This window comes from Chiloscyllium plagiosum, unplaced genomic scaffold (genome assembly GCF_037043375.1).
Source record: "Chiloscyllium plagiosum isolate Xiang-an unplaced genomic scaffold, Cpla_swu_hap1 HiC_scaffold_1, whole genome shotgun sequence".
In the NCBI taxonomy this organism is placed as follows: Eukaryota; Metazoa; Chordata; class Chondrichthyes; order Orectolobiformes; family Hemiscylliidae; genus Chiloscyllium; species Chiloscyllium plagiosum.
In genome coordinates, this window is record NW_028270139.1 from 103,811,495 (window position 1) to 103,955,673 (window position 144,179).

Below are 144,179 nucleotides of genomic sequence, written 5' to 3' on the forward strand. Positions count from 1 at the left end.
ACAATCCCTGGCAGGTAGGCTGTCCTTCACGAAGCTGGACATGAGCCGTGTGTATTTGCAATTGCGTTTAGATGAAAGTTCCCAGAAGTATGCTACAATTAATACCCATAAGGGTTTGTACCAATATGCGAGACTGCCATTTGGAGTATCATCAGCCAGTGCAATTTTCCAGTGGAGAATGGAGACCATTTTACAATGTCTACCCCAGACTGCCATTTATCTAGATGATGTGCTAATAATTGGAAAGACTAATACTTTTCACTGTACCCAGGGAAGTGACAATAATAAATCAAACCAATAAGGAGCAATTAGAGAATTTGGACATTACCCTTAGATGTTTCCCCCAGGCGGACGTATGCCTTTGAAGGGAAAAATGTGTGTTCCAGGCACCTCAGGTGAACTACTTGTGCTACAGAGCTGACAAGACTGGGTTACATCAATTTGCAGATAAAGTGAGGGTGATCAAAGATGCCCCAGCTCCCACGTCTTTCCTGGGGCTGTGAATTATTATAGAAAGTGCATTTATAATCTGGCACTTTTGCATCAACTCTTAAAAAAATGGTCAGCCTTGGAAAAGGTCGTGTACAAAGTTGGGTAGTGAGGGGAGAGGGGGCACGGTGGATCAATGGTTAGCACTGCTGCCTTACAGTGCCAGGGACCTCGGTTCGATTCCAGCCTTGGCCAACTGTCTGTGAGGAGTTTGCACATTCTCCCAGTGTCTGTGTGAGTTTCCTCTGGGTGCTCCAGTTTCCTCCCACAATCCAAAGATGTGCAGGTTAGATGAATTGGCCATGCTAAATTACCCATAGTATTCAGGGACGTGTAGGTTAAGTGCATTGGTCAGGGGGAGGGATATAGTGATTGTAATAGTTGAGCCAGGTTGACCTCATAGAATATCAGTTCCCTGACTGGGGCTGTTAATCTGGTCAAATTTGAGAGCCCTGGCTGACAGATATAAACAGGATTGTCAGACATCTTGTTCACTCTGAGAGCCGGCTCTGAGAGAGATGGGTCAGTGTTAAGGACTCTCCACATGTAAATAAAGGGTGACTTAGCGATGAGATACTGGCCTCTGTGTAGTTATTCAGAGTGACTTCAAATTTAATCCTTTCTGGATATTTTATGAATTCTGTAACTGATCTAAACTAAATGTACAACACATTCAGCACTGGATTCATTTCTGCCTCAAGTGAAGATATTCCTGAAGGTTGTTCATTCTTTCAAACAGTGAAAGCAGCTCTGAACATTTGACAGAAAAACTGTTAATCAATTTAAAACTTTTACTCTTCCCGATGTTTGTTGTAAACTAGACTTTCATATACAGGGCACAATTTCAAAATTTGCAGATGACATTAAACTTGGGAAGTATTGCGAATAAAGAGGAAGATAGTGTAGAACAACATCTGAGCCTGTAAAATGGGAGACAGGTCGAATGTGGGTGAGAATGCTACGAACTGCATTTTACAAACCAACAGTGGGTGACCCTAACATTCTGTCCAATGTGTGTAAAAGTACTTTAAGTTCTGCTGGCACGAACAACAAAAACCAAGAAAGTTTATCCAAGACGGTGAGTAAAAATTAACACAAAGGGATCATTTTACAGGTACTTGACTTTAGTGGCATTTATTTTTGCAGGGCTATTGATTCTTCCCATGCTGTTTTGAAATTCAACCATAAAGCAGGCCTATCTATACTCAATAGTGCTATTACTGGGTCTGACAACTGCTGATGATTGAAGTATCAGTTTCTGTTGAGAAATGACCCTGTGCCAAGGGGAAAGCTGCCAGATGTTCTTTTTTTGGACATAGCAAGCTTTGTAACCTAATACTTATTTGAGCTCATGGATTTTAGTTACATATTGTAAGATTGTGAGATAATCCAGGCCAGGTGAGAAAGGCCAATTCTTTTCCCTGAAGGAGATTGGTGCATCAGTTGGAATGTTCACTGCAATTCTCTGTTGTTAGTCAGATTTAATGAGTGCAGTTTCACAATTTATCATATCTTGGAGCCTGAACTCAACAGAGTGGCAGTGGAAATGGCATTGGTGTAGTGGTAATGGTGGTTTTGCTTACTTAGTAATCCAGATGCCCAGGCTAATGCTCTCACGGTCCGGTTTAAAGTCCTATCACAGTGTTTGCTGTAATTTAAAACGTAATTCATAAATCTGGAATTTAAATGTTAGACCCAATATTGGTGACCAGATTTAATGAAAACAAATTCAAAATTGATCATACCTTGAAGGCTGAACTCACATCATTTAGGATTTTTACTGTATCCGAAATACGAGGCCTTTCCAACTATCAGCTAAAAGAGTATCAGAAGACCATAAGATACAGGTGCAGAAGTAGATCATTCAGCCCATTGAGTCTGTTCCTCCACTCAATGAGATTACATTTGATCTGATAATCCTCAACTCACTCTCCTCCCCATAACTCTTGATTCAATTACTGGTTAAAAATCTGTCTATTTTAGTCTTGCATACACCTCACATAATCTCAAAGGCCCTCTGTCATAAAGAATTCCATAGTTTCATTACACTCCGAGAGAAGGAATTCCTTGTCTTCATCTTAAATGTGTGACACCTAATTCTGAGATTATGACCTCTGGTCCTTGACTCTCCCATGAGGAGAAATGATCTATCAACTCTATCAGGTCCTCTAAGAATCTTGTATATCTCAATAAGGACTCCTCTCATTTTTCCCAATTTCAATGAGTATAGATCCAATCTACTCAACGTCACCTCACGTACATGCTTAGTTAATGGATGGAATACATCGATGTATTGGAAATTGGCAACAATTGAAGTGAAAAAAAAATTACACCATCCATTGATTGCATTGGTATATTTTTAATGCACTGTGGATCCATAGCAGCCTTGCATTGATCAGAGTCACATAAAGGTTAAAAAAACCTCTTTCCTTCTCCAGTTTTCTCACCTGTTTTGGAGACACTGTCTCAAGTTACAATTTGGTTTGGCAATAGCAGCAATCTGACAGTTTGCCCAAATGCTTGATAAGTCATAATGCAAGAACACTCAAAGGAGTTCAGAACAAACAGAGTTATGCAATCTATAAAATTATCAATTTTTCTTTACAGCAACAACATTAGGCTTACGTTTTTTGACAAGTGGAGGCAGTGGCAGTGGTGTGCTGGTAATGGTGGTTTTATTTATTTAGTATTCCAGGTGCCCAGGCGAATGCTCTGGGGGTATGGTTTCAAGCCTATCACAGCATCTGGTGCAATTTAAAATTGAATTCATAAATCTGGAATTTAAATGTTAGCCCAGTATTGGTGACCATAAAGCTACTGTTGATTTTTTATAAACCCACCTACTTCATGAAGGTCTCTTTGGAAGAAAACCTGTCATCATTAACTGGGCTAGCTTATATGTGAGTGTGGTACTGGAAAAGCACAGCAGGTCAGGCAGCATCCAAGGATCCAAGAGTCGATGCTTCGTGCATAAGCCCTTCATCAGGAACGTGCCAGACATTTCGGGCATAAGTACTTCATCAAGAATGCTCCTTGGATGCTGCCTGACCTGCTGTGCTTTTCCAGTGCCACACTTTTTGATTCTGATCTCTAGCATCTGCAGTCCTCACTTTCTACAAGCCTTTATGTGACCCCAGACCCATAGAAACATGATTAACTCTGAAATGGCCGAGCAAGTCATTTAGTTTAAAGTTATTTAGACATGGGCAACAAATACTGAGTTGGCAGCAAAATCTACATCCCATGCAAGTCTCAAAAATAATCACTGGTTCCTTATCTTGTCTTAATATTTTGCTCACTTCCAACCTCAATTAGTTTTCAATTGTGTATCCTTCAGTTTCATCCTTCTGTCCATTTTGGGACAAGATTCGGTCTGCATCTCCATCTCCTGTCCTTGCTTGAAGGTACTTCTTAAAACTCACCGTCTCAGCCAAACCTTTCTGATAACTCCTCTTTTTCAAACCCATCTTTGTTTGCTTCTACCTCTGTCAAGTACCTTGGGACACCATGTACATTTATTTGTGTTTTTTTTGGAAGTCCAATTTCTTTCAATATACTAACTCATTAAGGAGCAGTCAAACTGAATTCTGGAAATACATGGATGGATTTTACTCAAATGTCGGGCATCTAATTTACCTTCCAACATCAGTAGTTAGAATTGGAGCAATTCAATGATATGGGCAATGATAAATGCATCAAGAATATGAATATATTCTTTTATATGGCACAGATTACATCTGTGGAAAATATCAGGGTATTTGAGGCATTTATACAATATGCAGGTTATATAATAGGCAATGTGTAATTAAAAGGGAAGCATTGCATATATATTTCTCTTGTACTCAGTAGTTCTTCTCATTAACACTGTTTGAATTATACTCTTTTCATTTATTTTGTTCATTTTTTTTCATTTCTTGGTAAATTCTGATGTTCTTCTCGGGGTAGGTCACTTCAGATAGACTGACTTTACAGATGGCTTTATTATCGGTTGTCATCAGCAGAAATGTAACTGTGGAGAGGCAGAAAGGCAGAGTGCATGCAGGCAATCCAACCTAAAAAATAACACATGATAAAAAAGTTGATAATTCTTTTCTACCATTGAGGTTGAATTTATATTGAATAGCTTTGTGGAAGACATCTGCGTTATTGTGTGGTTGGTTGTAGTAGTTGCAATAACTCGAAGACTGCGAGCTAGAAGAGGCTATAACTTTGTTCCACAGTATGTACAATAATGGAAACATTCCATTTTCAAGCTACTTTCTTTTTGTTTGTCCAATGATGTCACTTCCTTCTATGATATCATATATGACTACAGTTACCCCTTTATGGGACTTAATCTTATATATTTCATTGTATTATTGAATCCACCTGAGAGGCCTTAAAATTTAACAGTTTATAGTGTTTTATAGTATTCAACTGAAAGTGTACATGCAACTTCACATTGTGAAAAAAAAACTTCATTCCACTCAGGGCTACAGGGAATGTATGCATTCTTGTCAGTTTATGCTCTTATTTTGTATTATGCACATACGACAATTCTAGTAAGAATGACTTAGCCATGTTTTTGTTTTCTTTCCATTCATAATATTCAAGAACATTCTTTTCATGCCAATGTAAATAATTTGCTATATGGATAGAGTTAGTGAGTTTTTCTTAATTGTGGGACGGGAGATTTGCAGCTTGTCGCTGTGATGATGTAATTACAAGCATTAACTGGCATTACTGTAGTAAAATTGAAAACATTAACATCAATGTAATTTGAGACTGCCATTACATTGCTATTTTTACATTCATCTGAACTGATCAGCAATCTCAGTAACACAATGATTATGGTGAAGTCAGCTTGCCCATGAGAATGTACTTCAGTTTTATTTTATTCATTATGGAGTTTTTCTATCAAATCTCTAGAACCTTATTATTGTGAGAAATCCCATGTTATGGCCTGTTTCCTTTGAACATCAAATACTACTCCATTAGAACAAAATGTTGTAGATGTATCCAAGGTGCAGTGAGCTATAATGAGAAATAGAAATTGGGTTTGTTTGTTAGCTTTTGCACAAAACTACAAAGAAAGTTGTGGTCAGTGCAAAGATGGCCATTTATTATTGTTGCTAAAAGACAACATTTTCACCATTAGCTAAACTTGTAAAATTGTAAACTTATGTCCAAAATATCTATTGTTTAACAGATTCTATGTTGTCAATAGCATTTTTTTCTTCTTGCTTTACTTTGCTTTATTACATGCTGATACATTTTCAAAACCGTTGTATAAATTCTAGTTTGAATTCCATCCCTCCAATAATGTGAACTGCACACAATCTAGCTGTGGTTTAATTAACCTTTTATATAGCTCCAGGATAACTTCCCTGCTCTTAAACTCTCTGCCTTAACTAATAAAAGCAACTATCCAATATGCCTCTTAACCACTTTATCTACCTGCCCAGTTACCTTAAGGGACTGGTAGACATGTTCACCTCTGTTCCTGGTGTTTTCCAATGTTCTCCCATCGTCATATATTCTCTTGCCTGGTTTGTTCTGCACAAGTGCATCACTCACATTTATTTTAATTGAGTTCCATTTGCCACTGATCAGCCCACCTGACTAGACTGTCTATACCCTCCAATTATCTAAGGCTATTCACCTATTTACCACGCTACCAATTTTCGAAACATCTGTGAACCTACTGACCAATCTTCCTACATCAAGTCTAAATCATTTTTATATATACCACTAACAGTAAAGGCCTCCATACAGACCCCTGTGGAACTCCACCAGCCAAAGACTTCCAGACACAAAAACACCCCTCAACAATCGTTCGCTGTTTCTCGCCACTCAATTAATTCTGGACCCAATTAGCCAAACATTCTCAGATTCCAGTATTTCTTTCCTTAAGTAAGGGGACGAAAACTGTTCACAGTATTCCAGCATGGTCTGAGTACTGTGCAAAGCCTCCCATCGTTTAATCTTCATTCCCTTCGATAAAATGGCCAGTACTCCAATTGCCTTCCCCATTAGAATTGAACTAAGATGCTTGGTTTTTGAGCTCTCCCAAATCTGTAGACTTTCTTAGGGCATTACTAAATACCTCTCAATTAAAGTATATTCCTGAAAAAGATGAAAAATCATCGATGGCTAAACAAGAAAAGCAAGGATAACATAAAGACAAATGTGAGGGGTATATCATACTGTAAAAGTTAATGGCAGTCTGAAAGATTGGGAGAACTTTAAATGTCAGCAAAGAATTACTAAAAACAAAATCAGAAGAATTGTGATGAACTATGAAAAGAAACTAACAGAAAACATAAGCAATGATACCAAAAGCTTCTTTAATGATAATTAAGAAGAGAACAATGAAAGTCAATGTTGACCCTTTTGAGGATGAGAATAATGAGTTAACAGTGGAAACCTAGAAATGGCAGAGGCACTGAACCAGTATTTTGTCTCTGTTTTCACTGGGGAAAATAATAATTTCTTCCCACAAACTGTAGGTACTACAGAGGAACCTGCTGAAATTACTATAACTAGGGAGAAGGTATTAAGTAAACTAATAGGATTAAGGACACATTCGTCTCCAGGACCTGATGGCCTGGTTATTAAAGGAGGTAGCAGCAAAGATAGTGGATACATTGCATATGATTTTCCAAAATTTCCTGGATTCTGGAAAGATACAAGCATTTTGGAAACATGCTACTGTGAAATGCTTATTCCAAAAAGGAGAATGGCAAAAAATGAGAAACTCTCGACCAGTTGTACTCTGTATTGGGGCGGTTGCTGAAGTCAGTCATAAAGTAGGAGATAGCCAAACACTTGGAAAAACAAAACTCAATTCATCACTGTTGGCATGCTTTCATGACAGGCAAATCGTGCTTGACAAATTTGCTGGAGTTCTTGGAGCATGCAACTAGCAAGATGGGTAACAGGATCCTGGTAGATGTGGTATATGTAGACTTCCAGAAGCCTTTGACAAGGGTGCCACGTAAATGAATGATCCAGAAGGTTAGATTCCATGGGGTAAGGGTAGAGGATTGGTTGACTGACAGAAAGCAGAGGGCCAGGATAAATGGGTCCTTCTCCGGATGGCAACTGTAGCTAGTGGGGTGCCGCAACAATTTAGTCTGTATACATGATCTGTGAGCAGGGGCAGTGTGTAGCATAGCAGAATTCATGGATGACACGAAAATAGATGGGTAAGTAGACTGTGATGAGAAGAGTTTACAGATGGATATTATAGGCTAGGAGAATGGGCTAGCATCTGGCAGATGGAATTTCATGCAGATAAGTGCAAAGTTTTCCTTTTTGGCCAGATAAGCAAAAGGGCAAATTATTATTTAAATGGGAAGCAGACTCATAGTATGGCAGTGAGGGATCTGGATGTCTTGTGCTTGAATTGCAGAAAGTGGGTATGCAGGTACAGCATATAATAAGAAAGGCAAATGGAATCTTTGGAATGTATTGGAAAAGGAATGGACTATAAAGGTAAAGAAGTGTTGTTACAACTGTATAAGGTGTTGGTAAGACCACATCTGGAATATTGTGTCCAGTTCTGGTCTTCTTACTTGAGGAAGGATGTGGTGACACTGGAGGCAGTTCAGAGGGAATTCACAAGGTTGATTTCAGGGATGAAGAGCTATCGTACCAGGAGCGATTGAATAGTTTGAGCTTGTACTCATTGCTGTTCAGCAGAATGAGGGGGAATCTGATTGAGGTATATAAAATGCTCAAGGGGATTGATGAGGTTGATGTGCAACAGATGTTCCCCCTTGTGGGACAGTCTTGAACAAGAGGTCATAGATATAGATGAAATGAGGAGGAACTATTTCTCTCATAGGATTTTAAATCTGTGGGACACTCTGCTCCAGAGTGCAGTGGAGGCAGAATCAATCAACAGATTCAAGAAAGAAATTCATAGGTTTCTAATGAAAAGCAGGATAATGGGCGATAGAGAGCAGGCAGGAAAGTAGAGTTGAGACCTCCAGGATAAGATCAACCATGATCATGTTAAATGGCGGAGTGACTCGAATTGCCTACTCTTGTTCCTAATTCCTATGTTCTACATTTAAATAATACTCAAGTTCTCGATTCTTCATTCAAAACCTCACAGTTCCCGCATTTTATTCCATCCGTTAGGCATTTGCCTATTCACTTTACCTGTCTACCATCCCTCTGCAGACTTGTTCTGACATTTTCACCACTTGCCTTCTCACCTATATTTCTATTATTTGCAAACTTGACATGGGGCACTCACTTTTCTCATTCACGTCATTAAAATAAATTGTGAATAATTGTGGCCCCAGCCCACATCCTGTGGCACTCCACTTGCTAACTTCATTCTGAAAATGTACCCATCATTCCTGATTCTGTCTTCAACAGTTTGCCAATCCTCGATGCAGGTTTACACACTACCTCCGCTTGGAGCGCTATTTCTATTCCATCTGATCCTCCAACACCATGGACTCTTATCTTGTTTCATAGCCTAATGTGGAATCTTATCAAACACCCTCTGAAGATCCCAAATATAGTTAGCTCACTGATTCACCGTTATTCATCCTGCTTATTCTTCCTCAAAAAATACCAGTAATTTTGTCAGGCCTGATTTCCCCGTTTTGAAACCATGCTGACTCTGCTTGACCATATTATGTATTCCTATATGCTCTGCTATTTACTATATTCTTTATAATCAACTCTAACATTTTACCAAATGACAGTTGTTAAGCTACTTGGCATATTGTTACTTTTTTTTGTCTCTTTCCATTAGTAAGAAAAGTGTTACGTTAATATTTTTTACACAGAGAGTGGTTTGTGTGTAGAATGAACTTCCAGAGAAAGTGATGGATGTGGTTACAGTTACAGCATTTAAAAGGCATTTAGATAAATACACAAGTAAGAAAGGTTTGGAGGGATATGGGGCAGGTGGCAGGCAAGTGGGACTAGTTTAGATTGGGATTATTGTCGGCCTGAACTGGTTGGACCAATGGGTCTGTTTCCATGCTGCATGATTCTATGACTCTATGACAGACTTCCAATCCACAAGGACTTATCCAGAATCTGACGATTTCTGGAAGCTTACTATCATTGCATCCATTATCTCTGTAGTTACTTCTTCTGCTATCCCAGGATGTATCCTGTTAGGTCCAAGAGATTTTTGATCTTTGGCTCCTTTAGTTTCCTTCAAACTTTGGCTCCAAACTTTTGACAGTTATTAGATTTCCAAACCTCTCTTCACTTTCTTAAAATAAACTCATGGAAATTAGGTGTCATTTGTTAGGCCACCATTTATTGGTAAGTTGCTTTTAAGAAGGTGGTCGTGAGCTGCCTTCTTGAACTGCTGCCGTCCATGTGCCAAAGGTAGACTCCCAATGCCTTTAGGGAGGGAATTCTAGGATTTTGACCCAGCGACAGTGAAAGAAAGGTGATATATTTCCAAGTCAGGATGGTAAGTGGCTTTGAGGGGAACTTTCAGGTGGTGGTATTCCCATGTACCTGCTGCCCTTGTCCTTAGAAATGGAAGTGATCATATGTTTGGAAGGTGCTGTCTAAGGAGCCTTGGTGAATTTCTGTAGTGCATCATTTGTATGGTGCAATTTACTGCTACCGAGCATCGGTGGTGGAACGAATGAATGTTTGTGGGTGTAGTACCAATCAAGTGGGCTGCTTTGTGGATTGTGTCAAGTTTCTTGAGTTGAATCTCAAGTTTGTTATTGGAGCTGCACCCATCCAGGCAAGTAGGAAGTATTCTACTACACTCCTGACATGTGCCTGATGAATAGAGGGGAGTCCAGAGGTAAATTACTCACCACAGTATTCTGAGCCTCTGACCTGCTTTTGTAGTTACTATATTTTATGATGAGTCCAGTTGAGTTTCTGGTCAATGGTAACCCCCAAAATGTTGATAGTGAGGGATTCAGTGATGCCAATACCATTGAATGTCAAAGGGCAGTGATTAGATTGTTTCTTATTAGTGATGGTCATAGCCTGGCATTTGTGCAGCACAAATATTACTTGCCACTTGTCAGCCCAAGCCTGGATAGGACTTATTGTATTTGAACATGGACTGCTTCAGTATCTGAGAAGTAACGAATGGACAGCTGAAACTGACAACCGGAAGCGGCAGGGACAGGCCACTATAAATGCCGGAGGAAACACCACATAAGCGCTTCACAGGAGGCTCCTAAGGACTGAGGATGTCACCTAGACAGGGGACGAAACGTTTGCAACAAAAACTTCCAGCTCGGCAAACAGAACTACAGCAACAAGCACCCGAGCTACAAATCTTCTCACAAATGGTGCTGAATGTTGTGCAATCATCGTGAATATCCACACTTCTGACCTTAGATGAAGGAAAGGTCATTGATGAAGCAGCTGAAGATGGTTGGGCTTCAGACAGCATCCTGAGGAACTCCTGCAGAGATGTTCTGGAGCTGAGATGACTGACCTCCAACAACCACAACAATCTTCCAGAGATGACTCCAACCAGCAAAGTGTTTGCCACCTAAGACCCATTGCATCTAGTTTTCCTATGGGTCCTTGATGCCATACTCAGTTGATATCAAGGGCTTTCACTCTCACCTCACCTCTGGAATTCAGCTCTTTTGTCTACGTTTGAATCAAGGCTGTAATGTGGTCAGGAGCTAAGTGGTTTCGGCAGAACCTTTAGTTGGTGTAGTGAGAAAGATGTTGCGAAGCAGGTGCTGCTTGACAGCACTGTTGATAATATTTTCTGTCACTTTATTAATAATTGAAAGTTAACGGATATGGCAGTAATTGACCAGGTTGGATTTGCTCTCCTTTTTGCATACAGCACATACCTGGCAATTCTCCACTTCATTGAGTAGATACCAATGTTTTAACTGCACTGGAAGAACTTGGCGAGGGGTGCAGAAAGCTCTGGAACACAATACCTTAGTACTATTGCCGGAATGTTGTCAGGGCCAAAGGGAACAGGGATTATAATTGGGAAAATTTAGCATTCTGTTTGAGAGGGAGAATCTTGAGTCAGAAACAACTGTGCTAAATTTAAAGGACTATAATTACTTGGAAATTAGGATAGAGTTGGCAGGACTGAATTGGGAAAGATGTATAGCAGAAAAGAAACGTGATAAACAGTGGCAGATATTTAAGAAAATAGTTCCTCACTCATTGAAAAAGATATATCCCACTAAGGAAAAAAGATTCTAGGAAGGAATTAAACTGACCTTGGTTAACTGGGGAAGTTAAAAATAGTATCAAATTGAATCCAATCAATCATGCTACCTTCATGAACAAACTTCCTTGTTTAATGATGTCTGTCAGACATGGTTTAAAGATAATGAATTCAGTGGGTTGTTATTTATTACCTCAACTGTCAATGATTCTTTTTTTCCCCTGAATTTTGTTGAAATCTTATCAGCATTGATGTCAGGCTGACTTGTCCATTGTTTCCTAGTTTATCCTTCTGACCTTTTTTTAAGATTGGTGTAACACTTGTATTGCTTAAGATCTCTTTGGCCCTGCTCCCATTTCTAGGGAGGATTGAAATAGTGTAGTCAAAGCCTTCATTATTGTCATAATTGCATAGTCAGTCATCTTGGATAGGTCCCAATGGGAATAGAGATAGTCTCTATTCCATCTGATCCTTTTAACCCCATCCTACTTTGCATTAGCAACATCTCATTAATTTAATTGTTTAATTAAATGTTGTTTTAATTAATAAATGACTTGTTTAATAAAGGCAAATATGGGGATTTTATGGCGTATTATTAGTGTCTCTACTGTGGGGCAGAAGGCCTAGATTCAAGTTCCTCCTGTTCCAGATGTGTCATAACATACTTGAACAGTTTGATTAGAAATAGACAAAAAAGACAGATGTAAAGGATTCATTCAGCACCTTCGATAAAGCTACTTAAAGCATAGAAGGCAGCCATTCAAACCATCGAGAATATGGCAGCTCCCTTTGGAGCAATGCAGTGAATCTCACTCATCCCCTTGGTCCCATTTTCCTGCAAATTTATTTCCTTCAAATGCCCATCCAATTTCTTTTGAAATCTTGAATTATTTCTGCATTCACTATTCTCACAGGCAATGACTTTCATGTAAGTATTGACTCACTGCTTAAAAAAGTTCTCCCTCGCACTCTTCCTACATTTCTTGCCCAATATCCTAAATCTGCATTCCCTTCTCCTTGCACAATAAGAGGATGGGAAGTATTCTTCATTGTTTACCTTATCTAAACTTGTAAACCTCATTATCTTATATACCTTTATCAAATCTCCCCTCACTCTCCTTTACTTCAAAGAGGCAATCCCAGCCTTTCCTAACTAATCTTGTAATTAAAAACCTCCACCCTTCAAATCACTTCGGCACATCTCCTCTGTACCTTCTTCACATTGATCTGAAAATGTGGTGACTGAACTGGACACAATATTCTAGTTTGGGTCTAACTAAAACTTTAGGTAGATTGAGCATAAAAACTCTGCATTTCTGAAGAAGTTCATACTGGACTTGAAATGCTACTTTGATTTTTCTCTCCATAGATACTGCCAGACCTGCTGCATTTCTGTGGGTTCCCCATTATTTTGTATTTATAGAACTTCCCTGCATCTGTATTCATAACATCCTTGCGTCTGTGTTCTCTGTCAAATTATAATTTCATTCTCGGTTGAGAGCCCAGACTTCTATTAGACTGCTGAAACAACTGAGTTCCACTGCTTGATTGACAATCCTGGCTCTCTAATCTCTTCTGTCAATTTCACAACATTTGCTGATATAAAATGTGGAGGCTTAAAGGCTTACATGGATAGATTGGTTCTGGTTAACAGCAGAAGTTAAAGACACTGTCAAGTTGAAAGAAGTGAACATATAATGTGGGAGAGAGTAATGGTAATCTAGAGATTTGGGAAAGGTTTAAAAGCCAAAATAAAATAATAAATAGGAGAAAATAAGCATTGAGGGCAATCTAGGAATACAAAGAAAAAGAGTAACAGCTTCTTTAAATAAATACAAAGAGAGACACTAAAGTGAACAAAAGCTCCTTAGAGCACATGACTCAGGAAGTAATACTGGTGAAGTGGGAGAGAAATTGAATAAATAGTTTGCATCAGTCTTCACAATAGAAAACATAATTTAGTATCTATGGAATGCTATTAATCAAGGGTCTAAAATGGGAAGGAGAAATGAAATCAAAACAATAACTACCAACAGAGAATAAGTACAAGAGAAACTATCGGGGCTGAAGGCTGAAATGTTCTCCAGACCTGATAAGTTGCATCCCAGGATTATAAAAGAATTAGCTACACAGTTAGTGGATGCACCGGTGATAACTAAATTAGATTCCCTACAGTGTGGAAACAGGCCATTTGGCCCAACAAGTCCACACTAACCCTCCGAAGAGTAACCCACCCAGATCCATTTCCTTCTGAATAATGCACCTAACACAGTATGGGCAATTTAGCATGGTCAATTCACCTGACATGCACATCTTTAGACTGTGGGAGGAAACCAGAGCACCTGGAGGAAATCTACACAGTTGCAGGGCGAATGTGCAAGCTCCACACAGACAGTAGCCTGAGGTTGGAATCGAATCTGGGTCGCTGGCGCTGTGAGGCAGTAGTGCTAACCACTGAGCCGCTGTATTGCCCTAAATCAACAATTTTTCAAGAATCCTGGAAAACTCCGAGATGATTGAAAAACTGCTAATGTAACACCCTCATTCAAAAACCAATCAAGACAAAAAAAAGGTAATTATAAGCCAGTTAGCTTAATATCTGTCAGAGGGAATACAGGGCAGAAGCCGTTCTGAGTGCGCGCAGTATGAGAAATAAGGTAAATGAGATGGTAAGCAGATCAAAAATCGGCTAGTATGATCTGGTGGGCATCACAGAGATGTAGCTGCAAGGGGATCAGGACTGGGAGCTAAATATTCAAGGATATATGTCCTATTGAAAAGACAGCAGGTGGGCAGAGGGGATGAGGTCGCCTTGTTAGTAAGAAATGAAATTAAATCAGTAGCAATAAACACAGTATGGTCAGATGATATAGAATCTGTGTGGTAGAGGTGAGGAACCGCAGAGGTTAAAAAAACCATAATGGGAGTTATCTACAGTCCTCCAAACAGTAGTCCAGATTTGGGGCATAAGATACACCAAGAGATAGAAAAGGCTTGTAAGAAAGGCAAGGTTACAGTGATCACGGGGAATTTCAATATGCAGGTGGACTGGGAAAATCAGGTTGGTAGTGGATCACAAGAAAAGAAATTTGTGGAATGTCTATGAGATGTTTTTTTTTGGAGCAGCTTGTGGTGGAGCCCACTAGGAAACCAGGCAATTCTACATTTAGTGTTGTGCAATGAGGCAGAATTGATAAGGGAGCTTAAGGTGAAGGAACCCTTAGGAGGTAGTGAACATATTATGATAGAATTTACTCTGCAATTTGAGAGGGAGAGGATGGAATCAGATGTAACTGTATTACAGTTGAATAAAGGCATCTACAGAAGCATGAATGAGAAGCTGACCAAAATTGACTGGGAGAGGAGCCTAGCAGGAAAGACAGTGGAATAGCAATAGCAGGAATTTCTGGGAGTAATTTGGAACACACAAAAAAAGCGAAAAAGAAGCATACCAAAGGGAGGATGAGGCAACCATGTCTGACAAACAAAGTCAGGGACAGCAGAAAAGCAAAGGAGAAGGCACATAATGTGATGAAGGGCAGTGGGAAGCCAGAGGATTGGGAAGCCGACCACGACCAACAGAGGACAACGAAGAAAGAAATAAGATGGGAGAAATTAAATATGAGGGTAAGCTAGCCAGTAATATTAGGAAAGATTGCAAGATTTTCCTTAGATATATAAAGGGCAAAAGAGAGGCAAAAGTGGCCATTGGGCCATTGGAAAATGTTGCTGGAGAACTGGTAATAGAGAACAAAGAAATGGCTGAGGAACTGAATGAATACTTTACGTCAATCTTCATGGTGGAAGATATGAGTACTATCTGAAAATTTCAAGAGAGTTTGGGGTAGAGATTAGTATGATGGGCATCACCAATGAGAAGGTGCTAGAAAAACTGTAAGGGCTAAAAGTGGATAGATCACTTGGACCAGATGGACTATTCTCTAGAGTTCTGAAGGCGATAGCTGAAGAGAGAGTGGAGCCTTTGGAAGTGATCTTTCAGGTATCATTGGAGTCAGGGAGGGTCCCAGAGGATTGGAAAATTGCTAATGTAACCCCCATGTTTAAGAAGGGTACAAGGCAAAAGATGAGCGATTAGAAGCCGATTAGCTTGGCCTCAGGCTTTGGTAAGGTTTTGGAGTCCATTGTGAAGGACGAGATTTCTGGGAGTGAATGGTAAACATGGTTTCATCAAGGGGAAGTCATGCCTGACAGATCTGTTAGAATTCTTTGAGGAGGTAACAAGCAGGTTAGACCAAGGAGAGCCAATGGATGTTATCTATCTGGACTTCTAGAAGGTCTTTGATAAGGTGCCGCACAGGAAGCTGCTGAGTAAGATAAGGCGAAAGTGAGGACTGCAGTTGCTGGAGATTAGAGTTGTGAGTGTAGTGCTGGAAAAGCACAGCAGGTCAAGCAGCATCCGAATGAGCCCTCATTCCTGATGAAGGGCTTTTACCAGAAATGTCGACTTTCCTGTTCCTCGGATGCTGCCTGACCTGCTGTGCTTTTCCAACACCACACTCTCAACTGAGTAAGATAAGGGCCAATGGTGTCAGAAACAAGGTGCTAGCATGGATAGAAGCTTGTCTGTCTGGCAGAAAGCAGAGAGTGGGGATAAAAGGATCCTTCACAGGATGGAAGCCAGTGACTAGTGGTGTTCCACAGGAGGCAGTGCATGGGACCACAACATTTCACTTTATACATTCATGATTTGGATGAAGGAACTGAGGGTATTCTGGCTAGGTTTGCAAATGATACAAAGATAGGTGGAGGGGGAGTTAGTATTGAGGAGACAGGGAGACTGTAGAAAGAGTTAGGAGAGTGGGCAAAAAAGTGGCAGATGAAATACAACGTGAGGAAGTGTGAGGTCATCCTCTTTGGTAGAAAGAGTAGAGGCATAGACTGTTTCCTAAATGGGGAAAAAAATTCAAAAATCTGAAGTACAAAGGGACTTGGGAATTCTAGTCCAGGATTCTCTTAAGGTAAACTTGCAGGTTGAGTTGGTAGTTAGGCAGGCGAATACAATGTTGTCATTCATCTCAAGAGGATTAGAATATAAAAGCAGGCTTTATAAGGCTCAGGAGTACATTTAGAGTATTGTGAGCAATTTTGGGCCCCATACTTCAGGAAGGATATATTGACCCTGGAATGGGTCCAGAGGACGTTCACAAGAATGTCCCAGGAATGAAAGACTTAACAAATGTGGAATATTTGAGGACTATGGGACTACACTTGATGGAGTTTAGAAGGATGAGGAGGGATCTGATTGAAACTTACAGAATACTAAATGGTCTGGACAAAGTGGATGTTGGGAAGATATTTCCAATGGCAGGAGAGACTAGGACCTGATAGCACACTCTTAGAGTAAAGGGAAGACCCTTTGGAATGGAGATAAGGAGAACGTTCTTAGCCAGAGAGTGGTGAATCTGTGGGCCTACCCTGTGAAAGGTAGGTCATTGAGTATTTTTAAGACAGAGATAGATATGTTCTTGATTGCCAAGGGGATCAATGGTTATGGGGAGAAAGCAGGAAAATGGGTTTGAATGATGGAGCAGACTCAATGGGCTGGTTGGCCTAACATCTGCTCCTATGTCTTCTTGTCTTATAGTCTTATGATCTAAAATGTTATTATAAATGATGCAATAGCTGAATATTGAGAATATATAATACAATCCAGCAAAGTCTGCATGGCTTCATGAATGAGAAGTCCTGCAAGAGAAATTTATATAACTATATTTCTTTGAGGAGGTAACAGCTATGATAGAGAAAGGTGAACCAGTAGCTATAATGTATTTTGATTTCTAAAAGACATTTAATAAAGTAGCACACAAAAGGCTATTTAATAAGTGTCTATTGTCTCAGGGTAGTATTATTAGTATGGATAGATGATTTGCTAAGATATACAATTGGAATAATGGGGCCATTTTTAAGATGACAGTGCAGAACTACTGGTGTGCCACAGAGTTCCTTGCTGAGTGCCATAATTATTTACAAAATAATGACATTTGTATGACAGAAATGAATGTAGTATAAAGTTTTAGATAACATAAAAAATAGGTGGAAATGCAAGTATGATATAGGTAGGGAGGCAGTGAGGTCTGCAGATGCTGGAGATCAGAGTTGAGAGTGTGTTGCTGGAAAAGCACAGCCGGTCAGGCAGCATCCAAGGAGCAGGAGAATTGACGTTGTGAGCTGGAGCCCTTCATCAGGAATGAGGCTGGGAGCTTCGGGAGAGATAAAATTATGATATAGGCAGGTTAAGTGAGTGTTTAAAAACTAATGTATGATAATGTGAGGACATGTACTTTAGCAGGAAGAATAGAAGACTGGAAAATACCGCAAAACAGAGGAATTTGGAAATCCTCGTGTATGAATCACAAAAAAGCTAGCATCCGAGTTGAGCAGAAGATAATAGGATAATAGGGAGGGCAAATGATATGTTGGCCTTTATAACAAAGAGAATGGAGTATTAAAAAAAGGATATATTTCTAAATCTATACAAGTGCTAGTCAGAACACGGCTGGAATACTGTTAATGGTTTTAATCTCTTTATCTAGGTAAACATGATGTGGAGGTGCCGATGTTGGATTGGCATGGACAAAGTTAAAAATCACAGAACACCAGGTTGTAGTCCAACAGGTTTATTCGAAAGTACTAGCTTTCAGAGTGCTGCTCCTTCATCAGGTAACCTGATGCTTCCAAATACATCTGTTGGACTATAACCTGGTGTTGTGTGATTTTTAACTTTATCTAGGTAAAGGTATGCTGGTATTGGAGCAAGTCCAGAGAAGATTCACCAGGTTGATCCCAAGATTTTCTTGAGGAGAGGTTGTGTAGGTTGGGCATGTATTCACTGGAGATTAGAAGAATGAGGTCCTTGTTGAAACATGTTAAACTCTTAGTGAACTTGATAGGATAGAGGTAGAGAGATTGTTCCTTTTATAGGAGAGTCTAATCCCAAAGAGCATAATGTCAGAGTGAGGGGACAACCATTTAAGGCAGAGAAGAGGAGAAATTCTTTCTCTCAGATGGTGTTGAATCTGTGGAATTTTTTACTCCAGAAGGCTGATGAGGCTGGGCTATTGATAGTATTCACAGCTGAGACAGTCAGATTTTTAGTCAATAAAGGAATCATGAGTTATGGAGATAAGGTAGGAAAATTGAATTGAGGATTATCAGATTAGCTGCAATGTCATTGAATGGCAGACCAAACTCGATGAGCCGAATAGCCTGTTTGTGATCCTTTGTCTTATGGACACGTGTCTTATGGATAAACTGGCTCATCACCATGAAAATTGCATATTTCAATGACACGGCTGTTCCAATGTGGAACTGGCCAGGTTGGGAGTGCAGAGTGCAAGCTTGTGACCCAACCTAACCCACACCTAAAACTGCTGAAATTAGGCATGCTGGAAATGGGGGTTGAAAAGTGTGGTGCTGGAAAATCACAACAGGTCAGGCAGCATCTGAGGAACAGAAGAATTGACGTTTTGGGCATAAGCCCTTCATCAGGAATAGGGCCTGGCTGCCATTTTCATTCCCGCTAATTCCATAAACTTCCAGGACTGCATGTTTCTGAAAGAATTTGACATCAGTTGTGACTCTATTTGTCTTACTCTGGCTTTTGATTCAGAATATTGTGGGTTAGAGTCCCATTCCAGAAGCTTGGAATGCATAGCTCAGTTTGGTACTTCAGTACAGTGCTGATGGTATCATGCTTTGTCAGAGGTGCTAGCTTTCAAAGAAAAGCCAACACCAACGAACTCTGCCCTATTTGATGAAATGAAAGATCCTATGGTGCTCTTCAAAAACAGGAAAATTTCCTAATGTCCTCATCAACATTTACTGCGTGGGCTCCATCGCAAAAATCAGGTGCATTTCATAAAATTGTGCTCAATTCCAGACTGTGCCTCATTCTCTCTCATTTAACTGTAGATTTATCTAAGTTTTGATAAGTAATGGAAGAGACTTACCACAGACATTATGTTCATGAGGGCTTCTCCTAAGTAGGCGCAGAAGAGTGCTATTAGGGCAGCATAAAAAAACATTGTGCTTAATAAACTTGAGAAACATTCACATTTTCGATAACTTAATCACAATAAAGTTTGCAGTTGGTGTTTTTCTTTAATTTACTGCCTTTAAATTGTTAGTTTCTTCCAAGCTTAGATATATTTAATCAAGAATTCTGCTGGAGAGAAGGTGAAATTCAACTAATTAAGTAACTTGCCAGACTGGTTTTCTAACTGCCAGACAGTAGACTGAATCCCAGTGCATAAATAAGAGAGGTAATGTGCTGGACACAGAATGCAGTGAGATAGAATGGAATTGCTGAGAGTTTGGTGAGTAAGGGAGTTCAGGGAGGAAAGGAAGAAATTGCTCTTGTTCTTTCTTTCTCTTTTCCTTTTTCTCTTTCTGTCTTCATCAGCCACCACAGGATTAGGAGTCGAAAAGCTTCAAGAAAGAGTTGAGTTTCAAAAACTAATCTTAAGTGTTTGTAAGTTCATGGATCTCTGATCTTCAATTTTGAGTAAATAGTACAAAAGTTTGCTTAGGTTATGGCAGGACAACTCAGCCATGTGGAATATTCTTCCTCTGGTCTGTAGGAATCGTGGATACTTCACATGACCTAGATGGCTGGCATGCACAGGAAGTATCACTGGCTGCAGAAACTTGATCTCCAAGTTTCAAAACTTGAGTGGTGGCTGAAGTTACTATGTTATATCCATTAGGCTGAGATTTACATGCATGTTCAGAAAAATGGTCAAATCATAAGTTGGGTGCATGCAGAGAGCTAGGTATTGGGTGACTTCTAGAATGTTAAAAAAAAAATCAGCCTTATAGTGCCCATGGTAGAGAATTCCAGAGGTTCACTCCCTACAGGCAAAGAAATTTCTCCTAATCTTAGTCCTAAATAAGTAACCTCATGTCCTTAGGCTGTGACCCCGGGTCTGAACCCTCATTGGGAACATCCTTCCTGTATTTACCTTGTTAGAATTTTATAGGGTTCAATAAAATTTCCCCCTCATTCTTCTGAACTCCAGTGAATTTAGTTCTAACTGATCTAGTCTCCACACGTCAGAGCTGCCATCCCAGTAATCATAGCCAAAACATCCTTTCTCAGATAAGGAGACTAAAAACTGCACACAATACTCCAAGTATAGTGTCACTAATGCCATCAACAATTGCATCCCTGCTCCTGTGCTCAAATTCTCTCACTATGAAGGTCAACATAATATTTGCCTTCTTCACCACCTGCTGCAACTGCATACTTTCAGCAACTGGTATAGGTGAACATCCAGGTCTCTTTGCACTTTCCCAAGCGATCACCATCTGCCTTCATGTTTTTAATACCAATGTGGATAATCTCACATTTATCCACTTTATATTTCATCTGCCATACATTTGTCCATTCGCTCAAATTGTTGAAATCATACTGAAGCATCTCTCCATTCTCCTCACAGCGCTCTCTCTCTCTCACCCAGTCTTGTGTCATCTGTAGACTTGGTGATGTTGACAACATTAGCAAATATAGGATCCAAGAAGGAAAGTTAAGTGGTCAGTCCTTGAGTGAAACATGTGAAGAGATTAAGAAGTGTGCCTCACAGACAAGCTGAGCTTAATGAGGGAAAGTGGAGAACAATGAGAGAAAGATAGAAGTTCAGGGGTAGGGTAAGGGGTAGTCTTACAGAATGTTGAACCTGGTGGACCAGGGTAAGTAGAGAGAAGTGGCTGAGACATATGATCACATAATATCAATCTTGGTGACAAAGGAAGATTTGAGCTCGTTGTACTTACCGTTGAAGATGGTGGAGACTTATGGTAAGAGTTTAAGATGACTGCAGTGGAGAAAAGAAACTTGGGGCTACCTATTTATTCCAGGATGATCCTAAAATAGTGAGCAGTTTCTGCAGATAGGATCAGGACAAAATAGTGCATCATGTGGTCCAGTCAGACCTGTTCAACAAATCCCTAACTGTCATAATTATGTGCTTTCCCTCAACGGCAGCATTGACAAGTAGAAGCTCAGTTTCAACATGGATATTGATGGCCCTGAAATTATAATTCAAATATGGATAAGGTGTGACAGGCAAGGGACATTCAATAAAAGTGAAGTAGAGTACCGGTAGATACACTGATGGAGAAATTTCTACTAGAATGGAAATCTATGAGTTTTGAAGAATTGGTTGCAGGGCAGAAAGGTGACAGCAAAGGTGGACCATAAGTCATCAGAGCAGCAGTCTACTCCATGGCTGATAGGCTCTTCAACCCCATTTCCCTGCTTTTTCTCTGTAACATTTAATCCCCTTGACAATCAAGAACTTATCCATCTCTGTTTTAAATATACTCAATGACCTGGCCTCTACAACCTTCTGTGGCAATGAATTCCACAGATTCACCATGTTCTGGTTATAGAAGTTTCTCCTTATCTCCGTTCTAAAGGATCTTCCCTTCACTCTTAGGCTGTGCCATCAGGTCCCCGTCTCTCCTGCAAATGGAAACATCTTCCCAACATCTACTTTGTCCAGGCTGTTCAGTATTCTGTAAGTTTTGATCAGATCCCCCCCTTATCCTTTTAATCTCCATCAGGTATGGACCCTGAGTCCTCAAACATTCTTCAAATGGTAAGCCTTTCATTCCTGGGATCATTCTCATGAAACTCCTCTAGATCCGCTCCAGGGTCAATGCATCCTTCCTGAGTTATTGCTCATAATACTCTAAATGTGGCCTGACCAGAGCATTATAAAGCTTCAGGAGTACATCCCTGCTTTTATGTTATAGTCCTCTTGAGATGAATGACAACATTGTATTTGCCTTCCTGGCTATCAACTCAACCTGCAACTTTACCTTAAGAGAATCCTGGTCTAGTATTCCCTTTGCACTTTAGATTTCTGAATTTTCTCCCCATTTATAAAATAGTCCATGCCTCTATTCTTCCTACCAAAGAGCATGACCTCACACCTTTCCATATTGTCCACTCTCCTAACCTGTCCAAGTCTTTCTGCAGCCTCACTGTCTCCTCAATACTATCTGCTCCTCCATTTGTCTTTGTATCATCTGCAAACTTAGCCATAATGCCCTCAGTTCCTTTCTCTAGATCATTAGTGTATGAAGTGAAAAGTTGTGGTCCCAACACTGACCCCTGTGGAACAACAGTAGTCACTGGCTGCCATCCTGAGAAGGACACTTTTATCCCTCATCTCTGCCTTCTTTCAGACAGCCAAGTTTCTATCCATGCTAGCACCTTGCCCCTGACACCATGGGCCCTTACCTTACTCAGCAGCCTCCTATGCGGCACCTAATCAAAGGCCTTTTGGAAGTCCAGATAGACATCATTCACCAGCTCTCCTTGGTCTAACATGTTCATTACCACCTCAAAGAATTGTAACAGATTTGTCAGAGATGACCTCCCCCTGATGAAACCACACTGACTTTACCCTGTTTTCCATGTACTTCCAAGTAGTCAGAAATCTCATTCTTCACAATGGACTTGAAAACCTTATCAATGACTGAGGTCAGGCTGATTGGCTTATAATTTCCCGTCTTTTGCCTTGCTCCCTTCTTAAACATTAGGGTTACATTAGCAATTTTCCAGTCCTCTGGGACCCTCCCTGACTCCAGTGATACCTGAAAGATACTAAAGGCTCCTGTCTCTTCAGCTATCGCCTTCAGAACTTAAGAGTATAGCCAATCTGGTCCAGATGATCTATCCACTTTCAGCCCTTACAGTTTTTCTAGCACCTTCTCCTTGGTGACGGCCACCATACTCATCTCTGCCCCCAACCCTCTTGAAGTTTTGAGATAATACTTGTGTTTTCCATCTTGAAGACTAACGCAAAGTACTTATTCAATTCCTCAGCCATTTCTTTGTTCTCCAGCAATATTTTCCTGTAGCCCAATGTCTACTCTTGCCTCTCTTTGCCCTTTATATAACTAAAGAAACTCTTGCAATCTTTCCTAATATTACTGGTTAGCTTATCCTCATGTTTAATCTTCTCCTATCTTATTTCTTTCTTCGTTGTCCTCTGTTGGTCTTGGTCGACTTCTCAATTCTCTAGCTTCCCACTGCCCTTCGCCACGTTATATGCTTTCTTTTTTGCTTTTATGCTGTCCCTGATTTCCTCATCCTCCCGTTGGTATGCTTATTTCTCCTCAGGATGAAGTTTTGCAGTTCCACTCAAATTATTCCCAGAAACTCCTGCCATTGCTGTTCCACTGTCTTTCCTGCTAGGCTCCTCTCCCAGTCAATTCTCATCAGCTCCTCCCTCATATCTCTGTAGTTGCCTTTATTCAATTGTAATACCATTACATCTGATTCCAACTTCTCCCTCTCAAATTGCAGACTAAATTTTATGATTTTGTGGTCATTGCCTCCTAAGGGTTCCTAAGGAATGACCATATGATTCAGAAGCAGTAGAGAGATGTAATTCCATCCAGGACAGAATCAATGGGAATTTACACACTGATAGTTTAGTGCACAGTGAGTGAACACTCAGTGAGGGAAATTATGTTAGTGATAGAAGCACAATTACATTAATTGGAATTGAACAGGATAGCCTTAGATTTACTGAATTGAGCTATGGGTGTTGTAACTATCCAGCAGTTTATTTTAGTCAGTGAAAGGGAAAAAAAACAGTTTTGATTAAAGTTTAATAAAAGTTAGGCAGGATAATATTTGGGGCAAGGAAAGTAGGAAAAACTGTTGAATTAATCCAGCATATTAAGGTTGCATCAGGTCAGACATGTTAGCAGAATAAACATAACACAAACAGAAAAGAAAGAGTTAAACAAATGGTCTTGTTGTAATTTGGAGGTGCTGGTGTTGGACTGGGGTGTACAAAGTTAAAAATCACGCAACACCTGGTTATCGTCCACCAGGTTTATTTGGAAGCACTAGCTTTCGGAGCACTGCTCCTTCATCAGGTGGTTCTGCAATGTGGAGGTGGGTGTCCAAAACTAGATGGCATAGTTTTAAGGTAAGAGGGGAAAGATTTAAATAAGACCTGATGGATAACTTTTTCATGCAGAGGGTGGTGCGTGTATGGAAAGAACTGCCAGAGGAAGTGGTGGAGGCTGGTACAATTACAACATTTAAAAGGCATCTGGATGGGTGTATGAATAGGTAGCATTTAAGGCATATGGGTAAAGTGCTGGCAAATGGAACTAGATTAATTCAGGATAGCTGGTTGGCATGGACAAGTTGGAGCGAAGGGTCTGATTCTGTGCTGTGTGACTGTATGAGTCTGTAAATTGCACAGGACAGTGAAACAATAACACACCTGTGTGAACAATGCTAGACTCAGAGAAAATGTTTCCTTTCCCATGGGAAAATGTATCACCCTTAGACATTAAGACATTCTACTGGGCAATAAACAGATAGGATGTTGTTGCAGTAAGTAAAGATTTGGCATCTGAACAAAAATAAAGTTGAAGACATAGCAGTTGGCTATCTGTTTAGTGCCCTCACAACCACATGCCTGGATATATGCCCTAGTGTTAATTTACTATTCAAACATCATAGGTGCAATGATTGGATGAATGAAATCACATGTATTATAGCTGAGTAGTACACTCAAATAATGGAGCATCCATTTAAAAAGTGTACCAAATCAGTTTTGTTACAGCCTGGAGTCAAAAAGATCCATTTTCCCCATGAGATGAGTGGATCTTCTTTCGTTATCAGGTATTGTGGGTCGAGGTGGGCACAGTTCTGGAGTCAAAGGTGTTGATATGACAGGTGGAAAATGAGTGAGTACTATCAATGAACATTTTGAAATTTAGCCCATGCTTATCAACAATGCTGCGGGAGGAAAACATTTAGGTGATGAATACAAGAGCAACAGTAAAATTAATTGTACAAGCAAGGGAGAAATAGTTTGAGGATATGCCATGTGTAGGTTTGTCTTCAGGTGTGAGTGGGACCATAATAGCCTTTTACCACTGATGTGGCTGGGAGAAAGAAAGGATGGGAAATTACGATCAAAAGTGTTATTGTGATATTGGCTTGAAGGATGATCCAGTTTTCTTCAAGAATTATTTCTCACTTTATTAATAGTTAACTTTTATTTTGCAATGAAACAATTATGACTGCATTTACATGATGCCAACATAGATTTGTTTCTACTTACAGCATATTATTGCCAAAAGGTGTGTTTGCCATGTAAGGGCATAGAACATTCCTCCCACTGCAATACAGGCCAGAACACAATTATAGCTCCATAATCCATCATAGATTTTCTGGAATGGTGAAGCAAGTGTTAATCCTATAAAGCAAATTGATAAAAAGAATAAAATATGTAACTGTTCAGCCCTTTACAGATTGTGAGCTGCTTTGATCCTGTTTTGTTGAAAAAGGACGTCAAGAATATTGCAAATATACAATACAAATAAAAGTTTTGATAGAAGTATCTCAAATGTATAATTATTAGATCATATAACCAGAAGTAATTGATTTTAAACATTCATTTTTACTCAATGAACAAGTGAAACCAACAAGTTAAATGCAATTTCGTGTCAGAAAGTTGGCCAGAAATCTCCTAGACTCTAATCAACAGTCTAAAAGGAGAATTCTTTGTGAATATGTCCTTTAAATAGCCCAGGTCCTTCCTGCCTTTTAGTACTATGAGGTGCTCAGTGAGTTTATCACAGGGTGAGTCAAACACTGAGGCAGATTAATATCTCAAACGGAAGTGAAAAGTGGTTATTTAAACAGTTCATTCATTGTTTTATGTACTTTTGATGGGCATTCTGAGAAGCAGCCTGATCCAATATTGTATTGCATATTGGCAGGAAATGAGCACACGCGTGTTACTTTTCTCGTTGAATGCTGAGGTGCTGGTTTGGTTTCTGAAAATGGGCTTCCAACTCCCTCTGGATAGTTTTTAACCCACAATGGTTAGGAATAGGCAATAAATATTATTCCTGCCCAAGAAAAAAACAAAAAGAACATGTAACCTAGATTTTTTGTGTGCTTATATCTCAGGAGCAGTGATAAAATCATACCTGCCAGTATACCCACAGTAGATCCAATTGTAGCATGGAGACATATGATTGGAGATGAGATAATTAATGCAACAAGGAAAATACCACCAGTCCACGGATTGTCGCAGCCGTACACCTGTCCAACACCAACAGGGATAGCTCTCACAAGCTAAATAGGTTGAAAAAAAGAGATGTTAAGTAATTTTTAAGGACTACAAATATTGTTTTTAAGAAGTTCTTGTTGAAATAAACAATTTACTCAAACCTGAAGGCAAACATTGGAAATGCTGGATATGTTTGTATCAATTCAACTATTTAAAGCTGTGATGGACCAGACCCAACGCCTCTCAAAATATTCTGAAGATAGTCTAGACCCTAAATGTTTTTTATTTTAAAGGTAAATGTAAGGTGTTGTGTTCCAGGTGCAATTTGATTGCTCAAACTACTGGACTTAAAGCAAAATACACATTATTCATCTATTATAGTTAAAATAACACACAGAGAAAGAGGTAATTGGAATAACAACTCAACTGGGAAACCTAACAGAATAATAGATAAGGTAACAATTACTAATTAACTGTTCCAATATAGTTACATCCCATAAACACACCCTTGGAAAAAGGCGAATTCAGAAAAACAGATTGTCTCACATGCAACTCTTGAAAGCAAGCAAAAAACTCAAAGCTATTGGCTGTAACCAAGAGAGGAGAAAAAATAGCTACCACCTCTTCAAATCCCCAACAGCAATTGCTGAAGGCTAAACTCAACATCCTGATTTTGTGAGAGTTTGACTACTCTCATTCAGGCTGCTTCTATTGTTCTAGCTTTAAAAGAAAACCGAGGCCTCAGAAGCTGTTTACTTTCTTAGAGTGCTTGGCACCTCTTGTTAAATCTCTTAAACAAAAGGACAAAATTCTGTTCTAAAGTCACAGCATCGTCACAAATTTATCATATTAGAGTGATCAGCCAAAGTCAGGTCTTCCTCTCCATGCATTGCGTCTTGGCATTCCTCTTCAGTTGATTGTCCGAGTTTCATTTTCAATTTTAAACTGTCTAACATCATCATTCTCTTTCTCATTTATTACCGTCTTGACAATTCTTTTCTTAAGATCTTTATTCATTCAAAAGGTATGTAATTTTTTACATTTGGAGAAGCATTCTTTACCATTTCCATTTCAAATCTGATTTCTTTACACCATATGAAAATTTAGTTGATTTTACTTTGTTATGGAAACTATCACATACCTGTGTACTTTTCAGAAGATAAAGCTGATTTTTTTACAATCAGGACCAGATTGTAGAATTTAGAAACTAGTCCACATTGTAAAATAAGCTGTCCTTTGTTTTACAACAGCATGTTTGAACACTGCTGACATATGGTTAATCAATTGTAATCACGATGCAATTCTAAGGCAATAGGTGTTACTTGTATATTAATGGATGAAGTGTATGTCCTTCAATAAACTATGTAATTGTACACATAAAGAAATAAAATAATAATTATAACTTAATAGGTATTATGATAAGGATATAAACTTCTTTAAAATTAATTAGATTTGAAAAAGATATTTTGCTATGTATGTTCACCGTGACCTCTTTCTGTTTAATGTACTTGCTACCTTAACAATGCTCAAAGATTATAAAATGACATACATATTTCTTACCATTGAAACACTGAGATCAGACCATGTAATGTTTTGTGACGAAGTCACAGGTCCAATAAAAATTTGAGGAAAATGCTGGTTGTAATGTCCTGTTGCAGCCATGAACAAGCCGACAGCTATATTAAAAGGCAGAGTGAATACAGGTAGATCCCATTTACCCATCACAGCAGCCAAGGCACTTGAAATAATAGGACTGCAAAAAGGAAATTGCTTTCAGCGCAAATATAAAATGAAGGAGTTACAATCATATATTAAATGACTTTATTCTTTCAATCACTTTTTGCTTTTCACTACCAAACTTCCAAACAAAAGGTTTCAATACCCACCCATTCAAAACAGTGTTTTGGATCTGGAAATGTTACACCATTCCAGTATGGATGAAGTAATCGAGATTCTGTCTACCAATTGTTTATAGACACATGATGGATTATTTTGTGAAGCTTTAGTGGATAGATCATAATGACTCATTTACTGTCTTCACCGAGAATCGGTCGTTGTTCTTCCACTGCTGGATCAGAAAATTGTAGGTCAAAACCTACTGCAGAGGCTACAGCACACAGGTTTGGCTTCACTTTTACACAGACCAGGGCGAGAGGGGTGTATGCATCTTTAATGATGAGATATTAAATAGAGATGCAGTGTGCCCTTTCAAGTAGATATATAATATCATTTTATACTATTCAGAAAACAACAGGGAAGTCCTTTGGCATTGACCAACACTTAACACTCAAGCAGCTCCATGGAAACAGATAATGTTTATCTCATTGATGTTTGGAGCACTCTGCAATTTGGTTGCTATGTTTGTTAAAATTATAACATCAACCACTGTTCGATCAGTGGATTATAGAGCCCAAAGAGAGAGATTGGATGAGTCCTAAAATTTCCTGTGTTATTGCTTTGAACAATTTGTGGTATAAGTGTCGAGGGCGTTATTGGTTTTCATTATCACTAATGGGTTAGTACAGGTGGTAAAACTATTCCTGCAGGACATCTGTGATCTCATGACATTCCCCAAACACAGTCTCCTGCTGGACCTGAAACTAGGCATCTACTGCAACTCTGTCATGCCGCAGTAGAAAGGTTCAGAGGAGCATGGTATTTTACTAAACATTGCTTAGATGATTGGGAAAATAATTGAATAAAACCAATCTATACTGACGTAGGGTAAAATTTGAAGGTGTAATAGAGAACTGTGGAATGCATGAAGCCTGTAACAATAATAGGGTCTCATCTTCATATTAACTGACTGCTGTGAATTGTGAAGTATAAATGCAACCTGCTCAACCTACTGCACTCACTTTTAAATCAAGTAATTGTTTAAGTTGGTCCAAAAACCTAACCTTAGCTTCCATTAGATTCAGTTCCAATGTTGGCAGTTCCAGTGATGTATTTTACTTAGTACTTTGGATATAAACAATTGTACACACCTTGTACACTCCATCACCACAAGCTAGCATTTGCATTTACAAACATAATAACATAAGAAATAGGAGCAAAATAAATAAATGCCCCTGGCCAAGTTGTTCCAGAACTGCCACAACATCGGCGTGTATCCAGCAATATGGATAATTACCAGGTATGTCCTGTACACAAAAATTAGGACATATCTTACCGAGGAGAAAGTGAGGATTGCAGATGCTGGAGGTCAGAACTGAAAATGTGTTGCTGGAAAAGCGCAGTGGGTCAGGCAGCATCCAAGGAGCAGGAGAATCGACGTTTTGGGCATAAGCCCTTCTTCAGGATTCCTGAAATGCTAGCTTGTGGTGATGGAGTGTACAAGGTGTGTACAATTGTTTATATCCAAAGTACAAAGTCAAATACATCACTGGAACTGCCAACATTGGAACTGAATCTAATGGAAGCTAAGGTTAGGTTTTTGGACCAACTTAAACAATTACTTGATTTAACATCAATTCTCCTGCTCCTTGGATGCTGCCTGACCTGCTGCACTTTTCCAGCAACACATTTTTCAGCTCATATCTTACTGAGCCAATTACCAACACACATGCTAACTTTTGATCATCAGTAAATCAATGGAATGGGTCATCACAGTATTATTAAGGAGCAATTGCTTAGCAACTTCCATTTTGGGTTCTTCCAACATCTCTCAGCTCCTGATGTCAATATGAGGAAAAAAAGAGTTAAATTCCAAAGGGGATGTGAGAGTGATGACCCTTGATATCAAGTCCACATTTGATCGAGTGAAACTCGAGTCAATAGGAATGAGGGAGGAAACCCTCTGCTATTTGAGTCATATCTGGGATATAGGAAGATAATTGTAGTTGTTGGAGGTCAGTCATTTCAATTACAGGAGTTCTCTGCAGGAGTTCCTCAGGGAAGTGTCCTAGATCCAGCCATCTTTAGCTGCTTCATCAATGACCTTTCCACATCATATGGTCAGAAGTGGGGGTTTTCGCTGATGATTGCACAATGTTTAGCACTGTTTATGACTCCTCAGATACTGAAACAGTCCATGTCCAAATGTAGCAAGATCTGGTTAATATCCAGGCTTTGGCTGACAAGTGGCACATAACATTTATGATAGATAAGTGCCAGGTAATAACCACCAAAAACCAGAGAACATCTTATCATCACCCCTTTGACATTCAATGACATTACCTTTGCTAAATTTCCATTATCAAATCCTGGGGATTATTATTGACTGGACACTGAACTGGATTCGCCATATCAATATAGTGGCTACAAGAGCAGGTCAGGGGCTAGGAATTTTGCAACAAATAACTCACCTCCTGACTCCTCATTAACAGCATTGTGGGTATAGTATTGTCAAATGGATTGCTGTGGTTCAAAAAGCAGCTGACCATCACCTTCTCAAAGGCAACAGCAGTGACATAACATGAATATTTATAGGATTGTGATGATCTGCTAATTTGACTTCACTTCTATGCCTTTTTGATTCTTTGACTGATCAAAAGAAAATCCTTCTCAACTTGAATATTCTTAATGACTGAGCATCTATGTTGGCTTTATTCCTGTAAAATAGCTCCTATCTCTGTAAATGTTCTCATATTCCCCTGTTAATCTCCTCTAAAGATGAGAAATTACTTTAAGTATTGCTATCAACAATCTCCCTCTGGTTGTTAAAACTGTGGTAAATTTTTTGTGGTTAAGCCATTTTCAGGTTGAATGATTATGTTATTTCTCTTTATTTGCTGTTTGATTGTATCTCAATTGTGTGTGTATTTTACTGCTTGTAATCAGCAGGCATTCTCCAGTTCTAGTTATCCAGACTGTCAATGAAAACTCAAGCTCTCTCCAAGGCACCACCAATGATGCTTGAATTCATATTAATGCATTATTATTTTCCTAAAATTATTACAAACTGTTATAACCTTTATGGAATAGATCACAAATTTAACAAATATATTTCTGAAAGGAGTTATTTTTGCATGTAATTTTAATTCATCTGAAGGCAAATAAAATTTAAATGTCCTGTACTCCTGGCAGGGAATGTCTTCATTGTGAGTGCATATTGGACACCTGAATAAGCCACCTGTCATTCCATTTTCAGTTTTGTCAAGAAAGTTATGCTTAGTAATTTATGGCATTTGCTTCAGGTCTCTACAAAATGAGAAAATAATTATTGTAGAACTCACAAACATATTTGACCATATTAAGTCAATTACTATAAAACATTTCAAATGATGGCATAGATATGAATCCATACTTCACTTTTAGTCTCAGTCTCAGCATTGCGTATGCAGCTCATGCCCATCTAGAATAGCTTGAGCTGTTCTTACACCTGGGCCTCAGACTTCATACACATTTTAGGAACAAACTGTTGACTCCTATCATACCTCCATAGGCATCTCAACCTGTGAAAGAATGAATTTTGCACTGGCCCTCAGGTTATGTCTGGGAGTTGCCGGTTTGATTGGCTAACAAGTAGATTGGTGACTAGGTCTGCATGGTCATGGAGAGCTGTCCTGTTCCTTCTGGTTTCATGGAAATCCTCTAAAAATGTCACATGTAGCTGGTAGTCACAAATCCCACTTAAGATATGGTCTTCCGAAGAAACATATCCATGATTGAATGGCAGGGCCAACCCGATGAACCAAATGGCCTAGTTCAGCTCCTATATATTATGGTCTATGGTCTTGAAGTGAGATGGATGCAGAGTCTGCTCCTAGATATCACATATGATCAAATCCTAATTTGATATCATGAGTTCTTTCACACCTTCACCCCACCTCTGGAATTATAGAACATAGAATATAGAACAATACAGCACAGAACAGGCCCTTCGGCCCACGATGTTGTGCCGAACATTTGTCCTAGCTTAAGCACCCATCCATGTACCTATCCAATTGCCACTTAAAGGTCACCAAAGATTCTGACTCTACCACTCCCACAGGCAGCGCATTCCATGCCCCCACCACTCTCTGGGTAAAGAACCCACCCCTGACATCTCCCCTATACCTTCCATCCTTTACCTTAAATTTATGTCTGAAAATGTGTTGCTGGTAAAGCGCAGCAGGTCAGGCAGCATCCAGGGAACAGGAGAATCGACGTTTCGGGCATAAGCCCTTCTTCAGGAATGAGGAAAGTTTGTCCAGCAGGCTAAGATAAAAGGTAGGGAGGAGGGACTTGGGGGACGGGCGTCGGAAATGTGATAGGTGGAAAGAGGTCAAGGTGAGGGTGATAGGTCAGACTGGGGTGGGGGCGGAGAGGTCAGGAAGAAGATTGCAGGTTAGGAAGGCGGTGCTGAATTCGATGGATTTGACTGAGACAAGGTGGGGGGAGGGGAAATGAGGAAACTGGTGAAATCCGAGTTCATCCCTTGTGGTTGGAGGGTTCCTAGGCGGAAGATGAGGCGCTCTTCCTCCAACCGTCGTGTTGTTGTGGTCTGGCGATGGAGGAGTCCAAAGACCTGCATATCCTTGGTGGAGTGGGAGGGGGAGTTGAAGTGTTGAGCCACAGGGTGGTTGGGTTAGTTGGTCCGGGTGTCCCAGAGGTGTTCTCTGAAACGCTCCGCAAGTAGCCGGCCTGTCTCCACAATATAGAGGAGGCCACATCGGATGCAGAGGATGCAATAGATGATGTCTGTGGAGGTGCAGGTGAATCTGTGGCGGATATGGAAGTTTCCTTTGGGGCCTTGGAGGGAGGTGAGGGGGGAGGTGTGGGCGCAAGTCTTTCACCTCCTGCGGTTGCAGGGGAAGGTGCCGGGAGTGGAGGTTGGGTTGGTGGGGGGTGTGGATCTGATGAGGGAGTCACGGAGGGAGTGGTCTTTACGGAATGCTGATAGGGGAGGGGAGGGGAGGGAAATATATCCTTGGTGGTGGGGTCCGTTTGGAGGTGGCGGAAATGACGGCGGATGATGCGCTGTACAAGGAGATTGGTGGGGTGGTAGGTAAGGACCAGTGGGGTTCTGTCCTGGTGGCGGTTGGAGGGGCGGGGCTCAAGGCCGGAGAAGCGGGAAGTGGAAGAGATGCGGTGGAGGGCATCGTCGACCACGTCGGGGGGGAAATTGCGGTCCTTGAAGAAGGAGGCCATCTGGGTTATACGTTTTTGGAACTGGTCCTCCTGGGAGCAGATGCGGCGGAGTCAAAGGAATTGGGAGAATGGGATGGCGTTTTTACAGGGGGGCAGGGTGGGAGGAGGTGTAGTCCAGGTAGCTGTGGGAGTCGGTCGGTTTGTAGTAGATGTCCGTGTTGATTCGGTCGTCTGAGATAGAAATAGAAAGTTCGAGGAAGGGGAGGGAGGAATCTGAGACTGTCCAGGTGAATTTGAGGTCGGGGTGGAAGGTGTTGGTGAAGTGGATGAACTGTTCAACCTCCTCGTGGGAGCACGAGGCGGCGCCGATACAGTCATCGATGTAGCGGAGGAAAAGGTGGAGGGTGGGGCCACTGTACTTGCGGAAGATGGACTGTTCCACATATCCTATGAAGAGGCAGGCATAGCTGGGGCCCGTGCGGGTGCCCATGGCTACTCCTTTCGTTTGGAGGAAGTGGGAGGATTGGAAAGAGAAGTTGTTCAGGGTGAGGACCAGTTCAGTCAGTCGAAGGGGGGTGTCAGTGGAAGGGTACTGGTCGGTACGGCGGGAAAGGAAGAAGCGGAGGGCTTTGAGTCCTTCGTGATGGGGGATGGAGGTGTACAGGGACTGGATGTCCATGGTGAAAATAAGGCGTTGGGGACCGGGGAAGCGAAAATCCTGGAGCAGGTGGAGGGCATGGGTGGTGTCCCGAACGTAGGTGGGGAGTTCTTGGACTAAGGGGGACAGGACGGTGTCAAGGTATGTGGAGATGAGTTCGGTGGGGCAGGAGCAGGCGGAGACAATGGGTCGGCCGGGGCAGTCAGGTTTGTGGATTTTGGGCAGGAGGTAGAAGCGGGCGGTGCGGGGTTGTGGGACTATGAGGTTGGAGGCGGTGGGTGGGAGATCCCCTGAGGTGATGAGGTTATGGATGGTCTGGGAGATGATGGTTTGGTGGTGGGGGGTGGGGTCATGGTCAAGGGGGCAGTAGGAGGAGGTATCTGCGAGCTGGCGTTTGTCTGCTGGTTTGATAGTGAGGTTGGGGTTGCAACGGAGGGAGTGGAGGGCTGCGCGTTCCGAAGGTGAGAGGTTGGAGTGGGTGAGAGGGGTGGGGGAATTCAGGTGGCGGTTAATATCGCGGCGGCAGTTGGCTATGAAGAGGTCGAGGGCAGGTAGGAGGCCAGCACGGGGTGTCCAGGTGGATGGGGTGTGTTGGAGGCGGGAGAAGGGGTCGTCAGAGGGTGGGCGGGAGTCCTGATTGAAGAAGTAGGCGCGGAGGCGAAGGCGGCGGAAGAATTGTTCGATGTCACGCCGTGTGTTGAACTCATTAATCTGAGAGCGTAGGGGAATGAAGGTGAGGCCTCTGCTGAGGACTGATCTTTCATCCTCAGAGAGGGGTAGGTCTGGAGGGATGGTGAAAACACGGCAGGGCTGGGAGCTAGGACCTGGTGTGGGGCTGGAGCTGGGTGTGGGGGCGGGGTTAGGCGTGGGGGCGGGGACGGAGATCGGCGTGGGGGCGGGGTTGGGCGTGGTGATGGCGATAGGCGAGGGGGCGGGGTTAGACGTGTGACGGATATAGGCGTGGGGGCGGGGTTAGGCATGCAGTCGGAGATCGGCGAAGGGGCGGTCTGATCTCCAGCATCTGCAGTCCTCACTTTCTCCTTAAATTTATGTCCCCTTGTAACACTCTGTTGTACCCGGGGAAAAAGTTTCTGACTGTCTACTCTATCTATTCCTCTGATCACCTTATAAACCTCTTTCAAGTCACCCCTCATCCTTCGCCGTTCCAATGAGAAAAGGCCTAGCACTCTCAACCTATCTTCGTACGACCTATTCTCTATTCCAGGCAACATCCTGGTAAATCTTCTCTGCATCCTCTCCAAAGCTTCCACATCTTTCCGAAAGTGAGGCGACCAGAACTGCACACAGTACTCCAAATGTGGCCTAACCAAAGTCCTGTACAGTTGCAACATCACTTCACAACTCTTGAATTCAATCCCTCTGCTAATGAACGCTAATACACCATAGGCCTTCTTACAAGCTCTATCCACCTGAGTGGCAACTTTCAAAGACCTATGAACATAGACCCCAAGATCCCTCTGTTCCTCCACATCACTAAGAACCCTACCGTTAACCCTGTATTCCGCATTCTTATTTGTCTTTCCAAAATGGACAACCTCACACTTGGCAGGGTTGAACTCCATTTGCCACTCCTCAGCCCAGCTCTGCATCATATCCAAGTCCCTTTGCAGCCGACAAGAGCCCTCCTCACTATCCACAACTCCACCAATCTTCGTATCATCTGCAAATTTACTGACCCACCCTTCGACTCCCTCATCCAAGTCATTAATAAAAATTACGAACAGCAGAGGACCCAGAACTGATCCCTGCGGAACTCCACTTGTAACTGGGCTCCAGGTTGAATATTTACCATCTGCCATGGACAAAATTCTGCGATTTTGTCCATATTTGAGCCAAGGCTGTAATGAGGACTAACCCAAGTGGTCCTGATGAAACTCAATCTGAACATTGGTGAGCAGGTCATTGTTGTGTAAGTTTCTTTTACCCACTATCAATGACATCTTCCATCACTATGATAATGCTTGCGAGTTCACTGATGGAGTGAAAACTAGCTGAATTGGATTTGTCCTGCTTTTGATTGTCAGGGCACACCTGGGCAATTTACATAGAAACATAGAATACAGGAGGAGGTCATTCAGCCCTTCAAGCCAGCTCCACCATTCATCACGATCATGGCTAATCATCTAATTCAATAGCCTAATCCTGCTTCCCCCAAGACCTTTGAACCCATTTGCCTCAAGTGCTAACGCTAGCCACCTTTTAATACATTCAATGTTTTGGCATCAGCTACTTCCTGTGGTAATGAATTCCACAGGCTCACCAGTCTTTGGGTAAAAAAATGTCTCCTCATTTTCGTCCTAAATTGTCTACTCCAAATCCTCAGAACGTGACCCGTGGTTCCGGACACACCCACCATCAGGAACATCCTCCCTACATCTACCCTATCTAGTCCTGTTAGAATTTTATAAGTCTCTATGAGAACCTCCTCATTCATCTGAACTTCAGTGAAAACAATCCTAACCTAGTCAATCTCTCCCCATACGTCAGTCCCACCATCCTGGGAATCAGCCGGGTAAACCTTCGCTGCACGCCCTTGAGAGCAAGAGCATCCTTCCTCAGAAAAGGAGACCAAAACTGCACACAATATTTCATATGTGGCCTCACCAAATGCCCTATATAACTGCAACAACACATCTCTGCTTCTGTATGTGAAACCTCTTGCAATGAAGGCCAACATACCATTTGCCTTCTTTACCACCTTCTGCACCTGCATATTTACCTTCAGTGACTGGTGCACAAGGTGATCCAGGTCTCGCTGCACCCTCCCTCTCCCAATTTACAGCCAATCAGATAGTAATCTGCCTTCTTGTTTTTGCTTCCAAAGTGAATAACTTCACATTTTTCCAAATTATACTGCATCTGCCATTGATTTGCTCAATCAGATATCCTGTCCAGATCATGCTGAACAACCACTACACCCTTGTCACTGTTCACCCTCTCACCCAACTTGGTATCATCTGCTAACTTTGAAATGTTACATTTTAAAGACTCATAGGGCCATAGTCATAGGGGATTCTATTGTGAGGGGAGTAGGTAGGCAGTTGTGTGGCCGAAAACGGAACTCCCGGATGGTATGTTGTCTCCTAGGTGCTCGGGTCAGAGATGTTACCGCTCGGCTGCAGAGCATTCTAAAAGGGGAGGGTGAACAGCCTCTTGGTGCGTATAGGCACCAACGATATAAGTAGAAAACGAGATGAGGTCCTGAAAGCAGAATTCAGGAGCTAGGAGAGAAGTTAAAAAAGGAGGACCTTGAAGATAGTGATCTCAGGATTACTACCAGTGCCATGTGCTAGCCAGCATAGAAATGAAAAAAATAGGATGGCTTGAGGGATGGTGTAAGAGGGAGGAGTTCAGATTTGTTGGACATTGGGTCCGGTTCTGGGAAAGGTGGGACTATTACAAAATGGACAGTCTATATCTGAACCATACTGGAACCAATATCCTTGGGGAGTTTTTGCTACTGCTGTTGTGGAGGTTTTAAACTAATGTGGCAGGGGGGTTGGAACCAGAAGAGAAGACAAGTAGACAGCGAGGTGGAGACTGAGTAAGCAGAGAGCAGATGAACGCGAAAGAACTGGTAGCCTGAAGTGCATCTGCTTTAATGCAAGGAGTATAGTGGGTAAGGCAGATGAACTTAGGGCTTGGATTAGTGCCTGGGAGTATGATGTCATTGCAATCACAGAGACTTGGTTGAAGGAAGGGCAAAGCTAGCAACTAAATGTTCCAGGATATAGACGGTTCATACAGGACAGGGAGGGAAGTAAAAGGGGGTGGGGGTGGGGGGGGGGGGGGGGGATGGTGGAGTTGTACTGCTGGTCAGGGATAATATCACGGCTGTGCTAAAGGAGGACACTATGGAGGTCTTGGGTAGTGAGTTATTATGGGTGGAGCTCAGAAATAAGAAGGGTGCAGTTACATTGTTGGGGCCGTATTAGAGGCCTCCCAACAGTGAGCGTGAGGTAGAAAAACAAATAGGTAAACAGATTATGGAAAGATGTAGAAGCAATAGGGTGGTGGTGATGGGAGATTTTAATTTTCCCAACATTGACTGGGATACACTTAGCGTCAGAGGTCTGGATGGAGTAGAATTTGTAAGAAGCGTCCAGGAGAGTTTTCCAGAGCAGTATGTCAATAGTCCGATGAGGGAAGGGGCCATATTGGACTGGTGTTGGGGAATGAGCCAGGCCAGGTGGTAGAAGTTGTGGTGGGGGATTTCTTTGGGAACAGTGACCCAAGATTCTTTAAGTTTTAGACTGCTCGTAAACAAAGATGAGAGTGGTCCAAAGGGAAGAGTACTAAACTGGGCCAAGGCCAATTATATCAAAATTAGGCAGGAGATGGGGAAATGTGGATTGGACACAGCTATTTGAAGGGAAGTCCACATTTGATATGTGGGTGGCTTTCAAAGATAGGTTAAAGATAGTGCAGGATAGGAATGTCCCGTTGAAGGCAAAGGATAGGAAGGGCAAGATTCGTGAACCGTGGATGACAGGAGAAATTGTACAACTAGCCAAGAGGACAAGGGAAGTGTACATAATGTCCAGGCAACTAAGAACAGAACGGGCCCTGGAGGAATACCGGAAGGGTAGGACCAGTCTTAAACGAGGAATCAAGCAGGCTAAAAGAGATCATGAAATAGTTTTAGCGAGCAGAATTAAGGAGAAACCCAAAACCTTTTATTCTTATATAAGAAGCAAGCGGGTAATTAGAGAAAGGATTGGTCCACTAAAGGATACTGAAGGAAGGCTGTGTGTCAAACCTGAGAGAATGAGTGAGATTCTGAATGATTACTTTGCATTTGTGTACACTGAGGAGAGGGACATGATGAATGTTGAGATTAGAGATAGACGCTTGATTAGTCTGGATCACGTTGACATAAGTAGGGAAAGTGTGTTGGATAGGCTAGAAGTTATTAAGGTGGACAAATCCATAGGACTGGATGGGATCTATCCCAGGTTGTTGAGCGAGGCGAGAGAGAAAATAGCTGAGACCCTGAAAGATATCTTTGTGTCATCCTTAAACACAGGTGAGGTGCCGGAGGACTGGAGGGTTGCTCATGTTGTCCCTCTGTACAAGAAGGGTAGTAGGGATTTTCCAGGTAACTACAGACCAGTGAGCCTGATGTCAGTGGTGGGAAAGTTGCTGGAGAAGGTACTGAGGGATAGGATCTATTTATGTTTGGAAAAGAATGGGCTTATCATGATAGGCAACATGGTTTTGTGCGGGGGAGATCGTGCCTTACCAACTCAATAGAGTTCTTCGAGGAAGTGACCAAGTTGGTAGATGAAGGAAGGGTTGTAGATGTCATACACATGGACTTTAGTAAGGCGTTTGATAAGGTTCCCCATGGTAGACTAATGGACAAAGTGAAGTCACATGGTGTGCAGGGTGTTGTAGCTAGGTGGATAAAGAACTGGTTGAGCAACAGGAGACAGAGAGTAGAAGTTGAAGGGAGTTTCTCGAAATGGAGAAACGTGACCAGTGGTGTTCCATAGGGATCAGTGCTGGGGCCACTGTTGTTTGGGATATACATAAATGATCTGGAAGACAGCACTGTTGGTATGATCAGCAAGTTTGCAGATGACATGAAGATTGGTGGAGTAGCAGAAAGCATAGGGGACTGTCAAAGAATACAGTAAGAATATAGATAGACTTGAGAGTTGGGTGGAGAAGTGGCAGATGGAGTTTAATCCAGGCAAATGTGAGGTGATGCATTTAGGCAAGTCTAATTCTAGAGTAAATTATACAGTGAACGGAAGAACCATGGGAAAAGCTGATGAGTAGAGAGATCTCGGAGTGCAGGTCCATTGTACCCTGAAGGTTGCTGCACAGAGTGGTCAAGAAGGTATATAGTATGCTTGCTTTCATCAGATGGGGTATTGAGTATAACAGTTTGCAGGTCATGTTAAAATTGTACACGACGTTGATTCGGCTGCATTTAGAATACTGTGTAGGGTTCTGGTCGCCACATTACCAAGAGGATGTGGATGCTTTGGAGAGGGTGCAGAGAAGGTTTACGAGGATGTTGCCTGTTATGAAGGTGCTAGCTATGAAGAGAGGTTGAGTAGGTTAGGATTGTTTTCATTAGAAAAAAGGAGATTGAGAGGCGACCTGATTGAGGTCTACAAAATCATGAAGGGTATAGACAGGGTAGATAGATATAAGCTTTTTCCCAGGTTGAAGGATTCAGTAATGAGAGATTACGCTTTCAAGGTGAGAGGTGAAAAGTTTGAGGGGGATACATGTGGCAAATACTTTACACAGAGGATGCTGGGAGTCTGGAATGTGTTGCCAGCAGAGGTAGTAGAGGCAGGCATAGTATATTCTTTAAGATGCGTCTGGACAGATGCATGAGTAGGTGGGGAGCAGAGGGATATAGATGCTTAAGAATTGGACAACAGGTTTAGACAGTAGATTTGGATTGGCTCAGGCTTGGAAGGCCGAAGTGCCTGTTTCTGGGCTGTGAATTTTCTTTGTTCTTTGTTTTTTAAAAATTTCCGATATGGTTGGATGGATTCCAATGTTATGGTTATCGTGGAGCAGTTGGCTCGGGAAATAGCTGGCTCTAAAGCACAAGGCTTCAGCTCCACAGGTGGTAACACCATAAAACATAGGAACAGAAATTAGGCCATTCAGCCCATTGAATCTGCTCTGCCATTCAATCATGGATGATACGTTTCATCCCTATTCTCCCACCTTCTCCCCGTATCCCTTGATTCCCTTGACAATCAAGAACCTATCTATCTCAGTCTTAAAGACACTCAATGACCTGGCCTTCATAGCCTTCTGTGGCAATGAATTCCACAGATTCGCCTTTCTCTGGCTGAAGAAGTTTCTTCTTATCTCCACTCTAAGAAATCTTCCCTTTAATCTAAGGCAGTGCCCTTGGGTCCTTGTCCCTCCTACCAAGCTGTCAGTGCCCACAGCTTGTGCTGTATCCAGTGCCATAACCTGCTTCTTAATCTCCATTGGAGTGAGTCAACTTGACTGAAGACTGATATTTATGGTTCAGGAAATTGTAAAAGGAGGCTGAGATAGATAATCCACTCAAAACTGCAGGTTTTTTGGAAATTGAAACTTGCCTTCTGACTGGTTTCTTGATGACACACATGCCTCTCAACTGAATGTTTGTCAAAAAGTAAATTAGCATTTTACAAAAAAACACTTTTGAGATGTAGGTGTCGCTAGCAGGGTCAGCATTTATTGCCTGTCCCTAATTGCCCTTCGAGAAGATGGTGGTGAGCTGCCTTCTTAAACTGCTGCAGTTTATTTGTGTAGGGAAGGAATTCCAGGATTTTGACAGTGAAGGAATGGCAATATATTTCCAAGTTAGGATGGTGAGAGGCTTGGAGGAGAACTTGAAGTGGTGGTTTTCCCGATTTTCTGTTGCCCTTGTCCTTTAGGTGAAAGTGATCAGGGTTTGGAAGGATCTTTGCTGAATTTCTGCAGTGCATCTTGTAGATTATACACAGGGGAGTGGATGTTTGTGGATATGGTTCCAATCAAGTGGGCTGCTTTGTCTTAGATTATGTCAAGCTTCTTGAGTGTTGTGGGAGCTGCACTCATCCAAGCAAATGGGGAGTATTCCATCACACTCCTGACTTGTGCCTTATAGATGCTTTTGGAAGTCAGGAGGTGAGTTCTCACTGCAGTATTCCTAGCCTCTGACCTGCTCTTATAGCCTCTGTGTTTATGCGGAGAGTGCAGTTGAGTTTCTAGTCAATGGTAACACCCAGGATATTGATTTTAGGGATTCAGTGGTAATACCATCGAATGTCAAGGGGTAGTGGTTAAATTGTCTCTTTCCTTAGGTAGTCATTGCCTGGAATGTTATTTATCACTTGTTAGCCCAAGCCTGGATATTGTCTTGTTCCATTTGAACATGGACTGCTTCAGTGGCTGAGAAGTCCTGAATGGTGCTGAACATTGTATAATCATCAGTGAATATCCCCACTTCTGACCTTATGATGGAGGGAAAGTCATTGATGAAGCAGTTGAAGATAGTTGGGCCTAGGACACTACCTTGAGAACCTCCTGCAGAGACGTCCTGGAGCTGAAATGACTGACCTTCAATAACCACAACTTTCTTCTTATGTGCTAGGTATGACTCCAACCACTGGAGGATTTGGTACCTGAAAACCATTGATTCCAATTTTGCTAGGGCTCTTTGAAAACACATTGGGCTGAATGTGGACTTGATGTCAAGGTAAGTCACTCTCAATCACTTCATAATAAAGCTGTGAGATTCTCTTATTACTTCACTATATAGTGAGGCATTTGTGCACTACAATATGAAATCTTATTCTCAGAATATGTTCCTGCAGTTAAATAATTCAACCTCAGTATGTACATGTTAGAATAAATGAATTAGAGGCTTCCTATTGCTAGTTAGTTAGCTCAGTTGGCTGGTTTACAATGCAGTGTGATCCCAACAGTGTGGATTCAATCCCTACACAGTTAAGATTGCCACAAAGGACTCTCCTTCTCAACCTCTCCCCTTGCCTGAGATGTAGTGACCCTGAGGTTCAACCACCACCAACTGTCTGTCTCTCTCTCTCTCTTCTCTTCTCTAATGAGAGAACAGTTCTATAGTCTGGTAAGACCATGGTGACTTTATCTTTACCTTTATATTCATGTACCGTCCTGTAACCATACTTTCTTTTAAAATTCTTATGATACAGACATTTATTTAGTTGAAAAACACACTTAGAAGATTTCTACATTTGAATGTAGAATATAGTTACTGTAGTGTAGCTTAAATAAGAATACAAATAGACTTTTAACGTACCATATCATTGACATGAAGATTACAGCCACGATTAACCACCAATACCAATCTCCTTTATCACAAAACACAGCCATCAAAAGACCAACCAGAGTGCCATTGTATCCATAAAGCCCTGCTGCAATTGCGGATCTATAATGTTGCAAGTGAAAAAGTAGCATGTTGGAGCTAAACACTTTTCCAAACATTTATTAAATATACAAAAAAGATTTTGCCTGCCTTGATCTTGGGAAATGTCATGGAAAACAAATACACTTAGAAAATAAAAAGGTAAATATCTGAACACAGAATTGTTCTGAATCATTAACAGCACCATATTAAGTATTGACTTCAAATTAGAAAATGATTCATTATAAGGAAAATGATCATACTTTAGCAGGTATTATTCAAGATGAAGATTAGTTGCTTACAAACAAATCATATCAAAGAGATTTTTAAAAATAACATTTATCATGAGCGTTGAGAAGGCTAACTTTGAGTTGGTGCACATGAACACTTTGGCAGAGCAAAAACTCTAGTTCTGGGGGAATATGACCCAAACCATGTGACCTAGTACATATCATATCAGTTAGTTATTAACAAGTAGGGTGTAATATATTTTTATGATCTCAGTTGGGAACTGAAACTATTTCAAGCTTCACCGGGAATTCAATGTAGTGCTCCTTTTCATTTGGTTTCATTAAAATTATCTAATCATAGAATTTTACATGAGGAGACCATTTATCCATCAGAAACAGAATATCTTCCTTTGTCCTGTCAAAATTGTTCACAATTTTGAGCACCTTAATAAAGCCATCTCTTAATTCTCTGCTCTAAGGAGAATTAGGCCAATTTCTCTAATCCTTTCTTGTACCAACAATCCCTTATTCCTCGTAGCATTCTAGTGAATCTCCTTTACATTCTTTCCAGGGCTTTAACATTCTTCCTTAAATAAAGTGTCTAAAACTGAACTTAATACTCTAAATGTCTTCTGACCAATAATTTGTAGAGATATAGCATCACTTCTTTGCTTTTATACTCTATTCCTGTATTTATAAACTTGATGATCCTATAAATCTTCTTAACAACTATTTCAACTTGCCTGACCACCTTCAGACAATTATGCACTTGAATCCCAAGCTCCATCTGCTCCTGTACTTCTTTCACAGTTGTACTGTTAAGCCTGTATTGTCTCTCCAAGTTTCTTCTAACAAAATGCATTAACTCAAGTTTCTCTGCACTGAAATTCATCTGCCAGGTGTCTGCCCATTTGGCCAATTTGTCAGTGTGTCTCTGAAATCATTCACAATTTGCTATTCTTTCTAGCTTAGTTTCATCTGCAAATTTTGCCCTCAATACACATCTTCAAACTGTTTCAAGAAATCACAAAATCAAGAGGCCCAACAGCAATCCCTGGGGAGCATCACTTCCAACTCGCCTCCAGTCTGAGAAATGCCCATTTATACCTAACCTCTGTTTCCTTATCTTACAGCCAAATTCTAATTCATGCTGCCAAGGACAAATCAAATGTTTTTAATTGTATAATCAGCCTGTCATGTGGCACTGTATTGGATGCTTGCTGTAAGACCAAATACATAACATCCACAGCACTACCCTCATCCATTGCCTGAGTCATTTTGTGAAGGAACTGAATTAAATTAATCAGACTAGAGCTGCCCTTGACAAAGCCATGATGACTGCTTAGTATGAACTTAGAAAAAAAAGTGTATAATTATCTTATCCCTTATTATGGCCTCCATCAGATTTCCCACTATTGATGTTAAGCTGGCAGGTTTGTAGTTTCCTGGGTTATCCTTTGTCTCTTTCCTAAACAACGGCATCACATTTGCAATCCTCCAGCCCCCATGGACTGATCCTATGTTCAAAGAGATCAGGAAGATTTCTGATAATGGTCTTGCAATTTGCTTCCTTACCTCACTCAGCAATTTTGGATGCACCCCAGCTGGCGACTGCCCTACATGGAGTACTGACAGCCTTTTCAGCACATCTTCTTTATTAAAAACTATACTGTTCAGTTGCTCAACACTCACATTTCCTAATTTGATAAAGACAGAAGCAAAGCACTCATTTAATACCTCTGCCATACCTTTTGCTTCAGTAGGCAGCGTACTCTTCTTGTTCCTTATGGGCCCCATTTTATCCTTCAATATTGAAAGGATTAGGGCAACATAATTTTTGACAACATGCCAAATCAAGAATTTTGAAATTAACTGCTCAATTGTTCAATGTGAATGCTATTGGTGGCTTCCAATAACAGCTGCAACATTGTTTATATGGTCTTCGTAAACAATTCAGAGACTTATCTTTTTCTTAACTTTGATCCCTTTACGTTCACTTCTTATTTCTACACTGTGTTTGCGTGTTGACTTACCATTTCTACTTATGTTTAGTCTTTAATTAACTCATGCATATTGTTAATTCAAGATTAAATCATAAGGTCATTTGAGTTTGTGAGAGGTTATCCACAAAGGAAGTGATACTTTTCAAATGATCCTTGTTGCCACCAACTGAGTGGGTGGGTGAATAACAAGTGGGAGCCAGTTCAACCTTCCTCACCCAGGAACTTTATGATTTGGCGTATCCTGTCTGGATCCAAAGTCAACTGCGAAATTTCACCCAGAGCTTGTTCATAACATTGACCATCTCCAGACTGTGTCCAGTAGTTACCGAATTTTTATAAATAATAGCTAATTGCTCAGTTTAAGTTATTTTGATCAATTTTTAAAAGAAACCTTTTTAAATGAAGACATGTGTACCTGTTCTGACTGAGCAAAATTGCTGCCACAGTTGAGAACACTGTTCCAATGAAGCCATTTAGTGCCCACCATCGATTTTGTACAATCAGTCCCGCCAAAATAATAATCCCACTGAGTGGGTTGTTGACAAACATCACCTGAGCAATTCCACGGAGGTTCCAGTCAATAAGTTGAAAAATGATGTTTTTTTCTGCAATGTTGTCAGAATGAAATTATACAACTGTTAAAGAATATGACTTTTATCTGCTTCCCAAACAAATAATGGAACAATAGGTTCATAGATTTTTGCAGATTTTAGAAAGTGCCACACAATTTACAGATAAAATCTTACCCCTGAAGTTAGATGATACAGTAACTTTATTAGTCAGAGACAAACACTTAGCACGTAAAACACTTCATCTAATTTCTGTAAAGTGGATCACCAATGGCATTGCTTTTTGTAAATTTACATTGTGTTATGTACAGTGTATTAATCTGTTGTTGAATTGGTTCTGTGCATTTTCAATTAAGTGCAGAAAAAAGTCTAAATGTTATAGTAAATGCTAAATGAAATTATTCCGAATTTCAATGATGCATGTTATTGGGGTTTGCACATTGCCATGTTCTTACAGCTGGCCTTAATAACAATATCCAATCTATCCAAATTCAGGTCCTGCTCCACATACTTGCTTTTGTGATTGCCCAGAAAACCTCCTTGCAATAGCATCTGGAACTGTTCTTCTGAGAACAAAGAGGATTGTGGGAAAATTCAATAATGATGTTTAAAATTATGATAGAATATATGGAGCCTGTTGATCAGAGGAAAAGATTTTAGATAGAGCAAAAAAGCCGGTGGGAGAATGGCTGACCCAAGCCCACCCTCCCCTAATACAATTTTATTAACACTCCAGGAGGAATTGATCAATCCAATTGCCCACATGCCAATTTTGTCCATTTGAGGATTTTGACTTGCCCCTGCAGGGATTTTACCCACAGTGCTCACTAAACCACCAGATAAAACCTGGTCAGCCTTGATGCTGAGCTGAAGGATGGCTTTACTACTTGCTGGGCAACTCTGCTCTCTAACCAGAGATCCCCACAAAATGAAACTCTGCCCCAGTGTTGTCCACTGTTCTTTCCAATCATTCCATACAAGTCCTTCTCCCCTCCCGAGGGTCTGCCAACCTAGCTCTACTAAGATGCAAATCTCACCTTATATCCCAACACCAAGGCTAAATGCTTATGTCTCAGCCTTGCTTCAGTTCTAGCAGTGACCACTATTTTTGGTGGTGCTGTTGGGTCGGTGAGTGCTCCTGGCCCTCTGATTGGCTGACAGCATTCTGCTGGAGGTACCAATGTACTGTCTCATGGTAATGAAAGGCCTGTTGGCAGTTTGATAGCTGCAGAGTGAGCCAGACTAGCGGAGGCAGGCTTGCTCCTGTGTTTTATGCCAGGGGGCAGAACCAGCATTAAATTCAGCTTCTGGTGTGTGGAGCTTTACTTGTTGCATGGCAACTGGCCTTGTAGGAATGATAAAATAGAAGCAAGGAATCCTGATCTCTTCCTGCCATTACTGACCATGGCAAATATTCCAGAGATGTGGGTGTTGAGCAATAGGTTTGTGCTTACACATAAAGCAGTGGTCAAGCATTTGGGGCTGTTTAGCAGTGAAATGTGTTCAGCTATGAAGTGCATTTTATCATTTACTGAGTCTCAGGTTCTATGGAACATCAATGTTTCCCAGCCACAAGGAGGCAAGAGCTCAGTGGCATGACTGGTTTCTGGAAAGCATGATACTAATTTGTTAACTGTAATTGAATAAAACTATTGTCTTCTAAACTGCACTGGAAGTAAACTCAGCTTACTTAGACAATTAATTTATTTCAATATCAATCCAGAAAACCATCTCTTAATTGCCTGCAACACATTTACTTCTTCCTTGAAATAAGGAGATCAAATCTGCACACAGTATTCAGGATGTGGTCTTACCCAAGGCCTATATAACTGAAGAATAACCCCTTATGGTTATGTTCAGTTTCTCTCATAATAAAGGTTGGCAACCCATTTGCCTTTTTGATTACACATTTTATCTGCATAAAAAACTTTTTTTGTGATTTGTGCACTGAAATAATTAAATATCTCTGCATTTTTGGATTTCTGCACTTGTTCTTTGTTGTTTTCTCATTCTTCCTGCCAAAATGAACATCTTCACATTCTCTCACATTATACTCCTTGTGTCACATGTTCGCCCACTGACTCAACTGATCGATATCTTCCTGAAAACACTTTGTGTCTTCTTCACAACAAACTTTCCTATTTATCTTAATACAGTCTCCAGGTTCAGCTATCACGCTTTCACTCCTCTCTTCTAAGTCATTGATGCAAGTTGTAAAAGTTGAGGCTCCAGCACACACCAATGGAGGACTCCAATTTCACATCTTGCAAATCAAAGAGCCATTTATGCATAGCCTTTATTTTCTACTAGCCAACCATTCTTTTATACCTGTTAATATGTTATCCCCATACCACATGAAAGGGTGCATTTCAAAAAGCTATTTCATTCATCAAGTGCCTTCTTTCCACACACCATATGCAATCTGCTTATTCTTGATTCTAACCAAATCATTTCCACTTTGGAAGAAAATAATTGACATGTGTTCCTGTTCTTAAGCAAAGCAGTAGACTTATCAAACTTTCATCCTTTGTAGTTTATTTGTCACTTTATCCTTGGCCACACATTTACAATTCTCAATAGATCAGGAAATGAGTTCATGTTACATAACGTTCAAAAGCATGTAATGTATTCATCACGATCACTCTTATACCTGTTCTAACTAAACAGCCTTGGAGCAAATCTCTATATTCCTTCATCCACTGGCTATTGAAAACTATTTTCCGACAACACTGATAACCTTCAATGAAAACATCTTTCCAAATGTTAACTTACCTTTCATCCAGTAACCAAATTCTCTCATATCACCAGACAAGTAGCTAATTCTTTGCAAAAAGATTTCTCTGCGTTTATCTGATACATCTTCGATCATTGCTGTTTGCTTCTTCTCCATGGATGGATCCTGTTCCTCACAGAATTAAAACAAAATCAAGCTACATGTTTAACATGAAGATACAAACAAAAGCATGATACTAATTTGTTAACTGTACAAGTATTTTCCACATAACAAAAATAAATCTGATTCAAATCACGCTAGGTTAGTGGCCTTTAAATACAACCTCAGATGCTAAGCTCCACAAACCTGTGCAGCTTCAGATTCACAAATTCAAAACATTCCTTTTTTCACTGGTTAAAGTAATCCTCAAGGAAAGGGCTAATGCTTTTATGTAGCAGAAGTCACGTATGCAAAATTTGACAGCAGATTATAATCAAAACTGTATTACTGGTTTGAACTATTTTGTTTAATGAGTTCATAATTGCACTGCCTAGGGTATTCTGTGCATGTGATGAAATATTTAACTTTGTTATCGATCAATAAATTACTTATGAAAAATTACTGTAATTGGTAATTTGGGTCAATGGAAAGTTACTGTGGCCTTGGAACCAAGGAAATGTTGGCTTTAACTCCAAGTGTCTGATAGCTCAGCAGAAATCTTCACCTGTTGGTTAAGATAAAGTACTCAGCAGATTCAAGCCATCACCTCAGTAATCGATTTTTCCTGAGAAACAAAGAAGAACTGTCCTCAAAACATTCTAAAGTGCTTTTAAAGTACAGTTGCCATGATAATGTGTGCAAACAATCAATTTGATCACAAAAGGAGAAAAGCACTCTTCAGCAGAGGAAAATGGACAATTTTTCACTTCACCTGATTGTATTTTTAATACAGAGCAATTTAGCTTGAAAATAGGTTCTACAAATATCAATGAGACTAATGGCCAGATAGATTACTTTGGTGACACTGGCTAAGTTGTTGGCCTAAATTATGACATACTCATAACGTTCTTACATAGAATATAGAACATAGGGGCAGGCATAGGCCATTCAGCTCTTTGAGCCTGCTCTACCATTCAATATGATCAAAGCTGATCATCTAATTCAATAGCCTGTTCTTGCTTTCTCCCCATACCTTTTGATCCCTTTATGGTATAATTTATATAGCTAGGGAAAGGAGAGGGCCACTCAAGAATAAAGGAGATAATTTATGCATTGGAGGATGTAGGTGAGATCCTTATCAAATACTTTGCATTAGTATTCACAAAGCTGAAGGACATGGTGGATGGTGATTTTAAACAGGGGTTTGTTGATATTCTAGGACATGGCAATAAAGAAAATAGGTGTTGGGTGTTTTGAAAAGATAGACGAGTTCCCAGAACCTGATGGAATCTACCCCAGAACACTGAGGGAGGCAGGTGAGGAAATAGCTGGGGCCTTGCACGAAATCTTTGTATCCTCTTTAGTCCCAGGAGATGTCCCAGAGGACTCCACATTTGGAGTATTGTGTGTAGTTTTGGGACCCATATCTCAGGAAGGATGTACTGGCCCTGGAGTGTGTTCAGAGGACGTTCACAAGAACAGTCCCAGCAACGGAAATCTTTATACATGAGGAACGTTTGAGGTCTCTGTGTTTATACTTGATGGAGTTGAGAAGGATGAGGAGGGGTCTAATTGAAACATATAGAATACTAAAGAGCCTGGACAGAGTAGATGTTGGGAAGATATTTCCATTGGTCAGAGAGACTAGGAGGGAATATCCACTCGACACCTCCTTCAAACAACTGGCAAAGTTAGGGTCCAGGCTAATTTCTTGATTTTTTTTGTGGGAGGTCTGGCCTGGTCCATAACAGGTCTTTATCAATCTTTTTCTCTAATCATACCCATAGAAATTTTTAGTCACTTTTTATGTTCCCTGCAAGCTTACTCTATCACTTTATTTTCCTTTCTTAATCAATCCCTTTGTCCTCCTCTACAAAATTCTAAACTGCTCCCATTCTCAGGTCTGTTGTTTTTTCTCAGCTAATTTGTGTCCCACTTCCTTGGATCTAATACTACTGCTAATTTCCCTCATAAGTCCTGGTTTGGCCAACTTTCTTGTTTTATTTTGCACCAGATAGGAATGAACAATGTTCCAGTTCATCCATATACTCTCTGAATGTTTACTGTTGCCACTCCACTGTCACATCTTTAAGTAACAATACTAATCTACGATGGCCCTGTTTGATCCTGGCCTTTGATTTCCTTGCCTATCATTTTAAAAAATTCCTATTTCTGTTTTTTGTTCTTGTCCTTAACTCGCCTTCCTCCAACTCTTTGTATTAGTTCCCATTTCACTCCCATTTTAGGTTAAAGCCTCCCCAAACAATCTTGCAAATACTCCACCCTAGACATCAGTCCCAGAATGAGATAAGAGAGTTGCGCCTGAGAAATGTCCAACAACAATCCTGAGCTATCTTTGAATTCCTATCACAGGAATAACACAACATCACTGGAAATTTGGCAGTAATATCTTTTACACACATAACAAATTTATCACAGTATAAAGTCTCACGAACGTCAGATCTGACAATTTCCTGACTAAAGTGAAAAATCACTTGGCAGATGCATATTTTAGAGTTTAGATCAGAGTGGTGCTGCAAAAGCACAGCAGGTCAGGCAGCATCCGAGGAGCAGGAAAATTGATGTTTCGGGCAAAAGCCCTTCATCAGGAATCCGAAACAGGATGCTGCCTGACCTGCTATGCTTTTCCAGCACCACTCTGATCTAAACTCTGGTTTCCAGCACCTCCAGTCCTCACTTTTGCCTAGATGCATATTCCAGCCAATTTGATGACAATCACTTGTTTAGGTTCCCAGAATCTGACGTCAGAAAAGACAATGGGAGAAACAGCCCTGTCAATCTTGCAAAATCCTTCTTACTAACCTCTGGAAGAGCTGTCTCTCATAGTCATACTCACGGAATTATATCTTATAGAAGTGGACCAGTTACCACCATTGCCATCTCTGTCTCACTGGAGGACAAACCAAGCTGAGATGGCAATGCAGTCAGGAGGGAGTTGACCTGGGAGTATTCAGTATTGATTCTGGACCTCATGAAGTCTCATGGCTTCAGATTAAACATGGATAAGGAAGAATCCTGCTAACTTCGAAGGAACCATCTACCGACCTCCTCCTGCTGATGAATCAGTACTCCTCCACGTTGAACAACACTTGGAAGAAACACTGAGGGTGGCAAGGGTACAAAATGTACTCTGTGTGGGCAATTTCAGTGTCCACCAACAAGGGTGGTTTGGTAGCAACACTACTATTGAAGTAGTCGGATTCTAAAGGACTGCTGGACTTGGTCTGTGGCAAGTGATGAGGAAGCAATATACTTGGTCTCATCCTTACTAATCTGCCAGCTGCAGATGCATCTGTCCATGACAGTATTGGAAAGGGTGTCCACCGCACAGTCCTTGTGGAGCTGAAATCTTGCCTAAGATCGTGGGCGGCACAGTGGCACAGTGGTTAGCACTGCTACCTCACAGCGCCAGAGACCCGGGTTCAGTTCCCGCCTCAGGCGACTGACTGTGTGGAGTTTGCACGTTCTCCCCGTGTCTGCGTGGGTTTCCTCCGGGTGCTCCGGTTTCCTCCCACAGTCCAAAGATGTGCGGGTTAGGTGAATTGGCCATGCTAAATTGCCCGTAGTGTTAGGTAAGGGGTAAATGTAGGGATATGGGTGGGTTACGCTTCGGCTGGTCGGTGTGGACTTGTTGGGCCGAAGAGTCTGTTTCCACACTGTAATGTAATGTAATCTAATCTAAATAACCTCCATTGTGTTGTGTGACACTATCACCGTGCTAAATGGGACAAACTATGAACAGATCCAGTAGCTCAGGACAGTATGCCCATGAGGAGCAGTGGGCCATCAACAGCAGCAGAATTGTACTCTGGCACAATCTGTAACCTCGTGGCCTGACATATCCCCCACTCAATCATTACCATCAACCATGGTTCAATGAAGAGTGCAGGAGGGTGTGCCAGAAGGAGCACCAAGCACACCTAAAAATTGGGTGTTGATCTGGTGAAGCTAACAGACAGAACAACTTGTACATTAAACAGCATAAGCAGCAACATATAGAAGTTATGGGAAACTCGGAAAAAGTGGCTCTATTATTTCATCAAGTTATTGGGACAATAGAAAGGAATGACCTAAATTCAAAAACCAGATGTTTGGGCACAGATGAGAAAGGATAAAAACGGGAAGTCATTGTGGAAGTGGGGCACAGGGACCCAACAGTAACCACAAGATAGGATAGAGCACAAAGGAAGTAATAATGGGACCTTGTCAGAAAAGCTCAGAGATAATGATGGAAGATTTTAAGTTACATAAAGACTGGAAAATCAGGTAGTTCCAGGTAGCCTTGATGATAAACTCATCGAATGTTTCTTTGTCAATTTGTGACAACAACATATTTGGAGCCAAATAGAGAGCAGTCTTTTCTAGATCAGCGCTTTAAACCTAGATGAATGATCTTATAGTGAAGACTCCATTGGGTAGCAGTGACCATTGTAAGTATTCAATTTTGAATTCTGTTTGAGGGATAGGGAATTCGGTCTGAGAATAAGAACATTTTAAAATTTAAGTAAGGGCTACTTATGTGAGTAAGAAAGCAGAGTATGAAAGTGAGCTGGCAAATTAAGTTGAAAACTGGGTCAATCAAGATGAAATGGCTGACATTTAAGGTATGCCGAAAACACAGAATAGATAGTTTAAAATCACACAACACCAGGTTATAGTCCAACAGGTTTATTTGGAAACATTAGCTTTCAGAGCACTACTCCTTCATCAGGGGGTTGTGGAGTATAAGATCATAAGGCACAGAATTTATAGCAAAAGTTTACAGTGTGATATAACTGAAATTATATATTGAAAAGACCTGGATTGTTTGTTAAGTCTCTCATTTTTTTAGAATGAACATGTTGGTTTCAGTTCTTTCATATGTAAATCACAGAACATTTAAAAATTAAATTCTCAAGTGAACTTTAACAATTGGTGTCATGTCAGCCCAGATAATGTATGTAAGGTGGGAGCTGCCCATGTGTGAGACTGTCTGTGCCACAATGGTCAGACTGATTGTAATCCAAAAAATGGAGTTACAGAATCTTGCATGGATTCATGCAGTTTTAGAGCAACGTAAAATGTAATTCTGCAAATACAAATTCACCCCACAAACTTATATGCATATGTGTGCATGTGGGTGTGTGTGTGTGTGGGGGGTGGGAGGTGTTATGAGTGTATGGGTCTGTAGGAATTGAATTGAATTTACTGTCACATATACCGAGGCACAGTGAAAAGCTTTGTCTTGCGAGCAATACAGGCAGATCACAGGGTTAAGTAGCATAGATGGTAAATAATAGGTAAACAGCGGCAAAAACAAAAACATAGGTACAGGCGAATGTTAAGAGTTTGTGAGTCTATTCACTATTCGAACAACAGTAAGGTAGAAACTGTTATGAAACCAGCTGCTGTGTGTGTACAGGCTTCTGTACTTTCTCCCCGATGGTAGAAGTTGTAGAAAACATTGCCAGGTTGGGATGGATCTTTGAGAATGCTGGCAGCCTTTCCTTGACAGTGGACTTGGTAGATGGATTCTGTAGATGGGAGGTTGTCTGGGCCGAGTTCACCACTCTCTTAACCATCTCCGATCTTGAATGGTACAGTTGCCATACATCCAGACAGAATACTCTCGACACTCTGACATGTCTTGTAGAAGATTGTATGGTGTTGTTCTGAAAGCCGGGCAGTTTGCTACGAGCAATGATCTATTTGAGGTTTGATGGTTGTTTAAAGGCAAGAACTGGAGGTGTGGGGAATCACAGACCCATACACTCATGCAGACCCTCTCTCATACGCTCACACATACACTCCCACACTCTCACATGCACCCTATCACAGACTTATATCCCTTTATGCTCACACTCACACACATATACACACTCTCTCACAGACACTCATAACCGTCCCCCCACCACACACACAGACACACACACACACACATTCACGCATAAACATATAAGTCTGTGGGGTGAATTTGTACTTGCAGAATTACATTTTACTTTGCTCAAAAACTGCATGAATCCATGTAAGATTTTGTAATCCATTCTGTAAAAGATGAGAGACATAACAAACAATCCAGGTCTTTTTCAATATATAATTTCAGTTATATCACACTGTAGACCTTTGCAATAAATTCTGTGTCTTACGATCTTATACTCCACAATCATCTGATGAAGGAGCAGTGCTACGAAAGCTAGTGCTTCCAAATAAACCTGTTGGACTATACCTGGTGTTGTGTGATTTTAAACTTTGTACACCTCAATCCAATACCGGCATCTCCAAATCATGACAGAATGGATACATGGCATCAAATAACAAAAATTCCAAGGGACAGGCCCATCATCTCTGATTAGCCAGAAAAGTTAAAAATAGCATCAAATACAAAGAAAAAGCCTATAATTGAATAAAGACAGGAGTTAAGTCAGAAGATTGAGCAGATGTTTTTTGTCAAAAAAAGCAAGGATTGACCATAAAAGTAAGCAAGGAGGGAAACATTTGTCTGAGAGAAAGTTAACCAGAAATATGAAAACAGATAGTAAGAGTCTGTATAAATGTTTTAAAAAGAAAAGAATTAACAAAGTGAGCACTGTTCCTTCAGAAAGTGAATCTAGAGAATTCGTAATGGAAAATAAGAAGGCATACGAATCCAATGAACATTTTGCTTTAGTCTTCAGTTCAGAGGATGCAAGGAAAAACACAATCACCAGAGAAGCAGATATGGATTGACAAGTGCCAAGGTCCTGAGGAAGCTCATCATTGGCTCTTAAAGAAGTGGCTAGTGAGATAGTGGAGTTCAATGTAGCTAAGTGTGAGGCGATTCACTTTGGTAAGAGTAACAAAAAGATGGGGTACTGGGCTAATGGTCGGATACTTGGTAGTGTGGATGAGCAGAGGGATCTTGGTGTCCATGTACACAGATCTTTGAAAGTTGCCACCCAGGTAAATAGTGTGGTGAAGAAGGCATATGGCGTACTGGCTTTTATTGGTAGAGGAATTGAGTTCCGGAGTCCTGAGGTCATGTTGCAGTTGTATAAGACTCTGGTGCGGCCACATCTGGAGTATTGTGTGCAGTTTTGGTTGCCATACTATAGGAAGGATGTGGAGGCACTGGAATGGGTGCAGAGGAGGTTTACCAGGATGTTGCCTGGTATGGTAGGAAGATCGTATGAGGAAAGGCTGAGGCACTTGGGGTTGTTTTCATTGGAGAAAAGAAGGTTTAGGGGTGACTTGATAGAGGTGTACAAGATGATTAGGGGTTTAGATAGGGTTGACAGTGAGAATCTTTTTCCACGTATGGAGTCAGCTATTACAAGGGGGCATAGCTTTAAATTAAGGGGGGGGTAAGTATAGGACAGATGTTAGGGGTAGGTTCTTTGCTCAGCGAGTCGTGAGTTCATGGAATGCCCTGCCAGTAGCAGTGGTGGACTCTCCCTCATTATGGGCATTTAAGCGGGCATTGGATAGGCATATGGAGGATCGTGGGCTAGTGTAGGTTAGGTAGGCTTGAATCGGCGCAACATCGAGGGCCGAAGGGCCTGTACTGCGCTGTATTCTTCTATGTTCTATGTTCTATAGTTGAATCATTGGCATCAATGTTCCCAAGTTTGCTAGATTCAGGAAAGATCCTATTAGATTGAAATATTCCACATGTGGCTTCTTTATTCAAAAAGTGAAGGGGATAGAAAGTAGGAAACTACAGGATAGTTAGCTTAACATCTATCATAGGTAAAATATTAGATGATATTATTAAAGAAGCGGTAGTAAGGCACTTAGCTTGTTTTCAGCTACTTGGATAGAGTCAACAGGATTTTGTGACTAATCTGTTGGAGTTCTTTGAGGAGATAACATGTACTGTAGATAAAGGGGAACCAGTAGATGTATTGTACTTAAATTTCTAGTGTTTATTTAATAAGGTGCCACATGAAAGGTTGTTGGAGAAAATTAAAGCTCATGATTTAGGGATAGTATTTTGGCAAGGATGGAAGATTGACTAACAGTGTAGCAGAGTGTAGACACAATTGGTTCTTCTTCAGGTTGGTAAGATGTAACAAGTTATGTGCCACAGTGATCAGTGTTTGAACCTGAATTGTTTACCATTTATATAAATGACTTGGACAAAGGGCGGAGAGAGTGCTAGGTAGCTAAGTGGATGGGAAAGATGTGACTAATTGAGTATGATATAGGAAAATGCAAAATTATCCATTTTGTTAGGCAGAATAATAAAGAAGCATCTTATCTAAATGGTGAGTGCTCTGAGATGTAGAAGAATGTTGAGGATTTTGTGCATGAATTGAAAAAGGTTAGTATGCAGAGCACAGCAAGTAGCTAGAAAAGCTTAAATAATGTTATTATTCGTTGTGAGGAGAATCAAATACGAACATAGCAAAGTTGTGCTTCAGTTATCTAGAGCATTGGTGAGGTCATATTTGGAGTATTGCACACAGTATTGGTCACTGAATTTAAATGGAAATATAAATATATTGAAGGACGTTCCGAGAAGATTAACTGCACTAACATCTGAAAAGGTTGTATAGAATAAGTTTGTATCCATAGGAGTTTTGAAGAGTAAGAGGTGACCTCACTGAAACATCCTGAGGGACTTTGTCAGGGTAAATGTGAAGAGGATCTTCCTTTTGTAGAAAATCCAGAACTAGTAGTCACTGCTTAAAAATAAGGGTCAAGAGTCTTTTGGAGCTTTCTTTATGAAAGATGGTGAAAGCAGGATCCTTTAAATATTTTTAAGGCAGCAGTAAGACAGATTTTTGTTAAGCAAGGGAATAAAAGGGTGCTGGGAAAAGGCAGGAATGTGCATGTTATAATCAGCTCCGCCACAATCCTATTCAATGGTGGAGCAGCTTGAGGAGTGGAATGGCCCATCCTGCTCCTTGTTCATAAATCTGTATGTTTGACGAAAGGCTGAAGTTTTATGGAATATCCTGAATGAATGCAGCTGTAAGAATACTTGGCATGGTTGCTCAGTGGTTAGTGTTGCTGCCTCACAGTGCCAGGGACCTCGGTTCGATTCCACCTTTGGGCGACTGTGTGGAGTTAGCACGTTCTCCAAGTGTCTGTGTGGGTTTCCTACCAATGCTCCAGTTTCCCCTCACAGTCCAGAGAAGTACAGTTTAGGTGGATTGGCCATGCTAAGTTGCCGATAATGTCCAGGGATGTGTAGATTAGGGTGGGTTAGCCATGGGAAATGCAGGGTGATAGTCAGGGGGGTGGGATGCTCTTCAGAGGGTTGGTGAGGACCAGATGGGCTGAATGGTTTGCTTGCACACTACCAGAATTCCATGAATACTCATGGAATTCAGTGCCATGTACTAGATCAGAACCCCTGCTACTGAATTTAATGTGCGCCTACTTTATCACCAGTGTCCTGAAGCCTCAATATTTAATGTCTCGAGAATACATTGTCAGAAAATGTTAAACTTATATCAATAGCACTATCAAGTCACACAACTACTGATAACAATAAGGTTAAGAAAAGCAACATTTTGGGAATATTCTAACTTACAAGATACTCTTCAAGTTGCACATAATCCTAACTTGGAAAAATAAGATTTTAGTATTACTGGACTGAAGTCATGGAATTCCTAACATTATTGTGGGTTTGTTATCACTGGCATCATTATAAGGATTACTTGGTTCTGAAAGAAATTTTACTGAGGAAGGAAGAGAAATGTCTGGCATAAACAAAAAAGAAGCTTTTGTAGGATTTAGTTTTAGCAATACAAAACCTGTGGGAACTCTATCTGAAGCCGCAGAACAAAATAAGACCAATAATGTTTATTAATACTGAAGGATTGAGTTTTATACCAGGTCTACAGGAAACAGGGACTTCAACTTTTATAACAGTCTAAGAACTCTGTGACCATAGGAAACTGCATTATATCAAATATTCAATTTTTTTTTCAAAATGATGAGAAATGCTATGAGTGCACAATGTTATGGATTGTAGTGAAGATGTCCATGAATTATTTATAACTGTTGCTAACATTCTCAAGCATCACTTGTGTTTGTCATGTCCTGTTGCTAGCCATAATATTACCTGTATTCAAGCCATCTGGAACTTAACTGGTGAACATTACTAAGGTACAGGAAGAACTTGTTCAATACGATAAGAGCATGCATAAATCATTAATAGTATCTTGCTAGTCTCTTATACGTGAATCTGTGACCTTCCTCACGTCCACAATCATTCGCAAAATTTTTGACCTGACCTGCATTGAAAATAAATGGTTAATATATTTTCATACCTTTGAGCCAATTCCTTCACAGATATCTGTTCTGATATCACTCTGTTTAATTATTATTTCCTCCTGTATGATTTCTGTTCTCTGATGATCCATGAATGGAAATGTTTCCTGAACAAAAACATTTACTGAAATATGTTAGTTTGTTCAAATGTTTTTGAAGTTTTTTTATAATCAAACAACCCAATATTCATAGCAAACATACACAAAAATAGCTTATCTTGGATATTTACAGCATAATTTTAATATGTAGCTCAATAGAAAACTGCATGTAGCTAGGCAAAATGTGTCAATGTCTTAATTTGGTTGCTTATTCAAAGAATATCAATCAGTACAAATTTATTATTTTGCTATACCTTCACTTTTCCAAAAATAAAATCATAATTTTTAAATAAAACCATTACCAACATCAACGATTTACTCTAACTGCAGTTAGGACAACCAGTATGCTGAATTGATATAATTTATGTGACATATTAAATATGATTACTTCGTCAATCTAGAAACAAAGCCATTCAGAGAATGTGGGTAGAGGGGATAATGCTGTGTGGGTGGGAAGAGGACAAGGTGTCTTAATTTGTCATTGTGAGAAAAATCTTTCTTTCAATATGCACAAAGGAATTCAAACAAATTCCAATCAAGGCAACAGCTTTGGTTTAACAATTTTGTTAATGAATTTGTTATCGCGTCTGACATAATATTTTAAGCATGTGAGCAAATATTTCACTTCTTTATTAATCAATAGATTACATATAAAAGTTACTGAAAGAAATGATTTACTACAGTGTTAGGTTTGCACAGCTCAGTTCCAGAAGTATAATAGTTAACTGAATTGATGCCATGTATGTAGCAAATCAGATATCACTTTGTCAATCTAAAAACAGAGCCATGTAGAGATGATGATGGTGGTGGTGGTGGGTAGGGGATGCAGGGGTGGGATTTGGGGGGGAGGTGAGGAGGGATCATGCATGGGGAAATGGCCTCAACTTATCATTATGATACAAATCATTCTTTCTAGACAAGAAACAGCAAAATTATAACTGATAGGAGAAGAGTTTCAGATCCACCAACGAAGGAAGAACTATTGGGTTTGATTATTAGGAATGAGTTGGGTGAAGTGGACCAAGAATCAATAGGGCACCATTTAGGGAATTATGTTATATGTTAGCTATAGAAATTGGAAGACAGTCAATTTCAACTGGTTAAGAACATATCAGACCCTGATCATCAAAAGTTAGCAGGCAAAACCACAACAGAATAATGGTATGCTTTTAAAGAGCAAATAATTCGCTAATGACAAAAGATATAGACAGCAAAATAAAATAGATTAAGTGTGTAATAAACAGATGTCAGTATGATAATGAAGTGAGATTTAAAGCTAGCTTTAGAGGGATTATCTAAAAGGAAATAAATGAGATAAAGAGAAAGTCAAGGAAGACACTGGCAGTTAACATAAAAGGGAATCCAGAAATCTTTTCTTGGCATTTAAATAGTAAAAAAGTAGTACAGGCACGGTGGAGCCAGTCAAGAATCCAAAAGTTGATTATATGTAGAGGCAGGAGACATAGATGAATTGTAACAGTAGCAACGGTTTAGACACGTGATGGACTAAAAGTTGATAGATATGAGGTATCAGAAAGCCTGGTCACACCTAAATTTGGTAAGTTACCCTAACTACGTAGAATATTTTATGAGAGGATGTTTCTCCTCATGGGAGAGTTTCAGAGAAGACAGAATTGTCTCAGAATAATGGGTGCTAATTTAAGTCTGAGATGAGGAGGATTTTCTTCTCTTAGAGTTGAGAGTATTTGGAACCCTTTGCTACAGAGAGCTGCTGGGTCAGAGTTCTTGTGTATATTAAAACTGAGATAGATAAAGTCTTGATCAGTAGGGGAATCAAGAATTGTGGGGAAAATGCACAATAGTGGATATGAGGAATTTCAGATCAGCCATGATCCTATTGAATGATAGAATAGGCTCAAGGGGCTATTCAGACGACTTCTGTTCCTATTTCTTTTGGTCTTATGGTTAAATCCAAGGCAGGACAGAAATTATGGAGCACAGAGTTTGCAATTTTGACCATAATGAGGCTAACTATTGTTCTCTGAGGGAGGGAATATCTTCATAGAGAAAATGACTTCCATTTAGAAAGCAATCTTCCAGTCTTTGATGTGGTTGTAGAGGTCTGGAAAATCGCAGATATTAAATTTTCATTCCAAAAGGGTATAATAATTAGGCCAGCAACTACAGACCAATTTATTCTTAGTCAGACGAAAGCTTTTTCAGACAATAATCCACAGTTACTCTGAGAATTACTGATTGAATAACTAAACCTAACACACAATTCAGCACCTGGAAAAAGTGTTCAAAGATAATATGCTTAACCAATCTTACAAAGCTTTTAACAGAAAGCTGATAAGGGTAATGTGAAGATTTGTGTACATGATTTTTCGAAAGGTTTTGATGTAATGCCACTGTGACAGATAACAAAATGTACCAGGAAATTTAAAGACCGTGTAATAAAAGGGGCAGTGACAATTTGTAAAGTTTGCTGAATGACAGAGGACAGTTGCTTTTTTGGACTTTAGAAAGGTAAACTGTGGTCTTATTAGATTTTTTAGATTTTATTTTTATTGTGAGGTTTTCTAAGGGATGATAATAGGGTTACTGTTCTTCTTTGTGTACATTGATGTCATAGACCTGGATGTATAGGACACAATACCAAAATTCTGGATGTTATGAAACCCAGACGGATTGTTAGGAGGACAGAGCTAAACATTCTAAGAATGGACAGGTAAGTGGCAGATGAAATTTAAACCAGAGAAGTAAGAAATGTGATGTAGAATGAAGCGAAACATTATAAAGTAAAGGTCACAACTTTAAAGGAAATGAGGTTACAAGGAGATGGGGGATGAAAACTTGCACAAATCATTGAAGGTAGCAGAGGAGGTTGCAAAGATGATTAAAAAGACCCAGACTGACAGTTAACATAATGGTGAATCCCAAGGTCTTCCATGCACATTTAAACAGTACCTGGAGGTGCAGGGCTGATTAGGAACTGAAAAGGGGATTTACACATGGAGACAGGGAAGCATGGCTAAGATGTTAAATTAATATTTTTCATCTGCCTCTATTAAGGAAGCAGATGTTACCCAGGTCATGGTTACAGAGGAGGAATCTCAGTCACTAGGAGAGTTCAGAACTGATGAGGAAGAGGTTTTGAACTAGCTGTTGATACTCCAAATGCACTAGGACCAAGTAAAATACATCCAAAGATATTTAAAGAGGTGAGAGTGGAAACTGCAGAGAAATGGTCATAATCTTTCAGTCCTTCTAGAGACCTAAAGAATTGAAAATATATTCCTTTGTTCAAAAAAAGATTGTAAGGAAAAGGTCAACAGCTACAGATAACTGTGGCGATGTAGAAAGTTCTTGAAACAATGTTTAATAGTCTCACGGAGAAATATGGTTTATGTAGGGGTAGCCAGGATGTATATCCTAAGGGAAAATCACATCTAGCTAACTTGCTGAAGTTCTGTGAGGAGTTAACAGGGATGATTGATAAAGGTAATGCTGTTTGTTGCTACACATGGACTTCCAAAAGGCATTCAATGCTGTGTTGCTTCTGTGAAAAACTATAGTTCATGGATATGTGGAACAGTAGTAACTAGGGCACAAAATTGTTGCGGAGACAGGAAGCAGAGAATAATGTTAATTGGCATTGACAAATTGGTGGAAGGGGTAGAAAGGTGGCAGATGAGGTGCGATGTGGAGAAACATGAGGTTATATATTTTGATGGAAAGAACATAGAGAGACTGTATAATATAAACTCTAAGGGATGCATTGGAGCTGAGTGACCTGAATGAGTATGTACGTTAGTTATTAGGCAGGACAGGTGGAAAGAGTACTTAAAGCTACAATGTTCTAGCATTTGTTAATAGTGGCCTGGAGTATAAGAACAAGGGGGTTATGCTGAACCTGTGTAAGATACTAGTTATGTCCCAATTGGAGTATTATGTCCAGTTCTGAGCATTACACATCAGGAAACCTTTTTGGACACCTTGCAGGGTGTGTGACAATATTATGCCTTGAAAAGGGATTTGTTCCGTGTTGTTTCTTTTGCAGAGGGTTTTAATACTCTGGAAATAGAATGCCTGCTTCCGAAGCAGTGAGTAAACAGTTTGGAGCGCCATGAGTGTTCTTTTAAAAATTAGACAAAAGAAGTATGAGTGGGTGGAGTTAGACTCACGTAGCCCCAGGTTTTAGTTCTGCTTTCTGTTGAAGTTGAAGTGGGGTGTTTGCAACTAATAGATACAGCTCTCTCTGCTGTAGCTAAAAATTTGAGGGCTTTTTTTGCTAACTTGTTTATTTTGGTGTTTCTTTCTCCTGGACAGGAGGTACCACTTGAGACATCTGTTTTGGTAAATTTGCCTTTTCCAAGCATGTGTTCTTGCAATGCTGCTATATTTAAACAGTTATTGATTATTAATTTAATAATATATTCTTTTATTAAGTATTTCAGTAGAGTTAAAGTTATGCCAGTTCTTTTTTTCTGTTTATATTTTAACTGTGGTGTATGAATAAAATGTGTTTTGCTTAAAGCCCAGTAGTGGACCAATCCAACCACATCTGGAACACAGCAGAGTGACTATAATGGTTTGGCTGAAATGTTTTCCACTGTTAATATAGTTGAAAAATTGTTCAGAATCCAAGTTGCAGCACAGTTCAAAATAAAAATAATCGAACAAAGAGGCAACAATTGCACTATCTACATCATTCAAGAGGATAGTGTTGTGGTAGCCAAAGAATGGAAGTGTTTGTGGTTGATTTGAGTCAGATACCACACTGCATGGTGAAGAACTATTTATAAGAATTCAAGTCTGACTTTTGATGCTGATGTGACTAAGAAAGGACAAGTTCAACGAAAATATCTGACCTATGTATTTCAAAATAGAATCTCCAAGAGCAATAAACATTATCATCAAACAAGAATGAAACTCCAAGTAACAAAAAAAAATGAAAGAGGTAGATTCAACAAAAAACTCAAGAATTGAGGTAAATGGAAAAAGCGAAAATACTCAAGAAGTTGAAATAATAATTCCATTTACTTCAGCACAACTCTAAAGGTATAATGAGAACCAAATTTAATTGATACAGGTTGAAGCTATGGTATATCATAGTCCATTGAAAGCGTCACTAAGAAAAAAACAATATACAAAGCTCCAAGATACTGCTATAACAAGGACCAAACCAATAACTTTAATGAATAGACTTAACATCTCTGGAGTGCTCCGTGAGAGAAATTCAAGAGGTCAAAGACTGTATAGTTCAAGAAAGAAATCCAAAGGCCATCAGGAAAGCCATCCAAAGGTTATAGAGTGTCATATCAACTCTTATTCAAAACATGTCACAGGAACTTAGAGTGAAGAAAGATCTTGTAGAAAACAGACCTGTGGTCAGTGTATACCTAACAGTCCCTGTAGTAATTAAAGTTATATTCACCTACCTCTAGATTAGATTAGATTACCTACAGTGTGGAAACAGGCCATTTGGCCCAACAAGTCCACACCGATCCTCCGATGAGTAACCCATCCAGACATATTCCCCTACATTTACCCCTGACTAATGCACCCAACACTATGGGCAATTTAGCTTGGCCAATTCACCTAACCTGCACATCTTTGGACTGTGAGAGGAAACTGGAGCACCGAAGGAAACCCACATAGACACGGGGAGAAATACAAACTCCACACTGAGAGTTGCCCAAGACAGGAATCAAACCTGGATGCTATGAGGCGGTAGTGCTAACCACTGAGCCACTGTGCTGCCTTCACTGAGTCACTGTGCCACCCTTACTGAGGTACCATGCCACCTTAGTTGAAGTAGTGCGATAAACTTAATTTATTTACAGAATAAAACTCTTCTGGATAGATCAGATATGTGGATATCTTTATTCACAGTGGGCCATTTTGGGCTAGCAAGATTCCCCCACACAAATATGTTGATACTTGGCTTATTGACTGGGGAGAGGACACTGCAGTCGGAGTGCTTTGACTCCAGAATGAGTGAATCTGGCAAAGGAATTTCTCCTTTACCTTAAAGTGCCTGCTATAGGTTGTGCAAATCTCTGTAACTCATAGGAGTGCGGGGGGTCACTATTGACCAGTAAATCACTATCTTTCGACAGCGACATAAAGATAACTGTGTATTTTTAGTAGTAATGGTTAAGAGATAACTGTCATAGAGTCATAGAGATGTACAGCATGGAAACACACCCTTCATATCCATGCCTAATAGATATCCAAACCCAATCTAGACCCACCTGTCTGCAACCGGCCCATATCCCTCTAAACCCTTCCTATTCATATACCCATCCTGGTGCCTTATAAATATTGCAATTGCACGAGTGTCCACCACTTCCTCTGGCAGCTCATTCCATACACGCACCACCCTCTGCGTGAAAAATTTGCCCCTTAGGTCTCTTTTATTTCTTTCCCCTCTCACCCTAAACCTATGCCCTCTAGTTCTGGAGTTCCCCACCCCAGGGAAAAGATCTTGTCAATTACCCTATCTATGACCCTCATGATTTTGTAAATCTCTATGAGGTCACCCCTCAGCCTCCGATGCTCCAAGGAAAACAGCCCCAGCCTGTTCAGCCTCTCCCTATACCTCAAATCCTCCAACCCTAGCAACATCCTTGTAATTCTTTTGTGAACCCTTTCACGTCTCTCAACATCCTTCCGATAGGAAGGAGAACAGAATTGCACGTAATATTCTAAAAGTGACCTAACCAATGTCCTATACAGCCGCAACATGACCTCCCAACTCCTGTACTCAATACCCTGACCAATAAAGGAAAGCATACCAAATGCCTTCTTCACTATCCTATCTACTTGTGACTCCACTGTCAAGGAGCTATGAACCTGCACTCCAAGGTCTCTTTGTTCAGCAACACTCCCATTAAGTGTATAAGTCCTGCTAAGATTTACTTTCCCAAAATGCAACACTTCACATTTATCTAAATTAAACTCCATCTGCCACTTCTCATCCCATTGGCCCATTTGATCAAGATCCTATTCTAATCTAAGGTAACCATCTTTGCTGTCCACTACACATCCAACTTTTGAATTGCCACACAGGTTGCCACCCAGTTTGAGAGGGTTGTTAAGATGGCATATGGTGTGTTGGCGTTTATTAGTTGGGTGATTGAGTTTTGAGCCACGAGGTTATGCTTCAGCTATACAAATCACTGGTAAGGTTGCACCTGGAGTATTGTGTGCAGTTCTGTTCACTGCATTATAGGAAGGATGTGGAAGCTTTGGAAAGGGTTCAGACGAGATTTATTAGGGTGTTGCTTGGTATGGAAAGAAGGTCTTACAAAGAAAGGCTGAAGAAACTGAGGTTGTTTTCACTGGAGAGAAGAAGGTTGAGAGGTGACTTAATTGAGACGAATTAGATAATCAGAGGGCTAGATAGGATGGACAGTGAGAGCCTTTTTCCTCGGATGGTGAAGGCTAACTTGAGGAGACATAGCTTTAAATTGAGGGGTGATAGATTTAGGACAGAGATCAGGGGTAGTTTCTTTACTCAGAGAGTAGTGGAATGGCCTGCCTGCAACAATAGTAGACCCACCGACATTAAGGGCATTTAAATGGGCATTGAACAATAATGGAACGATGTAGGTTAGATCGGCGTCAGATTAATTTCACAGGTCATCACAACATCAAGGGCTGAAGGGCCTGTACTGCGTTGTAACCTTCTATGTTCTACATGAATGGATAATCCTCTCATTTCTCATCAGCGAAATTTGATGTATCTTGGTGAGATTGTTTCAACTCAAAGACAGCACATCTGATAGTGAAGAATCTCCTCATTAAGATGCTGAGGTGTCAGTCTGGATTATAGGTTCAAGTCTCTGCACCATTGAACTTACAACCCCCAACTCAGATTTAAGATTACTTGCAACTGAGCTGTAACTGAGATTCAGGTGTGGTCAATTTTCCAAACCTTTTGTGTCTCAATGCCTTTCTATCAAATTTGTTGTTTTTGAACTAGAGGCATGGAAACAAATAGCGAAAACGCATAAATTGAGATGGGCATCGGTACAGCTGATGAGATGCTGTAATGTGAAAACCTGGGGAGAAAATAAATATTGGTATCCATCTAGCTTACAAGTTAAATTCGAGCAGGTTAAAAAGCAAAACACTAACTAGAATACAGGAGAAGAATGACAGACAGATATTCAAAAACTGCACTTCGTTCAAATGAATTGATTTTTGAGTCAGATCTGTACCAGTAAGTGCCCTTCAAGTACAAAAGCAGGAATGCGTGCAGTACATTTATTAATAGATCATTGTTTAAGTCATCCTGGAACAATGCAATGGTGGGAGGCTGAAGAACATTGCATACCTCAGAAATCATAACTACACAATACACTTTTCTCTTTACACAGACCCAGAGCATTCAAATAGCAATAACTAAAAGGAATATCCATCCTATTGCACATATAGTTTGTAAAGACAAAAGAAGTCTCATCTCCCCTGCATCTCTTCATTGATCTCTCTACGTTTCTCCACATCACTTCTCACAGTTATTTCCAATTTTGAAGGCATTAATAGCGTGCAACTGTACGGAGAATAATACTTCACAGGAGTGTTATTGGGAAGCACTTTCTCCTGAAAAGATATTGGAAAATTGGAGGATTTGCATCAATGGATGTTGATGGATGCGATGGATAGATTGAAAATTCCACAGAGTCTGGTAAATTTATGTCAGACAAAGATGTTAAGGGTTACAGAGCCAAGGAGAGTCAGCCGAGTTGGTGTGTATAGAACAAATGCATAAAGTAATTCAGAAAGGAAGTCTCTCAAGAGCCAAGAGCTAAAGTATAAAACTTGGTGCAAGTGAGGGAAGGAGGTTTATGTCAGAATGTCAGAGGATGAGGGGCTGAGCGGATACTGAGGAGGAAGGTTTAAAGGAGATGTGCGAGGAAAGTTTTTTTATACTAGAGAGTTGTCGGTCTATTACCTCCTCTCTACTGCCAGGGGAGTCACAGAGTCATTGTGTTATACAGCACACAAACAGACTCTTACGTCCAACTTGTCCATACCAACCAGATATCCGAAAATGATCTTGTCCCATTTGCCAGCATTTGGTCCATATCCCTCCAAACCCTTCCTATTCATATACCCATCCAGATGTCTTTTAAATGTTGTAATTGTACCAGTCTCCACCACTTTGTCTGGCAGCTCATTCCATACACGCACCACCCTCTGCATGAAAAAGATGACCTTTAGATCCCTTTTAAATCTTGTCCCTCTCACCTTAAACCTATGCCCTCTAATTCTGGACTCCCCTACCTTGGGAAAAAATCCTTGGCTATTCATCCTATTCATGACACTCTATAAGATCACCCCTCAGCTCTGACATTCCAGGGAAAATAACCCCAGCCTATTTAGCCTCTCCCTAAAGCTCAAACTCTATAACCCTGGCAACATCTGAACACTTTCAATTTTCACAACATCTTTCCTATAGCAGGGAGACCAGAATTGAATGCAAAGTGCCCCTAACCGATGTCTTATATAGCGACAACATGGCCTCTCAACTTCTATACTCAATGCACTGACCAATAAAGGCAAGCATACCAAACATCTTCATCACTACCCTGTCAACCTGTGACTCTACTTTCAAGGAACTATGAAATGTACCCTGAAGTCTCTTTGATTGGCAATGCTCTCCAGGTGGCAGAAGCAGACGTGACAGCAAAGTTTAAAAGGCATTTACATGAACATGCAGTGAATAGAGGGATACAGACCATGTGCAGGCAGATAGAATTAGTTCAGTCCTACCACAAATTCAACCCAAACTCTGGGTCAGATATGTCGATGACACGTTTGTAATCATTAAAAACATGGAAATAGAAAAAACACACCGGATCATCAACGCCATACTCACAGGAATCCGATTCACGAGAGAAGAAGAAAAGGATAGCCAACTCCCATTCCTAGACGTGATGGTACAGAGAACACCGAACGGAGAATTCACTACAAGGGTATACAGGAAAGCCACACACACAGACCAAGTCCTAAACTATGAAAGTAACCACCCCAACACACACAAACGAAGCTGCATCAGGACACTATTCAAAAGGGCCACAACACACTGCAGTACACCAGAACTGCAAAAAGAAGAAGAGGAACACCTATACAAGGTATTTGCCAAAAACGGATACCCGCGCAACTTCACCAACAGATGCCTAAGAGAAAGACCACGGAACGAGGACATACCACAACCAAAAGGACTAGCCACACTACCATACATCAGGAGCATCTCGGAACTGACAGCCAGACTACTGCGACCCCTAGGACTCATAACGGCACACAAACCAACAGCCACACTCAGACAACAACTCACCAGAACGAAGGACCCGATACCCAACATGAGCAAAACTAATGTAGTGTACAAAATACCATGCAAGGACCGCACAAAACACTATATAGGACAAACAGGAAGACGGCTAACAATCCGCATACATGAACATCAACTAGCCACGAAACGACACGACCAGCTATCCTTAGTAGCCACACACGCAGACAACAAGCAACATGAATTCGACTGGGACAACACTACTATCATAGGGCAAGCCAGACAGAGAACAGCCAGGGAATTCCTAGAGGCATGGCATTCATCCACAAACTCCATCAACAAACACATCGACCTGGACCCAATATACCAACCACTACAGCGGACAGCTGAAACTGACAACCGGAAGCAGCAGGGACAGACCACTATAAACACCGGAGGAAACATCAAAGAAGCGCTTCGCAGGAGGCTCCCAAGCACTGATGATGTTGCCTAGCCAGGAGACGAAACGTTTGCAATAAAACCTTCCAGCTCGGCGAACAGAACCACAACAACGAGCACCCGAGCTACAAATCTTTGCACAAACTTTGAAGAATTAGTTCAGAAAGGAATCATGGTCGGTATAGGCATAGTGTGCTGCAGGGCCTGTTCCTGTTCCCTTTACTGTTTTACATTCTCAGTGCTGCGTTTGGTTCTGTTCGTTGTATCTTCAGTATCTGATGACTTGTCTTCTTTTGTCCCAAAGATGGAGCACCTTAAATTTTGATTATTTTGTTGACTAATGTACTAATTTAGTAGATTATCAAAACCTACTAATAACATTAGGCAGTCATGTTGTGGCTATTATTGCAACATTTGGGAGTTTGTGGACTGGATTCAATCCTGGACAATCATATTTGGAGAACACGTGTGCAGCTGGCAGACTGGACAGAGACAGAACATTGAACCTTATTTTATTTTGGCTAAGTGTCATTGAGTTTCACAGAGGGGTTCTCTCTTTGAGGTGTAGTGAAATCCCCTGCTATTTCACACCAAATTTGCCTCATTAACTACTTGTCCAACACTTATGGTACCCCCTCACTCAACTTGAGCCCCATGCTACTATCTGTTGGTACCAGAAGAACTCACCACCCACCAGTCCAGTTTCCCTGAAGCCTGTACCATCTTTAAAAGAATGGTATCACCAAGACAAGAGTTTTCAATCTGGCATTGACCCTCACTGGTGACATAGTGGTATAACAGACACAGAGCTGCACTGCTGGAACTCCCTTGCATGCACACACCCATTCGCACTACCAGGCCACACAGTTTACCTGTCCTCAGCTACATCCTGTCTAAGTCATCGCTACTCTGTCACAAATGCCTAATGGAGACCACATCTTATTATTGTCCAATGGAGGAACATTAAAAACAGGCAAGCAATCAAATAGATGCAAAGATGAGCTTTTATTTATAAAAGCAAACACAAACAAATTGAATAGAAGCTGCATTTCTTCCCCTTGATAGAGACTAAATGACAAATAATTATTTGATAGTCCTGCTGCACCCAGCTCTCATCTACCAGAACTGCTGTCAGTCAGGTTGTGTCTGGCTTGTAACATGTAATGTAACTCCCCTCTGTCTTGCAAAAGGATAGCTTCTTCCTCACCAATGTCCTTGTCCTTCCATATCAGAAGGCAACTCCCATTCCTCCAGTTCCTCTGCATTTACCACATTGTCTTGTTGCCACTTGTAAAGAGCACAGCACACAAGGATGATGTAGCAGACTCTATTTGGTCTATACTGGAGCCCCCCCCCCCAACCCTGAACCAAAGCCACCTCCCTCCCCTGCCCCTAAGTCGGTTCAATCATTGGAAATGCATCTTTAGCAGCCTTATTGTCTGCTTCACCATGACCCTATAGACAGCATTATATCTGTGCTGCATGTCAGTCAGGGGGTTGTGCAATGATGTCATTAAACATGGTTTCCGTGGGTAGCCCTTATGCCTATGTAACCAGGCTTGTAAGGCTTTAGGACTATCAGATGCATCAGGTATACAAGAGGAATCCAGGATGTAGGAATCATGACAGCTGTCAGGGTAGCGGGCACACATTTCCAGGATGTTGTCCTGGTGATCACAGATCACACAACATTAATCAAATGGAACCTTTCCTTTTGAAGAATTCCACAGCATTGTTATACTGTCCTCCCAGTGCCACATGTGGGCAGATGAAAGCCCCTGTGGGAGAGTAGCTGTGTTGCTGACTCCTACTGCCTGGGTTCCAGCACTGACCGTGTTGTGGGGGATGGAAAGTGAGCCAGTGTGACCGTGCCCTGGTGTATCAGTCACTGCCCTGGTGCAGTTGTGGTGCACAGGTCATGCTTCACTCTCTGGAAGGAGCCAATCACAAAGAAGTTCAAGGCAGCACTCACCTTCACAGCCATTAGAAGAGGATGGTCTCCAACCTCTGCTGCTCTCTGGTTTGACTCTAACAGTCAGCATCATTCTGCCTGCATCAAAACTCTGTACTGCTCATCCCCAGAAAATGGAGTTGGTAGGGGAGAAGCTCTGGTCCTTCTCTGATGCTGACCATCCTGAGGGGCCCTGCAGTTGCAATGTCTGTCACCCCTGAGAGCCACTCAGCCACTGTAGTAAGTTGCTGCTGCTCCTAGCTTTGCCATCAGCTGAGATCCTCTTAGACCAGCGACTAACATCCCACCAGTGACTGGGTACATGACTCTGACTCCACATACATTCAGAACATTAGGGGCAAACAGGTTCCTAGCTCTGAGAACAGTCAGTAGTAGCATATCCTGCAGATGAGGGCTGCAGATACTGCTCTGTACAGTGAGACATTGCAGTAGTTGGATAACAAGCACCACATCGCCATCAGCCATTCTGAGCGTGAGCCTGAGCATGTGCAGCAACTTGGTGAAGATGTCATGTCAGCTCAGTAAGCAACACAGTACATCAAAAAGGGATTGAGTGGTAACTCCCACCCATCGTAGATCCACACCAACCAGGAAACGTATTTAGTAGCGTCCAACATGACACCTACATCATAGACAATCAAGCAATCATCTCCACCTTTCACAGAACCCTTACAATTGTTGCATATTATGTGTCCTTTGGGCAGGCTTTTGCCTCTATTCAGGTTGCTATTTCTAACTTATGCACTATTGACATGCCAATGTTCAATTTGCAACCACCAATGACACAGTGCAAGTTGACTTTGACCTACATTTGAACAATCCAAAGCATGTTCACTCTGCATGCATTGCAAATAGACAATTTAATGCTTAAAAATTAAATGTAGCTGCAGCTTTACAAATGCATACTTCATGTGTTTGTCTCTTCAATGTCTTAATCCAGGTGATGTAGAGCCCATTGAACTGACACTGGCTCGCTGGGCATTGTTCCAGCCATTTTCCAGCTGCAGTTAGCATCTCATGAGCAGTAGATGATGGCAGAAAATACAATTTGTGGTGGACCCCATCAGCATTATGCCCCTCCTGGTCGGCAGGTACACCCTAAAACCTCCACATGCTCTTTTACCATTTCAACCCAGCCTGTGTGGAGACCCATCACATTAAACTTTGCCTCCAAATTTCCTCCTTGCTCTCTGAACCTCAACTTACACCTTACAAAGGTTGGTGTATGTTGGAGGTCTGAAACAAAAACAGATGTTGCTGGAGAAACTCAGCAATTCTGGCAGAGAGAGAAAGCAGAGTTAATGTTTCGAGTCTGGTGAGTCTTCATCAGAACCTTAGTAATGGCCTCCTGTGGAGACTATGATGTTGGTCACTGCAAGTAACCTGACGTCCCCATAGAATACCATGCCCTCTGATGCAATTCCAGGTAGCCCTCTTGTACCTTGACTTTCTTCTTATCACTGTTCTTGACCCTAACTCAGTACAGGCCTCTGTTGTCACCCCCAGCCTTGGCTACCCTGCCTCTCAACAATGAAATTACTTTGCCCATATATTCTGCCCTTGCATCCTTCATATGTTCAACACACATACCCCAGGTCCAGACTTCTGATTAATTACAATGAACCTGTTCTAGATATGACTGCCCAGAATCCTAAGCACTTAGTCCTTGAAGGACAATAAGTGATTCACTTGAGAGTGTGGTGCTGGAAAAGCACAGCAGGTCAGGCTGCATCTGAGGAGCAGGAGAATTGATGTTCAAGCAAGAGACCTTCATCAGGAATGAAGGACTCTTGCCTGAAACATCAATTCTCTTGATCCTCTGATGCTGCCTGACCAGCTGTGCTTTTCCAGCACCACGCTCTCAACTCTGATCTTCAGCATTTCTCCTAATAAGTGATTCCCTGACTGTCTGTGCTGGCCCTGCAGAATTCTCCATTGTGAACTCCCCTGACTGTAATTGGACATTCCCTCTGACTATGACCAGCCCAAGTACAGGACTGACCATGGCCAAGTCCCTGCACTGTGTGTGGACTTCCTTGTGACTGATGGTACCCTCTGAAGGATAGGGTTTCTTTCCCTTGTCCGGACTGAAAACTAGCTCCCACATACTTTCTCGCATGGCCATTTGTTTGAATATTTTTGCAGTGTAGTTTTCTGTCCAGGCAGCTGGAATATGCAGTAAGATTGTTGTCTCAGTGTGCTGTGTAGCAAGATGCTCCTCTCCCACCTACCCCAGACAGATGTCTACTGACAAGAATGGCACATAACCTGTTTACATGGCTGTGCACAAGAATATGCCAAGACAGCAGGTTTTGGCTAGAGCACAAATGTGCCAGCAGGCATGTCATGACAGAACATGCTGCCAGCATGCAACTGGGTGCTAAGTGAGTGAGTACCAGGAGATCAATGCAGTAACCCTGAGCCTGGTCCTCCCAGTGAGCTGGGTGTCTGTCACTGAAGCTAAATATCCTTGAAGCAGCCTTTCAATGCTTGCTGCTAATGTGGCCTGAAATGCAAGTCTCAACCTCCGAAACAACCTGCAAGTGAATTGAGAGGTGCCACAAGGATCCAGAGGAATTGGAAATGATTAGATGCAATGCCCATGGATGAAGAATGCATGTGACTGGTGCCCATGGATTATACCTAGAGATGCTGCAACACAATGACCAACATGGAAGCTCTTTGAAGCCAGTGGTGAGCCGAAATCAGCAGGGACTCACTCTGACTTCCATGTTAAGCATTCTCAATGATTAGTCTGCTTGTGGTAGATAGTAGGATAGGAAGCTGCATAATAATGACATGGAATGTGCAGTTACTAATGTCCTTTTTAATAGGTAACTCAGTGCTGCCTTGTGAGTATCCCTACTGATGCCCTGGACTCACTGAAACAATGCAGTGGGTTGCTCCTGATGTTGAGATAGAATTCATTGGCATTCTCATGCAATTCTGTCACATTTCTCTCCATAGCTCATCATTCAGGCCCTAATAAGATTCCATCCAAGATGTTTGAGTAGTGGTGCATGAATGAAAAAGCTCCATGCATATTGAAGTACTAAAAAAGAACTAAAATGAGTTGCTCTAGCTCTAAAACCACAAAGTTTTCTGATAGATATGAGATAAATAGACTAGCTGCAGCACTAGAGATAAATTGTTTTGATCTAATCACCCTTCGGGTGGCCTGGTTACAATGTGACCGTACTTGGAAAATAAATATTTCAGGTACACAAAGTTTTGCAGAAACGGACAGAATGGAAAGGGGCAAGAGTAACTCTGATAGTCACGAATAACATAAGGAAAGTAATGAAAAAAATCTTGGCTCAGAAGGAATCAAATCAGGTGAGTGAAAACTAGGAATACTATGGGACAGAAAATGTTGGCAAGAATTGTTTATATTCAATCAGTTGACACACTGTAGAGAACCAAAAAACTCAATAGAACAATGAAATGTGTGGAAATGCTTATCCACAGCAATTCATAATTTTCTCAAAAAGAGCTGCTGCAACAAATTACAACAATTAACTTCTCAGAAGTCTATTAATCAAACATATAATGTATCAATAACAGAAATTATAAGTACTCAACACTACTTTATCTTGTGTGTGTATACCTCGATCTAGTGATAAAATAAATTTAAGAAGAAAACACATGCAAACCAATTAAACAATGTTTTCAATTTTATTTTGATGTTCTTTGCTTGCTATTGTGAAAGTTGAAGATCTAAACCTCCTTGATGTTTGATTGAAGATTCTTTTTTGAGACTTCTCAGGTATTGCAGCCACCTTGTTTCCTGTAGAAAAGTCTGAAACATTGCTGTTTTCATTTATGAATGAACAAATGCAATTAGATCCTTTTCAACAACTGCTTCTTTAAGTTATAGTTGCAGCTTTTGCATCTTCTTCCACCAGATTATCAGCTTCATTTTCTGCCAATCCTTCCTGAAGAAGACTATGGTCTAGAATGATCACTTGTGGCTGGTTAGCTTCATTCTTAGTGTCTTCTACTCTTAGTTTTAGCCCCTCTTCTGATAGAAATGAAAAATCTCTTCTATCTTCCTGTGATCTTGGGGAAGAGTTTCTGTAGTGGAGACTGAGTTGTGGCAAAGTGAATCAATTCAGTTAGTTCTGTAACTTCTAAACAAGGGATATTCAAAGCCGCACAAGCATATGTTTTTAAGAGTGAGAGTGTCATAGAATATAGAACATAGAACAATACAGCACAGAACAGGCCCTTCGGCCCACGATGTTGTGCCGAACATTTGTCCTAGCTTAAGCACCTATCCATGTACCTATCCAATTGCCGCTTAAAGGTCGCCAATGATTCTGACTCTGCCACTCCCACAGGCAGCACATTCCATGCCCCCACCACTCTCTGGGTAAAGAACCTACTCCTGACATCCCCCCTATACCTTCCACCCTTCACCTTAAATTTATGTCCCCTTGTAACACTCTGTTGTACCCGGGGAAAAAGTTTCTGACTGTCTACTCTATCTATTCCTCTATCAAGTCACCCCTCATCCTTCGCCGTTCCAATGAGAAAAGGCCTAGCACTCTCAACCTATCCTCATACAACCTATTCTCCATTCCAGGCAACATCCTGGTAAATCTTCTCTGCACCCTCTCCAAAGCTTCCACATCTTTCCTAAAGTGAGGCGACCAGAACTGCACACAGTACTCCAAATGTGGCCTAACCAAGGTCCTGTACAGCTGCAACATCACTTCACGACTCTTGAATTCAATCCCTCTGCTAATGAACGCTAATACACCATAGGCCTTCTTACAAGCTCTATCCACCTGAGTGGCAACTTTCAAAGATCTATGAACATAGACCCCAAGATCCCTCTGCTCCTCCACCTTACTAAGAACCCTACCGTTAACCCTGTATTCTGCATTCTTATTTGTCCTTCCAAAATGGACAACCTCACACTTGACAGGGTTGAACTCCATCTGCCACTCCTCAGCCCAGCTCTGCATCATATCTAAGTCCCTTTGCAGCCGACAACAGCCCTCCTCACTATCCACAACTCCACCAATCTTCGTATCATCTGCAAATTTACTGACCCACCCTTCGACTCCCTCTTCCAAGTCATTAATAAAAATTACAAACAGCAGAGGACCCAGAACTGATCCCTACGGAACTCCACTTGTAACTGGGCTCCAGGCTGAATATTTACCATCTACCACCACTCTCTGACTTCGACCGGTTAGCCAGTTTTCTATCCAACTGGCCAAATGTCCCTCTATCTCATGCCTCCTGACATTCCGCATAAGCCTACCATGGGGAACCTTATCAAATGCCTTACTAAAATCCATGTACACTACATCCACTGCTCTACCCTCATCCACATGCTTGGTCAGTGATCTCTGTCTTACTTAATGAACAGAAGCAGGCATCCATCCTCATACCTCTTCTTGAATGAATCCTGGACCTTTAAATAGAAGGATTATCAAAAAGACTGGCAGCTAACATAAAAGGAAATTCCAAGGTTGTCTGTCGGCACATTAAGTGAGAAAGGTGATAAGAGGAACTATATGGCTAATTAGGGACCAAAAAAACAGAGACAAGATGTATAGCTAATGGTTCAGTAGATACTTTGCATTTGACTTTACCGACAAAGCAGATGCTGCCCAGGTCAGTCTAGTCTTGTGACAGAGGAGGAAACTCAGTCACTAGGAGGGTGTAAAGTTGACAAAGAGGAATTATTGGATAAGCTTTAGGTACTAAAATTTAGGAGACAGTTGGACTGGATAAAATGCATCCACGGATTTTGAAGGAAGTGAGAGTGGAAATTGCAGGTGATTGACACTGATGATTATCTCTAAAGTTTCTCTAGATTCAAGGAGAAAGTGAGGTCTGCAGATGCTGGAGATCAAAGTTGAAACTTTATTGCTGGAACAGCACAGCAGGTCAGGCAGCATCCAGGGAACAGGAGATTCGACGTTTCGGGCACAGGCCCTTCTTCATTCCTGAAGAAGGGCCTGTGCCCGAAACGTCGAATCTCCTGTTCCCTGGATGCTGCCTGACCTGCTGTGCTGTTCCAGCAATAAAGTTTCAACTCTAGATTCAAGGGTCATGCCAGAGGGCAGGAGAATTGCAAACATTACATCACATTCATGAATTATATACCAGTTTAATTTTGGTGATTTGCTTCCCAAACAATTATTTGGGACAGAGTTAATTGTCAAATTGAAAAACATGGATTGATTTGGAAAATTGGATCTAACTAACTTGCTGGAGTTTCTTTGAAGAGGTAACAAAAAGGGTTATTGAGTCAGCAGCTCAATTGATGTGGTGTCTATGTATATTTAAAGAGTACTCAATACAGTGCTGCGTAACATGCTTGTAAGGAAAGTTATATGTCTTTGAATAAAAGGGACAGGAGCAATATGGTTACAAAATCGGCTGAGAGATAGGAATCAGAGAGTCATAGTTAATGAATATTTTTCAGAGTGGAAGAAGATTAATTGTCAAGTTCCTCATGGATCAGTATTGGGACCCTTACTATTCCTGATACATTTCAAGGATCTAGATCACAGCAATCAGGAACTCGAGGGCATAGGTTTAGGGTGAGAGTGGAAAAATTTAAAAGGGACCTAAGGGGCAACGTCTTCACACAGAGGGTGGTGCGTGTTTGGAATGAGCTGCCAGAGGAAGTGGTGGAGGCTGGTACAATTACAACATTTAAAAGGCATCTGTATGGGTATATGAAAACATAGGGTTTAGAGGGGTATGGGCTAAGTGCTGGCAAATGGGACTAGATTAGGTTACGATATCTCGTCGACATGGACAGGTTGGACTGAAGGGTCTACTTCCATGTTGTACATTGCTGACTCTACACCAGCCCCAATCAGGGAACTCATTATTTTATGAGGTCCACCTGGCCGACCTTGTTGCTATCATTACACTTCTGGTATTTTGCATCCCTACAAGCCTTCCCTGCATGCTCATCATGGTTCTCTGCCCATAGAGAATCATTCGTCATGATTTTTTTACATGTCTAACAAATTTGAAGCATTCTCTTTGAGCCTGCTATGAACATCTTGTGTTTGTTGTTTTTTCTCTCGGTGCCCAGCTGAGTAGGACTGTACTTTCCTGATTACACATCTTTCTATTTAATCAAAGCTCGAGAATCTCCAGTCATGATGTATCTTCCAAAACAATTTCATTGTCTCTAGAACACCCCTCTTAAAAATCTATTCTTGCTGCCTGTCTTCCATCTAAATGGTGGCCTGTTTGACGTCATTTGAAGACATCACACTGGGCTCCAGATTACATGGATAGCACCCAGGTCGATTCAACTACCATCTCTCTGCCTCTGTGATGTCTTTATGCTTAGAACTGCAGTCCAATATCCAATTATGAATCAGTTTCATTTTAATTATTAAACCTTGATTAAAACTTTTTTCTTTAGCTTCTATCATAATCTGTCTTTTTTCCTATAATTGCAACTTGCATACTTCATCAAATGTCTATACAACACTTTTCACTATATTTTTGTAACAAGATACATGTGATGATACATAAATCAAATCAAAGCAAAATGATCCAGTTTCTGAATCAGTATGTTTATTATTCTGAATTGATAATTCACAACTGGTCCATCACTCCTTGATGGTTATTTGCAGCAAGTGAGGTGCCTTAAGCTGTAAAATAAGTTATTTAATTCGGAACTCAAGTAACGCATCATCATATTTGCATCAGTGACCACACACAGCTTCATTGTCATTATTAGCACATTTCTAACAATAAAGGATTTTCACATTACAGTCACCATGCAAGTGAAATGGAATTGGCTCGCACATTGTTTTAAATGTAAAACATTAAAACATCTGAAACATAATGAGTTAGACCTGAAACATAAACATTTTTGATTAGTGTTACTTGTTCAATTGTTTGAATACTTCAGAAACAATAATTCAGCTACTTATTCATAACAGTAACAATGCAGTTTACTACAGCATACTATCAGTTTGTTGTAAAATATGTTTTCATACTTCACCTTAGTATTGTGTTCTCAGTCTTCTTTTACTGGGCTCACTCAACAATCAATGTAACCATTTAATCTGAATTGCTGCTCTTGGGTTCTTGTCAAGGTGATTCTCACATAAGTTATGTAGCTATGACACTTTGCTAACCATTCATCCCTATTTATAGTTTTGCCATTTGATTAAGTGAAATTCCTCCCACATAATAAACCTGAAGTCCAGTTTTGATTTGTTGCTTTGTTGATCAAGCCTCCAGCTTTGACCAATAATTGCGATGTAATATTTTTCTATGACCAATACAAGCACTGGAAATTCATTGATCTCAGTGAATATTGGTCATAAGTACTCTTTAGCTAAAAGGCATTGTATCCATCGTGGCTCATTCCCTCCCTGTCAGTATATTAATGGAAAAAAAAGTGGAGGTGAAGCAGACTCTGTTTAATGCTAAAAACTCTGAACCCTGCTGCATAAGAATTCCACTACTTCTACTATAAGACATAACATCATTGAACTATTAAAACACAGAGGAAGGCTATTGGCCTGTTATATCTATGCTGGCCCTTTGCAACCAAAATTTGCTGAGTGCCTCTCCCCGGCTTTTCTCTGGGTAGCCCTGTAACTAATCCCCCTTCAGATAATGATTCAATTCCCTTTTAAAAGTGATGATTGTGTATGCCTTTACCACACTTTCAGATCATGCGTTCTTGATACTCAGCAATCGCAATTTGAAAGTGTTTTTATTTCACACTGCCATTGCTTCTTTGCTAGTCACTCTAATTCAATATACCTCTGATTCTCAATCTTTCTTTCAACGGGAACAATTTGTCCCAATTTCCTCTGTCCAGATCGCTAATGGTTTTGAACACTTTATCAATATTGTGTATTAATATTTGTTCCCATGTTGGGTGGACCCAGTGCATTAGAAGGTGGGATTCTTGTAATGCAGTGGTGGGATCTTTGGGATGTGGGTCAGGTGACTAAAACAAGTTTGCAGGTTGCAGAGATTGGTTGGGTATAAGGCCTGCCTTGGTGCACTGGCATTGTACTGCAATTAGTTAAAAAATAAATAAAGCATCATTCTGTTCCCTACTATTCGTAACTCCTACCCCCCCCCACCCCCCACCACCCCAACCTATACCTCATGCTTATCCATACCAACACTATGGTCCCATATACTCCCTTGCTGATTGCAGAAGCTTAGAAGATCAATGCAAAAGACCTACTTGTTGCACTGCTGTGCATTCCTCTTGATATGTGAAACATCACTGACCAGGGCCACTGTCTGGAGTCCAGCTGGCTCTGTCCAGGACCATGGCCTACTCCACAGGAACCAGAAGACAGGCCTTCTCTCCCTCATCTTATCTACCAATAATGCCAGCTGCCTTTCTCCAAAGCAGGATGCCAGCTTCCTTTTCTGAGATGTCACAAGGCCAAAACTGTTGGTACAGCTGACAGTGAAGGGATTTTCCTGGTTTCAATTTTGAAGTGGTGTTTACAACTGGGGCTAAAACTTACTCTTTTTTGGCTAAGTCCAAGTTATGCGGAGTAGTTTGGAGAGAACCTCGCCGTCAGGTACTGTCGTAACTTAACTAAACCTGCCACTTTAATTGCTGCCTGTACCTCTATGGCATCCCTCAAGTCTGATTTCTGTTCCATCATAATGTGCCATTCCTGGAAGAGCTCACCACTCAATGGATATCCACTTTGAGATCATCATTCTTTTGCATCTGCACCATCTTTGAAACCTGTTGTGTGCTAAAGGAACCCTGGCCCCTGGAAACGCCTTTGCTCAGCTTTGGAGACTGTGAGGAGAGCTGGCTGAGAAGGGAACGTTTTGCCAAGTTTCAACAGGGACCTAGAGGCCATAGTCATTGGGGTGGTCAGAGGAGAGGAGTCCTTTTCCTGGAGGACTGATAGAGCAAACCAAGCCACGCTCTCCATTCCAGACTATGGAGATTGCAACCTGGCTCAGTGGCATCTCCAGGGTGCTAGAAGACTGGGCTGCAGTGCAGAAAGAAGGTTAATGACCTTCTCTACCGCTCCAGGGTAAGTGCCACACTCTGAAGTGCATTCAGTTCCTGCACTTCCACACATGTCATTTATTGTATCTATTGCTCCCGATGTAGTCTCCTCTACACTGGGGAGACCAGACGCATTCTCACAGAGCTCTTCAGAGAACATCTCCGGGACACCTGCACCAATCAACCCCACCACCTCGTGGCCGAACATTTCAACTCCTCTTCCCACTCTGCCGAAGGCATGCAGGTCCTGGGTGGCCTCCATTGCCACTCCCTCACCACCTGACACTTGGAGGAAGAACGCCTCATCTTCCGCCTCGTGACCCTTCAACGCCGTGGCATCAAACTAGACTTTATCAGTTTCCTCATTTCCCTTCCCCACACCTTACCCCAGTTCCAACCTTCCAGCTCAGCACTGTCCTCATGACCTGTCCTACTTGTCCATCTTCCTTCCCACCTATCCGCTCCACCCTCCCCTTCGACCTATCACCTTTACCCCACCTCCATCCACCTACTGCACTCTCAGCTACCTTCTCCCTAGCCCCATCCCCCTCCCATTTATCTTTCCACCCCCGAGGCTCCCAGCCTCATTCCTGATGAAGGGCTTTTTGCCCGAAACATCAATTTTCCTTTTTTCAGCACTACTCTACTCTTCACTCTTGTTATCATTCCATCTTCTAACACCACTACCCTTGCATGTCCACCATGCTGCTTTTTCACAATTTTGGTACACCTGAACACTTTCCAAGTACAACAATCATGCCATCCATTTATATCTTACTCACTTACCTCCTTTATATAATTACTGGAGAAGATACCCCATAACTGGGAAAAGCGACTTTGTGGGTGGGGTATGCCTGATATCCATGTACATGGCCTCCAAGAGGAGAGAATCCATAGCCTCAGGAGAAGACTTGAATTGCTCGTGCTGGGATGCAGAGAGATCCAAGTCCTGGCAACCGAGTAAGTACCACTCTTCATTCCATTGTAAATCTTATGGTAACCATGCGGTCAGTGTCATGCAGAGAACAGCATTGACCATGATGCCTTCTGTCTCTTGTGTCTTACACATGCAGCTCACCTCCCGGATACTTCTGCAGAGAAGCACCAGCCTCCCCCAGAAGATACACATTTGAATTCTGAGGATGACAATGTTGAGGTTCGAGAGAAACAAAGGAAGACTCCTTCCTACATGCCTCTAACAGCAGGATAGGTCTATAGCTGCACAGATTGTGGGATTGGAAGCTGGTGACTGTTCTGCTGATGGGTGAAGATGAAACGCCCTTGGTCACTCAGATGACCACCAGAGACTGGGCACCAGGAGAGGACTCAGTAGTTTCGTTCAGGGACCTTCATGCACAGGGCAGATCAGATTGAACAGAGAGGCTTAAGTGAGCCAGGTATGTAGTGGCAGGGAGGACAGGGTACCTTGACCTCAATCCAGGTGCCCTATCCTCACATATAGATCAGGCAGTGCCAGGGGTTACCACCAGAGGAAGATTCACACTCGGGTGACCGGGCCCTCTACCTCCAATCTACCTAACCCCCTCTGACCCTTAGAGGTTCAAGCCATGAAGGATCAATTTGCCGTGGACAAGAATCTCTTGGCTTATCTGGGCCATCCAGGCATAAGTACTCCTGGGATTTCCCCACCAGACCTTCATGGGCCAATGGGCTTCACTTCTGAGCAAACTTCCTCCATTCCATTCTGCAGAATAGGAGAGCTTGCACAGACCCAGTGAGAGGGAAGAAGTTCCAGGAAAATGTACTGAGGGCATATCAGTGGCATGGGAGACACGGTTCTGTAAATACCTCACAACTATATTTTAAACATTCCAATTTTCCAAAATTTGATGCAAATGGAATCAGTCATTTAGATCGTCAGCTCATATGAAATTTGGGATGTCCACATACATCTCCTTGCAAAAACAGAAAAATGTAAGTGGAGGCAGCACTCCTTGAACTCAGTGATTTTCATCATTTTTTGGGACCCTCGAATAAACCTCCTTTCCAACAAAGTGAACAGTCCCAGCTTCCCTGATTTATCAATGTATATAGGCTGAAGGGCAGTCTGGAAACTTTCAACAAAATGTATTTCAGTAGTTTTTAAAAAAAAAAATCATTTGTGGGATGGGGGTGTCACTGGCTGGCCAGCATTTATTACCCGTCTCTAGTTGCCCTTGAGGAGGTGATGGTGAGCTGCCTTCTTGAACCACTGCAGTCCACCTGCTGTAGGTAGACTCACGATGCCTGTAGGAAGTGAGTTTCAGGATATTGACCCAGCGATTGTGAAGGAATGGTGTATACTTCCATGTAAATGACCACCCACTTCATGTAAATGGATGTGTTTGCAGCAGATTTTGCATGTTTCCTGGGAATGCATCAAAAATATCCATTGGCAAGTGTGCCATCACAAAGATTCCTAATTTCAAAATGAGGGGTCTTCTTGTTGAAAATGAAGAAGACCTTTTTCTGTCAGAAATTCATTAATATTTGGAATTCTCTACGCAGGAGAGAATTGAAGGCTGGGTCATTGAAAAGATTTGAAGCTGTTTTACAGTGTTCATCTCTAAGGAAATCAAGATTATGCGAGACAGACAAGTAAGTGGAATGAACAAGAATCTATTGATTACCATGCAACCATTGTCAGTTGTCGGCAAACCCATCTGCTCCACTAATATCAATTCAGGGAAGGAAATCTGCCAATCTGCCACCCTCACCTGGTCTTGCCTACAAATGACTCCAGACCTATAGCAATATGGTTGACTCGCAACAGCCCTCTGAGATGACCTAGCAAGACACTCAGCTCAAGGGCAACTAGGGATGGGCAATAAATCCTGGCCAGCCAGCGACACCCACGTCCTACGAGTGAATAAAAAAAAGTCAGGTCAACTGATTTTATTGAATGGTGAAGCAGGCCAGATGGGCCAAATGGACTACTTCTGCTTCTGTTTTTATGGTTTTATTACAAAAGCTGATTACGGGCACATTTAGATCACACATTGAATCTTAACTCCCAAACATAGCGCATTAACATTAGGTCATAAGGAAAGGTGCACAATATCTGAACAGGAACCCAATCAGACTCAAATGCATTCATTTACATGAAGTGGGTTAGTCATTTAAATAACTTAATGAGGATATGAATGTGTGGTAGTTCCTTGGAACCATAAGTGATTTTTGCCCATGGAAGCACTTACATGTGGAGTCTTATATGGGGTCTGTTATGCTGTAGCCAGCACACAGTCCTGGCTGACTGGGGGAAAACCCTCCTGCTCCTACCAAGCATTCGTCCCAAAGATGGTAGCAGAGTTGGACAGTCCAGCTGGAGCTGATCTATTCTGCCTGTTCTTTTCTTCTCCTCTTCTGTCTTCTCAGACTTAAGCTTTGGACAACCTCCACTACCTCTGACTCATGGCCTCCGAAGTGGGGTTGGTGGTTGGCGACCTGTAGCTGGGATGCCATTGACCAGTGGCCCAGAGTGGAGTGGGACAGCAGCCTGGACTGGAGTGGGGGCAGCAGCTGGCAGTCAAACACATGGAGGCCTCCTGCACTGGTCTGCTGCGGTGAGCCCTTGGAGAGAGATGGTGATGTTTGCCTTTTTAACTTTGTTTCTTGTTGTTCTGACCTATGGTCATAGTTTGTTTAGCTGTAATGTAACTTTTTTTTACTTAATTTCTCTATTCTGTAACTAAGGATTGTACCTAGGTACTTTGTACCTAAGATGGCACGGTATGTGATGAAACTGTTATACTGTAATTAAACTTGTAACTGAAGAAGCTGTATCTGGGTACCTTTGTACCTAAGATGGTGTTGTAAGTTACGACTTATAAACTTTTCACTGTACTCATAGAGTCATAGAGACATAAAGCATGGAAACAGACCCTTTGGTGCAATTTGTCCATGCTGACCAGATATCCTCATTTCAGTGCATCTGACAATAAAAGCTAATTCTAATTCTATTTCTAAAATTCTATTCACAGAAGGATTTATAAATTATTAAACAATCTGTTTAGCTGTGTTATGATGCACCCTCAACAGACATTAAGTCCTGAAGTGGGATTTGAATTGAAGCCAGAACTGCAATAGTGGTGGACGTAGAGGGAGGATAATAATCACAGTACCACAAGACCTCTTATGTGGATGTTTGTCTTAACTTTAATAGTGATTGTATTTTTAATCAAAGGGAGCTAAAAAGAGCAGACAAAGGCCAATTCCACAAGGTAAGTGACTTTACAGCACGATTTGTGGGCCTGGAGGAGTGGGAATGTTTTTCAAATCCTGAAATTACCCAGTAAACCCTACCTTGCTGTCATAATAAACTGTGATTTGACCCATTCTACAATTTGATCCATTGACTGCCATGTCTAATCAGTCTCCAATCCAACCAGTCCTACCTGCTCACGTCCAGCTTGGGTGTTGTCGCCTTGTGTTATAATATTTCCTGCCCAAAAGGTCTCCATCTTATCAATCAGATTGGCTTTGCACAGGAAACCTAAAGGGAAAGAAAAATTGAGAAATTTTGAGAAATCTATACTTCAAAGCTGCTCCCCCATTTCACAGTGCTCCTGTAAGCTGAAGTTCATGTTTACACATCTGACATCAAGCAATTTCACTATCACACCAAAGTTAAAACAGAGCAGTGTAAATTGTGTCTTATGCCTGAACTTCATATGATTTTCATCTCCATGGACTCTCACTCTTTGCTCAGGTATCAGTTTCAGTCCCTCACCCAATTTCAGGCTATGTAGTTAATCAAAAAATAATCCTAGATTGTCCAGATCTGAAACCTCATAATTTGGAGTATTGATTGAAGATTTTCCTTTGATTCATCATCCAAATTGAGACCAAGACTGTCAAGCAAGTACAGCAGATTTGCTACTGTAGAACTCTGGAGATATTTCTGAAAAGGTTCGTGATAAAATCTGAATTTCTGAGTAACAAGCATCCTAATCATTATCTGAGTTCTTGGAGTATGACTTAAATAAGATCAATGTGAAAAGCCCTCATGTTGCCAGAAACTGTATCAGTTACCATGATGAATACTTATCACAGTTACTAAATGACTGCAATGCCTTCACAACTTCCAAAGAAACCTCAAATACCATCACAACAATTTCTGCAGTACAGATAATTTTACCTCTTATCAGAGCAACTGAAAAACCAAAGTTTTCAGCAAATATAGATGTGATCATTGTTGATATTGCTGGAAAATCCTTTAACAGATTCATATGATACTTCTATCAATTAATGCAGACATTAACTCACAATGTTTAAAGTGGATGTATCACTCTTCTAAAATAGCTTATTCAAGACCTGTACAGAAAGAACTCTGCAAAATTCCCATTGTTTCAACACTACAGGATGTGTGGAATCAAGTGTAGTCAGCATAGCAATGGCATTAAAATAGATGACATTGGGTGTTTGATGTTAGGGCGTGTTGCTTGTTACAGAGGGTTTCTACCTGACATTACTTACAAGTATTAGGTTTCACTTAAAACAATGTGTTAGAGGGGAAGGAAATGTGGATAAAATCATGCATTTTGAAATCACCAGAATAATGGAGACTATCTGAACATTATGAAATGCATTGAGTTCTGATGAAAGGTTAGTGACCTGAAATGTTGGACCCATTTTATGAGGCAAAATGTCATACCACTCAGGCTGAAAGCAAGAGCTAAACTTGGAACTAGTTAAGAAGCCACCATTTGAGGTCAGTGGTCCACCTTTGAGAGTTGGTGGGTTTATTAAGGTCAGTAGTTCATCGGTCTCACCAGTACCGCTACATGTAGTAGCTATTGTTGATGCTGCAAGATGTTGGGGAGACAGCCTCAAAGCTGAGGCACCCCTTAGGATAAAGAAAACGTTTTTGATGTGCTTTAGCAACTTGCCAAGGCCACTTGAACTGCATCTCCTCTAGAATGTAACTTCTACCTTTGATAAAGTTACTCTACAGTTTGAACATTGGTTCTACTGATAGTATCCTCAGAATATAACCAACATGTTTCTCCTTTTTGTTTAAAACTTAACATTCTTCAAGCGGTGACCTAAGTAACAGTTGATGGCTTGGATAAGTCAAGCAAATCTCAAACATCTAGGTGTCAAACGTTCTGATGAAGGTTATTTAATGCCCATTGATTTGTATGTAAAATTGCCATGACCTCATCTATCAAACGTCTCTTCTGACTTCAAATATCTATTGTCTCATCATAGCACTGCTTCATTTTGCAATTTTGCAAAGCCGTAGGAGATTTTGCTTGTGGCTGTTACTTGAGGTGAAGGAGCAGACCTACACATTGACCAAGAGAGCGTGGTATGGAAATGCTCTTGTACAGGCACTGCCACTTCCAAAGCAAAAGCTGGAGGTAGGGTTTCTGAAAGAGGATTCCAATAAATTATCCAGAAAGAGCTGAAATCGATTATTTAATTTTGCTTTAAAAGATTCTGCTTCTTAACGTAAGACTGAGAAATGGTACTTAAGAGTTCATTGGCTACAACAATTGTCAGAATTTCTCCATTCATATTTAATGAAGTTTAGGAATTAAATTACTTTGGTATCAGGGCAGCTCCATAGTCACTTCCTTATCTAATCATGAACTTTATTTGAGTTTTGGACACGTTTCCTTTATTGCACTGATGCAAAGCTCTGAGGTAGTACAGAAATGGGTATCAATCACAGAATCACAGAATTGCTATGAGGCAGAAGGAGGACAATTAACCCATTATGTCTGCATGGTCTTTCTAATCACCATAATGATGTCGTGCCATTCACCTGCCTTTTCCCCTTATCCTTGCAAGTTGTTTCTATTCAAATAAACATATCATGCTTTTTTCAACGTGTAGCTCTTATATACCATTGTCATATGTACCAATCTTCTGATGGTAGAGACTAATTAGCAGCCAGAATGTTTTGGAATTCCTTGTTCATATATGTTTGTAATTGGAGGTCAAGCAAGTTGAAATTACCCTTTATTATGATTTGCTGCTTGGATTGTTATGAAGAGTATTGGGAATATTCATGATACAAAATGACAGGGATCATTGTATCATATGGTTTAGGACAATGCTGGAAAATGACAAAAAAAAATCAAGAATAAGAATAACCAACTGGCGGACAGCCTGATCTCCTTGGGGGTGGGGTATGTGGTGGGGGTTGTGAGTGGTAAGGACAGACCTGGTTCAGATAGAGTGAAACGGTTGGTCAGAGAAGCTGTACCTGAACAGTGGGCTTCCTTCAAAGTGGAGAATAGGTAGAGTCATAGAGTCATACAGCATGGAAACAGACCCTGAACATTCAAGGGAAACGTAGGACAAACAAATCCAGAGATCCCTGAATGACGAATGAAATACAAATAAAGAAAATATTAAGGAAAAGTGATAGGAGTAAATACGTTTGAGAGCCAAGCTATATTTAGAATATTCAGAAGGGAGGTCAAAAAGCAAATAAGAGAAGCAAAGAGGGATTTTGAAAAAAGCACCATCTAACATCCTTTATCAGCTATTCAGGAATAGGGTGGTAAAAAGGAGAAATGGGTCCAATTCTGGATCAAAGAAAGTATCTACATGTGGAGGTAGGAGGCATTGGAAAGGTTTTAGGTGTATGTTTTTCATCTGTTTGTACCCAGGAGGCAGATACTATGCATGCCACAATAACAGAGGAGCAAACTCAGTCGCAAGAAAAGTGTAAAATTGAGAAAGAAGTATATTAGATCAGCTGTCAATGTTTAAAGTTGGTAAGTTGATAAGGACCTGACGAATGCATTCTAAGGTATTGTTAGGAGTGAGAGTGAAAATTTCTGAAGCATTGACAATAATCTTTCAGTCTTCCCTGACCCTGGAATGGTACCTGAGCAATGGAGAATTGCAAACATAATGCTCATATTTAAAATACATTGTAAAGATAAGCTTAGCAATTATAGACTCAGAATTTTAACTTTGATAGTGGGGAATTTCTAGAAACAATTATTCGTAATTGGAAAGTCACATGGAAGAATATAGTTTAATGTGTAAGAGATTTGACTTGTTAAGGGAAAAAATATTTTGAACTAACTTGCTGAAATTTTGAATGTTGGTGAGGGAATGCTATTAATGTGTTGTATTTGGACTTCCAAAAAAAATTTGGAACAGTACAATAAGAATATAAGAACATTAAAAAATTACAATGCTGTAGCCAGGACTCAATGGTCTGAGTTATTGGGAGAGGTTGGACAAGCTAGGACGATTTCCTTTAGAGCGTAGTAGACTGAGTGGGAACCTCATAGATGTGAATACATTCATAAGAGGCATGGTTAGAGTGATGCGCTCAATCTTTTTCCCAGGGTTGAGGAATCGAGGACTAGAGGGCATCAGTTTAACGTTAGAGGGGAAAGAATAAAAAGGAATCTGAGGGCAAGTTTTTTTAGACAGAGGGTGGTACGCATATGAACTGAGCTGCCAGCAGAAGTGGTTGAGGTGGGTCCATTAACAACATTTAAAAGACATTTGGACATGTACATGGATAGGAAAGGATTAGAAGGATATGGGCCAAGTGCAGGGAAACGGGGTTATCATGGATAGACATTTTAGTCGGTATGGTCCAGTTTGGGCCAAAGGGCTTGTTTCCGTGCTGTAGGACTCCATGACTGTATGACTCCAGGAGTAGGCTATCTAGCACCTCGAACCTACTCCACCAGTTAATAAGATCATGGCTAATCTTTACATGAACACAGCTCCAATTACCGCCCACTAACCATAACCCTGACTTACTTTACTGTTCAAAAATCCATCTGTCTTTGCCTTAAATCATTCAATGAGGTAGCCTCAACTGCTTCACTGGGCAGGGAATTCTACAGATTCACAAATGTTTGGGTGAAGAAGTTCCTTCTTAAGTCAGTCCTAAATCTGATTCCCCCTAATTTTGAGGCCATACCCCTTAGTTCTAGTTTCACTCGCCAGAGGAAACAACTTTCCTGCTTCTATTTTAACTACTCCCTTTATAATTTTCTGTTTCTATAAGATCCTCTCTCGTTCTACTAAATTCCAATGCATATAGTCTCAGTCTACACAATCTCTCTCAATAAGCCAAACCCCTCAACTCCAGAATCAACTTAGTAAACGTTCTGTCCTCTGGACACCTTTCAGTGCCAGTACATCCTTTCTCAAGGAAGGAAACCAAATCTGTGCACAGTATCCCAGGCGTGGCCTCCCCAGTACCGTATACAGCTGCGGCATAACCTCCCTAATTTTAAACTCCATCCCTCTAGCAATGAAGCACAATATTTTATTTGCCTTCTTAATTATCTGCTGCACCTGCAAATCAACTTTTCTTGATTCATGCACAGGGACAAACAGGTCCTTCTGCATAGCAGCGTGGTGCAATTTTTCACCACTTAAGTAATAGTCCATTTTGCTGTTTTTCCTACCACACCAAAGACTTGTGAAGAACATCGATTAAAACAATAGGGGGAGCAAACAGAAAGGATTCATGGATATTTTTTGGGTTGGAAGAAGGCTGGAAATGGAATTCCCCAGGTGTTGGTATTAAAACCCTTACTTTTCCTGATATATATATAAGTTCTAGATCTTGGTGTGCAGGGGACAATTTAAAACTCGCAGACAATACAAAACTTGGGAGTATTGTAAACTGTGAAGAGGACAGTGTGGATAGTTCAAAGAGGCATTGACAAATTGGTGAAGTGGGAGGGTGAAGTTCCACGTGGAGAAGTGTAAGATGACACATTTTGGCATCAAGAACATTAAATATTAAACTAAAGGGAACTGTTCTGAAGGGTGTACAAGAGTAGAGAAATCTGGTTGTATATGGTGTAAGTCAGTAACAGTGGAAGGAGAGAACAATTAATACAGCATACAGTATTTGAGGCTTTGTTAATAAGAGCATAGATTGCAAGAGATAAAAGGGTATGCTAACTTACGGAGGACAGTATGTAGATGAACACATTGGAAAGAGTGCCAAAACATTTTACAAGAATGATCCCAGAGATTAAAAACTTCAGTTATGAGAAAAGAATGAGGATGTTGAGACAGTTTTCTTTGGACAGGTGAAGGCTGAGAGGGGAACTGATAATAGTTTTTTAAGCCATAAATTGATTGGAAAGAGGAGATAGAGAGAAACTGCTCCCACTCATAAGTGGATTGACAACCAGTGGAGAAAGGTTCAAGGACATAAGAAATAGAAGCAGGATTAGACCGAGTTTGCTCTGCCATTCACAAGATAATGGTTGATCTGCCCCAGACTTCAACTCCTTCTTCAAGAATGCTCATCAATTCCATAATAATTCAAATGTAGATTGACCCCATCTTTAAATATTTTCAAAGAGTGTTGAAAACTCTTTGGATAGCCATCCATCTCTATTCTACTAAATTAATCAATTTATATGTTAAATATTTTAAAAGTGAACTTGTAACTGCATTCTTCAGCTTCAATAAAGTCTCCACTCAGCCAACCAAGAGAGACATGACAGAAATATCCACGAATTACATGCCTGTTTTCCTGTCAGGCACAAATAGGTTGAAATTTGAACTCGTGCTGTCGATTATTTTTTAGCCCCCACTGCTGCTGGCCTCCTTCTCTTTGTGAAGCTACTGTTCCCATGCTCTTTTGCACTGTTTTAATAGCATAGAATCCTCCCCTCCCTCATTCTTTTAGACACCGGTGACTAGTATTGTTTTTGCAGCAGAAAGTGGTAGGAGCTGGATGGGAGTGAGGTCGGAGTACAGAGACTGTTGGGAACGTTAGTGAGTTCTATTTAAGTAGGTGTGTTCCAGGCCCCAGGTCCTACACAGTAGGGCTTCCCTCCCACTCTCCTCCTCTGACCTAATTAAGAGCCCATAGAAAAAGGAGGTCGAGGGAAGTGTCTGGTGAGAAAAGTGTGAGTCTTTGGCTCAGGAGTCTTCGGCGAACAGACTGAGTGAGGAGATCATGCTACAGTTGAAGAGGGTGAATACATGACTGAGCTGAAAATGTGTTGCTGGAAAAGCGCAGCAGGTCAGGCAGCATCCAAGGAACAGGAGAATCGATGTTTCAGGCATAAGCCCTTCTTCAGGAATGAGGAAAGTGGGTCAAGCAGGCTAAGATAAAAGATAGGGAGGAGGGACTTGGGGGAGGGGCTTTGGAAATGCGATAGGTGGAGGGAGGTCAAGGTGAGGGTGATAGGCCGGAGTGGGGTGGGGGCGGAGAGGTCAGGAAGATGATTGCAGGTTAGGAAGGTGGTGCTGAGTTCAAGGGATTTGACTGAGACAAGGTGGGGGGAGGGGAAATGAGGAAACTAGAGAAATCCGAGTTCATCCCTTGTGGTTGGAGGGTTCCCAGGCAGAAGATGAGGCGCTCTTCCTCCAACCGTCATGTTGCCATGGTCTGCCGATGGAGGAGTCCAAGGATCTGCATGTCCTTGGTGGAGTGGGAGGGGGAGTTAAAGTGTTGGGCTACGGGGTGGTTGGGTTGGTTGGTCCGGGTGTCCCAGAGGTGTTCTCTGAAACGTCTCCTGTTCCTTGGATGCTGCCTGACCTGCTGCGCTTTTCCAGCAACACATTTTCAGCTCTGATCTCCAGCATCTGTAGCCCTCACTTTCTCTTGAAGACATGACTGCCAAGCTGATTCAGTGTGCTGCGTGCATGATGTGGTGTCTCTGGCTCCTATAGCTGTGGAAAGTGTGTACGCATTCAGCTTCTGAAGGAGTGTGTTGCAGCATTGAAGAATGAACTAGATGACCTCAGGCTCATCTGAGAGAACGAGAATTTTCTGGACAGGACCTTCAGCGAGGTCATTACACCGAGCATAACAGAAGAGAGAAGAAGGGAGATGACGATGAGGAAGGAAGAGATGATTCAAGTACAAGAGACCCCGGGGAAAGTACCTCTCGTGAACAGGTTGAATCTCTTGGAAACTGTTGAGACAGACGACATTGCCAGTCCGAGAGGTGGACAGGTCTGCCAATCGAAAAATTGGCGTGGAGGCAGAGACGAGTAGTCAGACATCATGCAGATCTGTGGTAGTAGGGGACTCCATAGTGAGAGGGACTTCTGCTGCAACAGGCAGGATTTGAGGATAGTGTGTTGCCTACCTGGTGCCAGGATCCAGGACATCACTGACACTGAGTGCAGGGAATCCTCAAGGGCAAAGGTGAAGAGCCAGAGGTGGTGGTGCATGTCAGCACAAATGACGTCGAGAAGAAGAGGAGTGACATTCTACAGCGGGGCTTCAGAGAACTCGGAAGAAGGCTGAAAAGCAGGACTTCCAGGGTGGTTATCTCTGGTTTGCTTCAAATTCCTCGGGCTGGAGAGGTCAGAAACAGGGAGATAATGGACTTGAATGTGTGGCTGTGGAACTGGTGCAGGAAGCAAGGATTTAAATTCTTGGATCACTGGAGTATGTTTTGCGGTAAGGATAAATTATCTAAGAGGGACAGGTTGCACCTTAATAGGTGGAGGACCAGCATTCTGGCAGGCAGGTTTGCCACTGTCATGCAGGTGTGTTTAAACTATCTAGTGGGGTGGGGGGAGGGGACAAACTGGAAATTTAAGAAGGAAGCTAAAGGGAACGTTAGAGTAAGAGAAGTTAAGAAAGACAACAGAATCTATGGAGCAGAAAACTCAAGCAGGGATCAAACAGTATTGTCAAGTGAAATAGGGATTGATAGGAAGGGTGAGGGGAGTAACAAATTAAGAATATTATATATGAATGCACGAAGCCTAAGAAATAAGGTGGATGAGCTTGAGGCTCTGTTGGAAATTGGCAGGTATGATGTTGGGATAACTGAGTTGTGGCTTCAAGTGGACAGTGCTGGGAATATTCAAGGCTATACGTGCTATTATAAGGGCAGACTGACTGGCAGAGGGGGTGGGGTGGCCCTATTGGTGAGGAATAATATTCAGTCCCTTGCGAGGGGGGAACATAGAATCAGAAGATGTAGAGTCAGTATGGATAGTGCTGAGAAATTCTAAGGGTAGAAAAACCCTAATGTGAGTTATCTACAGGGCCTCAAACAGTAGTCTGGATGTAGAGTATAAGTTGAATAAGGAGTTGAAATTGGCCTGTCGCAAAGATATTTCTACAATTGTTATGGGGGATTTCAACATGCAGGTAGACTGGGAGAATCAGGATGGTACTGGACCCCAAGCAAGGGAGTTTATTCAGTGCCTCTGATATGGATTCTTAGAACAGCTTGTACTGGAGCCTATCAGGGAGAAGGCAATTCTGGATCTGGTGTTGTGCAACAAGCCGGATTTGATCAGGGATCTTGAAGTAAAGGAGCCGTCAGGAGGTAGTGACCATACTATGATAAATGTTAATCTACAATTCAAGAGGGAGAAGGGAGAATCAGAAGTGTTAGTATTGCAGTTGAACAAAGGGAACTATGGAGCTATGAAGGAGGAGCTGGCCAAAGTTCAATGGTGCAATACCCTAGTAGGGATGTCAGTGGAACAACAATGGCAGGTATTTCTGGGTATAATGCAGAAGGTGCAGGATCAGTCATTCCAAAGAGGAAGAAAGATCCTAAGGGGAGGCAGGGGTGGCCGTGGCTGACGAGGGAAGTTAAGGACCATATAAAGATAAAAGAGAAGTAGTATAACATAGCAAAGATGAGCGGGAAGCTGGAAGACTGGGAAACATTTAAAGAGCAGTAGAGAATAGTTAAAAAGGCAATATGTGGAGAAAAAATGAGGTACGAAGGCAAACTGGCCAAAAAATATAAAGGAGGATAATAAAAGCTTTTTTAGGTATGTGAAAAGTAAAAAAAAAATGGTTAAGACTAAACTCGGGCCCTTGAAGACAGAAACGGGTGAATTTATTATGGGGAACCAGGAAATGGCAGAAGAGTTGAATAGGTACTTTGGACCAGTCTTCAATGGGGAAGACACAAGCCATCAACCAGATGTAATAGTCGCTGAAGGACCTAGGGTAATGGATGAACTGAAGGGAATTTATATTAGGCTGGAAATGGTGTTGGAGAGACTGTTTGGTCTGAAGGCTGATCAGTCCCTGGGACCTGATGGTCTGCATCCCAGGGCACTGAAGGAGGTGGCTCTAGAAATCGTGGATGCATTGGTGATCATTTTCCAATGTTCTATAGATTCAGGATCAGTTCCTATGGGTTGAAGGGTGGCTAATGTTGTCCCACTTTTCAAGGAGGGAGGGAGAGAGAGAAAACAGGGAATTATAGAATGGTTAGCCTGATGCCAGTGGTGGGAAAGATGCTGGAGTCAATTATAAAAGATGAAATTACGACTCATTTGGATAGCAGTAACAGGATAGGTCAGAGTCAGCATCAATTTACAAAGAGGAAATCGTGCTTGACTAATCTTCTGGAATTTTTTGAGGATGTGACTATGCAGATGGGCATGGGAGAGCCAGTGGACATAGTATACCTGGACTTTCAGAGAGCCTTTGATAAAGTCCCACATAGGAGATTAGTGAGCAAAGTTAGGGAGCATGGTGTTGAGGGCACAATACTGACTTGGATTGAAAATTGGCCAGCTGACAGGAAGCAAAAGATAGTGATAAACGGGTCCCTTTCGGAATGACAGGCGGTGACCAGTGGGGTACCACAAGGTTCAGTGCTGGGACTCCAGCTGTTTACAATATACATTAATGATATAGATGAAGGCATTAAAAATAATATTAGCAAATTTGCTGCTGACACAAAACTGGGTGGCCGGTGTGAAATGTGAGGAGGATGTTATGAGAATACAGGGTGACCTGGACAGGCTAGGTGAGTGGACGGATGCATAGCAGATACAATTTAATGTGGATAAATGTGTGGTTATCCACTTTGGTGGCAAGAACAGGAAGGCAGATTACTACCTAAATGGAGCCAAGTTAGGTAAAGGGGAAGAACAACGAGATCTAGGTGTTCTTGTACATCAGTCAATGAAAGCAAGCATGCAGGTACAGCAGGCAGTGAAGAAAGCTAATAGCATGCTGGCCTTCATAACAAGAGGAATTGAGTATAGGAGCAAAGGGGTCCTTTTGCAGCTGTACAAGGCCCTGGTGAGACCGCACCTGGAGTACTGTGTGCAGTTTTGGTCTCCAAATGTGAGGAAGAACATTTTGGCTATTGAGGGAGTGCAGCGTAGGTTCATGAGGTCAATTCCCGGAATGGCGGGACTATCATATATTGAAAGATTGGAGTGACTGGGCTTGTATGCACTTGAGTTTAGAAGGATGAGAGGGGATCTGATTGAGACGTATAGGATTATTAAAGGATTGGACACTCTCGAGGCAGGAAGCATGTTTTTGCTGATGGGTGAGTCCAGAACCTGAGGACACAATTTAAAAATAAGGGGTAGGCCATGTAGAACAGAGTTGAGGAGAAACTTCTTCACCCAGAGAGTGGTGGGTGTATGGAATGCTCTGCCCCAGAAGGCAGTGGAGGCCAAGTCTCTGGATACTTTCAAGAAAGAGATGGATAGAGATCTTAAAGATAGTGGAATCAATGGTTATGGGGATAAGGCAGGAACAGGATACTGATTGTGGATGATCAGCCATGATCATAATGAATGGTGGTCAGGGTCGAATGCCTACTCCTGCACCTATTGTCTATTGTCTCTGGGTACTCCCCTCACCTGTTGCTAAAGAAAAAGAAAATGCAAGATTAAAGAAAGGTTAGGGTCTGAAATGAAATGCCTGAATGTATGCTGGAGCCAGATTCAATTTAAAACATTCAGGGGCCATTAGATAATTATTTCAATAGAAACAGATGTGCAAGGTTGTGAGGAAAAGCAGGAAATTAGTACTGAGCCAAAATGCTCAATAAGTTGGAGCAGGTATGATGGTCTGAACGGCCTCCTTCTGAACCATAAGAATTCTGTAATGATGTAACTTTGTGCCAGGGAATGTCTGGCTAGATCTAAACAAGACAATATTGAGACTGTGCTTGAAGTATTCTGTACTACTCTGTTCTCCTTGCTTAAGGAGGCATGTACTTGTATTAAAGGTTCAGTCGGTGATGAAGGGATTTAGGTTAAGAGGTAAGATTTAGCAAATTCGCCCTACATTCTTTGCAGTTTAGAAGAAAAAATGAGAAGTGTTCTTATTGATATGTATGATCTTCTGACTGATACTGAGGAGATGGATGTTACAAGGATCAGCCCAATTTTCGTGGTGTCATAGAAAATCTGTGGGGCTTTAAAAGTGGTGAATGGGACCATTTTTGGAAGTTCAGCCCATTTCTAACATGTTCAGTTTTTATCTAGGGGATAGCAGGTGGGGCATGGATCACATAAGGGAAAGCCAAACTCAACAGGGACATTTGAATTTGTACAGAATTCAAATAAACCTTTTTTTTTGCTATAGCATGTACTTCAACCTATGGGTAGGAAGTGTTTTTTGGAGTTGTTGTAAATGCTCTTGAAAGATGAGTAAGATCTGTGGAACTATTAGCCTGCTGAGCTACTTAAATGTGCCTCCATTTAAATGTTAAAAAAGAATAGCCAGCTTGTCTCATTGTGAGTTTAAAAAATCCACCTAGCGGTTATGCTAGCTATTTTGGATGTTAGCATAAAGTCATTAATAACAGTTGGCTGCTTTCTGTGATGCAAAATGATACTAAAGTAATATATACTACCATTTCACTTTTGAAATATGACTTCAGTTTACTGACATTTCTCTTACGTATAGCAATGTTTGGATAAGCCTTTAAGAAATAGTAGTTTGTTTTGTTTATGCACAACAACAATTTGTACTTACATAGCGCATTTAATGAAAGAATATGTCACGAGGAGCACAGTAAAGAAATTTGAATTTGTGCAATGTATGGAGGATGGTAGGGTAGGCTAATAGATGAAGAGTTTTTCTGCCCACTAATAGTGCAGCAAACAAAGTCCTGATGCTTAAGATGCAAAACTTAGAGCACACTTTCTCAGACAGTGTGAGGCCGGTGAGATTGTTACAAAATTAGACTGTTAGATTAGGTTCCCTACAGTGTGGAAACAGGCCCTTTGACCCAACAAGTTCACACCGACCCTCCGAAGAGTAACCCACCCAGACCCATTTCCCTCTGACTAAAGTACCTAACACTATGGGCAATTTAGAATGGCCAATTCACCTGACCTGCACATCGTTGGACTGTGGGAGGAAACCGGAGGACCCAGAAGAAACCCACGCAGACACAGGGAGAATGTGCAAACTCCACACAGACAGCCACCCAAGGCTGGAATCAAACCTGGGTCCCTGGTGCTGTGAGGCAGCAGTGCTAACCACTGAGCCACCGAGACTACTGAGGAATTTAACACCAAGGATAAGAATTTTAAAATTAAAGCATTATTACTAGCATGATTCCTGGGATGACAGGACTGATACATAGGAGGGCCTGGATCAGTTAGGATTATTTGCACTAGACTTCAGAAGAATGAGGGCAGAAAGTCTCTTAGAAACCTTTAAAATTCCAGACAAGGTAGATGCCAAACAGATGTTCTTGATGACCAGGGTGTCCAGAACAAGGGGTCACAGTCTAAGGATAAGACATAAACCTTTTAAGACAGAGATGAGGAGAGATTTCTTTTTCAGAGAATGGTGGGTTTGTGGAGTTCTCTGCCATAGGACACTGTTAAGGCCAAAACATTGAAGACTTTCAAGAATATTATAGATTTGCTTCTTGGGAAGAAAGGATCAAAGGATATGGGGAGAAAGCAGAAACAGGGTGCTGAGTTGGGTGATCAGCAATGCAGCAGGTTAGGAGGGCCAAATGGCCTAGACTTGCTCCTGTATTCTAGTTTTTATTTAAAAGAGAACCGGTGTTGGTGACCAGGTACAGGGGTGATGGGTGAACCCTGTCCAACTCAGAGTAAGGACAATCGAATGTTGGATGGGCTGATGCGAATGGAGGGTAGATGGTGGGAGATAGACCAGGAGTGTATTTCAATAGTCATGTCCATATTCCAAAAAAAATTAACAAGAGTTTCAGCAGAAGATAAGCTTATGTAGCAGGGGCTGGGGTTACCAAAGGTAAGAGTACAAGAATGGGAAGAGAAGTCATTGCAGTTGATTTTCTCAGGGTAATTAAATAAATAAAAGCTCTAGCTCAGTATCTACTTGTGGAACGTCAGCTGTCTCAACATTTGTACCTCATGAGTTGCTGGTTCACCATAGCAGATTGCTGCCACATTCACAGGTTCTGCATCAAGACCAGTAGATCATAGAGTAATAGAGATGTGCAATACAGAAACAGACCCTTCGGTGCAACTCATCCATGCTGACCAGATATCCTAAACTGATTTAGTCCCATTTGCCAGCATTTGGCCCATATCCCCTTTAAACCCTTTCTATTCATGTACCCATCCAGATGCCTTTTAAATGGTGTTATTGTACCCGCCTCCATCACTTCCTCTGAAAGCTCATTCCATACACACACACACTCTGCATGACAGAATTACCCACTCAGGTCTCTTCTAATGTTTCCCCTCTCACCTTAAAGCTATGTCCTCTAGATTTAAACTCCGCTAACCTGGGAAAAAGACATTGGCTATTTATCCTATCCACGCTCCTCATGATTTTATAAACCTCTATAAAGTCACCTCTCAGCCTCCATTGCTACAGGGAGAAGAACCCCAGCTTCAGCCTCCAATGCTACCGGGAGAATGACCCCAGCTCATTCAGCCTCTCCCTATAGCTCAAACTGTCCTAGCCTGGCAATATCCTTGTAAATCTTTTCTGAACCATTTCAAGTTTAACAACATCTTTTCTGGAGCAGGAAGACCAGAATTGAATGCAATATCCCAAAAGTGGCCTAACCTGTACAACTAAAAATGTGCTGCTGAAAAAGCGCAGCAGGTTAGGCAGCATCCAAGGAACAGGAGAATCGACGTTTCGGGCATAAGCCCTTCTTCAGGAATCTGCAGTCCTCATTTTCTCCTCGAAGACTTTAACCTGTACAGCTACAAAATGACCTCCCAACTTCTGTACTCAATGCACCAACCGAGGCAAGTATACCAAATGCTGCCTTCTCTATCCTGTCAACCTGTGACTTCACTTTCAAAGAACCATGAACCTGTATCCTAAGGTTTGTGTTCACCAACACTCCCCAGGACCTTACCATTAAGTGTATAAGTCCTGCCTGTTTTGTCCTATCAAAATGTAGCACCTCACATTTATCCAGATTAAACTCCATTTGCCACTCCTCGGCACATCTGCCCCATGACCAAGGTCCCATCGTATTCTAAGATAATCTTCTTCGCTTTCCACTACACCACCCGTTTTGGTGTCATTTACAAACTTACAAACCATATCAGGTGAGTACACATCAAAGTGAGAATCAATATGGGCCACACTCTTGTGACCTTTGCCTGTCCCAGAGGTGGTGTGTTGTCTTATCCTACAAGGAGAGATATCAGGGAGTGATGAGTGTTAATAATGGCATGTGGGATAAACGCAAAGGACAGACTTTGCAGAGCGCAAAGATGAGGTGTGGGTGCAAACGAGTAATTGGTTGAAGCTGATTGTGAATATTGGTCATTCAGATGGAGATATGAAAAGATACTTGAATCAGAATTATTCTGGGAAGTGGTATGCAGGGGAACGCTAGGAAAAGTTTAGGACTTGGCAACTAAAATTGCTGTGCCATTCACCTTCCCTGTCCTAGATAGTTTTGACCCTTTTCAGATTGGTAGAATTACGCTTCTATTGATTTCCTCAATCAGTTCCATTCTTGCTGGCTTGGTTAGCGAGGCTGTTCTCTTCCTCCCACTCCAAGTAAAGAATGTCCCACTGCATTCCTTGGATCCTGCATCAGGGCCTCCAGGTGACAATGAAAGACCCAGCAATAGCTTCCTAAATTTCATGGCCTTCTGTGTGGTTCCTGCAATTTGAAATATTCACGCCCATTTGATCTATTCTAATTGATATTCGGGTCCCTTGGAGTCAAAGTTTTTCCTCTGATAAATCCCACATATCACCCCATCCACCCTGTTTGATTGTTCAAACAAGTTATATAGCATTCCAATATAGCCCTATATTTGTATTTAGGATACTATCATAGTTATTATGGGGAATTACATAATTTCTTGGAGGGCTTCAGGTTTGAAGAATTATGGAAAAATTAATTATTTCAGGTTCTATGAATGTAAGGATTTTTTTAAACTTTGGCCATTGGAACATTATTTTAACAAGGCATTTCTTGGAAATCACATGATTGTAGGGGCAATCAACAGTGTTATCAAGTAACTCTTGCTGAGCATAACCTGCTCACTGACACTCTGTTTGGATTCCGCATTGGCACTCAGCTCTTGACCTCATTATGGCCTTGGTTCAAATGAGGATAAAAGAGCTGAATTCCAGAGGTGAGTTTGGAGTGACTACCTGACATCATAGTCTCACTTGACTGAATGTTGTCTCAATAGTCTTGGGCAAAACTGGAGTCAATAGGAATCAGGAGAAAATAAAAGACAATTTAACCACCTCTTTATACTCAATGGTGTTACCATCATTAAATTGCCCACTATCAAACCTTGGATGTTCTCATTGATCAGAAACTGCACAGCACAAGTCATATAAATATAATGGCCACAAGAGCAGGTCTGGAGCTAGGAATTTTACAGTGAGTAACTCACCTCCTGACTCCCAAAGCTTGCCCAACATCCACAGGCATAAATCCACAGGTGGTAGTCCACCTGATGAAGGAGCGTTGCTCTGAATGCTAGTGTGCTTCCAATAAAACCTGTTGGACTATAACCTGGTGTTGTGTGATTTTTAACTTTGTACACTCCAGTCCAACACCGGCATCTCCAAATCATAAATCAGGAGTGTGATTGAAAACTCTCTATTTGCCTGGGTGAGTGCAACTCTTACAACAGTCAAGGAACATCCAGGACAAAGCAACAGCTTGGTAGGCACCACATCCAGAAACATCCATTCCCTCCACCACCAATGTTCAGAGATACCAATGTGAACCATCTACACTATGCACGGCACAAATTCACAATGCACTGCACAAGGCTCCTTAGACAGCACCTTTCAAACCCAAGACAACTACCATCTAGAAGAACAAGGGCAGCAAATATGTGGGAATACTCCCACTTGAAAGTTCCCCTTCAAGCCACTTACTGCCTTGACTTGGAAATATATTGAGTTTGAGTTTTTGAGTTTGATTAATTTTTGTCACGTACTGAGATACAGTGAAAAGTATTGTTTTGCACACGATGCAAGCAGATTGTACCATACAAAGTGCATCAGGGTAACAAAGCATTGTGCAGAATACAGTGTTACAGCTGCAGAGGGATCAAAATTAATATTTGAGAGATTCATTTAAAAGTCTGATAACAGCTGGAAGAAGCTGTTCCTGAATCTGTTCATATGTGCATTCAAACTTATACATCCTCTGCCCAATGGAAGAAGGTTGAAATGAATATAACTGGGGTGGGACGGGTCTTTGATTATGTTAGCTTTTTTCCCGAGGCAGCCGGAAGTATAAATGGAGTTGATGGATGGAAGACTGGTTTACATCATGCTCTGGGCTGTTCTCTGTGGTTTCTTGTAATCTTGGGAAGATTAGTTGCCATACCATGCTATGATGCATCCAGATAGAATGCTTTTTATGGTGCATCTGTAAGAAATGGTGAAAGTCCTTGTGGACATGCCAAATTTCCTTAGCCTCGTGAAGAAGTAGAGGTGTTCTGGTGCTTTCTTGACTGTTGCATCAATGTAAATGGACCAGGACAGATAATTGGTGATCATCATTCCCAGGAACTCGATGGTCTCAACAATCTCCACCTCAGCAGACAGTGGTGTGCTCTCCACTCTGCTTACTGAAGTCAATAACCAGCTCCTTTGTTTTGCTGATCGCCGTTTCTTCATTGTCACTCGGTAAAAATCCCAGAACTCCCTCACTAATTGCATTGTGGGTTTATCTACAGTACATGGACTATAGTGGTTCAAAAAGGCAGTTCACCATCACCTTCTGAAGGACAACTAGGGATCTGCAATAAATGCTAGCCCAACCAGCAATGCCTACGTTCCTTAGAGAAGAAAAAACTTTGCTGGACTTCCCTTCTGCGGAGCTTTTTTCTGTTCGAACAGCGTTTTGGGTGCAGTTGGTGTTGGTGCTCAGCCTGCTGAATGATTGAATGATGGAGAACACTTTATGGTCTGAATGGCCAAAATCTGCCTTCTTGATATTATGAAGGAAAGAGCTCAGCTCTTCTAGTTCTGAAAATCAAATCTTGCTGCGTACCTGGTGTTATATCGGGAACACTTATCGAGCCCTCTTGTGAGAAGATCTTGTGGGAGAGTGTTTTAATATTTCCTCAACGACTTTGTATGTAAATATCCCAGAAAAACTTTGTGTCTAGTGACATGTCCCATGTACTAGAAGGTCAGACTGGTAGTCACCTGAACATTTCACACTATTTCTTTTTGTCTTTAAGAGCTAACAATTATTGGGCAAAAGTGCTTTTGTTTTTAAGGCAAAGTTTATTTTCTTGTTCCCTTACCTTGTGTGTGTCTTAAGGTATTTAGACATTCATATTTCAAGTTGTCTGATTTAACTTTGTAATTTGGCTTTACAAATAAACTAAATTAACTTTTGCCAGATAGGTATCATTTTCACAATACATCAAAAATTTGTTGCTTATTCAAAAATTAATAACTGGGTAAAATATTTAAATCTATATTACTGGCACCAGTTGAAGACAGTGTACACTTTCAACCTCAATCAAAACATGGTGCTGTTTTATGTTTATCTACATATAACTTTAAATAATTTACAATTTTAGTTATTTGCTAGGAGAATACATGACTTGCCTTAAGGTGAAAAAGTTGACGTTGAAACTTGTTAACTAGAACGTAATGTTCCAAAAACTGCTTGGTTTTAGGTGCGGAATCTTTCTGCATGGAAAGTAATCACGCAGCACAAGACATCAGCTTTGTTAGAGACAAAATAAACTGCAAAAATCCAAAGTAGACAGACAGGAGGCTGGAAGAACACAGCAAGCCAGGCAGAATCATCAGGTGGAGAAGTCAAAGTCTCAGGTGTAACCCTTCTGTTCAGGCTTTGGCTGAGTTATAACATTCTGACACCTTGAGAACATTAAACCTGGCCCACAGTTTGAGTGCAGTAAGGATGGAATGCTGAAATAACATAGGTGTTAATTTTTGGGTAAAAGTTTAAACTGACACTTCAACTACCCACTCAGATGAGCATCAAAGATTATAAAAAAACATAAGAAAAAGGAATGGATATAAGTCATTTTGCCTATTGATTCTGTTCCAATATTTAATAAGGTTCATAGCTCCTTGAAGGTGGAGTCGCAGATATCAAAGATAGTGAAGAAAGCCTAGTATGATTGCCATTATTGCTCAGTGCACTGTATAGGAGTTGGGAGGTCATCTATACAGGACATTGGTTAGGCCACTATTGGAATTCTGTGTGCAATTCCAGTCTCCCTGCTGTGGGAAAGAGGTTGTGAAACTTGAATGGGTTCAGAAAAGATTTACAATAGTGTTTGAGTTATAGGTAGAATCTAAACAGACTGCGGCAATTTTCCCTGGAGCATTGGAGTCTGAGGGGTGACCTTATAGAGGTTTATAAAATCATGAGGGGCATGGATAGAGTAAATAGAAAAGGACTTTTCCCCAGAGTGGGGGAGTCCAAAACTAGAAGACATAGATTTAAGGTGAGAGGAGAAAGATTTAAAAGGGCCCTAAGGGGCAACCTTTTCACACAGAGAGTGGTCGTGTTTGGAATGGGCTGCCAGAGGAAGTGGTGGAGGCTAGTACAATTGCAACATTTGAAAGGCATCTGGATGGGTACATGAACAGGAAGGGTTTAGAGGGATATGGACCAAATAGGACTAGATTTATTTAGGAAATTTGGGCGGCATGGTTGAATTGAACTGAAGAGTCTGTTTTTGTGCTGTATGTCTCTATGACTCTAAGATCATGCCTTATCTGTTCGTGCCATGATCATTTTCATGCCAGCCCCATATAATCTATCACACCCTTTTAGATAGACATCTGCCAAACTCTGCTTTAAATCAATGACCCAGCTCTCTGGGCTCTCTGAGGTAGAGAATTACAAAGTCTGTTGACTCTGAGAGAAGAAATTCCTTCCCCTTCTCTTGTCTTAATCAGGAGGCCACCTATTTCTAAACTGAGTTCCCTACTTCCAGATTCCTCCTTGAGGAATGACATTATTTCAGAATCTACCTGTCAAGTCCTCAGAATCTTATGATCTGAACCTTTATCTTTCATTAAGATCATCTTTCATTCAGTGAGTGTCGGCTCAATCTACTGAACCCTTTGTCATAAGTCAACCCTTTCATCTCCAAGGAACATTCTCTGCAATACCTCTAATGAAAAAGGATCTCCAAGGCCATCACAAAGGGGAGGGTGCTAGAAAAACTGAAAAGTCTAAAAGTGGATAAATCAACCTAGACCAGATGGACTACACCTGAGAGTTCTGAAGGTGATAGCTGAAGAGATAGTGGAGGCTTTAGTAATGATCTTTCAGTGGAGTCAGGGAGGGTCCCAGAGGACTGGAAAATCACTAATGTAGCCCGCCTGTTTAAGCAGGGAGTAACACAAAATCCGGGAAATGAGTAGCCTGACCTCGCTGGTAAGATTTTGGAGTCCATTGCGAAGGATGAGATTTCTGAATACTTGGTAAAATAGGGCAAAGTCACCATGGTTTCATCAAGGGGAGGCATGCCTCACTAATCTATTAGATTTCTTTGAAGAGTAATAAGCAGGTTAGACCAAGGAGAGCCAATAAATGTTATCTATCTGGACTTCAAGAAGGCCTTTGATAAGGTGCTGCACAGGAGGCTCCTGAGTAAGATAAGGGCCTGTGGTGTTAGAGGCAAGGTGCTAGCATGGATAGAAGCTTGGCTGTCTGACAGAAGGCAGAGAGGGGGTGACGTGGTGTTCCACAAGGGTCAGTGTTGGGGTCACAATTTTTCACTTTTCCATTAATGATCTAGAGAAAGGAACTGAGGGCATTATGGCTAAGTTTGCAGATGATACAAAAATGGGTGGAGGGCAGATAACATTGAGGAGATGGGAAGGCTGCAGAAAGATTTAGACAGGTTAGGAGAGTGGGCAAAGAAGAGGCAGATGGAATATAACTTGGGAAAGTGTGAGGTCATGCACTTTGCTGGGAAAAAGAATAGAGGCATGGACTATTTTCTAAATGGGGAGAAAATTCAGAAATCTGAAGTGCAAAGGGACTTGGGAATCCTAGTCCTGGATTCATATAAAACATAGAACATACAGCACAGAACAGGCCCTTCAGCCCTTGATGTTGCGCGACCTGTGAACTATTCTCAGCTCGTCCCCCTATACTATCCCATCATCATCCATGTGCTTATCCAAGGATTGTTTAAATCTCCCAAATGTGGCTGAGTTGACTACATTAGCAGGTAGGGCATTCCACACCCTTACCACTCTCTGAGTAAAGAACCTGCCTCTGACATCTGTCTTAAATCTATCACCCCTCAATTTGTAGTTATGCCCCCTCGTATAAGCTGACGTCATCATCCTAGGAAAAAGACTTTCACTGTCTACTCTATCTAATCCTCTGATCATCTTGCATGTTTCTATCAAATCCCCTCTTAGCCTTCTTCTTTCCAATGAGAACAGACACAAGTCTCTCAGCCTTTCCTCATAAGACCTTCCCTCCAGACCAGGCAACATCCTGGTAAATCTTCTCTGCACCATTTCCAATGCTTCCACATCCTTCCCGAATATGGCGACTAGAACATATTCCAAGCGTGGCCTCAGTAGTGTTTTGTATAGTTGCAGCATGACATTGTGGCAACTGATGAAGGTTGAAACTTTATTGCTGGAACAGCACAGCAGGTCAGACAGCATCCAGGGAACAGGAGATTCGACGTTTCGGGCACAGGCCCTTCTTCAGGCCCTTCCTGAAGAAGGGCCTGTGCCCGAAACGTCGAATCTCCTGTTCCCTGGATGCTGTCTGACCTGCTGTGCTGTTCCAGCAATAAAGTTTCAACTTTGATCTCCAGCATCTGCAGACCTCACTTTCTCCCCATTGTGGCAACTGACTAAACCTGCAAGGTAAACTTGCAGGTTTAGTCAGTAGTTAGGAAAAGGCAAAAAGTGTGGTGCTGGAAAAGTTCCGCGGGTTAGGCAGCATCTGAGGAGCAGGAGAGTCGATGTTTTGGGCATAAGACCTTCATCAGAAGTATTAGGAAGGCAAATACAATTTCGTCATTCATCTCGAAAAGACTAGAATGTAAGCACTTTTGGGCCCCATACCTCAGGACAGATGTATTGGCCTTGGAGCAGGTCCAGAGGAGTTCATGAGAATGATCTCAAGAATGAAAGGCTTAATGTAGGAGTAACGTTTGAGGACTCTGGGATACTTGATGGAGTTTAGAAGTAAGACGGGGGTGGTGGATGTGATTGAAATATTCAGAATACTGAATAGCCTGGACAGAGTGGATGTTGGGAAGATGTTTCCATTGGTAGGAGAGACTAGGACCTGAGGGCACAGTCTTAGAGTAAAGGAAAGACCCTTTAGAATGGAGATAAGGAGAAACCTTTTTAGCCAGAGAGTGGTGAATCTGTGGAATTCATTGCCACAGAAGGCTGTGGAGGCCTGGTCATTGAGTATATTTAAATCAGAGATAGGTAAGTTCTTGATTACCTAGATGATCTAAGGGAGAAAGGGAAAATGATTGAATGGCTGAGCAGACTTGATGGGCCAAATGGCCTAATTTCTGCCCCTATGTCTTATCGTCTTATGGTCTTATAGTCTTTACAGGAAGCAGGGTGTGAGGATGTATAGCCAAAGTAACTGGGGGAAGTCAAGAAATATGGTGCTGGAAAAGCATAGCCAGTCAGGCAGCATCTGAGGAGCAGGAGAATTGACGTTTCGAGCATAAGCTCTTCCACAGGAATGAGGCTTGTGGGCCAAGGGGACTGAGAGATAAATGAGAAGAGGGTAGAGCTGAGACAAGGCAGCTGGGAATGCGATAGGTAGATGACGCTGGGAGTGAAAGTGATAGGTCGGACAGGAGGGTGGAGCATAGGTGGGAAGAAAGATGTATGGGTAGAACCATTCAAGAAGGTGGTGCCACATTGGAAGGCCTATACTGTGATAAGGTGTGGGGAGGGGAAATGAGGAAACTAGTGAAATCCACATTGATCCCTTGTGATCCCACCTGTGCTATCGACGTTTCGGGCAAAAGCCTCAGAAGTGGAAACAGAGATGTTGAGGAAGGGAAGGAAGGAGTCAAGGATGGATCAAGTGAAGGTGACAGTGGGGTGGAAATTGGAAGTGAAATTGATAAACTTCTCCAATTCCGGTTAAGAGAGGGAAGCAGCTCTGATGATATCATTAATATAATGGAAAAAGAGTTTAGGTGTTTGGCAGAATAAGACTGAAACAAAGAATGTTTCATGATCCCACAAAGTCACAGGCATAACTGGGGGCAATGAAGCTTCTGACTGTCTGCAAAAAAGACCCTGAGCTTCCAATTGCCTGTCATTTCAGCACACCACTTTGTTCTCTGGCCAACATCTCTGTCTCAGCGAAGCTCAGTGCAAGCTGAAAGAATAACACCTCATTTTCCACAGCCTTCTGGACTCAATATCAAGTTCAACAATTTTAGGGTTTGATGCACCTTCTCCCATGTCCTTACCCCCACCCCCATACGCGAGGCCTTGTTATTACACACACTTGTTATTACACATTGTTAACCACTAATAGTCTCCCATCAGCAGCCATTCATTCTCCTTTCCTGTCCATTATCCACTCCTTTTTCTGGCCAACTGTTCTTCTCTTTGGACTTCATCTCCAATGTTTGTAAATATCCTATCATTTACTCCTTATTACCTCCCCCACCCTATCTTATGCAATAATAAGAATTCATGACACAAAGGTCAGTAGAGTTGTTGATAGTGCTGAAGGATGTTGCAGGTTACATAGGGACATAAATAAGCTGCACAGCTGGGCTAAGAGGTGGCAGATGGAGTTTAATGTGGAAAAGTGTGAGGTGATTCACTTTGGAAGAAGCAACAGATATAAAGAGTACTGGGCTAATTGTAAGATTCCTGGCAGTGTAGATGAACAGAGAGATCTCAGGGTCCATGTACATAGATCCGTGGAAGTTGCCACCCAGGTTGATAGGGTTGTTAAGAAGGTATACAGTGTGTTATTGGTAGAGGAATTGAATTTCAGAGCCATGAGGTCTGCAGCTGTACAAAATTCTGGTGTGGCCGCATTTGGAGTATTGCATATAGTCACTGCATTATAGGAAGGATGTGGAAGCTTTGGAAAGGGTTCAGAAATAATTTACAAGGATGTTGCGTGGTATGGAGGGAATGTCTTATGAGGAAAGGCTGAGGGACTTGAAGCTGTTTTGTTTGAGAGAAGAAGGTTGAGTGGTGTCTTAATTGAGTCATGTAAGATAATCAGACAGTTAAAGAGAGTCAAAAGTGAGAACCTTTTTCCTCGGATGGTGATGGCTAGCACACAGGGACATAGCTTTAAATTGAGGGGTGATAGTTATAGGACAGATGTCAGAGGTAGTTTCTTTACTCAGAGAATAGTAGGGGCATGGAACACCCTGCCTGCAACAGCAGTAGACATGCCAACTTTAAGGGCATTTAAATGGTCATTGGATAAACATATGGATGAGAATGGAATAGTGTAGGATAGAAAGGCTTCAGATTGATTCCACAGATTGGCACAACATAAGGGCTGAAGGCCTTGTACTGCGCCGTAATGTTCTGTGTTCTATTTTTCTAGCTACCATCAGTTCTGAAGACAGGTCCCTGGATCCAAAACGTTAACTCTGATTTTTCTCCACAGATACTGCTAGACCTACTGAGCTTTTTGGGCAATTTCTCCTAGAATCCCTACAGTGTGGAAACAGGCCCTTCGACCCAATAAGTCTACACTGACACTCTGAAGAGCAACCCACCCAGACACATTTCCCAAACCCAATTGCTCGACATTTACCCCTATTTAATGCACCTAACCTACAATCCCTGAACACTAGGGCAATTTAGCATGGTCAGTTCGCCTAACCTGCACCTCTTTGGATTATGGGAGGAAACCAGTGCACCCAAAGGAAACCCACACAGATGGAGGGAGATAGTGCAAACTCCACACTGACAGTCGCCTGAGGCTGGAATCGAACCTGGGTCCCTGGTGCTGTGATTTCCAGCATCTGCAGTAGAGTCATAGAGTCATAGAGATGTACAGCATGGAAGCAGACCCTTCGGTCCAACCAGTCCATGCCAACCAGATATCCCAACCCAATCTAGTCCCACCTGCAAGCATCCGGCCCATATCCCTCCAAACCCTTCCTATTCATATGTCCATCCAATTGCCTCTTAAATGTTGCAATTGTACCAGCCTTCACTACATCCTCTGGCAGCGCATTCCATACACGTATCAACCTCTGCAAGAAAAAATTGCCCCTTAGATCTCTTTTATATCTTACCCCCCTCACCCTAAACCTATGCCCTCTAGTTCTGGACTCCCCAACCCCAGGGAAAAGATTTTGCCTATTTATCCTATCCATGCCCCTCATAATTTTGTAAACCTCTATAAGGTCACCCCTCAGCCTCCGACGCTCCAGGGAAAACAGCCCTAGCCTGTTCAGCCTCTCCTTATAGCTCAGATCCTCCAACCCTGGCAACATCCTTGTAAATCTTTTCTGAACCCTTTCAAGTTTCACAACATCTTTCCGATAGGAAGGAGACCAGAATTGCACACAATATTCCAACAGTGGCCTAACCAATGTCCGTACAGCCACAACATGACCTCCCAACTCCTGTACTTAATATTCTGACCAATAAAGAAAAGCATACCAAACGCCTTCTTCACTATCCTATCTACCTGCGACTCCACTTTCAAGGAGCTATGAACCTGCACTCTAAGGTCTCTTTGTTCAGCAACACTCCCTAGGACCTTACCATTAAGTGTATAAGTCCTGCTAAGATTTGCTTTTCCAAAATGCAGCACCTCACACTTATCTGAATGAAACTCCATCTGCCAGTTCTCAGCCCATTGGCCCATCTGGTCCAGATCCTGTTGTAATCTGAGGTAACCCTCTTCGCTGTCCACTACACCTCCAATTTTGGTGTCATCTGCAAACTTACTAACTGTACTTCTTATGCTCGCATCCAAATCATTTATGTAAATGACAAAAAGAGGGGCCAGCACCGATCCTTGTGGCACTCCACTGGTCACAGGCCTCCAGTCTGAAAACCAACCCACCATCACCATCCTCTGTCTTCTACTTTTGAGCCAGTTCTGTATCCAAATGGCTAGTTCTCCCTGTATTCCATAAGATCTAACCTTGCTAATCGGTCTCCCATGGGGAACCTTGTTGAATGCCTTACTGAAGTCCATATAGATCACATCTACCACTCTGCCCTCATCAATCTTCTTTGTTACTTCTTCAAAAAACTCAATCAAGTTTGTGAGACATGATTTCCCATGCACAAAGCCATGTTGACTATCCTGAATCAGTCCTTGCCTTTCCAAATACATGTACATCCTGTCCCTCAGGATACCCTCCAACAACTTGCCCCACCGAGGTCAGGCTCACCGGTCTATAGTTCCCTGGCTTGTCTTTACCGCCCGTCTGAAACAGTGGCACCACGTTTGCCAACCTCCAGTCCTCCGGCACCTCACCTGTGACTATCGATGATACAAATATCTCAGCAACAGGCCCAGCAGTCACTTCTCCAGCTTCCCACAGAGCTCTCGGGTACACCTGATCGGGTCCTGGGGATTTATCCACTTTTAACCGTTTCAAGACATCCAGCCCTTCCTCCTCTGTAATCTGGACATTTTGCAAGATGTCACCATCTATTTTCCTACAGTTCTTTCAATGTTTAGTCTAATTAACATATAGATTCCATACAATGCTTATTATCTCTCCAGTTCTAACTTAAACGAGAGCTTTAGTTTGGTAAAACAAAGGAACATAAATCTGAGCAAAGAATTACTTCTCTGCTTCCTTAATTAATGTCGTCGAGCTTCAGTTGTCAGGGCTCACTGTGTGCCAATCCTCCCCTTCGACCACTCCTTGTTGTATAAAAGACCAAAACAACATCTTGCTGCTGACTGTGTTGAATTCCAGAGTTCACTCTTCCATTAAATTTAACACTTAGAATTTCCACACTCTCAAAATTCCTGACCTCAGTACTCTATTGAAGCTGTACTCTGTTGAACTGGCCTCTGTGCTATTTCACGTACATATTGGGTGGTGGTTGTAAAGGAAAGTCATGCTTATTACAGTGCATTTTTGCAAGTTATAAGTGGGAAATCTCCACTTGCCTTTTCTTTTATTCATTCACGTGGTGTGGACATTGCTGACAAGTTCAGCATTTATTGTCCATCCCTAATTGACCAGAGGGCTGTTAAGTGTCAACTACATTGCTGTGGATCTGCAGTCACATGCTGGCCAGATCAGGTAAAGACAGAAGTTTCTTTTCCAAAAGCATATTGTTATTGACTTGGTATGGTTGTTAAATATTATACATCACTGGGTTGCCAGACATGTATTTGTGGAGTCCAACACAGAAACAGCCCCTTCAGTCCAACTCCTCCATGCCGACTAAGTTTCCCAAACTAAATTAGTTCCAGTTAGAGTCATAGAGTCATAGAGATGTACAGCATGGAAACAGACCCTTCGGTCCAACTCATTCACGTTGACCAGATATCCCAACCTAATCTGGTCCCATTTGCCAGCACTTGGCCCATATCCCTCCAATCCCTTCCTATTCATATAGCCATCCAGATGCCTTTTAAATGCTGTAATTGTACCAACCTCCACACTTCCTCTGGCAGCTCATTCTGTACACGCATCATCCTCTGTATGAAAAAGTTGCCCCTTAGGTCTGTTTTATATCTTTCCCCTTTCAAACTAAACCTATTCCCTCTAGTTCTGGACTCCCCCACCCCAGGGAAAAGACCTTGTCTATTTATCCTATCCATGCCCCTCATGATTTTATAAACCTCTATAAGGTCACCCCTCAGACTCCAACCGTACGGGGAAAGCAGCCCCAGCCAACTCAGCCTCTACCTATAGCTCAAATCCTCCAACCCGGCAACATCCTTGTAAATCTTTTCTGAACTCTTACAAGTTTCACAACATCCTTCCAATAGTAAGGAGACCAGAATTGCACGCAATATTTCAAACGTGGCTTGACCAATGTCCTGCAGAGCCGCAATGTGACCTTCCAGTACTCTGACCAATCAAGGAAAACGTGCCAAGACACCGTCTTCACAATCCTATTTACCTGTGACTCGACTTTTAATTGCTTGTATTTGGTTCATATCTCTCCAAACCTTTCCTATTCATGTACCTGTCCAAATTTCTTTTAAATGTTATAACTGTACCGACATCTACCATTTCCTTTGCCAGTTCATTCCACATATGAACCATCATCTTTGTGAAAGAGTTGACCCTCAGGTCCATTTTAAATATTTCTTCTCTCTCCTTAAAAATATGTCCCCTAGTTTTGACTCTGTCTCTCCAGGGAAAAGACCTTTGCTATTCACCTTATTTATGCCCATATGATTTCATAAACCTCTGTGAAGTCATACCTCAATCCCTTACTATTCAGTGAAAAAGTCCCAGTCTATCAGTCTATTCTTTTACTCAAATCCTCCATTCCTGCCAACATCCTGGTAATTTTTTTCTGAACCCGCTCCAATTTAATAATATCTTTCCCATTACAGGGAGTCCAGAACTGTACACAGAGTTTCAAAAGTTGCCTTGCCAATGTTCTGTACCACCTCAACATGATGGGACAACTCCTATACTAGTGGTCTGAGCAATGAAGGCAAGAGTGTTAACCACCCTGTCTACCTGCAATGCAACTTTCAAAGGACTATATACCTGAACCCCAGATGTCTCTGTTCAACAACATTACCCAGGGGCCTACTATTAAGTGTTTAAGTCCTACCATTGTTTGTCATACCAAAATGCAATACCTCACATTTATCCACATTAAACTCCATCAGCCACTCCTCAACCCACTGGCTCAATTGATCAAGATTCCTTTGTAATCTTAGATCATCTCCTTTACTGTCAACTACACCGACAATTTTGATGTCATCTGCAAGCTTATAAGCCATGCCTCCTAAATTCTCACCCAAATTGTTTGTTTTTAACATTAATTGCCATACTCACCTTATTCCAATGCAAATGAGGATCATCCTTACTTGCAATTACTAAAGGAGTGACTGCACTTCCAGTGTCTGGCTGACAGTGTTAGAACAGGTTGATATTATTACTCATCTTCGAACTTAGGATTCACAATATCTATCTTTCAAGTGAGACTTCCTGGCTCTTTGTACAAAGCTTTCTTTACCATTAGTAAAAGTAAAAATACTTTTCAAAAAGGACTGCTGTTCTGAGATTATTCATGCAGACATTTAGGCCAGATATTTGGACTTTCTTTAGGTATTACAAAGAATTTTGTACTTCCTTTTGCTTTGCATTGCCCTTGGGACTCAAAATATTTTGAGATAACTGAGGTAGAATTAGAGGACTGAAAAATGGCTTCCCAATGAGAATACCATTTCAAGTATTCCATTTGCTCATGAAAGAACAGGACTAACAAGAGATTGCAGCAATGTTAAATAAATCAGTGTACAACAGAAAGCAAACACAGAGAATTCTGGTCTGGCAGCATTTATGGAGAGAGACAGTTAATATTTTGAGTTTGACATGGCTGTTCTACAGAACTGAGAACCCAGAACCAGGCAACTCAATATATTCGATTTTTTAGTATTCTAGTATGGATTACTAAGAGGACCATAATTCGTTTATGAATTGCTGCATTCCCACAGGCTGTAGGGTATATCCTCCATCTATTTACATGTCACCAAAGGTACAGTCCATATTGATATAGAGTCATAGATGTACAACATGGAAACGGATCCTTCAGTCCAACTCATTGGTGCCGACCAGATATCTTAATCTAATCTAGTCCCATTTACTAGCAATTGGCCGATATCCTTCTAAATCCTTCCTATTCAAAGACCTCTATTCAGATACCTATCAACCTGCGACTCTACTTTCAAGGAGCTGGGAACCTGCACTACAAGGTCTCTTTGTTCAGCAACACTCCCCAGGACATTACCATTAAGTGTATAAGTGCTGTTCTGATTTGCTTTTGCAAAATGCAGCACCTTACCTTTATCTAAATTAAACTCTGTCTGCCACTACTCAGCCCATTGGCCCATCTAGATTTTAGATTTAGATTTCGAATCCCTACAATGTGGAAACAGGCACTTCAGCCCAATAAGTTCACACCGACCCTCCAAAGAGTGACCCACCCAGACCCATTCTCCTACCCTATATTTACCCTTGACTAATGCACATAACCTACGCATCCCTGAACACTCTGAGCAATTTAGCAGGGCCATTTCACCTAGCCTGTACATCTTTGGATTGTGGGAGGATGGGAGCAAACCCTACACAGACAGTTGCAGGAGACTGGAATCAAACTCGGGTCCCTGGTGCTGTGAGGCAGCAGTGCTAACCACTGAGCCATCGTCCTGTCCATTGTACTCTGAGGTAAGCTTCTTCGCTGTCCACTACACCTCCGAGTTTGGTATCATCTGCAACTAACATACTAACCATCCCTCCTATGTTCACATTCAAATCATGTTTATAAATGATGAAAAGCAGTTGACCCAGCACCAATCCTCGTGGCGCACAATGGTCATAGGCCTCCAGTCTAAGGCAACCCTTCATCACCACCTCTGTCTTCTACCTTTGAGCCAGTTCTGTATCCAAATAGTTAGTTCTCCCTGTATTCCATGAGATCTAATCTTGCTAACCAGTCTACCATGAGGAACCTTGTTGAACACCTTACTGAAGCTCACATAGATCACATCTACCGCTCTGCCCTCATCAATCCTCTTCATTATTTCTTCAAAAAATCAAACAAATTCGTGAGACATGATTTCCCATGCACAAATCCATGTGTACTATCTCTAATCAGTCCTTGCCTCCCAAACACATGTAAATCCTGTCCCTCAGGATTCCCGCCAAAAACCTGCCCACCACCAATATCACACTTGCTGGTCTATAGTTCTCTGGCTTTTCCTTACCACCTTTTCTTAAACAGTAGCACCACGTTAGCCAACTTCCAGTGTTCTAGCACCTCACCTGTGACTATCGATGATACAAATATCTCAGCAAGGGGCCTAGCAAGCACTTACCTAACTTTCCACAGAGTTTAAGAGTACCCCTGATCAGATCCTCAGGATTTAATCACCTTTATGTATTTTAAAATATCCAGCACCTCCTTCTCTGTAATATGGACATTTTTTCAAGATGTCACCATCTATTTCCCCATATTCTATATCTTCATTGTCCTTCTCCACAGCAAGCACTGAAGCAAATCATTTGTTTAGTATCTCCCCTATCTTCTGTGGTTCCACATATAGGCTGCCTTGCTGATCTTTGAGGGACCCTCTTCTCTCCTGAGTTACCTTTTGTCCTTAATGTATTTATAAATTCCCTTTGGATTCTCCTTACCCGTATTTACCAAAGCTGTCTCGTGCCCCATTTTTACCCTCCTGATTTCCCTCTTAAGTATACTTCTACTGCCTTATATTCTTCTGAGGATTCACTTGATCTCTGCTATCTATACCTACATATACTTCCTTCTTTTACTTAACCAAAACCTCTTCTTCTCTAGTCATCCAGCATTCCTTACACCTACCAGCCTTTCCTTTCACCCGAACAGGATTATACTGTGTCTGGACTCTCGTTATCTCACTTTTGAAGGCTTCCCATTTTCCAGCCTTCCCTTTACATGTGAACATCTACCCCCAATCAGCTTTTGAAAGTTCTTGTTTAATACTGTAAAATTTAGCCTTCCTCCAATTTAGAGCTTCAACTTTTAGATCTGATCTATCCTTGTCCTTCATTAATTGAAAACGAATAGAATTATGGTTGCTGGCCCCTGATGTGCTCCCCCACTGACACCTCAGTCACCTACCCTGCCGTATTTCCCAAAAGGAAGTAAAGTTTAGCATCTTCTCTGTTAGGTACATCCACAAACTGAATCAGAAAGTTTTCTTGTACACACTTAACAAATTCTGCTTCACCTGAACCCTTAACACTATGGCAGTCCCAGTCTATGTTTGGAAAGTTAAAATCACCTACCATAATCCTCTTATTCTTACAATCCCAATAGGGTGATCATCCTTTCTTATTTCTCAGTTCCATATCCGCCACAAATTCACCTGCACCTCCCCACACATCATCTATTGCATCCGCTGCACCCGATGTGGCCTCCTCTATATTGGGGAGACAGGCCGCCTACTTGCGGAACGTTTCAGAGAACACCTCTGGGACACCCGGACCAACCAACCCCACCACCCCGTGGCTCAACACTTTAACTCCCCCTCCCACTCTACCAAGGACATGCAGGTCCTTGGATTCCTCCATCGCCAGACCATAGCAACACGACGGTTGGAGGAAGAGCACCTCATCTTCCGCCTAGGAACCCTCCAACCACAAGGGATGAACTCAGATTTCTCTAGTTTCCTCATTTCCCCTCCCCCCACCTTGTCTCAGTCAACCCTCTCGAACTCAGCACCACCTTCCTAACCTGCAATCTTCTTCCTGACCTCTCCGCCCCCACCCCATCCGGCCTACCACCCTCACCTTGACCTCTTTCCACCTATCGCATTTCCAACGCCCCTCCCCCAAGTCCCTCCTCCCTACCTTTAATCTTAGCCTGCTGGACACACTTTCCTCATTCCTGAAGAAGGGCTTATGCCCGAAACATCGATTCTCCTGTTCCTTGGATGCTGTCTGACCTGCTGCGCTTTTCCAGCAACACATTTTCAGCTCTATTTCTTAGTTCCACCCAAATAACTTCCCTGGATGTATTTCCAGGAATATCCTCCCTCAGTACAGCTGTAATGCTATCCCTTGACAAAAAAGCCACTCCCCCTCCTCTCCTGCCTCCCTTTCTATCCTTCCTGTAGTATTTGTATCCTGGAACGTTAAGCTGCCAGTCCTGCCCATCCCTCAGTCATACTTCTGTAATCGCTATGATATCCCAGTCCCATGTTCCGAATATGCCCTGAGTTCATCTGCCTTCCCTGTTAGGCCCCTTGCATTGAAATAAATGTAGTTCAATTCATTAGTCCAACCTTGTTCTTTGTTTTGTTCCTGCCTGCCCTGACTGATTGACTCGCTCCCTTTCCCAACTGTACCAGTCTCAATCTCTTTCCTCACTATCTCTTTGGGTCCCACCCACCCACCTTATTAGTTTAAATTCTCCCAAGCAGCTCTAGCAAATCTCCCAGCCAGTATGTTGTTCCCCTTCCAATTCAGGTGCAATCTGTCCTTCTTGTACAGGTCTCTTCTAAAAATGTTTGAGCTGTTGTGATACTTTGTACCTTCATCAGTTCAGTGACTTGATGATTGTTGAAGTTCACTTCTCCCAAAGAGTTATGTAGAATCACGAGTTCTGCAGAACAGTGCTTCAAGGATCATTAGAATTGAACTTTTTGGGAAGATTCTGATGCCTGAATAGACCCACGAGAGCATTATAGTTTCCACCCAGCACTGCTTGAGGCAGTTGTGAAGCACACAGCATTTGATGGTAGATATCTCAAAGGAAGTCAGAGAGCTTAAAACTCCTGATGTTGCAGACCAGGATTCTGAACAGCAGGAAACAGGAAGAGTGGAAATAATTGCTGGAAATTTGAAAGTTCATTTGGCACACATTCACAAATTGACAAAGCACTAGTGTTCAGAAGTGTCAACCATCATTATCAGTACATTCTCCATGATTTAACTAAAGTCCTTGCACCAAGCAATCAAATTCTATTTTAACCTATTTATAAAAGTGTTTTATTTTAACTATGCATACTCCTTGTTCAGTATCTCTTCTGTCTTATTCTAGCATTTCTTCAATGTGTCATGACAAGGTTTGCTGTTGAAAATGTAAGTGGCTGCTGAAAGATGGATGTGGTTTTTCTCTTGAGAATTTTTAAGGTGTAGGATAGACATGGAAAAAGCTGAGGGTAGAGCCTGACTGATGTGTCTAAGATTTATAAGGGCCTTAAACAGGATGGATAGGAAGCAACTGTCCCTTTAGTTGAACGGTCAATAATAAGGGGGCATAATTTTAAAGTGAAAGGCAGGAGGTTTAGAAAGGGTTTTAATGAATTTTCTTTTCACCCAGAGGGTGGTGGGAATCTGGAATGCACTGCCTGGGAGGATAATGAAGGTGGGAAACTGGAAAGTGGGATTAATGTAAATAGGTCAGTAGGTATCATATTAAAGGGATGGAGATGACAGAGCATTGGAAGCCACAAGGTATTACAGGAGTGGGGGGTGGGGGGGTGGGGGTGGTCATTGATGGTCACGAGCACCACCCTGGTTTTGATCGTGAGACAGTGCAAAGTGATATTTGGTATTACTAAGCTTTTGGCCTGGCGCTCTCGGGGTACAGTGTGGTATCAGTTTCAGGACAGGGTTTAGTGCAATGCTATTGCCTGCTGCTGTTGAGGAAAGATGTGGCTTTCCTCTCCATCACTCTGTCTACCAGCATCTCCAACATGCCTCTTTTGACCATTTCCAGGGCAATCCTTCCCACTATGAATAGCAATTTCTTACTTGCAGTGTTTGAACTTGTGCAAAGCTGAGGTTTAAATGTGGCACCAGCGGCAGAAAAATTGCAATGTCCCACAGCAGTGAGCATTTCTGCTTGTAGTGAATGCAAGATAGATTGACAGTAGTACTATGGTGGTGTGGTGCATAGTTAACAAAGTAAGCAGTGTAAATTTGAGAAAATGAGCTGAAGCTTGCAGAGAGAAACCATTCAACACTTGGCCAGATATTGGGAAAATTCAGGCCAAGAGACATTGAACTGAATTTTCACAGTAGGAGAAAGTGAGGACTGCAGATGCTGGGGATCAGAGTCAAAAAGTGTGGCACTGGAAAAGCACAGCCAGTCAGGTAGCGTCCAAGGAGCAGGAGAATCGATGTTTCGAGCATAAGCCCATGACACCATACCAGCCCAAATTTGCTCAATATCTGCCAATGTATTAATCGGAAATAAGGATTCAACTATATTCTAAATTGTCCAAAATACTCTACTGGTGAGCTTGATTCCTGCACAAAGCAAAATTGCTGAATCACCTACATATTCCATGATCTTTGTCTTAAAAGTCAGACTTGGAAAAAAATGGACAATATGTACACATTGAAGTTTGGGATGACATTGACTTTTGGCTTTTGACTTAGCATGAGCCATAGAGATTAGACAATGAGTAAATGCAAAAGAAATGACAGGTAATGTGACTTCTGAGAAGTTTAGAGAGTTAATTCAATATTGACCAATACAACAGCACTGTTGACCCACTACAAATGTGGACACTGTCAAGACTGAAAACAACAAATAGATGTACACTAAAACTATTGCATTCCATCTTAGTGAATAATGCAAATGGAATAAAGTAGGATGAAGGAAAATAATTTGGTGTGGTTTTTGTAAAGGTGACTAAAATGTAACAGTAATGGTTTCTGAGGATGCATCGACTTGGTTCAATAGACTTTGATTGAATAATTTGATATGTTACAATTGGCAGTGCTTTGCAGTGTAAGTTTAAGTTAAGTAGTGGGCACAAAAGTGAGCATCACTTCTATTTGGGGGTGAGTCTGTTTCTCTCATGTAACAATCTGGTTCTCGGCTCATTACATATACATACACAAGGAGCATGGCAAATTACATGGTTGGGGGTGTTCCTGTTGTTACCTTCAGAGGTTGAAAGTCCTGGAATAGATTCTATTGAATTATTTATCTTCATTTTTCCTCCACTTAATTATTTTAGATCTATAATGTGATCCAAAGATGTGCAGGTTAGATGGATTGGCCAAGCTAAATTGCCTTGTGTCTAGGGATGTGCAGGCTAGGTTGGTTAGCCATAGGAAATCTGGGGTTACAGGGTTAGGGTGAGGGGGCAAAGGTGGGATGCCCTTTGGAGGGTCAGTGCAGACTTGGGCTGAATGGCCTCTTTCTGCACTGTAGGAGTCCTATGATTCTCTGATGTCTGGTTATACACCCACATATGAGAAGAAAAGATTGCTTGCTCTGGACAATCCCTTCATAATTTTGGATATGTTCATTAAATCTTGCTTTAATTTTTTATGCTCCAGCAAAAAAATCTCACCTCTTCATTTAACTGAACTCTCTGATCCCTGTTGTCATTCTGACAAATCTTCTCTGTACTTTTTCAAAGTCCTAGACATCTTTTCTAAAGTGTGATGTCCATAATTGCACCCAATACACCAGTTAAAACCAAAATATGATTGATACAGCTTTTGCATGACTTCTTGTTTATGTAGTCAATTTCTTCAAATCTAGGTAAAACCAAATATCCGTCACACATTTTAACTATTTTATCATCATTCCTGCCGCCTGCAAATACCTGTGAATGATCATCTGCTGTTGCACCCATTGAAGATCATACTGTTAGAGTGATTTCATACTGTTACATTTTGATTTCACTGTCTCTTTATTTTGTTTCTTCTCAATATTATCACTTCATACTTATCTATCTGTGTCTGCCCATTTTGCCAGTATGTCTATGTCCTCCTGAAATCTTCCATTACTTTGCTCGCTACTTATTATTAGCCTAAGTTTTATATTATCCACAGCAGGTAAGGCAGCATCTGAGGAGCAGGAGAATCGATGTTTCGGGCCAGAGTCCTTCATCAGGAATCATTCTCCTGCTCCTTGGATGCTGCCGGACCTGCTGTGCTTTTCCAGCAACACACTCTCGACTCTGATCTCCAGCATCTGCAGACCTCACGTTCTCCATGTCATAAATGTCTAATTTCTGAAACTAAAAGTTACATTCTAACGAGAATATAGGGATCATGAACTATATATTCACAACACAATAAATTCACTGAGAAAAATGGTTATCATCAGACCCACACAATTCTCTCAGGACCAATACTTGGAGCTGAATTTAGATTAGATTCTCTACAATATGGAAACACACCATTTAGGCCAACAAGTCCACACTGACCCTCCAAAGAGTAGCTCACCCAGACCCATTTGCCTACCCTATATTTACCCCTGACTAATGCACCTAACACTATGGGCAATTTAGCATGGCCAATTCACCTGACCTACACACCTTTTCAAAGTTTGTGCGAAGATTTGTAGCTCGGGTGCTCGTTGTTGTGGTTCTGTTCGCCGAGCTGGAAGTTTTTGTTGCAAACGTTTCGTCCCCTGGCTAGGCAACATCATCAGTGCTTGGGATCCTCCTGCGAAGCGCTTCTTTGATGTTTCCTCCAGTGTTTATAGTGGTCTGTCCCTGTCGCTTCCGGTTGTCAGTTTTAGCTGTCCGCTGTAGTGGTTGGTATATTGGGTCCAGGTCGATGTGTTTGTTGATGGAGTTTGTGGATGAATGCCATGCCTCTAGGAATTCCCTGGCTGTTCTCTGTCTGGCTTGCCCTATGATAGTAGTGTTGTCCCAGTCGAATTCATGTTGCTTGTTGTCTACACATCTTTGTATTGTAGGAGGAAACCAGAGCACCCAGAGGAAACCCACAGAAACACCGAGAATGTGTAAACTCCACATAGACAGTTGCTCGAGATGAGAATTGAACCAGAGTGCTGTGAGGCAGCAGTGCTAACCATTGAGCCACCATGTCACACATTTAATGGACAATCGTCTTAAAGTGTTCAAAGTTTAAGTATTTATTTTTAGGTTTGCAGGTCAAAATTGTTCCACCTACTTTTCTTCACCCTCAAGCATAAAGATACGTTCACTTTGGGTTCTTTGGTGCACGATTCAAAGTACAGTCTGTCTTGTAGAGTAATCGGCTGTAATGAGATTTTGAATTTACCTCTTTTTTTTTCCTATGTAAGTCATGTCAAGATGTAACTAAATGCAAAATTGTTGGAATTGCTCCCTGGCTGTCAAAGAGCTTTAGATATATTTGTATGAAAATTCAGAGAGGAGGCAAAAATAACTTCAAAATAGGATTATTAACAAGATATTTAAAGTGTGCAGAATTCCCAGGTTAACAGGAAGCACAGAACAGGATTCTGTCCTTAACAAAAATTACTATTAATTACAAGTAAATAGATTTGAGCCACAGAGAAAGCATTCTGAGCCATTGCTACCTAACCCTACTAATTAAAACTCTAGCCCACTTATAAAACCCTTCTGTACACACACATGGAGCTAGAGATAGACTGAGAAAAAATGATGGGTGTTACAAGCAGAGGGAAAACTTGGAAGGCAGTTGAATGGTTGTTGGTTTGTTGAGGTGATCCTTTTGCAGTTCAGAATACAACTTCTCAATCTTCCTCCTCTGGGTCCTTTCACTTATTTGCAGATATGGAAGTGCCGGTGTTGGACTGGGGTGGACAAAGTTAAAAATCAGACAACATCAGTTTCTAGTCCAATAGATTTCTTTGGAAGTATAAGTTTTCAGAGTGCTAGCTTTCACAGCTAGCTAGTGAGGCAGCATCACTCACACAGAATTTATAGTAAAAGATCAAAGTGTCATACAACTGATGCGATGTATTGAACAAACCTAGATTGTTGTTAGGTCTTTAATCACTTAGAATGGATTGCATGTTTCAGTTCATTAATATGTAAATCCCAGAATTTATTTAAAGTCACATTCCTGAGATAACAACATTTTATCAGTGTAAAAAAAAGTTACGTCTCAGCTCAGACAATGTATTAAAGGTGTGAAGTTAGAGTCTGTCTTTATTCCAACCTTGACTCAGACTCATTCTATTTCCAAAGTAGGAATTTATAAAATGTCACACGGACTGATTGCCTACAGATTCCGTGCTTTTTGAACAAAATTGAGTGTATCTGCAAATGTAAATCTGTAAATGCAAACTCACCCCAAAGATGTGTGTGTGTGTGTGTGTGTCAGAGTATATGCCTGTCAGAGGGTATGCACATGAGTGTATGTGTGTGTCTGAGCAAGAGCAGATAACCTCACGATGCTACACTTCTCTGGCTTCCACCCTAAATATATTAAAATAGCTATCCCTTGCAGATAAGCCCTACACTTACACAGGATCTGTTCAGATGAGGAGGGATGCAACGGACACCTGAGGGTGCTGAAGGACGCCCTCATAAGAACAGGGTACAATGCTCAACTCATCATTGCCAGCTCCAACATGCCACAGTGAGAAACCGTAATGACCTCCTCAGGGGACAGACACTGGACATAACTGATAGGTTGTTCAGTCCTTTCCAGGATTGGAGAAATGCACCATGTTCTTTGCGCCTGCAACACATTATTGATGAGAATGAGCACCTCACCAAGATCTTCCATACACATCCACTTCTCTCCTTTAGCAAACTGCCAGATCATTGTTCACAGCAAACTACTGTAAGACGTGTCAGTGTCGACATGGATACTACCATTACACATGGGGACACCACCCACCATGTACACAGCAGATAATCATGTGACTTGGCTAACATTGCCTATCTCATACGCTCACAAGGTTGGCCCAAGGCATAGCATATTGGCGAGACCAAGCAGATGCTATGACAACAGCTGAATGGACACTGCACAACAATTGCCAGACAGGGATGTTCCCTCCTAGTTGGGAAACACTTCAGTGGTCAAGGACATTCGACCTCGGATCTTCGGGTGACTGTGTTCCAAGCTGGACTTTGGGATATGCAACAACACAGAGTGGTAGTGCAGAGGGTGATAGTCAAATTTGGAATCCACGAGGATGGCCTTAACTGGGATCTTGGATCATGTCACACTACAGGTGACCCCACTACACTATACACACACATACACACACGCTGTTACACACTCACACACTCATACAGACCCTCTCTCATACACATGGTCTCTCTCAGACACACACATACTTTTACTTGCGCAGGCCCTCTCACAGGCATATACTCATGCATGCGCAGACACACACACTCTCACATGCTCACACACACCAACAAATTGTCTCCATCTTTCCGACATACACAAACATCCTCTCTGTCTCTCTGTCTGTCTCTCTCTCTCTCTCTTACACACACACACACACACTCACACCCCCTCACATGCATACACACACACATATAGGTCTATGGGGTAAATTTGCATTTACAGATTTGTATTTTACACATACATTCTATTTTGTTCAAAAAGCACACATTCTGTAGGCAGTCAATCCATGTGACATTTTATAAATTCCTACTTTGGAAATAAAATGAGTCTGACTCAAGGTTGGAATACGGACAGAATCTAACCTCACACCTTTAATGCATTGTCTGACCTGAGATGTTACTTTTTTTATACTGATAAAACCTTAAGTTATCTCAGGAATAAGACTTGAAAGAAGTTCTAAGATTTACATATTAATGAATTGAAACCTGCAACACATTAAAAGACTTAACAACAATCTAGGTTTGTTCAATATATCTCATCAGTTGTATGACATTTTGATCTTTTACTATAAATTCTGTTTCCTATGATCTTGCCCCACTAACTACCTGATGAAGCTGCAGTGCTCCAAAAGCTTGTATTTCCAAATAAACATGATGGACTATAACCTGGTGTTGTGTAATTTTTAACTCTAATTGACAGGAGGCATACAGTGACTGGTTCACCCTTTTAAGTCTCAAATGTATTAATTATGTCACCGCTTATAACAATTAATTAGCAGAAATAAACTGGTTAGCTTAAGGTTTTATTGCCCCAAATATTTACATCCCTATTCAGCCACCTGGGATCCAATCACACAATTGTTTACAAGCAGGCGGCCTTTGTCATTGATAACTGGTCACCATCTCGCAGATCAATCAGTTACTTGTTTCTGGCCAAATCTCCATTCATATACAAGCCCCTGGCTCCAGCACATCTGCAAGTAGGCTTTCTTCATTGTTTAAACCAGTAGTTGTGTAAACAGCATTTGAAATAAGTGTCATATAACTTGTTTTTAAAAAGTACAGCAGTCTTCCATTAATCTTTGGATTTTGAACCAGTCCTTTTCCCATTTCAGTCCCCAGTTATAAAAAAATACAGAAAACTAAAAAAATGTGGTTTTTATTCTGCAACCTACTGACCAGAATGTAGAAACTCTAGGTAAAAATATATAAAAAGAGATTTGCAAGGAATTAGCTCATTTTTACAACTCCAACTACTAAAAATAAATGCTAGCCAACCTTAAAAAATGTTGGTACGGCTCACAAACAGCGCCACTTTAGAAAAATCAAAATATTGTGGATTTTGGAAATCTGAAAACAGCACAGAAAATGCTGGAGAAATTCAACAGTCTGGCAACATCTGTGGAGGCAAGAAGTGTTGCACTGTCATTTACTAAAATAGCAAAGACGTATGTGCTTATTTTATTTAAACATCTCCTTGTATTGTCTTGAATTTTAAGCGTTGTCCAGATAAAAAAACAATTTTTACCAAGATGTTCTAAATTCATGTTTATTCTGTGGTTCCACTTCCTCCCTTGAAATTTTCCTTGCTTTTGTCTCTAAAAATAGAAGCTGAGAAAAGCTAGAAAATCCCAACATCAATAAAAAAAATTAATGATCATTAAAGCTTGCATCAACGTTGTTAGATATTTAAACATGTAGGCAAAATAGATGAGATCAGGATTATACAGATCACAAAGTTAATGTAAAATATAAGAACATTGAGAAAATAAAGAGATTCCAGGAGCTTTGATAGGCATTTACTTGGAATGTACCAGGCAGCCAGGAAGTGAGATGTTCGGAACTGATTCTTTTGTCTTTGTTTATGGAAATAGATGTTGATACTTTCCTGGAAGCACGTATTGAGTTTCTGTGAAATAAAGGAGAAATTTCAAGGGCAATAGTAATTACTAATAAAGGAGTGAGAGAAACACTGAAAATATTACAAGAGCTTTAGAGCTGTGGGCCAAGGGACCTGCATTCAAATATAGTTGAGGAAATGGCAAACTAAATTGGTCAGGACTTGAAGGGAATCATTATAATTGGAACTTCACATACAGAATGCAACAAAAGGATTGAGACAGTTTCAGGAAAAACTGAAAGAACTGTGAATGCTGGAAATATGAAACAGAAATTGCTGGAAAATCTCAGCAGGTCTGGCAGCATCTGTGGAGGGAAATCAGAGTTAACATTTTGGGCCCAGTCACCCTTCCTCAAAACTAATAGTAGCTGGAAAAGATTGTTTTTTATACAGAAGATGGAGTGAGAGAGGGAGGAAGGAGTAAATGATAAGTGGAGATAGAGCCCAGAGAGAAACACAGTTGGACAGACAAGCAAGTGGGTAAAGGTCAGCTTGGGACAATGAATAGCTGCTATTGGGGGTTCTTAATGGCTGACAATGGGTTGTGTATGTTAGCAACTCATATAATGTCAAAAGCTGGTGTTTGGAGGTTGGGGTAAGGACATGGGAGAAGATGCTCAGGTCCTAAAATTATTGAACTTGATATTAAGTCTAGAATGCTGTAGAGTTCCCAAGCGGAAAATAAGTTACTGTTCTTCTAGCTTACACTGAGCTTCACTGGAGCACTGCAGTAAGCCTGAGACAGAGAAGTTGGCCAAAAGAACATGGTGGTGTGTTGAAAGTGGCAAACCCCCTGGAAGCTGGGGGTCTTTTTTTTGGACAGAACGTATGTTTTCTGCAAAGCGATCACCCAGTCTGCACTTCATTTCTCCAACGTAAAAAAGACCACACTGTGAGCAGTGAATACAGTAGACTAGATTGAGTGAAGTGCAGGTAAAATGCTTCTTCACCTAGAAGGTGCAAATGTAGGGGAAGGTGCCATGGGGCTGTGGGGGACACATTGGGAGTGAAGGAGGAGTGGACCAGAGTGTCCTGGAGGGAATGGTTCCTGTGGAAGGCTGACAGGTTTGTTGCAGTATTAGGACTTGACGCACCTTCTTACCCCAAACCTGACACACTAGGGTTTCACATGAGCTGCTACCATACACAGCCCATTGTCAGCTACTCATAGCCTCCATTAGTGGTTATTCATTCTTCCAGACTGACCTTTAACTACTTCTTTGTCTATCCAACTGCATATCTCTCTCTTTGGGTTCTATCTAAAGGACACCAGGGAGCAGCAGATCCTGTTGTGATACATGAGTGTACAGTATAAGTTACTTACTTTTAGGTCTGGCGTTCTTCAGTTCCTGGAGGCAGTCAGAGAGGTCACAAGGTCACATTTTTGAGCAGTTGCTTTACCTGAAACACTACTCGGGTAATGTCTCCCACCCATCCTCCTCCTCTAACCCAAAAAAACGTCTGTGTATTGGTTGGTAAGGTGACAAGTGTTTTCTTTCGTGTTTCATTTTTTCAACGGTCTATTTGGGAATTTGGAATAGGGAGAATGGAGATTAGGGAATTTGAATGTTCCTCCTGCAGTATGTGGGAGGTAAGAGTTGCCTCAAGTGTCCCTGCTGACTTCATTTGTGGGAAGTGCACCCAACTCCGTGTTAGGGAACTGGAGCTGGAGCTGGATGAACTTTGGATCATTCAGGAGGTAGAGGGCGTTATTTAGAGGAATTACAGGGAGTTAGTTACTCCACAACCACATAAAGAAGGTAGATGGGTTACCGTCAGGGGTAGGAAAGGGAATCGGCAGGCAGTGCAGGGATCTCCTATGCTGGATTTATTGTTTTGGATACTGTTGAGGGGGGAACGACTTAACAGGGGAAACAATGGGGCACAGGTCTCTGGCGCAGAGTCTGTCCCTGTTGCTCAGAGGAGAAGGGGAAGAGGAGCAGAGCTTTAGTCACTGGGGACTCCATAGTTAGGGGGACAGATAGGAGGTTTTGTAGGAATGAGAGACCCATAATTAGTGTGTTGCCTCCCCGGTATCAGGGTTCGTGATGTCTCTGATCGTGTTTCTGGGATAGAACATAGAACATAGAACAATACAGCACAGAACAGGCCCTTTGGCCCACGATGTTGTGCCGAACATTTGTCCTAGCTTAAGCACCCATCCATGTACCTGTCCAATTGCCGCTTAAAGGTCGCCAATGATTCTGACTCTGCCACTCCCACAGGCAGCACATTCCATGCCCCCACCACTCTCTGGGTAAAGAACCTACCCCTGACATCCCCCCTATACCTTCCACCCTTCACCTTAAATTTATGTCCCCTTGTAACACTCTGTTGTACCCAGGGAAAAAGTTTCTGACTGTCTACTCTATCTATTCCTCTGATCATCTTATAAACCTCTATCAAGTCACCCCTCATCCTTCGCCGTTCCAATGAGAAAAGGCCTAGCACTCTCAGCCTATCCTCATACGACCTATTCTCCATTCCAGGCAACATCCTGGTAAATCTTCTCTGCACCCTCTCCAAAGCTTCCACATCTTTCCTAAAGTGAGGCGACCAGAACTGCACACAGTACTCCAAATGTCGCCTAACCAAGGTCCTGTACAGCTGCAACATCAATTCACGACTCTTGAATTCAATCCCTCTGCTAATGAACACTAATACATCATTGGCCTTCTTACAAGCTCTATCCACCTGAGTGGCAACTTTCAAAGATCTATGAACATAGACCCCAACATCCCTCTGCGCCTCCACCTTACTAAGAACCCTACCGTTAACCCTGTATTCCGCATTCTTATTTGTCCTTCCAAAACACTTGACAGGGTTGAACTCCATCTGCCACTCCTCAGCCCAGCTCTGCATCATATCTAAGTCCCTTTGCAGCTGACAACAGCCCTCCTCACTATCCACAACTCCACCAATCTTCGTATCATCTGCAAATTTACTGACCCACCCTTCGACTCCCTCTTCCAAGTCATTAATAAAAATTACAAACAGCAGAGGACCCAGAACTGATCCCTGCGGAACTCCACTTGTAACTGGGCTCCAGGCTGAATATTTACCATCTACCACCACTCTCTGACTTCGACCGGTTAGCCAGTTTTCTATCCAACTGGCCAAATTTCCCTCGATCCCATGCCTCCTGACTTTCCGCATAAGCCGACCATGGGGAACCTTATCAAATGCCTTACTAAAATCCATGTACACTACATCCACTGCTCTACCCTCATCCACATGCTTGGTCACCTCCTCAAAGAATTCAATAAGACTTGTAAGGCAAGACCTACCCCTCACAAATCCGTGCTGGCTGTCCCTAATCAAGCAGTGTCTTTCCATACTCATAAATCCTATCCCTCAGTACCCTTTCCATTACTTTGCCTACCACCGAAGTAAGACTAACTGGCCTGTAATTCCCGGGATTATGCCTATTCCCTTTTTTGAACAGTGGCACAACATTCGCCACTCTCCAGTCCCCTGGTACCACCCCCGTTGACAGTGAAGACGAAAAGATCATTGTCAACGGCTCTCCAATTTCGTCTCTTGTTTCCCACATAATCCTAGGATATATCCCGTCAGGCCCGGGGGACTTGTCTATCCTCAAGCTTTTCAAAATGCCCAATACATCTTCCTTCCTAACAAGTATCTCTTCTAGCTTACCAGTCCGTTTCACACTCTCCTCTTCAACAATACGATCCCTCTCATTTGTAAATACTGAAGACCTCTCCTATCTCTTCCGACTCAATACACAATCTCCCACTACTGTCCTTGATCGGACCTACCCTCGTTCTCGTCATGCTCATGTTTCTCACATACGCATAAAATGCCTTGGGGTTATCCTTGATCTAACCCGCCAAAGATTTTTCATGCCCTCTCTTAGCTCTCCTAATCCCTTTCTTTCAGCTCCCTTCTGGCTATCCTGTATCCCTCCAAAGCTCTGTCTGAACTTTGTTTCCTCAACGTTATGCAAGCCTCCTTCTTCCTCTTTACAAGACATTCAACCTCCCTCGTCAACCAAGGTTCCCTCACGCGACCATCTCTTTCCTGCCTGACAGGTACATACATATCAAGGACACGTTGTATCTGTTCCTTGAAAAAGTTCCACATTTCCACGACATCCTTCCCTGACAGCCTATGCTCCCAACATATGCTCCTCAGATCCTGTCTTACAACATTGTATTTACCTTTCCCCCAATTTGGGAAGTTGAAATCGCCCATGACTACTACCCTGTGGCTTCTGCACCTTTCCAAAATCTGTTTCCCAATCTGTTTCTCCACATCTCTGCTGCTATTGGGGGGCCTATAGTAAACACCCAATAAGGTGACTGCTCCTTTCCTATTTCTGACTTCAGCCCATACTACCTCCAAAGGCAGATCTCCCTCGAACTGCCTTTCTGCAGCCGTTATACCATTTCTAATTAGCAACGCCACCCCCCCCCCTCCTTTTTTACCACCAATCTAATCTTACCACTAATCTTACTGAAACATCTGTAACCAGGAACCTCCAACAACCATTCCTGTCCCTCTTCTATCCACGTTTCCGTGATGGCCACAACATCGTAGTCCCAGGTACCGATCCACGCCTTAAGTTCACCCACCTTATTTCTGATACTCCTTGCGTTGAAGTATACACACTTGAACCCATCTCTGTGTCCGCAAGTATTCCCTGTCAGTGCTACCTTCTCCACAGCCTCCCTACATTCTTGGACATCCTGACAACTTGCTGGACTACAAGTCCGGATCCCATCCCCCTGCCAAATTAGTTTAAACTCCCCCGAAGAGTGCGAGCAAACCTACTTCCCAGGATATTGGTGCCCTTCTGGTTCAGGTGCAACCCGTCCTGCTTGTACAGGTCCCACCTTCCCCAGAATGCAGTCCAATTGTCCAAATACCTGAAGCCCTCCCTCCTACACCATCCTTGCAGCCACGTGTTCAACTGCACTATCTCCCCATTCCTTGCCTCACTGTCACGTGGCACCAGCAACAACCCAGAGATGACGACTCTGTCCGTCCTAGCTTTTAGCTTCCAGCCTAACTCCCTGAGCTCTTGAATGACCTCCCCACCCCTCTTCCTACCTATGTCGTTGGTGCCAACGTGCACCACGACTTCTGGCTGCACACCCTCCCCCTTAAGGATTCTGAAGACACGGTCCGAGACGTCTTGGACCCTGGCACCCAGGAGGCAACAAACCATCCGAGAGTCTCGCCCATGTCCACAGAACCGCCTGTCTGTCCCTCTAACTATAGAGTCTCCTATAACTAACGCTCTCCTCCTCTCCCCCTTTCCCTTCTGAGCTTCAGAATCCTTGAGTGGGAGGGGAAGCAGCTAGAAGTCGTGGTCCACATAGGTACCAATGACAAAGGTAGAAAGAAAGGTGGGGATCTAAGGCAGAAATTCAGGGAGCTAGAGTGGAAGCTTAGAACGAGAACAAAAGATTTGTTATCTCTGGTTTGTTGCCCGTGCCACATGCTCGTGAAATGATGAACAGGGAGACAGTGGAGCGGAACATGTGGCTACAGGGATGGTGCAGGAGGGAGGGTTTCAGATTCTTGGATAATTGGAACTCATTCTGGGGAAGGTGGGACCTCAACAGATAGGATGGTCTTCACCTGAACCAGAGGGGTACCAATATCCTGTGGGGAGGGAATTTGCTGATGCTCTTCGGGTGGGTTTAAACAAATGCAGCCGGGTGATGGGAACCTGGATTGTAGTTCCAGTGCACAAGAGGTTGAGGGTAGTGAGGTCAGGGATAGAATTATAAATTAGCCAGAAAATATCTAAAGAGAGGGCTAAGAAGAGCCAGGAGGGGACATGAGAAGTTGTTGGCAGTTAGGACCAAGGAAAACCCTAAGGTATATAGGCATTCTATAGGTGTATCAGGAATGAAAGAATGACAAGAGTAAGATTAAGGCCAATCAAAGATACTAGATCAGATTAGATTACTTACAGTGTGGAAACAGGCCCTTTGGCCCAGCAAGTCCACACCAACCCGCCGAAGCGCAACCCACCCGGACCCATTCCCCTACATTTACCCCTTCACCTAACACTACGGGCAGTTTAGCATGGCCACTTCACCTAACCTGCACATTTTTGGATAGTGGGAGGAAACCGGAGCACCCGGAGGAAACCCCATGCAGACACAGGGAGGATGTGCAAACTCCACACAGAGAGTCACCTGAGGCGGGAATTGAACCCAGGTCTCTGGTGCTGTGAGGCAGCAGTGCTAACCACTGTGCCACCGTGTGGAAAGTTGTATGTGGATCTGAGGACATAGTAGAAGCCCTTAAGGAACACTTTTCCTCAGTATTCACATCGGAAAAGGACAATGATAGTGAGAATATGGAGCCACAGACTACAAGATTAGATGAAATTGCAGTTGAGAAGGAGTAGGTTTTAGCAATTTTGGAAGATCTGAAAATAGATAAGACCCTTGGCCAAATGGGATTGATCCTCAGATTCTCTGGGAAGCCAGGGAGGAGATTGCAGAGACTTTGGTTTTGATCTTTATGTCATCATTGTTGACAGGAGTAGTGCCAGAGACTGGAGGATAGCAAATGTTGTTCCCTTGTTTAAGAAGGGGTGTCAGGACAACCTGGTAATTATAGGCCAGTCAGCCTTACTTCGGTTGTGAGTAAGGTATTGGAAAGCTTTTAAGAGATAGGATTTATAATCATCTGGAAAGGAATAAGTTGATTCGGGATAGTCAACATTGTTTTGTGAAGGGTAGGTCATGTCTCACTAACCTTATTGAGTTCTTTGAGAATGTGGATGAAGTCAAAGCAGTTGATGTGGTGTATATGAACTTCAGTAAGGCATTTGATAAGGTTCCACACAGTCGGCTTTTGCACAAAATAAGGAGTTTCAGGATTGAAGTTGATTTAACAGTTTAGATCAGAAATTGGCTAGCTGAAAGAAGTCAGAGGGTGGTGGTTGATGGGAAATGTTCATCCTGGAGCTCAGTTACCAGTGATGTGCCACAAGGATCTGTTTTGGGGCCACTGCTCTTTGTCATTTTTATACATGATCTGGATGTGGGCGTAAAAGGATGGGTTAGCAAATTTACGGATGACATTAAGGTAGACACCATTGTGGATAGTGCTGAAGGATGTTGTGGGTTACAGAGGGACATAGATAAGATGCACAGCTCGGCTGAGAACTGGCAAATGGAATTCAATGAGGAAACGTGTGAGGTGGTTTACTTTGGAAGAAGAAACAGGAATGCAGAGTACTGGGCTAATGGTAACATTCTTGGCAGTTTAGATAAACAGGGAGATCTCAGTGTCCAGGTGCATAAATCCCTGAAAGCTGCCACCCTGGTTGATAAGGTTGTTAAGGAGGCATATAGTGTGTTGACGTTTATTGGTAGGGGGATTGAGTTTTCGAGCCATGAGGTCATGCTTCAGCTGTACAAGATACTGGCAAGGCCACACCTGAAGTATTGGAGTTCTGGAGGAAGGATGTGGAAGTTTTGGAAAGGGCTCAGAGGAGATTTACTAGGATGTTGTCTGGTATGGAAGGAAGGTCTTACGAGGAAAGGCTGAGGGAACTGAGGCTGTTTTTGTTGGAGAGAAGAAGGTTGAGAGGTGACTTAATCAAGATGCATAAGATTATCAGAGGGTGAGATAGGGTGGACAGTGAGAGCCTTTTTCCTCTGATGGTGAAGGCTAACACAAGGGGACAAAGCTTTAAATTGAGTGGTGATAGATTTAGGACAGATATCAGGGGTAATTTTTTTCCTCAGAGAGTAGTAGGGGTGTGGAACGGCTTGCCTGCAACAGTAGTAGACCTGCCGACATTACGGGCATTTAAATTGGCATTGGATATACATATGGATAATAATAGAATGGTGTAGGTTAGATGGGCATCAGGTTAATTTCACAGGTCTGCACAACATCAAGGGCTGAAGGGCCTTTCTTGCACTGTTACGTTTTATGTTCTCTGTTCTATCTCTATTGTTGCAATCCATTCTAAAAGATGAAAGATTTAACAACAATCTAGGTCTGTTCAATATATCGTTTCAGTTGCATGACACTGTGATTTCCTGTGATAAATGATCCTGCTCCATAGCTACCTGATGAAGGAGCAGTGCTCCGAAAGCTAGTACTTCCAAATAAACCCATTTCACTGTTGTGTTGTGTGATTTTCAACTAAATACCTGAAGCATAACTGCCTAAGTTTTATGTTCAAGTCCTCTCATAGTAAAGAATAACATTCTATCAGCCTTCTTAATAATTTGCTATATCTACATGCTAACTTGTTTGCGACTCATTCACTGGAACATCTTGCTCCCTTTGCAGCTTCTACAGTCTTTTCATCTTATGTTAAGCTTATATCTGCTTTCTCTTTCTTCATGTAAAAGTGAACAACTTAATATTTTCCCCCAATATATTCCATCTGCCAGACGTTTGCCCACTGGCAACATTGCCTGGCAAAATAGTCTTCTTGGCTCACATTCTTGCTGCACAGAACAACCTCCACACTTTCTATCCCCTATTGCAATTACTTTTCTTCTCACTCACCCCACTTAAAAGGCATCTAGAACCAAGATACTCTGTAAAGTCTGCTCCTTCTTCATACAGCTCTGGCCTCCATCCACACAGGTGAGCATCTCAATCTTGTTAGATAATTGCAAAGTTTGAGGCTCCTGCGCTACAATATTCTCCAACCTCTCACCTGCCTCATACACACTCTCACACATATCTGATCCCTACTACAGATGGAATCAAACTGTCCTGTCTGAAGAATAACTGCCTTCCAAGTCTCCAGGTAACCACCCCATCAGGATATATCACAATGTTTTCAACTCAGCCTCTAATAATAACCTGATTTGGAGTTCCTGTGGTTTTAGACATTTGTTACAAAACTTATGAAATTTCTCTCTGAGCCATTTAAGGAATTCAAACCAAATTGGGAGATCACATTGGTCTTGACTTCTCTAAGTACCTGCTATTTATGATAGGTGATGTTTGCCCCAAACAGAAACAGATATAGCTTGAAGAAACTTAGTGAATCCACGTGAATTACATAAATAAACAGCCTGTTCCTGAGAATAAACCACTTCTAACTGAGATCTTGTCTAACACAATTTAAAATGGTCACCTTTGAATACCTAATGTCTACCACCTTCGTATCTCAATTGCAGGTAGATGTACGATGTAAAAGAGGTAAAAACAATGACTGCAGATGCTGGATGAAGGGCTTTTGTATTCCTGATGAAGGGCTTTTGCCCGAAACGTCGATTTCGCTGCTCGTTGGATGCTGCCTGAATTGCTGTGCTCTTCCAGCACCACTGATCCAGAAGGTAGATTTCCGATGTCCAGCAGGTTGATAGCCACTGGCCATTCACTTTACAAAATGTAACCCGGTTAACATGGAGAATCGACGTTTCGGGCATGAGCCCTTCTTCAGGAATCATGGATGCTGCCTGACCTGCTGCGCTTTTCCAGCAACACATTTTCAGCTCTGATCTCCAGCATCTGCAGTCCTCACTTTCTCCCCAGTTAACATGGCCAAGATATTCTTGACTAAATACAGAGTGTATGGTCAAAGAATTAGCATGCTTCAAGAACTCTGAGTTTTTAAATAGAAAGAACTGCAGATGCTGTAATTCAGAAACAAAAACAGATATTGCTAGAAAAGCCCAGCAGGTCAAACAGTTTCTGTGGAGAGAAATCAGTTCTGAGGAAGGGTCACTCTACCCGAATGGTAACCTTGATTTCTCTCCACAGATGCTGCCAGACCTGCTGAGGTTTTCCAGCAATTTCTATAGACAATAGACAATAAGTGCAGGAGTAGGCCATTCTGCCCTTTGAGCCTGAACCACCATTCATTATGATCATGGCTGGTCATCCTCAATGAGTATCCTGTTCCTGCCTAATCTCCATACCCTTGATTCCACTATCCTTGAGAGCTCTATCCAACTCTTTCTTAAACGAATCCAGAGGCTGGGCCTCCACTGCCTTCTGGGCAGAGTATTCCATACACCCACCACTCTCTTGTTGAAGAAGTTTCTCCTCATCTCTGTCCTATATGGCCTACCCCTTATTTTTAAGCTGTGTCCTCTGGTTCAGGACTCACCCATCAGCGGAAACATGTTTCCTGCCTCCAGAGTGTCCAATCCTTTAATAATCTTATATGTCTCAATCAGATCCCCTCTCAGTCTTCTAAACTCAAGGGTATACAAGCCCAGTCGCTCCAATCTTTCAACATAAGATAGTCCTGCCATTCCAGGAATTGACCTCGTGAACCTACACTGCACTACCTCAATAGCCAGAATGTCTTTCCTCAAATTTGGAGACCAGAACTGCACACAATATTCCAGGTGCGGTCTCACCAGGGCCCTGTACAGCTGCAGAAGAACCTCTTTGCTTCTATACTCAATCCCTCTTGTTATGAAGGCCAGCGTGCTATTAGCTTTCTTCACTACCTGCTGTACCTGCATGCTTGCTTTCATTGACCGGTGTACAAGAACACCTAGATCTCATTGTACTGCCCCTTTACCTAACTTGACTCCATTTAGGTAGTAATCTGCTTCCTGTTCTTGCCACCAAAGTGGATAACCATACATTTATCCACATTAAACTGCATCTGCCATGCATCTGTCCACTCACCTAACCTGTCCAGGTCACCCTGTAAACTCCTAACATCCTCCTCACATTTCACCCTGCCAACCAGCTTTGTATCATCAGCAAATTTGCTAATGTTACTATTAATACCATCTTCTATATCATTAATATATATTGTAAAAAGCTGTGGCCCCAGCACTGATCCCTGCGGTACCCCACTGGTCACTGCCTGCCATTCCGAAACGGAGCCGTTTATCACTACTCTGTTTCCTGTCAGCCAACCAATTTTCTATCCAAGTCAGTACTTTGCCCCCAATACCATGTGCCCTAATTTTGCTCACTAACCTCCTATGTGGGACTTTCTCAAAGGCCTTCTGAAAGTCCAGGTACACTACATCCACTGGATCTCCCTTGTCCATCTTCAGAGTTACATCCTCAAAAAATTCCAGAAGATTAGTCAAGCATGATTTCCCCTTCATAAATCCATGCTGACTCTGACCTATCCTGTTACTGCTATCCTGATGTGTCGTAATTTCATCCTTTATAATTGACTCCAGCATCTTTCCCACCACTGAGGTCAGACTAACTGGTCTATAATTTCCTGCTTTCTCTCTCGCCCCTTTCTTAAAAAGTGGGACAACATTAGCCACCCTCCAATCCGTAGGAACTGATCCTGAATCTATCGACCTCTGAAAAATAATCACCAATGCATCCACGATTTCTCGAGCCACTTCCTTCAGTACCCTGGGATGTAGACCATCAGGCCCTGGGGACTTATCAGCCTTCAGTCTCTCCAACACCATTTCTTGCCTAATATAAATTCCCTTCAGTTCAGGTCCTTCAGCCACTGTTACCTCTGGAGATTGCTTGTGTCTTCCCCAGTGAACACAGATCTGAAGTACCAATTCAACTCTTCTGCCATTTCTTTGTTCCCTGTAATATATTCCCCTGATCCTGTCTTCAAGGGCCCAATTTTAGTCCTAACCATTTTTTTCCCTTTCACATACCTAAAAAAGCTTTTACTATCCTCCTTTATATTTTTGGCCAGTTTACCTTCGTACCTTATTTTTTCTCTGCGTATTTCCTTCTTAGTAATCCTCTGTTGTTATTTAAAAGCTTCCCAGTCCTCCGTTTTCCCAGTCATCTTTGCTATGGTATACTTTTTCTCTTTTGACTTTATATGTTTCTGAACTTCCCTCATCAGCCACAGCCACCCATGCCTCCTCATAGGATCTTTCTTCCTTTCTGGAATGAACTGATCCTGCATTTTCTGCATTATACACAGAAATATCTGCTATTGTTCCTCCACTGTCATCCCTGCTCAGGTATTGCGCCATTGAACTTTGGCCAGTTCCTCCATCATAGCTCCATAGTTCCCTTTATTCAACTGAAATATTGTCACTTCCGATTGTACCCTCTCTCCCTTTCAAATTGCAGATTGAAGCTTATTGTATTATGGTCACTACCTCTTAATGACCCCTTCATTTCGAGGTCCCTGATCAACTCTGGTTCGTTGCACAATACCAGATCTCGAATTGCCTTCTCCCTGGTAGGCTCCAGCACCAGCTGTTCTAAGAATCCATCTCGGAGGCACTCCACAAAGTCTCTTTCTTGAGGTCCAATACCATCCTGATTCTCCCAGTCTACCTGATGTTGAAATCCCCCATAACAACTCTAGTAACATCTTTGTGACAGGCCAATTTCAGCTCCTAATTCAACTTACACCCTCCATCCATACTACAGTTTGGGGGCCTGTAGATAACTCCCAAGAGGTCTTTCTACCCTTAGAATTTCTCAGCTCTATCCATACTGACTCTACATCCCCTGATTCTAGGTCCCCCGGTGCAAGGGACTGAATATTATCCCTTACCAACAGGGCCACCCACCTCCTCTGCCCGTCAGTCTGTCCTTACGATAGCACGTATAGCCTTGAATATTCATTTCCCAGGCCCTGTCCATTTGAAGCCACATCTCAGTTATCCCCACAGTATCATAGCTGCCAATTTCCAAAAGAGCCTCAAGCTTATCCATCTTATTTCTAATACTTCGTGCATTCATATATCCTATTGTTAACTTGTTACTGCCCTCACCCTTCGTATCAACCCCTATTTCACTCAACCTTATGGCATGATCCCTTTTTGAGTTTTCTGCTTCATTGATACCATTGTCTTTCTTGGCTTCCCTTGTTCTAACTTTCTCTTCAATTTCCTTCTTAAACTTCCAGTTTGTCCCCTCCCCCCCCCACCCCCCGCTATTTAGTTTAAACGTATCTGTGTTGCAGTAGCAAACCTGCCTGCCAGAATGCTGGTCCCCAACCTATTAGGTGCAAACCGTCTCTCTGTTGTATAATTTATGCTTACCACAAAACATACCCCAGTGATCCAAGAATTTAAATCCTTGCCTCCTACACCAGTTCCCCAGCCACCTGTTCAAGTCCATTATCTCTCTGTTCCTGGCCTCTCCAGCCCGAGGAACTGGAAGCAAACCGGAGATAACCACCCTGGACCACTCCTGTTTTTCAGCCTTCTTCCTAGTTCTCCGAAGTCCCGCTGTAGTATGTTCCTCATCTTCTTCCCAACATCATTTGTGCCGACATGTACCACCACCTCTGGCTCTTCACCTTCGCTCTTGAGGATTTCCTGCACTCTGTCTGCGATGTCCTTAATCCTGGCACCAAGAAGGCAACACACCATCCTTAAATCCCGCCTGTTGCCATAGAAACCCCGTTCAGTTCCTCTCACTATGGAATCCCCTATCACCACGGCTCTGTGCGATGTCTGACTCCTCGGCTCTGCCTCCACGCCAACTTTTGATTGACAGACCTGACCGCCTCGCGGACTGGCAGTGTCATCTGTCTCTACTGTTTCCAAAAGATTCAACTTGTTCCTGACAGGTACTTCCCCCGCGGTCTCTTGCACCTGTCTCCTCTCTGCCTTCCTCATCGTCTTCTCTCTTCTGCTCTCTTCTGGTATGGTCGGTGTAATAACCTCGCTGAAGGTCCTGTCCAGAAAGATCTCGTTCTCTCAGATGAGCCTAAGGTCCTCGAGTTCTTTCTTCAGTGCTGCGATATGCTCTGTCAGTAGCTGAACGTGCACACACTTTCTGAGTTTCTGAGTTATTAACCCTGTCCTGCCAAGCAATCTCAAGCAATCTCAGTAGCAGGGGCTAGCAACTATTCAGCCTTTTCTCCTGCCTAACATTTTCTAACAGGACTAGACAACATAAATGCAGGAAGGATGTTTCCAACAACAGGGGAGTTCAGAATCAGGCTTGGAGTTGATGGATATAGGGAAAACCATTTAGGACTGAGATAAAGAGAAATTTCTTCACCCAGAGAATGGTGAGCCTGTGGAATTTACTACCATTGATCACCCACTGATCCTCTACTATCTGACACCTTCCCCTGCCACCGCAAGTGGTGTAAAACCTGCACCCACACCTCTCCCCTCACTCCATCCAAGGGCCGAGAGGATCCTTCCACATCTGACAGAGATTTACCTGCACCTCCATATATGTCAACTACAGTGTCCATTGCTCTCCCGCGTGGTCTCTTCTACATTGGGAGACAGGATGCCTGCTTGCAGAATGTTTCAAAAACATCTCTGGGACATCTGCACAAAACAACCCCACTGCCCTGTGGCGGAATACTTTAACTCCCGCTCCCACTCCACTGCCAAACTCTAGCCACCTGATGCCTAGAGGAAGGATGCCTCATCTTCCGCCTTGGGACCCTCCAACCACACAGGATCAATGTGGATTTCACCAGTTTCCTCATCTCCCCTCCCCCCACCTTATCCCAGATCCAACTCTCCGACTCGGTACTGGCCTCTTGAACTGTCCTACCTGCCCATTTTCCATCCCACCCTCCGCTCCGACCTGTCACATCACACACGACCGCCATCTACCTATTGCATTCTCAGCTACCTTCCCCCAGCCCCACCCCCTTCCCATTTATCTCTCAGCCCCTGTGGGCCTCCCCCCACATTCCTGATGAAGACCTTATGCTTGAAATGTCAATCCACCTGCTCCTTGGATGCTGCCTGACTTGCTGTGCTTTTCCAGCACCACACTTTTTGACTCTGATTTGCAGTCCACTCTTTCTATCGCTATGTCAAATATTGTATGATTTCAAGAAGGGAATTAGCATATAGCAACTAGGGCTAAAGAGATCAAAGAATATGAGAGAAAAATGAGTGGGCTATTGAGTTGGATGACCAGCAATGATCACAATGAATGGCAAAGCAGCCTGGAAGGGCTGCTCCTATTTTCTATATTTCTGTGATCTCATACAACCACAATTATTTACCTTCATTTTGATTTTAATCCAACCAATGGAAATCCTTCCATGATTCCCATTGACTCCAGTTTTGCTAAGGCATCTCTGTTGAATGCTGCCATGATGTCCCATCTTATCTCTGGAGTTTAAATCTTTAGTCCACGTTTAGACCAAGGCTGTCATAAAGCCAGGAGGTGAGCGGCCCTGACAGAATCCAAAATGAGCATCAAATTATTTTTGAGGAAGTGTCACTTGATGACATTGTCAGTGATACCATCGCATGGCTGACAGTCAGCTGATGGGCAGTAAATGACTTGGATTTGTCCTACTTTCTGTGAACAGTATGTTCCTGGGCAATTTTTCACACTGCTGTATAGCTGTTAGGTGTTACATCTGTGCTTGAACAGCTTGCTAAGGAGCACAGTTAATTTTGGAATACATTTTGAGTTTTGTTGCTGAGATAGTGGCAGTCCCATCAGCCATTTCTGGATATAATAAATGCTGGCCTAGCCAGCTACGTGAGTGAATTAAAAAAAAACAAGTCGTGAACCATATTCGCTAAAATCTGCCAATGGTGTTGCTGGGGACCACAGGAAGAGACCAAGACGTATCATCCACTCAGCATTCCTGACTGAATATGCTTGTAAATGCTTCAGTCTATTCCTGCTTTTCTCCCATATCCTTGAATCCCTTTAGTCCCAAGTGCTATATCCAAGTCGTTCTTGAAATCATGCAATATTTTGGCCTCAGCTTCTTTCTGTGGTAGCAAATTTTGCTCTTTGGGTGAAGAATTTCTCCTTATCTCAGTCCTAAATGGTTTACCCCTTATCCTTAGATTGTGACCTCTGTTTCTGGACTGTCCCTACATCTTCCTGCATCTATCCTCTCTAGTCCTGTTAGAATTTAATAAAATTTTATAACTCCAGCAAATATAATCTTAACCAATTCAACCTCTTCTCATACCTTAGTTCTGGCATCCCAGGAACCAGTCACTAGCACAATACCTGTTCAAGTCAAACATTCACCAGGATCTTTCATAGCAATTACATAAATCACCATGTGCTGAAAACAAATTCAAAAATATGAAGTAGACAAGAGACTTTATTAACAAAAAGTAAATTGATAGAGATTAAAGCAGAAGTCTTTACAAAGAATTGGCTTAAATGGATATTTATTAGTACATTTTGTACCTCCAAAATTGATTTCGCACAGAAGATCCATTGCTGAAAAAGTCTTATTACAATTCTCATTAAAACACACAAATTATGCAAAATAACATTTTAGTGGAAGAGTTAATCATTTGTAAAGAATTCTTTATGAAACCAATCAAACTCAAAGACAAAAACTGTAGAGAGACCAGAAGAGGATTAATCATCTTATAAATAGTCTGGAATTGAAATAATACCTCTAATATTCATTAGGTAATAATCTATCTTTTTGGATAATCAAAAGATATTCAAAATACATAAGCTGCAATGTCAGGGATAATCGAATAACAAAATTATTTCTATGTTTCCATTTGTGAAGCCACAATGGAAGGAAGCACAGGTTGGAGACAGAATTACCATATTCCCGCTTCTCAAAATCATGCT

The 144,179-nt window shown here is 41.8% G+C and overlaps 1 protein-coding gene across 5 annotated transcripts; it reads right to left on the reverse strand.

Moving 5' to 3' along the window:
- Positions 1-2,832: 2,832 nt before the first annotated feature.
- slc14a2 (solute carrier family 14 member 2) lies at positions 2,833-119,502 on the reverse strand. Of its 5 annotated transcripts, XM_043686191.2 has the most exons (11): positions 119,351-119,501; positions 86,399-86,496; positions 59,229-59,336; positions 48,870-48,996; positions 45,944-46,133; positions 43,191-43,319; positions 28,270-28,462; positions 26,627-26,774; positions 25,753-25,887; positions 19,600-19,649; positions 2,833-4,541 (listed from the first exon to the last, which is right to left on the reverse strand). In XM_043686191.2, the coding sequence occupies exons 2-11, from the start codon at positions 86,462-86,464 to the stop codon at positions 4,374-4,376; spliced, it is 1,314 nt and encodes a 437-aa protein (XP_043542126.2). In that variant the 5' UTR covers positions 86,465-86,496; positions 119,351-119,501; the 3' UTR covers positions 2,833-4,373. The 5 variants fall into 5 exon arrangements, with proteins under 5 accessions (XP_043542126.2, XP_043542185.2, XP_087845680.1 ...); XM_043686250.2 differs by lacking the exon at positions 19,600-19,649 and having other exon boundaries at positions 119,351-119,502; XM_087989554.1 differs by lacking the exons at positions 86,399-86,496; positions 119,351-119,501 and adding an exon at positions 79,998-80,102.
- Between the last annotated feature and the right edge of the window lie 24,677 nt (positions 119,503-144,179).

Bases quoted from the DNA above. Each gene is read 5' to 3' on its own strand.
- slc14a2 (XM_043686191.2), bottom strand. From the start codon at position 86,464: ATGGAGACCTTTTGGGCAGGAAATATTATAACACAAGGCGACAACACC. The intron at 46,134-48,869 runs GTAAGTTAACAT...ACAACATTGCAG, and splicing joins ATTTGGTTACTGGATGAAAG to AAAAAAACATCATTTTTCAA. The intron at 43,320-45,943 runs GTACACATGTCT...GCAACATTATAG, and splicing joins ATTTTGCTCAGTCAGAACAG to ATCCGCAATTGCAGCAGGGC.